The sequence below is a fragment of the Amblyomma maculatum genome, chromosome 5 (assembly GCF_055883805.1).
Source record: "Amblyomma maculatum isolate TAMU_Amacu chromosome 5, ASM5588380v1, whole genome shotgun sequence".
NCBI lineage: Eukaryota > Metazoa > Arthropoda > Arachnida > Ixodida > Ixodidae > Amblyomma > Amblyomma maculatum.
In genome coordinates, this window is record NC_139348.1 from 73,889,330 (window position 1) to 74,033,508 (window position 144,179).

Sequence of the window (144,179 nt, forward strand, 5' to 3'; positions counted from 1 at the left end):
TCTAACACGTATTAATAAGAACAAAAGCAACCTCAACCTGCATGGCCTTGTGGGAACCTCAGCTGCAATAATTATTCCTGTGGAGAACTAACCTTGTGACCCGAAATATAATGAATGACGTAATTGCATAGTGATTTTCCACATTTGGAAACTCATAGACTGTTGATACGATAAGACAGGAATCTGATCATGATGGCGTTGAAGCAGAACGTCCTTGTCGAGTGGAAAAGATCCGCGGTTAAAAACCTTGGTTTACGGACCACTTCAGTGGTAAAACAAATATATTCCTGACACAGAACAATCGGCTTCAAGTGACGTTAGACCACCATGCGTTGTTCCATCAACGCCTCAATTATCAGAACAGGATTTCGAAATCTTGGAATGGTACTTCCTCCTCCTGTATGAAAGCACAGCTTACGCTTGGCCTCGCTTTCCTTCGCCATTGAAGAAAATGACCACACTAGTGTGGAGGGCTGTCACACATTGGATGGTGCATAGCATCTATAGAGAAACTCCACCATTTGAAAATTTATGTTGTATATTTTACTCTACTTACTCACTATGACTACTCAAGAAGTGCTACTATTCAAGTATGCACTAGTTACTAACTGCCATGCCCGGGACCGCCTGAAATTAGCAAAAAAATGTCGCGCGCTTTGTTAAACGGCGCTCACGCACCATGGAATCCTGGCTCGGCAGACATGTAATTTATAGAAATAAAGTTATATTAATGTACGAATATTTGTTTCACTAGTGAGGCTCGGAAATGACGTGAAAAACGTGTTGCCGATTTTTCTAATTTCGCCAAATGGGAAATAGGTTTCTAAACAACGTAATATTTTATTTTGTTCTGGGCTCTGAACTAGGAATTCAGGTCATGGGTTCAGGCACATACGTATTTGAAAAATCGGTAACTTGGCACCTCAGAGGTGGCGCACTTAAATGTTTTCAGACCGCATAATGTACAGGGTCATCCACGTCTTTCTCTAACACGCTCACTGCTTTCAAAGCAACATTACATCCAAGCCAAGTGCATATCGATGCAAAGCGATGCAAGCATAGAGAGACCCGGAAGTGCGGCTTCACATAGACTGCAGTTAGCTTTACTGTGCGGACAGGTCTGACGTAATGGCGCTTTGAAAGCAGTGACCATGTTATAGCTAGAAGTGGACGAGGCTGTACCTCAGAGGCCAATGCGATAGCCATGCATTTAGATTCATTACGCGCGGATTGAAAGCTGATGACGACGATGACAGGCAATGCAAGGGGCTAAAGAGTGGCAGAAAATATCGCGGATCGATCTGCTGCGGACACACTCGGCAAATTCTATACGTCCGATCTCCGATGAAAATTACTGGATTCAAATGCGCGCCGGCAGGCCTTTTTTCTTGAGGTCAAAACTTATTGCTATGAATGATTCATGTTGAAGTGCGTTCGAACTACTAGTTATTGTTTGGGTTACGCTATATATGTAGTGCACTGGCCCTAAAAGATAACAGTATAGTTGGGCTAGTGGCCAGATCCGACAGCACAATATGCCACAAATATATTTTTGCCGTCGTAACGAACACAAAGACACGCTGATAACGCCAGGGTTATTTTCTATCATAAATGAGAAGTATTCGTTATAGATATAAAGAAACTATAAAGTTCACCAAAACATTCCACTTGAAACACCTCCACATTTTAAAAACTTCAGAATTGCAACAGTAGCCTATGGTAACGTGATTGAAAATGTAACAAGTTGGGGATTACGAACCCTAAATTGTTACTAATCTCAGTGGCGTGTATTCAGCAAACAAGAAATAGCTAAAGTGCCCACACCTGCGGCAAAACGTTGACAAACACGTAGATAGAAACCCAAGACAGGCGCACGCTACCAACTCGCCCTTCAAGCTGTTATTTTAAGCAATAATCATGCAAGTCAATCATATGAGAGAAATTCTGCGACAGGGAATCAATTCTCAGTTCAAATTTTGAGAATAATGTTAAGCCAATTACGCTGCGCCGCGTGGCGTGGTGCATGTGAAAAAAAAGAACGAGGTGGAATGCTGGAGGAATGGTTCTGGGACAAACCTTACTGTGACTGTATCTAGTTGTCATGCATTCCTCGCATATTTTGCAAGCATTACACTCATTCTCCGTAACAACTTGGTGGAGCGTTCGGAATAGTCCTGGAACGTGCCAAACATCCCCGAAGCAGACCTTTGGCTGGGCTCCCCGGAGCCAAACCTAACTGCATATGGTAAGCCACGGCGGAGAAGGCCACCCTTCGCGCTCAACTGGAGCTGCTTCCAAACTCAGGCACGGGCATCAAATACCGGTCAGTTCCTGGTCGCATCAGCGTGAGCCCAGAACATTTTCTGGTTTGGCCGATGAGGACGTATAGGACTGATTTACACACTACAAACGTGTAAGCGAATACAACCGCTCGGACTCGGCCATGGAACTCGCGAACGTGGTCTTCTTTCTGCTCGGCACAGGTCTTCTCTGGTTCGAGAACCACGAAGACAACCTGTCTACATGGGAGAAGCTTTCGGAAGAGATAACAAACTGTTAATGAGACTACACATCAAAAAGACGAAAGGCCGATCAGACCCTTTCCCAACGAGCACAGTTACCTGGAGAGATCTATATACATCACAGATGCCCTGAAGCTTTACGGCATCGTGAACAGATGCGTGTACTATGGAGTTGTAAGGTTGGTCGTAGTGAATTGCATTTACTGGTATTGAAAATATAACAACAAGTATAGATAGGATATAGGTGAGTCTAAATACAGCATAAACGATGACTTGCTGCAAGTATTTCAACCTGCAGTTCATAAATCAAATGTTTATCTGTTGTAGGCCGTCATTGCACCCGCTACTGCTTAGGTAGTAGACCACGGCTCTTTTAAAGGGGCTCGCCGAAAATGTTCATAATTTTCTTATCACAAAAACCCTAGCCAGTACCGCGGACGTTATCCAGAACTGTCGTACATTTGAATCTCTAAAATGTGGTGTATTTTACCTCAAATTTGACACTTCACCAACGTCTCAACAGTGGCCAGCGTTGACCACACTGTCCATGATGATCTCGCCTTTCTGATGAGTGAAGAGCTGGCCAAGCACATTCAAGGCTTCAACAGGCGACCTGTGCACACGGAATGCGCAGTTCAGCCACAGCAGGCTGACCACTCAGCCTCGTGGGGGTGGCAGCCAGTACTTCCGCACTACCCCTACGGCAATGAGTGCTCCTTTGCACCTTTTAGCACTCGGGTTTAGCACATTGGCAGGGGCGTCGTGCAGCTCCCACCATCTATCAATCACCGTCAAATTCATGCGGCTCCACCGCATACGCTTTTCGCGAGTCGCACGTTTGCTACAACTGCGGCCGCCACGGGCACATCGCGCGGTTTCATTAGCGCCGATGACAGCAGGCCTCACGTTCTTGGACCCGCCCTTGGGCAGTTTTCCGGAACAAAAAAAATCAATGAGTGGACTCAAGGTCTCCAACAACCATCTCGCTCCGGTGCCATTCGCAGTGACTCCCCAGCTTCTGACGGCAGCTTTACACCACCACCCGCCCCAAACGTTTCGAGTTGAATTTTCAGTTTTAGCACGAGACACACAAGATGTCATTCTCAGCATTGATTTTCTGCACGATTGTGGAGCAACTGTCGAGTGCGCAGCACGCGAAATTTCTCTACGCCACAACATTCTGTCTGCTTTTGTAGAGTTCACACGCAAGAGTATTGACGGCGCATTTTATGCATCCAACGATATAGTGTTGACTTCTATGACTGCACTGTTTGTGCCGGTTCACAGCTCTGCCAAGCGAGCAGGCAGAGCTCTGTGGTTCTAGAAGCTGACATGAACAATGCTTCGAAGAAACATTTATGGTGCCCCGTGCCGTCGTGGAGGTCGTAGATGGTTGTGCTCACTTGTGGACTGAGAATAATAATAATAATAATAATAATAATAATAATAATAATAATAATAATAATAATAATAATAATAATAATAATAATAATAATAATAATAATAATAATAATAATAATAATAATAATAATAATAATAATAATAATAATAATAATAATAAAAATAATAATAATAATAATAATAATAATAATAATAATAATAATAATAATAATAATAATAATAATAATAATAATATTGTTTACTTGCATGAAGTAGAATACACAAGATGCAGGAGGCCTGCAAAAAAAGCTGTCAAACACAGCTTGACGAGGCCGCAGGCCCCCTTGTACACTGGTCATTTCACAGCGTCGCCAAAAACAGAAGGCCACAGAAGAAATCTAAAGTCATATTGATAAGCACTGAAGCATGAATAACATCAAGCATGAAGCATAATAAACTAGAAGCATGAGAAAAAAAACTTATCAAAACAGTAGTAAACTGCATAGCACATCAATCAATATACAAAAATTTAAGGCACGCATCAGCAATAACAAAAACACTACGCAAAACTACACAAGACCTGATACAAAAATGAAATCAACAAGTAAGAAAAAAAAACGTTATGCACTGCCATCACTTGGGCACGAAGCAAGTAGGAAACAGAAAACACTAAGAAAATAAGTGCGAGATCCTAAAATGTGCTTTTAAGTCTTTGAAAGAGATTTTTTCGAGGGAGAATTGGTCATGTTGCAATTCATTCAGTATCCTAGGTAGCTTGTTATGAAGTGTCTGCATTCCATAGATTGATCTGTATGTATTTACTTTCCATTCTTTGTTATGGCGCAGGTTATGTGCTTTAACATTTTTTTCTAGGTTTGTTAGAGATCCCATAAAGGAAGTTTCCCTTTTTAATTCTTGTTTAAAGGTTCTACACAACCTGTAGTCATAAATCCTTTGTACTGGCATTACATTGTATTTTTTAAACAGCTATGAGTGTGGTAACGACTGTGCACATTCTCCGCGGCTCGAAGGAACTTTTTCTGTAAGACATGCAGGTTTTGTAAATTTTCTTTTGTCGTAGATTCCCATACCAAAAGGCAATAATTAGGTCGGGAGAGGAAAAAAAGCATTATAAACTAACATCATTATTTTGCGAGGTAGCACATTGCGATGCCGGTATATTAATCCTACAACAGAGGATAGCTTTGCTCTCAAGTAATTAATATGTGCATCCCAATAAAGATTCTCCTGAAAAATTACGCCAAGTGTCTTAAATGAGGGAACTATTTCAACCGGGGTAGAATGTAAGGTTAATTCACTATGTGCTTTGATGATTTTGCCCTTGTCTCGGGACAGGATGTACTTATCTTTGGGTACGTTGATGCTTAGAAAGTTATTTGTAGTCCATTCTTCGAGCGCAGCCATTATTACACTCGCTTTGTCAAATAGGTTTTCAGAATTTAGTCCATTCTTCGAGCGCAGCCATTATTACACTCGCTGTGTCAAATAGGTTTTCAGAATTATTCCCTGTTTTATCATCCTGTTTTAACATTTTATCATAACCTGTTTGTTTATCATCCGGCCTCAGATTGATTACATTTGACGGCTACGAGGTCCCTACTATTCGGTTTGTGTCGCCTCAACCGCACCAGCTTGTGAATGCTAACTACAACGGGATAATATCCCAGATGATAAACAAATTCCTTTTATGTGTTATGTCAAGTTCTGGAACCCTAAGCCTCTGTGTCTGACTTTGCTCAAGAAGCAGATTTTTCTGTTCCGCCACATTCACGCATGCCACATAAGATCAACACTGGTAATGCGGTCACGATCAGACAGAAACCCTACCGAGTATCGGCAGCCGAGTGCAGAACAATTAACGAACAGGCCCATGGCATGTTGAAGAAAGGAGTTATACGGGCGCCCTCTAGTCTTTGGGCAGCCCCGGTCATCTTGGTGAAGGACAACTCTTGAAAATTGCATGTTGACTATCGTCAGTTAAACGCAGTTACAAATAAGGACGTGCACCCTCTTCCACTTATCACGATAGCTTAGATTGCCTTCAATATGCGCTTCCTATTTATCGTCAGCACATCTGTCGTCTGCTATTGGCAGATCTAGATGTCACCATCGGGTCGAGAAGAGACAGCCTTTGTGACATCTGACGGACTTTATGAATTTAACGTAATGCACTTTGGACTGTGCAAAGTACCAGCGACGTTCGAACGATTTATGGACACATTTCTGCGTGGTTTAAAGTGGGAGGTCCGCCTTTGCTACCTAGATGATATTATCATTCATGTAAGGACACTTCGGGAGTAGAATCCGCTGCTTAGAATTTCACTGGGCTGTATTCGAAACGCCGGACTAATTTTGAAATCCAAAAAGTGTCACGTGGGTGAACGGCAGACCTGTGCTTTTATTTGAGTGCATCAGGAAGGTATTCGATCCGTATTCGGTCCGACCCCCAAATGACTGCTGCTGTGCGAGACTTTGCAAACCTGAAAATGTGAAATATTAAGAATCTTTCCAGGGCTATGTTGATATTGTCGCCGTTTCTTCAGGGATTTGCCCAAATTGCTCATCCCCTCACTTCCCTCCTGCAAAAAGACCCTCCGTTTGTTTGGTCAACGGAATGGGACTCATCATTCCGACAGCTGAAGTTTCTGCTCACATCTGAGCCTGTTTTACGCCATTATGGCCAGCTGTGGCCATCGAGGTTCACACCGATGCGAGTGGCGTGGGCGTCGGCGCGGTTCTTGTACAGCTCCATAGCCACGCCCAACATGTTATCGTATACGCAAGCCACTCTTTAACGAAAGCAGAACGTAAGTACACATTGACAGAAATGAATTATCTTGCCGTAGTCTTCGCTGTTGCCAAGTTCTACCCCTATTTGCACGGCCGCAATTTCAACGTAATTACTGACCATCACTCCCTGTCTTCCCTTTTTGGCCTGCGTGACCCCTCCGGCATACTAGCTCGCTGGTCATTGCGTCCACAGGAATAGGACTTTTCTGTGTCCTATGAGTGTACTCGCCGCCAAGCCGACGCTGACTGTTTGTCCCGATTTCCTGTTTCATGCGCGGTAGTCGGTTAAGATGATCTAGACGACTGTTTAGCGGCTGTGACTAAAACATTACCAGACCACGTAGAGTTCCGACACGAGCATGTCCAGACCACGCACTTACTCCTGTTGTTTGATAAAGGCTCGCAAGTGTACATTTACATCTAGTCATTTGAGATGGTCTACTTTTCAAAAAGAACTACTCAACTGATGGCGCCCTCCTGCTCCTTGTCGTTCCCGCTTCTCTTCGCAGTACCGTCCTACATGCGACGCATAACGACATGACTTCAGGTCATTTTGATTTTACCCGCACTCGGTCGAGAATGGTTTTATTGGTCAAGGTTGTACATGACAAAAAAAGCGTTATGTAGCAAGTTGTGTCCCTTGCCAACGCCTGAATCGAACCACCACGTCACCTGCTCGCCTTCTTCAACCTGTCAAGCCCCCTTGATCGCCATTCGAGACAACTGGGAATAATCTCAATTATCCTTTCCCCTAATTGTCTTTGCCCATACACACACACACACACACATGCCCCGCCGGGGTGGCGCAGTGGTTACGGCGCTCGACTACTGTTCCCAAGGACGCGGGATCGAATCCCGGCCTCGGCGGCCGCTTTTCGATGGAGGCGAAAAGCAAGGCGCCAGTGTGCTGTGCGATGTCAGTGCACTTAAAGAACCCCAGGTGATTGACATTTCCGGAGTCCTCCACTATAGCGTCTCGTAGCCTGAGTCGCTTTGGAACGTTAAATCCCCCCCTCCCCCAAACACACACACACATAAACAATGACGATGCTGCTCTGACAACTGATTAATTGAACACCAACATTTTCTTCCTTCTCCATTCCTAAGCACAGACACCACCTCATCTTTGACAGTCCTCCCAAATATGCTTCTAAAATCTCTCTCGCTAATCTGTCCTTGTTCTTCCTCAAAACTGCTACACTATAAAGACTGCAACTTATGTGAAAAATAAATGTCTACAGCAAAACCTAATAAAGTAACAGTTTTGAGAAAGAACAAGGACAAATTAACGAGAGAGATTTTGGAAGCCTGGGAGATATCTTTAGCTGGTTTTGATTGCGTCAGCATGCCTTGTGTTCTCCAGCGAAGAAAGAGAAACTTAAATCACTGGCAGGACCGTCAAAGATGAGGGGGTGCGTGCGCTTAGAAGTGGAGAAGTAAGAAGATGTTGGAGTGTTGTCTGTGCAGCATCGTCCTTGTTTATGTGTGTGTGTGTGTGTGTGTGTGTGTGTGTGCGTGTGTGTGTGTGGTTGTGGTTGTATGCCTTTCTTATCTGCCGAATGACATTCACGCTATGAGCGTTACCGAAAGACGGAGAAAACAAAAAGTCCTTTGCAGAGCCTTGATGCACAGGAATAAGAATGTGCGACAAGTAATACGTTTCGTAGTAATTCGAAGATTGCAGTTGAAAGGTTCAGAAAAGGCATAAAAATTCCATATGAATAGCCGCCATACTTCGTAACAGGAAGGGAAATCCTGGTTAAATATGGCGGCATAAAACGAGAATGAATTTTCTAAAACAGTAGGCCACGTGTTTAATGCAGGTGTTCAGAGGGTTTGATTGCAAAGTGTTGTGAAAAGATTTCGGGGAAAAGAAAATATGAATCACTCCCTTGCAAATGACATTCCCTTAACGTTAAAAAGGGGAAGAATATTCATAATCAACGGTATAGACATGCCTAGTATACGTATGAAATACGTAAACCATACGGAATACTGAACACGAAAAAGCAGTACGTAACACAATCTCAGGTGAGAACAGCACTCTAGTCTAGGCATTGTTAGTAGACAATTGGTAACGCAATGGCTATAATAAGGATAGGCGTTGCATCTAGATCAGATCGATAGAGTTCATTAACTACAAAATTACGGCAATGATTCTAAATTGGATCGAATTCAGATGCAATAATAAGGTTACAGCATTGTTTTAGCAGTATTCATTTGCACGGCACAAAAGTGAAAAATATACGAAATGGTTCATTTGACACTGCGGAAAATGCAAGACTGTTTAGAAAGGAAACATATTGAAGGAAACATTAGGCAACAGCCAATGAGCACACTTCGGCAAGAGCATAAGCAATTTTGGACCACTAAATACAGGTCAAGGGTGAAAAATAGTTTTGGCGGTTATGTTTAAAATGTTCGCTAAGTAACCTTACCAATTACACTACAACACACATGCAGCATAAGGCATAATGGGCTGACAGGGTGATGCGATAGGAAGTATGAGGGGCGGAGGTACAGGGCATATTTGATAGGAGGCCTTGGTGAAATGTTTTGGCGATGGCTGATGCATATGCCAGACTGATGATGATCATAAACTTTGTCTCTGGTTCTTGCGTTAGCACCTCTGCCACTCGGAAGACTTTATTATTTATCTGAATATTTTCGTAAAAACTACATAGAGTATAGTTTGTAATTTTATGAAAAGTAATTCATTTCTAGCTAAAGTGCATTCGTAAATTCTCCGCGTTGTGCACCGATGCCGTACATAGAATGTCAGGTTAAATTTTATTGCTTCAGACTTTTACGCACCCGACGGTTATTTATATTTCGCCTCAGACGAAATGGGGTGTTGTTGTTGGAACGGATTCACCCAACAGCACTGTACAGGCGAGCGCCCTGTACATGAAGCCACATTATTGTCTGCTTCGCGCAGGATTTAAATTTGCATACGTGTAAGACATCCGTCCTCTCATGTCCACTGACGCAGAAGTAAGAGCACACGGTCATTTCATTCAGCAGGTGAATCAGTTAAAATAATGCCTAAAATGACGGAAGTCTGCACATCATTAAAAGGCGTTATTTTCATTTCAGGCTTGTAAATCATTGAAATCACTAATGCTTTACGGAGTGAACTACAAATACAGTGAGAACGAGTTTGAAAGTGGAGCTATCTATGAAACCCAATATGTATCTCGGACTGTAGTAGCTTACGTCAAGTACCATGAGAAAAAAAGAAAGTGAGTAAAGCAGAAAGCCTTTTCTATTTTTGCGAACAGTTGGTGGCTTCTGTCTAAGCTCTAAAACAGGTATAGGTTCCGGAATGAAGCGCAATAGGCCGATTATTTATTTGCGCCTGGAGCGACAGTATATAACAGCTCGTAATGTCTTGAAAACGAGAATTGTAAATATAGCATTGCTTACTGAGAAATACACAAATATATCAAGATCAACACTATTGGTTAAAGATGGGAGTAGTAATTACTTCAGCCAATAAGAAAATGAGTTTCATACTTGAGATTTCTCTACAGTTGCTTTTGTCTTCGACTAATTTTGACCAGGAACAAGTCTTAAGCAGTATTTATTCGCATAGCTTTAAAAACGGCGTTCTGCAGGAAATTCAGTATTGATGTTCTCTGTGTCGCGCCTTTGTTTTGGTGAAAATCCACTGTTTCATCCAAAGGTCCAGCGATAGATAGTGAGTCTGCCGGATATCTTCGACCCTAAGCCCGACATGTGAGATAAGCTATTGGTCTTGCATGCCACCTTTAGAATAAATTAGCAGCTGGTCTCGTGGAACGCTGAAAACAGGAGCATACACTTACCTAACAACCTAAAACTCCAAGCGTTGAAAGCTATTGCTGTGCTTTGCTGGTTCATCACGATAAGCGAACGAAAACGATGTAACTGACACGAAGGTTGAATTTTGCATATTGGAGATCTAATGCTGTAAAAAACATGCAGGGCAGTGTCAAGTGGCAGTTGGCACTCGTCGTTGTGGTTACCAGTCAGCCACAGTCTCACGTGAAATCGTGAAATGGCCAGTAGGCAAGAGCAGTCAACTCGTGGTTCTCTTCAGATAAAAAAGTGCTGATTATCACCTTCCCTTCCCCCAAGCAACCTTAAGTAAACGGCGGAGTTTTATAGGGTGCGCGATTACAAGGCGCCAAAAGTATGCGAAGTCACAAAAACAAAAGACAAATATTTATAATTTATGCAACCAAAATTATATCGTAACTCGTTTCATAGGCTAAATACAATAAGCTGAACGCCAAGCATAAAAGTAAACTAGACGCCGCTCTTGTTTTCCGACCCATGTACTCCGAATATTGTTCTCATTTTGTAACCAAATTATCTACTTCAGCGGCTCTTCAATATTTTAGCTGCTTGGTTGTTCACCAGCGCCGCAGAAGCCTATACTAGCGGAGGTGGAATCTCCTGGGTTGCGGCCACTGACACGTAAAACGAAATCAAAACGGAAGGCGACTGCAATGCGTGAAAGCTTTCAACTCTAAAGATTCACGACTACCAACCCCGATACCCCCTCAAGCTATTATGCACAAAATAAATATATATGAAAAACTACAGGTACATTAGGGCAACAACTGAAAGAATTAGTGAAAAAACAGCGCAACAGCGAGACACACGAGAGACAAGCGCTGACTTACAACTGAGTTGATTGCGAAGAAACATGCCTTCTTATACATGTGCAACAGCCACGTGCGTCACAACCATATTGCTCAAGCATTGGAAAAAGTAACAGAATTTGTAATCATGCAGGCGCGTCAATTTACAACATGTCCAGTTCACTTTTTGTTAATGCAATAGACGATGTGCTGACACACTTATCATTCAGCTTCGCTATAGCAGCTGCTTCGATAATCTCGCGGACTAGCTATTCTTTGTGCTTGGCAAGCACTTTGCACCTGCTGAGTTCCGGAGCACAAGTTTTTGAGGGGCAGTCTCTGCAGCGAACCTCTAAATGTTGGCAAGCCTGCTCAAAATTCCATTTATGCTCTAATAGTCTTTCATTCAAACATCTTCCCGTCTGCCCAATGTACTCCTTTCCACAGGACACCGGCAAAGAATACACAAGGCCTTCAGTACATTCAACAAAAGGGTTTTTGTGCTTTGTCAGGCACACCTGTTTTTTACCACTTGAATTAGTGTTTACTTTTCTACAGAGACTTTTCAATTTGTTAGGGGCAGTGAAAACCACATTAACACCAGCTTTTCGTCCAATTCTTTTAAGGCGAAGAGAAACATTATGGATGTACGGCACAGCAACCGCCTTCCTCTTATCCTTAGTTTTCTCTTGCCCACATTGTTGTGCAAGCCTTGACAATCTCACGCGCTTATTCATCTTGTTGGCAACCGACACCAGCACATGCAAAGGATAACCAGCACTAACAAAACGTTCTGTCTGACGTAGGAAGCTAATTTCCATTTTGTGCACGCATGATTTCTTTAAAGCATTTGTCAAGCACAAGTTCACAATAGCTCTTTTTGTCAGCTTTGAGTGAGCCAATAGGAACGGCAGTGGCGCCTTCTCCCCCATAGGCTCATGTGCCCAACAAGTATGCCCTCCGGTAAACTCAAGATTGAGATCTAAAAATCTCAAAGACCCTTTAGATGGAAGCTCATGAGTAACAGCAAGTGGCTTTAACGCTTGAGAAAATTGTCCAACAGCCTCCAATACTGCTTCCTGGTTGTTCGAGCCTTGGCCTTCACACAGCACAAGGTAGTCGTCAACATACCTGAACACTTTTTTGACATTTGTGCTATCGAGAAAATTGTTTAAGACCCTGTCTTTTTGGGCCAGGTAAAAATCACTAAGAAATGGCGCGATACATGACCCAATACACACCCCGCGTTTTTGTAGATACATTTTATCCTCCCAGAGGACGTAAGGGGACCTTAGGTACACTGAAAGGAATTCCAGGAACCCTTGGATTGCCATTCCGCAGTCGTTTTGAAAAGCGACCGCACCAAACGTATCTATGCATTCTTCAACACATATCATCAATTCGTCCTGGTCAAAAAAGTGTTCAGGTATGTCGACGACTACCTTGTGCTGTGTGAAGGCCAAGGCTCGAACAACCAGGAAGCAGTATTGGAGGCTGTTGGTCAATTTTCTCAAGCGTTAAAGCCACTTGCTGCTACTCATGAGCTTCCATCTCAAGGGTCTTTGAGATATTTAGATCTCAATCTTCGATGCGGCATTGCTGGTCGACAGTTTAACAGCGGCATTTCTAAGCGTGCACCGAATGAATGTTGTGCATATAATTAAACGGTCCTATTATCGGCCAGACCTTTCGGTATACAGTGGAAGATACGAGCGGGAGCCGCCAGCTAATGGGCGTGAGTCGTTATGCTCGCGAGTGCATGTTAAGAGCACAATAGCCGGCTATTCTTGTAGTCAATTCTGTAGTGAAGTACTATATCTGTGGAAACTATTTCCATATTAATCTCAGCAATGATGTTCTGAAAACTATTCATTCGTGAGGAATCGCTGATGCGGATATCTATAAATATGTGTCATTATATTAAGTCTACTGCCGAAGTACACAAAATAAGCTTGCAACTTGTATCTTTTTAGGAGTATGCAGTATTTGCGATTCAGCGTGTTCACGTGCTTCTGTAGAAGTTTGATTATGTTGGGAAGAGCCAGTATTGTGTACATTACCTGCATCCTTGTAGTCCTTTAAGGGATAAGGTTTACAGCTTGCACAGTTGAAAATGTATCATCATCACTGTACGACAGAAGTGAAAAAAGTTGTTAGAAAGCATGCGCGTTGCAATAAATTATATTGGCGTCTACTCAGTTGCGAGCTGAGGATCTATGCATGAAAGGTGGGCATTGGACGAATGGTCGTAGTTAAAAGCGTGTAAGGATATCACCTAGTAGACGGGACGTTTTAGATTAACAATTTTAGAGCAACAATAATTGAACAAAAATAATGCTATGCATAAGAAGAATAAAAATATCGAGCATTAAAAGGGGGTGTTAAAGGTACTATTAAACGTCATATTATAGCGAAGCTTAGGCATACGTTCTTGTACTAGAAGTCCAAAAAATATCAGTGGACTATGTTTTATGCAGGCGAAGGTAAAGTGCATTTTTGGATGCTGATAATGTCTACAAAAAAGAATTTTAGGAACCTTTTCCAGGTGATGCGGTTCAGGGCTTTCGACTGCTCTCATCGCAGTGGCTGTTGGCATCAAATTGAATTCCTTGCCACTGCTACAGTGACTGAGGACTCAGCCAGAGAGCCATAAATCTAATTTGCATTTACACATAAACATTGTATAAAATATCATTTGTGTATTATAAATAGCATGAAAGTAAGCAGCGGATTCTTGTCTGTAGAAATCTTAACACCCACTAAATAGAGTTGCGCTTCTTATGGAAAATATGCAGTAAAATAAAAATTACAAGGTTCAACGCTGCTGAACCAAATATTGAGCAAAACCATTAGTTGTGGGTGACCAAGCGTTCTTGTCTGTTTCTTCTTCCTCACCCCACATATAAATGCTCGATCCCCCTCTGTGGGCATGTGCCATAAGTTATTTGGACAACAACAACAACAACAGCATAAATGCTCGCTTTAACCAGGCCGCATGAACGTGCCTTAGTGGCCTACAGGGGTGACGTGAATGCCAGTGTCCTAGCAGGTTGATTCTGGCATAACCATCCGATGTGAATTGAGAGACTCAAGTTGGCAGCTCCTGCCGGCGCAAATATAACGTCCCGCTTTAAACAAGCCGTATGAGCGTGCCCAGCTCTCACTCTAGTGTCATGGGGGGTGTGATGTCACAGCGTCATGTGAGTGCTGTGTCAGTCTGAGCGAGCGGCCGCTGACACTGAATGCGCTCACTTCTTGTGATGCGTGGGTCGGGGTGCTGTGTCCGGAGGTGGTCGTCGATTAATGCACGTACGTCTTCCAAAGCGAGTTGCTCGTCGGTAGGAGGGAGTTAGTGTGCTGCGGTCGCGAGTTCGTCGGCACGTTCGTTGCCTTCGATGCCGCAGTGCCCGGGGATCCACTGTACCCGTATAGCACAGCCGCGTTCCGCCAAGCGCTTGAGACGCGTGCGAATCTGACACAGCAGTGGAGTTCCCCGGCCGGTGGTTCGAAGGCTGCTGAGGGCGGCGCGATAGTCACATAGCACGGCACACCTCAGTGGCGGCGGACTCAGTGCAAGCAGCAGATCCAGACCTAGGCGCAGGCCCAGCTGCTCCGCCGTGGTGGAACAACCCAGGAATGACAGGTGCAGCTGTTTGTGCAGTTGCAGGACGGGGTTGGTAGCCACCGCTGCTAGCGAGCAACTACCTCTGTCCACAGAGCCGTCGGTGTAAACGAGGCGGTGAAGTTGGAGTTCCTCGTAGATGACGGCTTCGGTCAGCTGCTGCACTGCACAGGGAGGTGTGGTCCGTTTCCCCGCGATGCCGACAATCTCTAGCTGAACCTCCGTATCAGCGGGCCAGGACAATAAGAGGTCGTATGGGGGCGTTGCGTTGGTGAGCTGTTCGTACTCGAGCAGCGCCGCTCCCATGCGCGAGTGGCAATGTTTCCGCAAGCAATGTAATAGCGGGCCGCTGTCCGCTGCGCTTTGTAGACGATCGATGTGTTGGAGCGCCAGCCGCGTGGCCTGAAGTTGTAATGGCCCCGTGCCTGCCTTGGCTAAAGTAACTGCGCATTGAGAGTTCTGAGGAAGGCCGAGGCAAATGAGGAGCGCCTTGCAATGCTCACCCTCCAGCTTCTGTCAGCATGGTTTGCGCAATTTGACGAGAGGTAGCGCGTAGTGTATTGCCCCCCCCCCCCCCCCCCCCCCCTCCCCCCTCCGGCCGCAGAGTCGTAGCACAGCCGTAACGCAGGTTGCTGGGAGATGCCCTGAGCCTGTGTACGGCGGTGATGGTTCTCTTCATCTGCAGGCAGGCTTTGGTCGCCACGTGTTGGAAGTTATTGTTATTGTGGCTGTAGGAAGAAGGAAAAGAAAATGCACGGGACTGCTACTGGCTCTGTAGCTGAGCTACCTCGGCTGCCTCGTGCAGATAGAAGAGAATATAGAGAAGAAAGGAAAGGAAGAGGAAGAGAGGAAAGACGCGCGCCGCAACAACAGCCGTCGTCCACCACCAGCGGTGGTGTGTGCAATGATGGCTTAGAACCGATAAAAATTCGGTGCCAGGCTGGCCCCCTGCCGCAAGCGGCGGTGCTCCACCTGTACCAGCCCCATCATGGGAGAGCTGTCGTGGAAGGAAAGGCGGTGGCCTATGTCCACCCCAGGTACCGCACCGAGCGTCGCCCCGGCAGGAGGGTCCTGTCCAATGTGAGAGGCGGTGTTCGCTTGGGCGAGCTCGGAGCATCTGCTCATCCAGCGGGTGGCGTGCATGGTATTGTTTGGCGACACCAGACACTGGTGTAAAGAGTTGCATGACAGGGCGTGAACTCTGAAGCGCACGTGACCTCTGTGTGAGGATGCCCGATCACATATGCCCGTCACTAGGACGGGCGATGTTCGTCCATTCTGTGCAACGCATTAGACCCATCTCGTGTTGCGAGAGCGTTTTGTGGTACTTTTAACTGTGCGGTGTCATATATATCTTGTTTTGTCTCGATTGTTGCGGCTCTTGTTGTGTGAGTCTGGAATGAGCATACTCGAAACTCATCATCTTCTTAGGGGGGATGTGTAAGGCCGCGATAAACGGCAGCTGCCTTTTTTATTGGCACTTACACGTGTACCCCCGCGCCCTGTCGAGAGGGCCGCCGGACTCCGCTCCTCGAAGTCAGGATTGAAGCGTTCTTTTTTCGCGCCTTTTCTGAGGTGCCGGCCGCTCCCCGAGCCCGTTTGGAATTAGGAAAGTTTCATTTTTGTCACCTTCCAGGCGTTGGAACAATTTCGGGACGTGACAACAGCTGCCTTTCCCTCTGCCTGGGAGGCCTGGTTTCCTGAGACACGCTGCAGCACAGGTTTCTCGGCGGTTTCCCACGTGGCTCCGATAACGAAGGAACGCAGCTGTTAATGGAGTTGTTCGACACACGGCGTCTCGAAGGCACCCCAGCTGTCGGGTTGCACGGGACAAAGCTATTAATAGAACAGTTTCGAGCTTCCTTCTAAGCGGAACGGAATCCAACCTTCCCTCCAGAAATGAGTTTGTGCATCTCCGCCCCTCTCCACGATGCGCCACACAAATCTCTCTCTCGCTTGCGAGTAGTCCCATTCATAATCACAAAAGATTAGAGCACTCAGTCTCTTCATCCATCCCCAAAGACGCCCTGACACAACACTAGCCAAGCTCCGCCAGGTGGGGGACAAGTTGGGCAATACAGTCCACCGGGTGTATAACAAACGCGGGGGGTTGCGAATTTAAGGATGCCCTGCTGCTAGCAAACGCTTTCGTAACCAGTCGAATCCCGTATTCGACTCCTTACCTCCACTTGCGGAAGCACGAGGAGGATTGCCTCGAGGTGATCCTCCGAAAAATCATGAAACGTGTCCTCGACCTCCAAATCTCCACCTCTAACAGTCGGTTCATGGGCCTAGGGGTGGTGAACACTTTCAGGGAGCTTCGGGAAGCACATAGCAGAGACAGTGCCAGGTCGCCGCCTTCTTGCCCGGTAAATATTCAACATTAACAGCTCACAGAGGAGAGGCTCCGCATCCCAGAACTCTGGAGACGCGCCCTCAGAGTGCGGCCTCTCCCTGCCAACATGTCACGAGAAGACCATAATGGGCAGCGCCTGGCGCGGGCGGAAGCCTTGGCCAGCCATCATGGCAACAAATCAGGTGTGTTCTACGTGGATGCCTCGGGCCCGCATCCGGGGGGCTGGTATACGGCCGCCGTCCTTCACAACGGGAACAAAGGCGATGGCCTTACATTCAAGGCCAAATCTATAACACACTCTGAAGAGGTAGCCATTGCAACCGCCGCCTCAGACCACAGTTTTACATATACCATTACCGACTCACGAGGGGCATGTCGGAAGGCCGCGTAAGGATGGACCACTCCCTTAGCCTGTAGAATATATCAAAATTGCAGTCGGGACACGGACCCCGCCACCCCGCCACCTAGCCACCAGGGTCTTGCAGGGAACGAGGCAGCTGACGCAGCCGCCCGCGTGCTTTCTCTCCGGGCCCCTTCCTTGGGTACTCAAATCGGCCGAGTACATTGATTATAATCCGGCCTACACATTCAAAGATATTGTAATGTTTTATCAAAGCTCGCATCGCAAATATCCTAGCCCCTGCAAAGGGTTAGAAAAAGTGAACGGGAGGCTGCTCTTGCGTCTCGTCACCAACACTATTCTGTGCTCGGCAGTACTTCAACATTTTGACTCCCAATTCACTCCATCCCTAACCCTTCCCGGGAGGACTGGAAGGCCACCCTGCTCGGCTGCTGTGACCTACAGGCCCAAAGGGCCTTAGCGCGGCGTGCGCGGGCAGCGGCAACCGCCAATGGGGTGCCTGACTATGGTCTCCACCCAGTGTTGTAAGGCCGATGCCCTTAAAGGTGCACTGTCCACCCTCCTGTCCAAAATAGTTTGTTCTCCGGTGACTGTGAGACTTCGACCCCGGAACTCAAGGTCGCAAAATGTTTTCTTTGAAAAGAGTAACTAATAACGCAGTTACTGTCACCGCAATCACCCGATTCTGTGTAAAATTTTTCTCTCTCGTGCCCGCTCGTCTAGCCTCCGCTAGACAAAGTCCCATTCCTTCTCCGCGTTTGGCGGAAGGTGTGGCGTGGCACTCCACATGCGCGAAAAAAGTACGGGCGAGGGAGCGCGCGCCGCTGGATTCAGTCCGGCCGTGGCGAGGGAAAAGCGCGCAGCGAGCGGTAGATACCCATCCGTCACCCTCAGACAACGAGACGGACCAACGGACGTCGTTTTCGACTAAGACGTCATAGCTGCGGCTCGACGGACTAGCGCAGGGAATGGGAAGCTAACTTCCCGAACGAGAACATGAGAGAGCCTTGCTTTCCGTTGCTTTGCGGCGCGCGTGACACTGTAGCATTTTACACAGACTATCTCCGGTAGCTGATCGAAACACTGGGCTCCTTTGCTTAAAAGATCTTCCTTGGACAGCGGCCTTTAAATGCTCCGCGTCAAATTAACCTCCAAAATATACAATAAACGCTTTCACCCCCCCCTCCCCCAGTGGTGCCTCTCCCGGTTCGTGTAACAGCGATGATGACGAGCCCTTCCCGCTAAAGGCCACTGACTGAATTGTCACCCTGGCCCCCTGTGGTTAACTGAATAGCGTCCTCGTCTCAAACCCGCCGCGGTGTTTCTAGAAATACAGCAGCGGCATGGCTGGTTTCCCATGTGTACCGTGAGATAGGGAAAGGAGGACGAGAGCTGGTGGGAAGAGGTTGAAAGCCTCGAGTGTAGAGAGCAGGCAGCGTGTATTCTGCATTTTTATTTTAAAGAATTAAGGATCTGAGTGCGAGATTATTGCTAACCCACCAAGTTAGAATTTTCTTAAATCAACGGGTTTGATAGGCTGCGTAATTTTGAGGCGGATCAAGTAAACGGACCGTCGTTATGTCAATTGTTTGTCGCTGTCATTAAAAAGCGGCCATCAGACCTGGTTGATCAGTTCTGTCCAGCCGAACACAACTGGCGGCTCTTTGCTCTGCACGTAAGCTTTCCTCTGTGTGAGTTAAGCGGTTCTCTGTGTGAAATGTTTTGGGCTTGTGCAAGGGTGGTGGCAGCTCTGTGTGAGGCCTCCTCTGTAACCTCAATTATGCAGTGTATATACTCAGTGTAAATACAATCTCATTACCTCTTCCTACTCATCAAGTTGTGTGCCGGCAATACTTCCTCAACGTGTCGAAAACATTCCTGACCATCACTGGAAAGCTTTATATTTTAGATTTGAATGCAATTTTTGTGCATTTATTTCAATCTAAAGAACATTGTACACTTATTACATGCAGCGCAACGTGGTTTATTGGAACTTTCTTTGCAACGCCCGAAATGAGGAAGCATAAAAAGAGCGAAGGAGCTATCTACGATGGAGTTACCGTTCTAAAGAAAGGTGATATATCTAATCTGTTCTTTATGCAACTTTGCAATTTGTTTCCTAATAGTTTTGATTCAGAAAAGCAGAGTACCATGCTGCTTTTTTATTATTGTTATAATTGATTCAAAAATCTGTCAGTCTTGTTCGAGAAATTTTGGAAAAAGGTAAGCATTGATAAGCGGTTTCATAACAGACATGCTTTCATTCAAAAGCGACTGTTCACACGACCAAGATCAGCTGGAAAAGTCTACTTTGCGGGCCGCCTAAATGAATAGTGCGCAATGTCTGCAATCGTGCGGATACGTTCACGTTGCACATGGTGTTCTAAAAACCAGTCAACGTTTTCAGAGGGGAAGTATAAATTATTTTTTTATCATCAGAACAAGCCGGTTGACATTTTTGCGGAGAGGGGTTGGGTCTTTCAATTTTAATCAGGTTCAGAAAAACACGAAAGAAAAATAATTTTGAAAAATCAGGAAAAAAAAACGATTATATTGTTAATACTATTATACCCCATTCAAATGAAGCCTTCGATGAAGCGGGTGATGAAACAGGAAATTTGACACCAGTGTATTAAACATTGATTTCAAATCTGCGTGCGTTTAAAAGCTTCTAGGGTTATTGCAAATTATTGTGGGTACATTTATTGCATTACCTATGCCCTCGTTCATTTCGCATGATATTTTGCAATCAAGACATATTTAGTTATTCAAAATTCATTGCCTTATATTCAGTGTAGGAAATAAAATGTGAACTACACGTGAATTACAAGGAGGACCGTCGAGCAGCAGACTCATTACCTGCAACTTATGTGGATGTATTTTCTTTTTTTTTTAAAGGCCGAAGGTTGTCTATAGATGTATTAGTGTACCTCATTTAAGGTAGAAGGTGCACAATGAAGATGAAAATTAATTGGGAGATTCTTCTGCAAAGCATATTTGATGCTCAGCTCTAGCTGTGTCCCATAAATTCATCATATTGCTTAGTACGAAACGCATTGACCGCCGCAGGTTAAAGGTGCACATAACAAAACTATTTCGGAAGTGTGTGATTTGGGTATGAGTATATTTATTATAACCACCAATCCGTTTTTTTTTGTTCGAAATTAGGTATTGCAGTGAATGGGCGTGGGAAACACAATACGCGTGGAAAGAACTACACACTATTATTCAGTGACTACAGTACCTGTTCAATTCTTGGGGTGCCAAACAAGCATTCAGGTATGTATTATTGCTGGCTCTGAAATACCACGTTGTTAATAACTAGATATAACTTCTAAAAAAAATCACTTCGCTAAAGACACTTGTGTCTAAAGTCGTTTTCTAGCTTAAGAAATCCTAGTTTACAGCCAAAGCGTCAAAATATCCGCGATTGCTTTTTTTCACTGCAATCGATCGGCGGATCACAACATTAATAATTTTTTCCAGATGTTCAAAGCCACTCGTACGTCACTTAACTATTGCGTGACGAGGTGCACAAGTTTGATTGTGTAAACAATACTGCACCAGGTTTCGAGTCGTCGTGTATCCCCGGTGGACGCCATGCTTGACCCTTGAGAAGCAGCTGCGTCGACACCTGAACCGCGCCGTAAGGGAAGGCCTTGTTTCGCACATGCACGTTCACACACAGTTTTCAAGGCTCTCCGTGCTGACGAGCCGCTCACTCGCGTCCTCACGCACTCCTGGCGTTCCCCGCATCACACTTTCTCACCTCATGCGATTCGAGCAAGGTCCGTTGTTTCATACGCGCGTCGAAATCCAGGCATGTGCGCCATAGCTGTGGTCGGGACGTACAACTTAGGGTCCAAGGGACGGATGGCCGCCGCCCAGGGTAAGGAATTGCGCAGTAATAAAAAGACGATCCCTAACAGGAGTCAAAGTGGTAAGCCAGAAATAGGAGTTCGCATCGGGGTAAATCCGTTGCTATGCATTCTTACAAGGAGAAGCATCGGCGATGCGTCGAAGCAAGAAAACGGCAACGGGATCGAGACTACTGAAGAACCTGAACAACATACATTCCCCCTCAGGCAAGCGTAGAAACTGCTCTGGGTATCGTGGCCAGCGGTATTCGCAACCTGGCAGAACCGGAGTTGTTTTTGTGCATCGGCGACTATAATAAAGACCCGACGAGAGACAGCTCTTTCATCCAGGCTGTAAACACAAACTGTCTCCTACAGATGAGTTATTTATAACCTAAGAATACAAGGCACTGGGGAAGCAGTTTGGACCTTGTGATGTACATTGCTGCAGCCGAAGATGGATAGGTGGTCAGTCGCGCCGAGACCAAGTCTCACTACTTTACTGACCACCGACGTGCTTTCATCGGTGTAAATAAAGCCAAAGAACACTAGTCATTCATTGTGTATCGCGTCTTTAATCGTGGTTAAACACGTCAAGCTAACCCCGCAGCTACACTACATGCCGAACCTTAAGCGCAACCGTTGCAGTATGGCTTGCGAAACTTACCAGGTTTAACCAGAGCTAAACTACTGCCAATTTTTTCTTCGTTTCGTTTGTCACCTTGGATCAATGTTTAATTGTCGGCTTTACACCTAGAGTGAGGGAGAGCAGGGGAGTCGAGGTCAGATTCTTTGTGTTCTTGAATTCTTGAAATTCTTCTGCACCTTTTCGAAGTGCTCGTCGATTTGGCGGGCGCCGTATAGTTGACGCACACACACGAGACGAAGGACGACAAACTTGCAGTAACAAGATGAAAATTAACTTTATATCACAAAAACACGAAGTGCAGAAAACGTCTTTACAAAAGACACCATAGGCGACTACACTTCACAGAAGAGACTGCGGGAAACCTAAGCGCAGCTCCACGAGCTGGGATGCTAACCGTAACCCGAGCTCATAACTCTGATTACGACGTATTCCAAGCCAGGGCCTGCCGCTGCCGCTATCGTAGCTTCGCGGAGCCAGAACCGCCAATGGCCGCGCGGCGCGCTCTTAAATAACAGGCGCCGAATCTTCGAAACGCGGAGGAGGCGCGGAAACAGCATATATTGCTACCAAAGCTATTCTCCCTTCCCTCGGCTCGCTAGAAAGACCTGGAATCTACTAGAAGCCATCGTCGGCACACGCGGCCTTCGCAATGGCGCGAAGAGAGGAGCAGGGCCAGGTCCGTTCGGAGGGATGCAGGACTGAGTCAGCGTGCCTTTTCGCTCATTTCGACGAGGGCGAGCAGGCGCAGAGCGGTAGCCGAGATTGTGCAATCGGCCGCGCCTCGGTCGAGATTCCGCTAGCTCTTTCCATCGTCGCCACTTCCTCAGGCGTACGCGCTGAAACGTTAGAAAACGGGACTTGCGGCCTTACAAGGCGGATGCATTCATCTGCACGAAGTACGCCAAGCGCGCTTGTTGCTGTAGTCACGGGCTTGATTTTTAGCTCGTGTTTGTCTCAAGTGATCCTAAATATATTTCTCCCTAAAAGCCCTTGCTCGTATTGTGGGAGCCCCCTCCCAGGCCCGTAAAATCTTGTTGAAACGCTAGGTGTACTGGCAACAGGTATTTCAATAGCTTGAAAAGCCGCCTAGAGAGAGCACCAAGCTCACCATAGCAGTTTACTCCTGGCGCCTGACGTAGCATTGGGAGTACGAACTTTTATCAAACTGCCCTTTACAGTACTAAAACTGCAAATAAGAGTCTGCCTGTTGTTTTATTATTTATCCAACAGTCTCGATTTCATATATATATTTCAGCGGTTCCCTTGCTTCAGCCTGAAAAGTAGCTACACTAATTCGACAATGAAGCTAACATCGCTAAGTTTGAGGGCAGCACTAAACTGCAATGAGTCAATGTTGCTCTAGCTGGACGTGCAAAAAGCAGGAATACGCAAAACATTCGTCTTGCGCAGTGGTCTATGGCACATTGGCGCGACAGTTTCTACAGCCAGTTATGAATGTTATAATGTAATAGATTGCTGAGCTACTGTTGGAAACAGCTTTGTTAAAGAAAACATTAGTCCCCTTAAATGTACATTGATGAAAATAAACCAATTTTCTGCGCGCTAGAATGTAGAGAAAATACAAATTAAGGCCCCAAACTCAATGCTATGGTTGGTTGGTTGGTTCATAGGAAGGGAAAGGCGCAGTATCTGTCACACTTGCTCTGTGGACACCTGAACCGCGCCGTAAGGGAAGGGATGAAGGTGGGAGTGAAGGTGGATAGAGAGAAAGGGGGGCCGTAGTGGAGGGCTACGGAGTAATTTCGACCACCTGGGGATCTTTAACGTGCGCTGACATCGCACAGCACACGGACGCCACTTCGTTTCGCCTCCATCGAAACGCAGCCGCCGAGGCCGGGATTCGATCCCGGGAACTCCGGCACAGTAGTCGGGCGTCTTACCACTGCACCACACCGGCGGGGCGCGATGCTATTCAAGTGGCATCATTTGGTGCCTTTCATGACAGAAAAGACAACTAGTAGAGAGGTCCTTATATACTGTAGTAATGTTTTCTCGATGTCTTTATTTTTCTCTAAGCCAAATTATTCACCGATGTCCTATAAATAGCAAGGACGTAAATTTATCTTTTTAAGATAATAACATATCTGCTTGGCGATCTCAATGCCTCGTAAAGCGCGTTTCTTGGTCAATGTAGCATAGCTAGAGTTGCTTAGTGACATGGCGTGATTTCGTCTTATATTGTAGAACGCCGAAGTTAAAATATTATTCTTTGAGCTCATAAGTTCAACTGTTTATTTTCAGGGAGAAGATGTCACGTGCTTCTGCCTCCGGAGAAAATACATAATGGTATGCCAAAACATTGTTGGGAAATGTATGAAAGGTCTTGCGGGGATTTATCAGAATTCAGGCCAGTGCTCAAGTTCCCCTTCAATTAAGGCTGCGATTTGGGCGAACTGATATTGATTCACATCCGCTCCAAGCACACTGTTATTAAGAATAAAGAGGAGAAAAATATTTGCCTTCATTTCTTACACCTCCGTTGCGAAGCAATGCGGACGATGTTTCCACATAGGTCAGAACGCAATGAACTGAGGCGCCCGTGTGCTGTGCAATGTCAGTGCACGTTGAAGAACCCCAGGTGGTCGAAATTTCCGGAGTCCTCCACTACGGCGTCTCTCATATCCTGAGCCACTTTGGGACGTTAAAACCCACAAACCAAACCAAGACACTTTACTGACAGCAGTCAAGTTTTGAATGACTACATTGTATTACGATGTTGCTACGTCAATAACATACAATAATCAAACAGCTGCGGCATGCTTTTGCCGATTTCAATACGACATTCAAGACACCTTCAATGCAGAAATAGCGCGTGCCCGCAGTCAGTTGTTTGCCACGTTGGCGACCATATATTCAAACATAATGTGTAAGTCTAACAAATATGTCGATCAAACTAACAATCTTAAAAACATTAATGCAAAAATACCAGCGCACAAGAGGAATAATTGAGATTTTCCTTAAGTATGTCGGAAACACTACTTGTAATGCCGGCAGCAAAAATGTGTTGAAAAAGCAACTTAATCCCCAAAGCAAAGGCGAAACTATATTCTATCAGTTTCTGCTCGTTATGTCGGCATGTTTCTACGGGAAACAAGGCGAAATTTGTGGAACTAACATATCAAAATATTTTGGCCACAGAACCGTCTTGACCATATTGAACAAAACGACAAGCAGCTTGAAATGAACGGGAGTGCCATGAAAATGCATCTAGTTTCATAAAATTCATTCGGTACCTCTAAAGTAATTTTGAGTCACTGGGAAAAGTTTCCTTGATATATTCCGACGTCGCCTTCTTTTTCTAAAGCGCAATAAAAAACATCGCAAAAACGTACGGCATTGCTTTGACGCATTTCGGTCCTTAACGAGTGTTGCTAGAGATAAACTGTTTTTCACAAGAACCAAGGAACCACACTTTTAATAAAAAATAAAAAGGCAGCATGCGGTAGGGACGTAACAATACTGATCACGAAGAATCAAGAGTCCAAATTTGTTAAGCAAAGAGATGCCGTAGGAGCTACTAGCGTCACAGCAAACCTTGCTTCCGTCTCTTTTAGTGTAGCGGTTTATGGCCCGGCCTAATATTAATGGCCGCTTCATGACTGGTGTAAAATAGAAAGCTGTTCTATGCGCGCACAATTGAAGGTTGTAGCACATTGTTTACCGCACTGTTTTCGGTGCAAGATATTGATTTTGCATTGAACTATGTACACGGGATAAGGAAAATAATCTTATCCCACACTTCTATGGAGGTCATACAATGTCCATTCTCTCTTATTTACAATGCTGTACATTCGAATGCGACATCAGCATGAAAGTACTAGCACCACTGGAATAGCTCCGCTCCCATGAAGGTCCCTTTCCTTTTCCGTTCGACATATGCCACCATTGCAGCCACCCCGTCCACATTTTGTGCTGACTCTCCTCCTTCAAACTGCGATGATGCCAGTGAAGATAGTTTTTACATTATTTCGACAGGTATCGATGAGGAGCGCATTGCTTTGGGATGAGAGGATGGGCTTGTTGTCGTCCTCAACTTCTCCGCGGGCATCATGCTTGCCACCTAGGCTGAAGTCGTTAACGGCGGTTGAGTGCTATAGTCGGCGGTCATTACTGAATACGAGGCTCTCTTGGCCTGCTCGTTGCTGTTTTACACTGAGTTGCTGCTAGCCATTATAACGACTTGTTCCTGAATTTCATGTTCCTAGGGAAGCTGTGAACTAAAGGTAGAACATCCGTCTTGCATGCAAGAGCACCATGGCACGAATCCCGGGGCGCGAAATTTTCTCCCGAATAAACAAAATCTACTTGTCGATGTAATTGCATGAAACATGTTTGGGGGGGCGACCTAATGCCAGTGAACACCTCCGGAAACGCGCTCCCTCACCAGAACACTCTGGCCCTCACCAGAGCACCCTGGCCCCTCTGGTGCAGTAATTGGCCAATACCCCCCATAATTAGTCCTACAAAACCCTGGTCCTCAGTCCCCAGCGGCTGCGGAGCAATTGAACACGGCGGTGGTCATACCTGTGATGCAGCTGGGGGTACTAAGAATCTCTGCTCCGCTGGACAGGCCGCCATTTGAAACTGACCCTGGTAGTGTGTAACGCTGGAACCCTAGCTAGTAAAACTAGATTAGCAGTGCTTTTAGAGGAACTAGAGGGCATGAAATGGGATGTCATAGGGCTTAGGGAGGTTATGAGGCCGAATGAGGGATATGCTGTACTGAAGGACGGCATGTGCTGTGTTATCAAAGTTTACCGGAGAGGCGAGAACTGGGAGTAGGTTTCCTTAAATAAGTAATATAGAAGAATTCTACAGCATTAACGAGACTTGGCAGGCATCAGAATTAGGCCTAATATGCGGTATAAACTGAAGTCTGTACAGGCCTATGCCGCCATATGCAGTCATGACGACCAGACAATTGAAACCTTCTACGAAGATGTAGAATAGGCAATGCGGAAAGGAAAGACGCAGCATACTGTACTAATGGGCGACTTCAATGCCAAGGTAGGGAAAAAGGCAGTCAGGAGACCAGGCAGCGAGTGCCTACGGTATTAGTTCTAAGAATAGCAGGGGGGAGTTGCTAGTTCAGTTTGCAGAGCGCAATAACTTGCGAAGAATGTATACATTCTTCAGCAAACGGAAGAACCGAAAATGGACATGAAAATTTCTTAACGGGGAGTCTAAAATGATGTTAGCTTCGACACTGTGTTCCAACCCCGCCATTATGCAGGCTGTAGATGGAATAGGGAAAGTGCGAAGCAGTGAACACAGGATGGTAAGGTCTCCAATTAGTTTAAATCTGAACAGGGAAGAAAACAGATTAGTAAGGAAGAAGACCATCAACGAATGAGCGGTGAGGGGGATGTCAGAAGAATTTAGGATCTCGCTACAGAATAGACACTCAGCTCTAATCGAGGATGGCGACTTTAGCCTAGAAGCAATGAACGATAATTTGAGAGTCATCATCACTGAGTGCACTGTAGAAGTAGGCGGTAGGATGGTTAGAGAGGATACCTGTAAGCTGTCTAAGACCAAAAATGTGATTAAGAAACACCGAAGTATGAAAGCTTCCAATCCAACCGACCAGACAGAATTAGCGGCGATATGAAAAGGAATTAATAAACGCAAAGTGGCCGATATAAGAAAATGTAACATGGAGGAAATTGAGCTGGCGGTAAAAATGGGGGAAACCTTAAAGCGGTGTATAAGAAATCGAGCAAATGCAAAAGACAGAAGTTTGCGCTAATGGATATGGCGGGCAATATCATCACGAATATGGACAAGATATTCAAAGTAGCTGAGGAGTTCTATACTGATCTGTAAAGTAGCCAAAGTAGTCAGGACAATAATGAGATTGACAGTATGAAACAGCAGACAGACGTTCCACCAGTGAAAAAGGACGAGGTAAAGAAAGCATTAGAAACAATGAAAAAGGGGCAAATCAGCTGGAGAGGATCAGGTAACTGTGTATTTGTTAAAGGACGGGAGGGGTATTGCGCTAGGAAAACTTGCCCACTTCTATGCGTAGTGCCTGGTGTAATCGACGGGAACGGAACCATGGAAGAACGCAAACATTATCTTAATTCATACGCTAAGGCCCTGATATATTACTGACGAATCAGCTTAGTGTCCGTTGCGTATACGGTATTGACTAAGGTGATCGCTAATAGAATCAGGACAACCTTAGACTGCAATAAAGCAAAATATCAAGTAGGTTTTCGGAAAGGGTACTCTACTATCGATCATATTCAAACCATCAACCAGGTCTTATAAAATTTCTCGGAAGATAACCACCCCTTATACATAGAATTCATTGATTACGAAAAATCATTTCAGTGAGATGATACCTCGGTGGTAATGCAGGCATTGCGAAATCAAGGTTTAGACATGCCGTACACGCAAATACTGGAAGATATATTTAATGGCTGCACAGGAACCATAGTTGTGCATAAATAAAGTAACATATTTTTTTTATAAAGCAAGGTGTTAGGCAAGGAGGCGCGATCTCCCCAGTACTATTCACAGCTTGCTTAGAGGAAGTATTCAGAGAATTGGAATGGGAGCAGTTAGGGATAAGGGTAGACTGAAAATACCTCAGTAATCTGCAATTTGGTGGTGCCATTGCCGTGCTAAGTAACTCAGAAATGAACTGCAAAGAATGATATTGGAGATAGACAGGAAGAGTAGCAAGGTAGGCTTGAAAATTGATATGCAGAAGACTAAGGTAATATTCAACAGCATCTGGAAGGAACAGCAGTTTAACTTAGGTAGCGAAGCACTGCTAGTAGTAGGCGAATATGGCTTTTTAGGACAGGTAGTAACTGCAGATCCGGACCATGAAAGGGAAATAACATCGAGACTAAGATTAGGATGAAGCGGATTTGGTAAGCACTCGCAGATTATGACTAGCAGCTTACCGGTATCACTAAAGAGGAAAGTATACAACAGTTAGATATTTACCTGTGCTCACCTATGAGGCTGAAACGGGAAGGCTAACCGAGAGGGTTCTACTTAAGTTGAGGACAACGCAGAGGGCTATGGAACGAAAAATGGTAGGTATAACGTTAAGAGATAGGAAGCGTGGAGAGTGGGTCAGAGATATAACTCAAGTCACTGACATTCTAGTGGAAATCAAGAAGAAATGGGCCTGGGCAGGACGTGTAGTGCTATGAGAGAATAGCCGATAGTCGCTTAGGGTAACAAAGTGGATTCCAAGGGAAGGAAAGCGTAGCAGGAGGCGGCACAATGTTAGAAGGGTGGACCAGGTACTAAGTTCGCAGGGGTCACGTGGATACAGCTAGTACAAGACTGGGTTAATTGAAGGAATATGGGAGAGGCCTTTGCCCTTCAGTGGGTATAGTCCGGCTGATGGTGAGGATGTTATAATCCGAACGCAGGGCAGACTATTGGTTACAAGGGCGCGTCTTGCTCGCCTTCTGTCGTAGCGGAGGTCTGGAATGGTGATCATCCTGAAACTTCTATCGCGGCACTGTTATTGTGAAGAGCAGGGCTGTATGACTTGCTGGTGCAAGTTCCAGCAGGTGTCAACTAACTGCGCTCCTACAATATGAATTGGACGTCCCTGCATACATTCTGCATACATTATGTCAGAAGATTTGGACAACCCTGCAGTGGCCACAGGATTGGAGGAGGTCAGTTTACATCCCCATTCCAAAGAAAGGCAGTGCCAAAGATTGTTCCAACTACCGCACGATCGCGCTTATTTCGCATGCTAGCAAGGTGATGTTGAAAATCCTCCAAGGTAGGCTGCAGCAGTATGTGGATCGGGAGCTTCCGGACGTACAAGCTGGGTTTCGCAAGGGCAGAGGAACTAGAGACCAGGTTGCCAACCTTCGCTGGATCATGGAAAAAGCAAGAGAGTTCCAGAAACCCATCTACTTCTGCTTCATTGATTATGCGAAAGCGTTTGACTGCGTAGATTCTAAAGTTAAAGCTCAGCTACTTTGGTCATCTGATGAGAAGAGAGGAGTCGCTGGAGAAAGATTTGATGTTGGGAAAGGTTGAGGGTCGTCGAAGAAGGTGTAGGCAGCGAACGCGATGATTAGATGGCATCCTCGAGGCACTGCAGATGAAGTTATGTGATGTCAGGAAGATAGTGAGAGACCGGAAAGCGTGGCGTGACATGGTCAATAGGGTCACGAAGAGTCGGACACGACTGAACGACTGAACTGAACTGGGCAAGGACGACTTTCACAACAATGACATTGGCCACTCAGTAGGTTTTTTTTGCACCGATGACTTCGAACTGAAGCACCTACCCTCGTCGGATGCGACCAAGTTTCTTTGGTCTACAGTACTTTATCGCAGTTTTTTGGATCAAAATTTGGGCTGTGTCACAGCCTGGCTGAGCAAGCCGTAGATATCAGCGCCGTTAACTGACTGCATCTTGTGTCGCACTAATTCTGCTGCAATCGAAAAGGTCGCTCGATTTTGCATTTCCCTTTATCGATACTGCATGTGTTGCACACTGAGCAGACGACAAGGAACAAGAGAGCGGATTGTACAGATAACAGACCTCATGCACAAGGGTGGACAGGAGTGGGAAAGCATTGCCGGGGTGTGACTTACGTCTGGTCAGAATAGCGCGTATTCGGCAGGGTAAAGATACGTCAGCAGTACAGTGATTAGCGGCACCCTCGGAAGGCGACGTATGGCAGATTTTGAAAAGATTGCAGCCAGCCAAGAGACCACATTCTCTTGGAGCGTTTCTGTGTCTCGTTGCCATGTGGAGGGGAGGGAGGAGGAAGAAAGCAGCTATGTGGCAAGCTATCTGGGTCGACAAAGTTTTGTCTGCAGATTAGAAAACTCCATCTATAAGAAACTCACATATCAATGTATAAACGTAGAATGGAGAATGTAACTTAGCAATTAAATGCGTTAAGCAGCATAGGATGATCTAGAAACAATCTTTGTTCGCAATGGTGAAATGGAGCGACGACGTGGTAAGGGCGAACGACGAGGGAGGAAGACTGAATCGTCAAAGGGCGCTGTTGGCAGACCTGGTAAAAGTGGGAACTTGGAAGGGGGGGGGGGGAAATAAGGTGGCGCAACCCGTGCAGCATAGGCCATAGATAAACGGCGCCGGCAGTTGCGTGCAGTGTGCCATGGGATGCCGCAGGCAAAGTAAATAGGCCTGTTGTATTAAGTACGCCATACAGATGAGGTCTGAGGCAAAGAGGGAGCAAATGTAAATGCCTAACGACCAGAGGCGAAGCACTGGCATATGCAGCGCAGGAGGGGACTTCAAGCGACTTCGGCATATATGTGGCGCAGCGTAACTCAGCAGCGCAACGACAGAAGATGGAATTGTAGGCGCAATGAACGGCCGTGTGGTAGGAGACTGGAGCTGGTTGACCACTGGAATTAGGGACGACTTCTAAAAGTTATCGCTGGATTGCATGGCGAAGCTCCTGAGCAAAGCGAGTTAGTGACTACGTCAAAGAGGCTAGCAGACAGTTGTCGCGCGACCGCCTCATGCACGAAAGCCTCAATTTTTGCGTAGAAGCCAGATAGCTTCTACTTCGCGGCCAATCCAGCGAGCGAAGCGTCAGGCTTGAAAGCGAATCAAATCACGCTCCTGCGAAGAGCACATTGAAGGTGCGTCATGGACTTCAGTCAGGCCATGGCTAATTTTGTAGGTCTCTGTCATGGTCGGCCTTACGCGGCGACACAAGTCAAGCATGTCCCCAATGTAACCCGTGAACGTTTCACCAGCGTGCAGCGCTTGCGAACAAAAACGCTGTTCTGTGCGGAGTTTTGGAATGGTGGGGCGCCCGAAGACCGCAGAAAATGGGGCCTTGAAGTTGGGCCAGGTGGTAATGTCCGACTCGTACGGTTTCTAAACCATGGATTGGCTAGTTCACTCAAGTAATAGGTGATGTTGTTGTGATTTAGATTGTCGTCTCAGTTATTGTGATGGCTGACCCATTCGTAGGCGGACAGCCAATTGGTGACGCCTTCATCGCTGCTACCACTGAAGGTAGCGGGGTCCCGCTGACGTATACGGTACCCGTGCAGGTGACGGGCGGAACTGTGTGCCAGGTTGTGGACTCTGTCGTTGGGGCAGTTAGCTTTTGCCTGCAAAGTTCTAGAACTAGAAGGGTACTGGGAACCTCGGATGTACCTCCACTAAGTGAAAAAAAAGGATTTAATGATTCGGTCAGAAGGCTAACGCTGCCACTACTTCGGACACAGTGGGGTAGAATGACCAGTCGCAGGGCACGCCTTCAGGGCAGGAGACAAGCGATGGCGATAGCGATGCCGTGGTGCTCTGTGTTCTTTGTTTTCCTTACACTACATATATATATATAATTGCGAAATAGGTTTAATATTTACAGAATATTCGGGGAATGCATGAAAGTACGTACAGTCTCAAGCACAGTCTCAGCGAAGCTTGTTCTCGAACGAGTTTGCGAACCACCACTTCATTCTCCTTTTTCACAAGCACCACCGTCCACTTTGTCTTTCTGTTGCACATGCGCAACACCGCGCGGCGCAGCGTAATTGACGTAACAGTTTCCCCCGGGACAGATGAAGCTCGTCCACGACAGAGTCAAGCAGATTGGGAATAGCAGCGTTTCAGTCGTGCCACATGAGCCAGCTGAGTCGTCCGCGAGCATCGATTTATCGGTGTTACTTTAGCGATAGCGTACGGTACTTTACTTAAACGACTTACAACAACAAAGGGTCCGGCGTATTGCCGCAAGAACTTCTGGTACAGTCCGCGGCGTCGCAATGACGTCCAAAGTCAAACCAAATCTCCGGATTCATAAGTTACTGCAGCATCAGCCACATCATACCGAACCTTCGGGCGGTCTTGGGAGGCGATTGTTCGCAAACGAGCAAGACGACGCGCTTCTTCAGCAACACAAAGATGGTGGGAGACGGATGGGCCATCGTACACCGAGAATGGTAGAATGGTGTCCAGGAAGGTTGATGGTGAGCGCACGTAAAGAAAGAAAAAACAAGAATATCCGGTCACTTCATGCTTAGCTGTGTTATAAGTGGGAGTTACAAATGTCAAGATGGCGTTCCAGTTCTTGTGATTTTATGTTACGTACATTGACAGCATGTTAATGAGTGTCCGGTTTAGACGCTCGGTAAGGCCGTTTGTCTGAGGGTGGTAGGGAGTAGAATGAAGGTATTCGGAGCCACAGAGCCGTAAAAGTTCTTCCACGATATCTCCAGGGAACTGCCGACAGCGATCACTGATGATCACTCGGGGGGGCGCCGTGGCGAAGTACGATTTGGTGTAATAAAAAGTTCGACACATCGGTTGCTTTGGCAGAAACGAGTGCAGACGTCTCAACATGCCGGGCCTAAACTAGCTTCGGCTTTTGGCCCAACATTTTTTGCAATTTGTATATTTATTGAAATAAATGATTGATTGTTTGATTGATGAAAAAAAATAGCCAATAGCTACGATAATCTAGTGACGGCCGTCAGACGTTTTGGGGAGAGGACCAATCAGGTCAATCCCAATTTTCGCGAAACGCAACCTAGGGGGCTTGAGAAGTTGAAGAGGGCCATCAGGTGGTGGGGTGCTTCGTTTGAGTCGTTGGCAAAGGATACAACTTGCTACATAGCACTTCATTGTTGTGTAGAACCTTAGCCAATAACATCGCTGTCGGACCCTCGCGAGAGTGCGCGCAAAACCAAGATGACCTGAAGTGATGTCGTCCTGCATCGCATGTAGGACAGCATTGCGGAGAGAAGCCGGGACAACAAGCAGAAGACGGGCACCATCAGTTGAGTAGTTCTTTTCGAGGAGTAGACCATCTTGAATAATAAAAATGCAGAATTGCGCACTTTATCAAACAACGGAGTAAGTTCCTGGTCTTGACTTTGCTCTTGCCGAAACTTTACGAGGTCTGGTAATGTTTCGGTCACAGGCTCCAGGTAGTCATCCAGATCATCTTCACCGACTGCCGTGCATGGAAGAGGAAATATGGACAAACAGTCAGCATCGGCGTGGCGGCGATCACTCTTATAGGACACAGAAAAGTCAGACTCCTGTAGACGTAATGCCCAGCGGGCTAATCGACCGGAGGGGTCGCGCAGGCCGACAAGCCAACACAGGGAGTGATGGTCGGTAATTATGTTGAAGTGACGGCCGTACAAATATGGGTGGAACTTGGTAACGGCGAAGATGACGGTGAGACATTCCATTTCTGTCACTGTGTAGTTGCGTTCTGTTTTCGTTAAAGTGCGGCTTGCATATACGATGACATGCTGTGCACCGTTCTGGAGCTGGATGAGAACTGCACCAACGCCCACGCCACTCGCATTGGTGTGAACCTCGGTGGTAGCAGCCGGATCGAAATGGCTTAACACAGGACCAGATGTGAGCAGAAACTTCAGCTGTCGAAACGATGACTTGCATTCCAAGGACCAAACAAACGGAGCATGTGTTTGCAGGAGCGAAGAGAACGGATGGGCAATTTGGGCGAATCCTTCAATGAAACGGCGGAAATATGAACATAGCCCCAGAAAGCTTCTCTAATGCTTCATGTTTTGAGGTTTTGAAAAGTCTCGCACAGCAGCAATTTTTTGGGGGTCGGGCCGAATACCTTCCTGATCCACTAAATATCCTAGCACCAAGGTCTGCCGTTCACCGAAGTGACACCTTTTACAGTTCAAAATTAGGCTGGCGTTTCGGATACTGTCCAGCACAAGACTAAGTCGCTGATTATGCTCCCGAAATCTCCTTCCATGGATGTTGACGTCATCTAGGTAGCACATGCATACCTCCCATTTTAAACCACGCAGAATTGTGTCCATAAATCTTTCGAATGTCGCTGGTGCATTGCACAGTCCAAAGGCGATCACGTTAAATTCATAAAGTCAGTCAGATGTCAGAAAGGCCGTCTTTTCTCTGTCCGACGGATGCATCGGGATCTGCCAATAGCCAGACAGAAGATCTACTGACGAAAAATAGGATGCAGATTGAAGACATTCTAAGGCATCGTCAATACGTGGAAGATGATAAACAACCTTTTTTGTAACTGCATTTAACCGACGATAGCACACACAAAATCTCCACGAGTTGCCCTTCTGCTTCACCAAGATGACAGGGGCTGTCCAAGGACTGGAAGACTCCCGTATGACACTTTTCTTCAACATGTCCTTGTCTTGTTCGTTAATTGTTCTGCGCTCGACTGGTGATATTCGGTAGGGCTTCAGTCTGATAGGGATCGCATCGCCAGTGTTGATCTTGTGTGACATATGTGAATATGGCGGAACAAAAAAGTCGGCTTCTTGAGCAAAGTCAAACACAGGGGCGTAAAGTGCCAGAACCTCACATACCTCTTGCTGGTCGGATGACGAAAGCGATTTGTTTATTATCCGGCTTATATTCGCGCTGTAATCAGAATCCACACAATGGTGCGGATGAGGAGACACAGACTGAATAGAAAGAACCTCGTGGTCGTCAAATGTAGCTAATCTGAGGCTGGATGGTAAACAAATGTTCTCTGACAAAATGTTTACAGTCCACAAGAGGGCACATTCATCTACGACGTCAACGATGGCACGAGGCACTAGTAAATATTTCTTCACAGCATTGTTCATGTCAGCTTCAACAAACACAGTGTGGGTGCTTGCTCGCTCGGCACAGCTGTAAACCGGCACAAACATTCCAGCCATGGAAGGTCACACTACATCGCTGGAGAGATAAAATGCGCGTCACTAGAGCTGTGTGTCTCCTCTACAAAAGCAGAGAGAATATTGCGGCGCAGAGAAATTTCGCCGGCTGCGCAATCGACCGTTGCTCCACAATCGCACAGAAAATCATTTCCGAGAATAACAACATGTGTGGCTCTTGCTAAAACTACAAATTCAACTCGAAACGTTTCCCTAGCAATGACCACTGACACGCAGCAGATGCCCACTGGACGCAAATCTTCTTCCCCAACACCGCGAAAGCTACCAAGCGAACAGTATTGTCGGTCCAAGGCAATTTGTAAAACTGAGACTCACGGCAATTGTGGCACCAGTATCCACAAAAGCTCACGCATTTACACCATTTATAGTAACATGCACTGTCTTCTTCAACATCACAGTAGGCAGAGGAATTGGCGAAGATGACGGTTTCGCGACCTCACCTCCATCGACCGCTCCTGCTACTTTCTGATGGTGGCGTAGGCGAGCGTCGAATTGGGGACGGGGACCGTACTCGGCGCGGTGGTGGCGGTGTGAAGCTGCGGTCAGAAGTGGGAGAGGCACTGCGAAAGACGCCCGGGCGAGGCTGTAGTGGATGGGGTTGACGCCACTCAATGTTGTCGTGATCACGAAAACCTGCCCAAGGGCGGGTCTAAGAACGCGAGGACTGCTGTCGCCGGCGTTGAGAAACCCGCGCTATGTGCTCGCGGCGGCCGTAGTTGTAACAAACGGTGACTCACGAAAAGTGTAGGCGCTGGATCCGGAGGAATTCGATGGTGGTTGAGAGACGATGGGAGCTGCATGACGCACGTTTGAATGTGGAGGAAGAGGAAAGCGGCTGGTCAGAGGCGAATAGGTGCGCTCATTGTCGTAGGAGTAGCGCGGAAGTTCTGGTTGACACGCCCACGAGGCTGGATGGTCAGCCTGCTGTGGCTGAACTGCGCATCCGAGTACACAGGTCGCGTGTGGGCGCCTTGCAAATGCTTGGCCAGCTCTTCCCTCACACCTCTGCGCATCAGAGAGGCGAGATCGTCGTGGACAGTATAGGCAACGCGGGCAACTGTTGGGACGTTGAAGAAGCGTCCAAATTTGGGCACACTACGCGCATTTTTAAAGATTCAAATGTACGGCAGTACTGGATAACGTCCGAAGTACTGGCTAGGGTTTATTTTATGATAAGAAAATTATAAACATCTACGGCGAATCCCTTTAAAAGATGGCCAACCTTGTCTTCTTCGGGCATGCGTCTGTTAACATTGCGGCAGAGCTTCAGGACTTCCTCTATGTATGTCGTGCAAGTCTCTCCCCAAACGCCACTTGACTTGAGCAAGTGGTGCAACACTCAGCAGGAAGTAGTTGCTGTACTCACGCGTCCGAACAAAACGCCCCTTATATTAGTGTCCATGTACGCTCGGCCAAGAAACGCAGTGCTTAATCTTGGATGGGTTAAGCATATTCGCCATTCATACCCTGGAATTGCGATACTAATCGGTGGAGATTTTAACGCTCCGCACACCGTATGGGGATATGATTATGATTCTAAAAGGGGTGATCAAGTTCATACTGCTTTCACAGAAATGGAATTTACACTGCTAAATCATCCAGGAGTCGCAACACTACCTGCAACACAAACACGCTCACCAGACTTGACGTGGTGGAAGGGCCCTGGTGCACCACAATGGCAGGCGGAATTAGATGCGTGGGGTAGTGATCATGTCCCCATTGGTATTGGTCTTAATTTGGGACATATGAAGAAAATTCGAAAGAAAGCGTCTGTTACACATTGGGATGGTGTACGGCAGGATACTCGAACGCATTCAGTTAGCCCGAATACTCTCGTTACCACCCTTCAAACGGTACTCAAGGATCACACCATTACAACTACAGTGAACGAAGATCAGCCAACTCCCGACCTGCACCTACTAAAACTTTGGGCACGCCGAAAGCGGGCCGAGATACAGGCTGGTCGCCATCCTGAAGACGTGCAAAGAAGAATTGAGGTAAACAGAGTGACGGCACAGGCACGCCGATATGAAAAACAGCTGGCTCATAGGAGATGGGATGAGTGGTGCAGTCGTTTGGGCTCAGGAACGACTAACAAGGCCCTCTGGAGGACTTTCCATGGCATGGAAAAGAGGCGGCAGGTTAAAGATCATGCAGAAAGTATTAGACTCGCATTACAGCTTACACCAGAAGAGTTTGCAGATCAGGCTGCTGCGCTTTTCTTCCCGAACCGCGCACATTATCCGGCGCCTTCACCGACAGTGGATGCGGTTGATAAAACAGGAATAACATTACCATTTACCAAATTGGAGTTATTGGCTGCTATAGAAGAAGCGAATGGTAAAACTGCGCCTGGACATGACGATATTCCTTATGAAGTATTCAAGAATTTAGAAGGAGCCGCAGTTGACGGCTTGTTGGATGTGGTAAATGAGGTATGGCAAGGAGGAGACATTCCACTCGGCTGGAAACACTCGGTGGTGGTAACAATACCAAAGGCTGGGAAACCTCCCACAAGTCTAGAATCTTTGCGGCCTATCTCGCTAACACCCACAATTTGCAAAATCTATGAAAAGATGATAGCCACCCGCCTGTCATGGTGGTTGGAAAGTAATAAAAAATACCATGCTCGACAAATTGGGTTCCGAACAAACCTTGGGACAGAAAATGGACTGGCTGTGCTCGCTGAAGAGGTCATACACGTGTCGCCTTATAGCCACCTAGTGCACACTGTAGTGGCTACCGACATGGCGAAGGCATACGACAACGTTTTACATGCCAAGATTCTTAGCAACATGGAATGTATGGGCATTCCCTTGCAGGTCATAAAAGCAGTACATAATCTGCTTAAGGACAGGACGTTTTCTATCCGGATAAACGGAAAACAAATTGGCAATTACACCTCGAACAGAGGCGTGCCACAAGGGTCAGTGTTAGCACCTTTATTATTTAATATCGCACTGATCCCATTGGCGTGGAAATTAGCTAAAATACCAGAGGTGGGGTTCATGATATACGCAGATGATGTCCCGATTTGGTCTGTTCTTAAACAAATTGACAGACAGAATCGGCATCTGCAAGAGGCTTTAAATACCATAGATGAGTACGTGCAAAGTGCAGGCCTGGAATTATCACCTCAAAAGTCCAGTTACATTCATGTTGCCAACAAGAATGGAAGAAAACAATTGGCAACGCAAAGAGTCTCCCTAAAGATTGGAAATCAGGCACTGGAAGAGGTGGACGAGTTGAGAGTTCTTGGCCTAGAAATTCACAAATCCGGCAAAGGAACACAATGGCTTCATAAGATGAAAAAAGTAGCTGCGACTTCCTTAAACTTGATAAAACGCATTTCGTCTAGGGGAGGAGGAGCTCGAGCGGACATGGCAAGACGTCTTGTACAATCAGTGGTACAGCCGAGGATACTATACCAGGCCCAATTCCAAAGACTCACGAGGCGGCAATGGGCAAAATTGGAAACAATAAATAGAAACGCAATGCGCACCATCACGGCCTTACCAAAACTTACCCCTATCCCTATTCTCCAAGAGTTTGCACAGATAAATACGTTGACAGAATTAATTGAACAACGAGAGGCAACAAGGGATATGAAGCGAAAGTACGTTACGCCCATAGCATCCTTGTATAACGAAGTGGCAGTTCGAACACCACCAATGGCTGACCCCCCTCCTTGGGAATTCACTACTATCACGACAAACAAGACCACTCGGCTTCGTCGCAAAGAAAAGCTGGCATCTCGACCTGTGGTTGATGCACTTCCAGGTACCTTAATTGCATATACGGACGCATCAATTATAGAAAATGGCGGTAGAACAGCAGCTACTAGTCCAACACACAGCGAACTAAAGGTACATAAAGAATATCTTTTAGAATACCCGGACCCGCTTGTGATGGAACTCTATGCAATCCGCGATGCTATGGAGGCCATAAATAAAATAGATTCGATAACAGAAGCCCACATCTATACAGACTCCTTAGCCGCCATAAAACAACTAAAGAAAGTGACGAAGACGCTATTTGTTACCCAGGAAATCCACGCACTCAATAAAAAAACAAAGATAAGCATCCAGATACATTGGACACAAGACAATGCTGAGAACGCTGAGCAGAGAAAAGTTGACCACCTCACACACGAAGTTCCACATACTAATGCGCCCCCCACCAGGCTCCCTTTCGATGCCCGCTCCGCTGTTTCCATTTTAGCATCCTCTTTAAGGAAAAGTACACGTGCCCTCATTCCCCCGTGTACATTCCCACTCCCTCGTAACTTAACGAGATTGAAGGAGGTTTCCCTTAGAAGGATAAGAGCTGGGGCGGCCCTTACCCCGTCGGTAAAATGCCGATGGGAATCGCAAGCTGAAATCGGACCAACCACATGCCCAAAATGTTCCACACCAGCTGCAGAAGTGGATGTTCGCCACCTGCTATGGACTTGTGCAGGGACAAGGGAATCAAGGACAAAGATTCTGCGCGAAGTGGGTCTAACCACAACAAGGGAAGATGACTTTTCTAAATGGCTCACCGACAACGCTAAGAGCGGGAGCCTGCTCCGGTTCCTCACGGAAAACCATTTACATGAGTTTATATAATATGCTTTATGGCAAGTTTGCGTACAAAAAAAAAAAAAAGTCTCTCCAGGTAACTGTGCTTGGTGGGAAAGGGTTTGCTCAGCCTTGCGTCTTTTTGATGTGGAATCTCCAAAACAGTTGGTTATCACTTCCAAAAACTCGTCCCAGGTAGAAAGGTTGGCTTCGTGGTTCTCAAACCACAGCAGCGCCGTGCCGGCCAGAAAGATTACCACGATCGCGAGTTGCAGGGCTGAGTCCCAGCGATTGTATTTGCTGACACGTTTGTAGTGCGTCAGGCAGTCCTCGATATCCTCATCGGCCAGACCAGAAAATGTTCTGGGCTCCTGCTGATGCGGCCCCGAGCTGGACGGTACTTGGCGCTCCTGGTCTTAATTAGAAGCAGCTCCAGATGAGCGGGAAGAGTGAGCTTCTCTGTCGTGGTGGTGGCTTGCCATGGCTGTGAAGTCAGGAGGGAGCTCGGCCAAGCGTCTGCTTCGTCGATGATGTTCGAAAGGTTTCAGGATTATCCCGCACACTCTACCAAGTAGTTATGGGGAAATAGGTTTAATTTTTACAGAATATTCGGGGAATGCAGGAAAGTACGTACAGTCTCAAGCACAGTCTCAGCGAAAGCTTGTTCCCGAACGAGTCTACCCGCCACCACTTCGTTCTTCTCTTTCACAAGCGCCACCGTCCACTTTGTCCTTCTCTTGCACATGCGCAACACCGTCCGGTGCAGCGTCATTGACGTAACAATATATATATATATATATATATATATATATATATATATATATATATATATATATATATATACACAAAAAGGTTACAAATGTTAGGCTGTAACTATGTGGGCTTTATGTAACCAGTACCCAGATTCAAAGAAGCGTTGAAAGCGGCGAAGTATACCTCGAACTGCCGCAATTATAGACTGGCATTGCTTAATCGAAATGCGGGTAGCAGTGGGTTCAGCTGAGGCTCCAGCTATGACATCGCAACGCAGAGTCGGAAGATAACGTGCATATCCGCTGCAGCGTGATCACTAGCGACGTCGCAAAATGATGTGGTGCTTTTGCGTCACCGATGTAATGAAGGGGGCGAGTCGCCAGAATCCTATGTAGATGTCAGGAAAGTGGTTGAAAAACTGTTCGAAATCGGACGCTTAATTTCGGTCGGAGCTTAGGCGAGGATGGGACTGGCCCCGGCAGTGTTGAGTTTGGAACATATGTACCTGTTGTCTGCCTTGATGACAATTGCGGAGAATGCATTTCGAAAAAAGCATCATTCAGTCACCTACATCCGCATATAATACATGATGTGTGCTGTGAATCCAACGACTCATAGCGGCAAACGATGGGGAGGTGAGTGCCATGAAGATGAAGGCACCGCCTTCTAGAATACGGGTCCGCGAGCCATGGCCTCGTCCGACGAGTGAAGAAAAAAGTATTTTTTAAAAACACCGGTTTATTCCGGATCAAAAGAAAAGATTTAATAAAAAAGAAACATCATTGGACAAAACTGCGCCTAAAACATGCCGTCGAGGTGCGAGACAATGGACGATCAAGAATAAAACTAAACAAGGGCCATGGCTTTACCGCGGCTACACAAAACACACTGTGGCGCGAACAGGGCGAGTAATAGGGCCAAAGCTTTGATGATGGTTCAGAAACATTCCTTCTCGCATGGCCTCAACTCACGCTAACATTCCTAAGGCATCCTTGTAGGCACTGCTTCCGTCTTCGTCTGGCAGGACCCCGCGCCGCCGTCCGTGTACATCCAGCCGGTCTGTGACACTCGCCGGCCGCCCGGCGAAAAGGTCACGAGCCTTGCTTCCGACGCGCTTATCTACCTCCTGTTTTGCGCCGATAACATGCCGCCCCCGTTCCAGGCATCAGACGCATGCGTACTCGCGCTGCCCGGCCAAACACTAACACAAACATGATGAATTGCGCGCGGTTTGAAACACTAAAAGGGGCTGTGGGTCCACACACTCCTCCGTCTCAAGACGTGACACCTCCCGAGGCGTAAAACAAAAAAAAAAAGGCGGGATAAAGACGGAGCTGCTACTGCTGCTGGTGGGGCGTATGCTTGGAGGTATCCACCGAGGTTGGGTAGCCATAGTGCCTGGTAAGACAAGTGGTTCTATGTGGCTAATGGACGGCCGTGGTAAGTTCCGAGATCCGCCACTTTGACTGGTCCGGTTTCTCGACCACTCTGCACATGGCGAATAAAGTAGGAAAGCCGAGACACGCGCTGTGTTATCGTGTAAGGGCCAGTTAATCGTGGAGCAAGATAAGCAACAATCCCTTTTGTTGCATCACTTAGTGGGTGCGTACGGCGAAGAACTTTGTCGCCGACTGTGAACTCCAAAGGTCGCCTTTTGTACTGGTTGCAGTGTTCCAGGCAGGCAAGGTCAAAGTTTTCCCTTGCCTCCCTCAGAGTCTCGGCCAAGCGGCTGAAAAGATCATGCACGAATTTAGAATGACCAGGAGCAGGCAAATCAGAGCAATTCAGAACATGCTCAATAGGGAACTTGACCTAAAGATCAAGGAGAAGGGCTGCTGGCGTAAAACCTGTTGACCGGTTTACCGTGGGTGTTGTGGCGCAGGCCATCTCCTGGACACGAGCGTCCCAGTTCTTGTTCCGCTCCGTTAATGCCATCATTAGAGACTTCGGTTCACTCGCCCTGTAATGTCTGCCTGAGGGTGGTAGGACATGGTCTTTTTTTGCTGCACGCCAAGAGCTTTGCAGGTGTCACTGAATGTACTACTGGTTAAATACGTGGCATTATCAGTGATAAGTTGAGCTGGGAAGCCAAAGCGGGTGAATGTTTCTCGTAGCTTATTCAAAATTATCTTAGAGTCTAGCCTACTCAGGGGATACAATTCTATCCATTTCGGGAAATGATCAGTGATTACTAACAAGTACGATTCCCTTTCACAGATGTGGGATAGGGACCCATTATGTAGCAGGCTACGATTTCCCACGGGTATCGGCGCTCTATAGGTTGCATCAGGCCCAGTGGTTTTCCTTCCCTCGGCTTCGCGGTCTGGCAGGTATGACAAGTGCGGATGTGTGCCAGGACATCCCTTCTCATGCGGGGTCATGTTGCGACGCGCCACAATTTGTCATGCGTTTTCTTGCCATCGCTGTGGCCTGCGAGGCGTGTATCGTGAAAGTACTCTAGAAAATGCTTGCGGAGGCCCTTAGGAACGACCACACGAAATGTGGACTCACCACTCTCGGTGCTCGCAGCAGGTATAAACCGCAGGAGCAAGCCATCTTCTGCTTCCACGTAGCTGTCATAGCTTCCGTTAGGCACCCGGCTTTCTGTAGGGTTGGCGCTGCTCAGGGTTTGGCGTATCTGATTGCACTGGTCATCTGAGAGCTGAGCGTCGAGCAGCTTTGACGAGACCCCAGTGTGTCCCAGATGTCTGAAGGAGTTGCCACAGAGTGGACCACAGCGGTTCGCTCGCCCTCACCAGGAAGGGGAGTTCGAGACAAGGCATCGGCTACTTTGTTGAAAGTGCCTCTTCGATATTCCACCCTGTAATTCTACGTTTGGAGAGCCAGTGACCATCGGGTTAAACGACCAGCTGGCTGTTGCAACCCTGAAAGCCATAATAGGGCCTGGTGGTCGGACTGAATAGTGAATTCTGACCCATCCAAATACATGTCGAAGTTCTTTAGTGCAGATACAATCGCGAGACACTCTCTCTGTAACACTATAGTCCTTTTCTGGTCCAGTTAGTGTATGAATAGCAAAGGCCAATGGGCAAAGCTTTCATTGATGCTCTTGAAGCAATACCGCACCAACGTCGTACTCATTTGCATCCGTTTGTACTGTGAATAGTCGGTAAAAGTCGGGAATCCGCTGGCGTGCAGTATCCGCGATGGCTGCAGTTGTGAGCGGATTGATCCCTGCTCTGCTGCTGCCCATTTCCAATGGGCGCCCTTCCGGAGGAGCTATGAAGGGGTCGCTGTAGGTCAGCGCAGTTCGGGATGAAATGGCGGTATAATCTCAACATGCCCAAGAAACGCTGGAGGCTCTTTAGGTTGGTTGGTAGTGGAAGATGCAGAATGGCCGGAAGATTCTCTTCATCCGGGCGAACTGTGCCCTGTTCCAAAATGAAGCAAAGAAGGTTAATTGTGCTTGTCACCAACTGAATCTTGCTGGGGTTAATGGTGATGTCCGCATTCTGCATTCATTGAAGAACATTGGTTAGATGAAGGAGATGCTCTTGTAAGCTTTCTGAGAACACTACTACGTCATCGATGTAGGCCATAGCATGGTTAAATTTAGCATCTCCGAGCACAATATCCAATACACGTTGAAAAGTACAGGTGAATTGCACAAACCGAAACGCAATCGCACAAATTCGAGCAGTCCCCGATCGCAAGTAAAAGCCGTTTTCTAAATGCCCCAGTGGTCAATCGGGATTTGCAGAAAACCTCTATCGCAGTCAATAGTTGTAAAAAACTTAGCTGACACAAGTGAGTACATGACAGAGTCAACGGACAGGAAAGGGTAAGAGTCTCGCACTGTCACAGCGTTCAGACGTCGATAATCGACACACAACCGGGCTGTGCCATCTTTCTTAGGCGCAAAAACAGCAGGGAACGCCCAGGGGCTTTTTGAGGGTCTCACCGCAGCGGTAGCCACCATTCCGTCGAGGGCACCATCGAGCAGTACTCGCTTGTGGACACTCAAGGGTGTTGGATTGACTCGGATCGGCCAGGCACGGCCCGTGTCGATCTTGTGAGTTAGTACGTTGGCCTTTCCCAGAGCCCCCGTGAACATTGCTGCAAAGGGCCTGAGTACTGTCTCGATTCTGCATTTTTTTTCACTGGTGATCCCCTGAAAGATTTCAAAACAGTGAGAATGCCGCTTCCTGTGACATTGGCCGAATGGCCGTTTGTGGCAAGCAACTGCGACTGTGGCTCAGCGGCCTTGGTCGTGAACGCAAATGCTGCTGTTCCGGTACCGTACCGGTAGGTAACCTTACAGGGATCCGTCACGATTTCTGCCTTGATTATGAATTTACGGCCGATTATGACCGGACAGGATAGACCGGGGAGGTGTCGGAAACGCTGTCTAATCTTTCGGCCGTTTATAGAAGCTGTGAGGCGGGCTGCTGAGGTTGCAGGTAATGCATGAGTCGACGACATACGAAGGCTAGTATTTACACTCCGCAACTGTACATGTTTTGCCTCACAGGAATTCTTTACGTGGTATCCAATGACTGACACCATAGAAATTCAACAATTTGACGACTGGGCAAGTTGGTAAGGGTTCATACTTAACCAGCCAAAGGACGAGACACAGGGAAGAAGAGGACAGGACAAGGCTGGGCTAGCAACTGAATGTTTATTGAACGGAAGAAAACAACGAAGACTCCTTCCGAAAAGCACGCGCACAACCCAACCGGTGAAATGACAGGAAATTGAGAAGTAGATGAAGAAGGAAATCCATAGTCAATTCAAAGTCAAGGCCTAACTAACGATGTTACTAATAGAGGGAATTGCTTACAATGAAGGCTAACCGATGCCTTAGCCACACACTTGTCCTCAAGCTTAGCAATGTAATATGCTTCAACCAACTCTCGACAGAATTGTTTACCATTGCTGTAAACTATACACCCGTATTACTGAAATCAGGCGTACAAAGAGACCGGTGTCCTCCGAATTACACTCTCGGGATTGCACATGCAGCGCGAGTTTTGAATTCACCTTCCCTCCCAGAGAATTAGAGTGCTCCGTGTGGCGCACATTTAGACATCTACCTGTCTGCCCGTAGCACCGGCCACAATTGAGCGGAATGCGATAAACCACATAGACTCCTGCATTGGGTGAAGGGGAAAGACAGGAAAAAGTTTAAGTTGTGCAGCAATAAAAGAAAACCAGTGGTTCTGCCGTACGTGCACCGTTTTTCACATGTGTGGAAAACCGGCCGGTCTACACAAGTAGACCGGCATAACAAATTTTGTTGCCTCACGCTGGCTCTGAAATCTGGTGCTAGCGTAAAGTGGCCCCTCTGCATCCACAGTTTGCGCCTGGCAGTGGTTGGCCAAAGCAATCTGCGACATAAGCCAAACGCTTGAAATTGGAAATTGTATTTCGCACGCTCATACTTTCACAGTCTGGTTCTCTTAACACGTTTTTCTTCACTTGTCTATCACTGCTATGATATGATGTTTTTGAAAGAGCACTTTTTTACTTCTTGTCAACTGTTCCATGTGTTGTGAATTTGTCATCTAGTTGTTTGTACATTTCGTAGCAAGCACGTCTTTTTAACGCATATATAATCTTGCCATACTCAAGGCGAACATAATTACTATTGAAGCCTGTGGCAGTTATGAATTTCCAGTAAAGAGAACCTAAGCAGTTTTTTGTTGTTTCTTGTGTCTTGCAGTTTAGTCCCAACAAGGCAGGAATTATAATCGACCAATATTGGTCATAGGTTGCAAAGGCAGCTAGCAAAGATCTTGGATTTATTCTTAATACCAAGACGACAGCGACCTTCTGAGAATCTCCTGAGCCCGATATCTCCTCTGCGTTTCAGTGTGGTACTCTTGTAAACAGGTTGTTTGCATGTGGTATACGGCAGGAGCACCAGCATTTCGTATTGTTGGTCTACTTACGAGAACAAGATTTCATATAAAAACTGCAATGCGATCTGCGTACGATCTGCAATTTGTCCGCGTCTCGCGGGCACTTTCGCCGTGACAGCTTGCGCAAGGGGATCGCACTGTATAATAGTGGACATGTGTTCGATATCGCGGCCGTCTGGGACTACATCGCCTCCATATGCATCAAGTGTCTGCTGGAGACGAGCGTCAACAAGGTTGTGTACGAAATTAAGCTCATTTTGAGTTCCCGCATTCATTACAACGCCACGCTAATTTGTTTATTCCTTGACCTATGAACCAACATTATTCCGTTGCCTAATGATGCACGGTTGCTTCGTTTTCATGCAATATATAGCTACAGTAAAACTACGCAACATCGTCGAAACTGCGAGCGGCTTCGTAGCGGTGCGACCGCAGGAACAGCGAGCTTGCAAACCGGCCTTCTGAGCATCAGAAAAATAGCGCATATAGGGCTCCTGTAGCAAGAGTTCTGATTTTTTATGCTTGTGATTATCATTGAATGTACAGCATGGGTTTCACGTATTCCGTCGTCAAAAAGGCAGAGCGGGTAAATACTTTCATGGGGGAGGGAGACATCAGCAGAGAAATTATCTGAAAAGCTGCATAACAGGTTAGTCAAGGGCATATTCGATTTAAAATTTATATCCTATATTATTATTGTAGTATCATCTTCATTGCATTCGTATTATCCTCGCACCCAACTGCAGAATTACAGAGCGCTTTATAACCAGCTCTATAGCCCTTAGTCTGAAAAGCGATCGCAGCGACATGTTATGTTTTCGTAATCTTGCCAGAGAACAGGAACACTGGCTCTGGTCTCAAAAGTAATTGCATGGCAAGTTTCAAAACGCATATTGGACCTGTTCAATAACCCGCCCCAGTGGCTCAGGCTACTGAAGAGGATCGAGTTATCGGGACCGAAGTCGACTGCGCCGCCCGCTTTTAGGTGGAGGCGAAACGCAAAATGCAACCATGTGCTGTGCGATGTCAATGCATGCACGCTTAAGATCGTCTAGCGAAGCGTGTCACTAATCTAATGCATATTGTATCTTCCCAGCTATCGGAGGCGACCAAGTTTAAACAAGAAGTGTTCACGGAAGGTGCAATGACAAGCAGAAAACACTGAGAAAATAGTTATCACGCTAGCCCTGCCATACGGCAAATTTAATGCCAGTTCCATCGAATGACATTCGTTCAAAATGATATTTGTTTGCTGCTATACGAGAACATATAATGACATTCGATGAAAACGACATTAGGTACCGAATGCGTCTGTTCATCCGAATGCGATCAACGAGGAAAGATGTTATCTCTACGCCACAGACTCGGTGAGATGATACACCCAAAATAAACTACAAACGCGTCCCCTGCATTAAAGACTACTGTGCTCCTATAATGTTGGAGTTAGTCATCTATGTTAAATATGCTACATAGCACCGAAAAAGAGAACTGGCACCCATAGCTGCCAGTCAACCCGCAGCCACCGCACTCAGCGCGGGCGGAACAGGTCGCTCCTGCTGCCGCGGTCCGCCGGCGCCGAGTCACCGACACGGTGGATTTTTTTCGCCACCTTCAGAAAATCATGCTCTGTTGATCTTACATAGTACGCGCTTAATTTGAAGAAGGGATCTAGGAAAAAACTATTTTTACCTAGAATATATCGCCGTTATGTAACGAGATTTTAGAAGAATTGTTATAACAGCAATAAAAGCAAATTTCTGCTCACATTAGCAGCTGCCGCCTGTGTGATGCAGCTCATCCGATTTTGTTCTCTAGCTCCGCTGCTAAGACGTCGCCGAAGTTACACCTTCCATTTACTGTCAGACAATTTGTGAGACAATTGAGCTCATTCTTAGTTTTATGAATATGAAATTTACTATTTTCAAAGCGCTTCCAGCTACTGCTTTGATGCGAAACCGTTTAGGCGTTAAGGCCTAGCGACGACTAGGGTCTAGCACACGACCAGAGCGCCGTCGTCGGCCGCTTTCGCGGGCAGCGTCGTTGCGGTAAGCTCGCGGTATCCGATGTGGCAAGCGTTACGAATTTGCCATATGCTTTCTTGATGAGGTCAAGCTCGGGAATTTTTCGACGGGCCTTAATACGCCGAGCGAACGATCTGGCGAAAATGTACGGGAGTCAACGGGGCTCTGCTTCGGTGTAGGGCGATAACTCTAAGGTTCTATAAAACCACGTCGGACAGTACACCAGATACTGCTTATTGTACGTGTTGCTCTTGACACTTGCTTTAGGGCGCAAAGTGTATGTTGCTGAAACTCTTACACGTTTCGCAGTCGAGCGCAGACGTGCGCACCTTTCGTGCCCTTTCTTGAACAAACGCCGCCGACACTGCCGCTAAGTTCCTAATTGGTAGTCCTAATCAACATGTTGTTTACAAGGGATGCAAGACATGAATGTCAATTGAAAGCCTGTGTTCGTTTACAGCGCAGTCACCTTTGCCACATATTGAAGGCGCAACAACATTTGCATATCAATCGCAGTTACCATAATTTGGAAATGGCATTAACTTTTGTCGTGTAGGAGGGCGTCTAAAAATGACATTAACCTGAACAAATGTCATTCGCTGGGTTTGCTTGTTTTCTGCGTCGAAAGCCGCGATTCGCTGCCGCCGTCTTTCTCGTGAAGCATATAAAATTATACAAACGCGTTCCTGGCAAGGTTTTATGTGTGTTCGAAAACCAACTGCGCAGTAATTCTTCCCGAACATTGCTAAATGTTGACAGCGGCGTTATATCCATTAAACCGCATAACAAAAGCGAAAACACGACGCGCGCGCATAGACGCTGACATGAACAGCTCCCGACCGAGCCCGCCAACGCCTTGCGGTTTTAGGAAACGTAGCGCAAAAAAGACAAGGACAAAATGAGGGATACACACACAAGCGCTTATTCACAACTGATGTTTTATTTTAAATGCTAACAGAATATATAGGGTACAAAAATTATCAAAGACATAAAAATAAAGGAGGCGAATTTGACAAAAATGTGGAAAAAGCAAGTCCGGAAAGATACACAAAACACATGAAAAAAAAATGCTTGGCAACTGATTCAAGGTATGTAATCTCTACTTTTGTTTAGGTAATGCATGCTTCACTAACACACTTATCCCCTCCTTTCGTGATATGATATGCCTCTATAATTTCTCTTGTACGTTGATTGCGCGATGTGCCAAGCACGACAGTTTTTTTCGAAAATGGGGTGGCATTTACATTTCGAGCAATGTTTAGGCAAATTGTCTTGTGCTGTTGGGGTTAAAGAATTTCTATGTTCAAAGAGGCGGACATTCAAACAGCGGCCAGTCTAGTCTGCCCGATGTAGTATTTTTGACAAGAAAGAGAAATTTTGTAGATTACCTGCGTTCTGCACTATACATACCTAGATTTATGGCTAACGTAGCAGCGGTGCTTACGTTTTAACGCGTCTGCCTTTCTTCCAACCCAACCACACACACCTGACAATTTCGTGGGGGCTGACATTACTGTGCCTACATCATACCAATTGGCGACATTCCGCAACCCATGTGAAAAAAGGGGCACGTATGGCAGAACCACTGGTCTTTTTTATTGCTGCACAACTTAGACTTTTTCGTCTCTTTTCCCTTCACCCAAAGCAGGAGTTTATCACATCTGCTACTGATTAACGGGAGCGGATAACCAGAATTACTCAATCTGTTGACTTGATCTAGAAAATTTTTACTAATTTTATGCTCGCAAGATTTAATTAAAGCAGAGCTCAAAAAAGATGAGACAATTGCACTTTTCCCCCCTTTGGAACGTCCAGAGCGAAAATGAAGTAAAGGCTCATATGATCTAGGGCGATAACCCCAAAAAACATGTTTATTCCCAAAATGGAGAGATGTCAAGAAATTGCAGAATATCATCATAGGGCAATTCAAAAGTAAAGTTCAAATCATGACCACTTTCTTTGAAAACCTCTAAAATATTAACGACAGAATGATTGAACCGATTGGAAGGGAGAAGAACTAAATAATCATCAGCGTAACGGAAAATATTCAATGAAAGGCCATCTAGATTCTTTTGAATAGCTTTGTCTATTTGTCCAAGAAAAATGGCTGAAAGAACGCTTTGCGGCTTTGGCGACAGGCGGCGTTGTCGGCGTTTTGCGCATCACGTATAGTGTACTGGCCTTTTCTAATACACTATAATATTACCGCACGCTATCACGTAGTTTAATCACGTGAGGACCGACTCGCGCCATGTCATCTTTTATGACTAGTCTTCAAGAGTGTTGCTGCCTGCTGTTGTGATCGGGCGTCTAGCCGTAGTTCCCGCGGCCCCTGCAGCGAGCGGTTCCTGCTGTCGAGCGGATGCGGACGAACGGCTGACGCCCGCTTACAACCGCCATGTTGCACCGCACTTAGAAGAAGCCTCGGCGTTTGGTGTGTTTGGGTTTGTCAGAGCAGAGACCAGATATTCTCGATTTTGGCGCCTCAACGATCGCCGGCGCTTCGGCCTGCCACGGCGGTGCGCCCTCCTCTCCTGCCTCCTCGACCCGCTGCGGGAACCCAGTACGCTCGTTGTTGGGTCTCTTGGCCCGCGCCAAATGTAGCTTCCTGAGCGGACAGTTTGAAGATAACGGCTTTCTGACCCCCATAAAAGAAGGTACGAAGACAGTCGCGTGAAGCCAGTAAATTTCTGCCCGGAGCCGTTATTGTTGTACTTTGTACCACGATTGTAAATATTGTATAAACTCACCTTTCGTTCTCTTCATCTGGGGACTTGGAGCCTTAATACACGGATCAGAATCATGACAGCGCTTCCTTCTCAGTTTTTATTAATCATGGCCCCGGGTCGTAGCTGCACACTCAATATACTTTTTTACAGCGCTACCTGCGTAGGGGACGTTGGTCAGGTTCGTGTCGTTCAGAGTTCGCATATATGCGAAGGTACAGAGCAATATTAGATTTACCGTTGAACCTTCCCAAAGGCTGAAGTTATCCTGGTTTAGTACCATGGGGATCCGTGAGATCGCTTTGAGAGACTTTCGCCACTCTCATGAGGCACCTTTAATGCACGAACAGCCGGCAACGAAGGGCATCACGACACTCTAGGGATTACATGCGTGTGATGAAAAACAAGAACCCAGGAATTGCGGTCGCAGACGCTCTTTGCCTACTTTGTTTCGGTTTAAAGCCTGGGGTGAATGCAGCCTTTACGAGCCGACAGCTTTCTGTGCGATTTTAGGTGTGCGCGATACGCGATATCCGGCACGTAATCATGCTCGCAAAGCTCGGTTGAAGCGGGGCTTTACGTATAATGTAGAGAGCTCTTGCCCATTATTGCGGTTTACTTCTGAGACTGCTCGCTGATGAGCGTGTTCGAGAGAAAAATGATTCGTGGGCAAGCGGTCCCTGAAACAATATACTATATGGTAATAGTCTCATCGTTTTCTCCGCTCACGGTGCCGGCGGCGTATAGGCTACGGCACGCAGTCGAATAAAGCGTATGCAATTGATTTAAACTTTAATTACTAATCTTAAACTTGACTAGCAGCTGCATGCTAAGTGAGGAGAGAAACGTGACTGCTTGATCCGGAATGCTAAATCACAATATTTGCCTCTCAGTGTTGACAAGATTTACAACTTGTTCTGCATCAGATGGTGGTCCACTAGTGATTGTATACCCCGGCGCTTGATTTCGTACCTTGGCGCACAACCAGGCGAGAACAGAGAAGCGATTTACGAGAGCTGAAATTGGAGGCGTCCAGGACTTTCAGGCTGGACGATTCGAGATTTGTCTCAAGAACAAGAAGGTGGTCCAAGCCTTTCTTGCGGACCCAGTCATCACTGTGAAGGGAACCGCTGTACGCTTCGCGTACCGCGGTAAGCTGAGCACAACCGTGCGCGTGTTTGGCTTTCCCAACGACCTCGACGTGAGAGAGCTGCGAGAGGCCTTGGAGCGGTACGGACCGGTGGAGTCCATCACCACCGAGTTCGTGCCGGAGTTCGAGGGAATACCGAGCGGCAACCGCCGCGTGAGGATGGACTTGCGACGACCGCTGCCGAACTTCCTGCAGGTGGCCGAATTCACCCTGCAGTGCGAGTACGAGGGGGTCGCACGTGTTTGCCGGCGCTGCGGCGCTAGTGGCCACGTGCGCGCTGCGTGCGATGTCCCCTTGTGCGCGCGCTGCGGGGCCTTCGGCCATGCTTCGTGCACCCTCCCCTGCCCCCAGTGCGGCGCGGATCACGCGCTGATCAAGTGTGGTGCTAGGACGTTCGCGTCCGTGGCCAAACACGCCATGGTAGTGGCCGCTGCAGCCGCAGCTGTGCCACAACCTACCCAGCCTGCTGCCAAAGAGCCGACCGACGCGTTGTCTTCTGAACAACCGCCGGAAGGCACCGAGGACTACGAGGAGACAACTGACACCCCAGTCGCGGTGAGTGACGTTTCTCTTACCGCGTCCGAACTGTCCTCGCAGGCCGTGCAGAACCGCCTCGCTCCTCGGAGCGACCACGCTCACAGCGGCCCTGCTGATTCCATCGACCAGCAAGCGCCACCATTGGCCGAGAGTTTGGAGCACGTGGCCGTTACGCAGCAGGCAGCCGATCAACTGGAGAGCCAGACAAGCGGCAGCCTCGTCCAGTCCGATGACGACGAGTTTACTCCCGTCACCCGGAGGAAACGAGGCAGACCGCTGCCGCGCATTCGACACCGAACCCCTTCCGCAAGCAGCTCGGCTACATCGGGAGCTGCCACTCAGGCGAAGCGGCGCAATGAACGATCTCCGTCGCCGCTGTACGCGACCGAAGGCGTGATTGTTGCGCCATGTGTGTTATGTGGTGGGGCCTTTCCAGGCCAATGCGACTGCGTGGAACTGAGCTCCTCGTCAGAGGAGGGGGCAGATGCCCCGTGACCGTAACCGCCTTCCTGGCGCGTTGCGGCCCTTGTCCGGGTAGGACCTTCGCCCCAAAACAAAAAACTCTCCCCCCCATTCTTGGAGGGGGAGGGGGCCTTGCCGGGGGCGTCGGATGAATGATGATGGGCTGATGGATTATGTGCGATCCTGGGACGCGGCACCCTCGGGTGCCAAGTCCCCTTCCTATCTGACAACGGCACACGAGCACTCGTGTATCTGCCGTCCTCCTCCTCTTCTGCTCTCGGCTGGGTGTGCGATTAAATGATGATGACATGGGCCACCGGCCCAAGCGCGAAGGCGCGTAGATTGAATGCTGGCGTGCCCTGAACCATGCCGCTTGAAAACCACTTCCGACTCGTCTCCTGCCCTTTTCTTCTGTTCTCGACTGATTGTGCGGTTATATGTCGATGCCATGTCGGAACGACACCGTGCCACCGGCCCAATCAAAGGCGCGCAGTTCGAATGCTGCAGGCGCTGAATCCTGCTTCCTGGCGACAACTTCCGGTTCTAGATTCGCGCAGCTTGAATGTTAGCGATATAATAGGACAAACCGGTAGGGGCGGTATTCGTGAGTTTACGAAAGCTCCGCGTGGACCATATAATTTAAAAATAATTACAGAAGTTGCTCCTTGCAACCGATTAAGGCGAAATCTCACCGCATGTTCGTAGCCTCTGCCTTCCCGTTGACGTCTACTTGGTATTCTGGATTGCCCTCTCGTTCTGTGCTCCCAAGTGAAGCGGGCAGAACGGAGCGCAGTGAGGCAACGTCGCGACCTGCCTTCTTTTGTCTTGTTCCGGCGAGCGCTGAGGTGAACGGGGAGACGAAAGCGATATTTTTGATGGCCGATATCTTCGGTTTTAAGAAGAAGAAATGGACATGGGCAGGACATGTAGTGCGAAGAGAGGATAACCGATGGTCTCTGAGGGTAACAAACTGGATTCCAAGGGAAGGAAAGCGTAGCAGTGGGCGGCAAAAAGTTAGGTGGGCGGATGAGATTAAGAAGTTCGCAGGGGTCAAGTGGATGCAGCTAGCACAGAACCGGGTTAAGTGGAGAAATATGGGAGAGGCCTTCGCCCTGCAGTGGGTATAATCAGGCTGATGGTGATGATGACCTTCGGTTTTAGTGAAGCTATTTAAATATTTTTGTGTTGTCGAGAAGTGTGATGTCATACCGATTACTCGTGTACGTTTTCTGGTTTCAGGGAGCAATTCTTCATAGAGCACTGCACGGGCTTTTCCGAGAGCCCGGGCCCGGCTGGGTAAAGCAATTCATTGGCGGACCTGGGGTGGGCACGGCTTTACGCCGCGGGGGGGCCGGGCCTGTGAAAGGATGGGCCTGGGCCAGACGGGGGCCTGCGAATGACCAGCTTGTCTAACCTAATGCCCACTGCTTATGTTTTATGTGGCTAACAGGTGAAGGCTGTGCCAGGTGAATATAGGGCAGTTCAGGACTTTTTACTGACTGCAAAAACGTTTTAATCCACGTTAATGCTCATGACATGTTCGGCACCTAAAAGCAAGAAGAGAAAACGTGAAAAGCAAGCGAATATGTTCAAATAAAACAGCAAATATATATGCGAAGTATGCTCGAATTTTCAGGTGCCATTCGGTCCTATGCATAGAATGCACGACACGGGCTGTATTTTTTACTCTTTTTGTCCCTGTTCGCGGCCATCGCCGAGCTAGTGGAAGCACTTATCGTCAAGGGCTGCCTTACAGAGTGTCGGCGGCGGCTATCGTCGGCAGTGCCGCTGCCAAAGAACCTGTTTCCGTCCCTTTTGCCCTTCCTGATGCGATGACTTCTGCGCGCAGCTCTCTTCAGCAAGTGACAAGTCTGTAGATAGCCGCATTGTCTCAAAGCGCGCGTTTTCTGTCCATTTAAAATAATTAAAAAATGACAAGGGTTCAACGCCGCTGAACCAAATATTGAGCAAAAGCATTAGCTGCGGGTGACCGAGCGTTGTTGTTCTTTTTTTCTTCTTCCTCAACCCACATATAAAGCCCAGCTTTAACCAACCGGTATGAACGTGCCTTAGTGGCGTATAGGGGTAACGTGAATACCAGAGTCCTAGAACGCTGATTTTGACGTAACCGGCCCATGTGAAACGAGAGACCCAACTTGGCAGCTTCTGCCAGCTTGGGGTCGTCTACGGGGGTTGTCCAAAAGTCAAAGGCCAATGGTGGTCACAGCCGTTCCCCGCTCAAGGCTCAAACTGCGAGCAGTATTGCTTTTGCAATAAAAAAATCTGCGGTGGGCGACGTACAGGTGCGGGCATAAGTCAATGAAGCATGTTTTTCCTTTCAAATTAGAACCACGCCTTCTGCAATAGAGATATGAAAACAATTTTTGTCCAAGTACAAGTTTGTCCAAGTAAAAGGGCAGTGGGGTCTACTACTGGTTCGCACATACCACGACTGCCAGTTTCAGTTATTCAACGCGTCAAAATGTTTAGGAGGAAACTGCGTGCTCCTCTCACTTTTGTCCGCACCGGTACGTATTTTCCACGCAGATGGTTGTATGGGCTACAGGAAGCTGAACAGGGTGCGCTGGTAGGAGGCGACATACGTCAGAACAATTGGCCGACGCCTGTGAATGCGCGGTGCGCGCCAGAAGCAGGCGTTCGCTTCTCGTGTGAGGCAGCGGAATAAGCTGGGAAAGATCTGCTCTCCAACAACGTCAGCGCGTTGTAATAGACCGTTTTATGACCGCTTTCGTGCCTTTCGCCGCACACACGAAAGCCCCATGTGTGTTGCAAAAACAAAAGCTGAAAATAAACGAAATAAATCCACTACTCGTTCTGGGAGCGCGTTTCGTCCGCCGGAGCCCGCCCACCTTTCACGCACGAGCGCTTCGTTTCAAGTTTGACACGGCACGAATATATGCTTTGAATTGAAGACTACAAAGAAAACATGAAGCGCGAAAGAATGCGCTCGGCTTTGCTTCCAGTGGCAATGTACCGACGACAGCTAGCAAGACTCCCTCTGTTCTCAGTTGCAGTAAGTGGGAATGCGTTTGAAAAAAAAATTGCCGACGATTACGTTACTTCCTAATGCGCAATTTGAGCCCAGCTCATCAGCTGTTTCACCTTTTCTATAGATTGAGGCGAATATTTCGAGCAAGACGCGATTGTATATTTACAGACAACTAATTTTTTTTAATTTTTCGCACGTATTCCTTCAAAAAACACTCCACTAACAGTTCTTGGCTGTCATGAAAGAAGCTTTGTGGTCGGAGAAATGAAGAGAGCAATTAAGTAATCGGGAGGTTGCGGGAGGCAGCGCGTGGGTCAATAGGAACTTTGCGCGATGACCAGATAGCCGTTATTTTTTGATAAAAAGTAGTTCAGTCGACCATAAAGTAAGCGCTCGAGTACTTTACCGAATGAAGAATTAATACAAATCGGGCGGTATCAGCTCGGAAGGTCCGGTGGTCTGTTGGGTTTGGGAATAAAAATAACTGTGCCTATTTTCCATTGTTGAGGGAAGTTTCCCAAAAACACAGAAGAATTGAAAATTGAGGAAAAGAAGAAGGGATGCGCATTAAACAAGGAAACGACAAAACGAGGAGAGATAAGATTGGGGCCAGCAGAAGATGTTAAATCCATTGAAGTTATAACAGCCTCAATTTCTTCGAGAGTGAACGGTGGATCCTGGATTGAGTTATTATAAGGCTGCTTAATATCATCCCTAACGTGAGCATGTAAAGGCAGATCTAAAGAAGAATCGTCCGCAGCGATATGCGTATTCATCAGAAGCTTTATAGAATCTTGAAACGTCTCTGTATAGGTACCGTCGCGGTATCTAAGCATAGGAATTATTGAGGGAGTCCTGAGCTTTCCAAAAGCATACTTGTATGGCTTGCCAAAAAGGAATTTCCATGTAGCATTTGAGCAAAGTTCCTTTACATAATTGTCGTGTGTGCGCCTAATGTTAGCTCTATAGACAGCAAGAGCTTTATAATAAATTGACCGGTGGTAAATTCTCTGTGTAGGATCGGAAATACGTTGAAAACGACGGGATGAATCTGGCAAAACGTCCCAAAAATAAGCCTCGCTTAGTAAATTTGGGGAAGGCAATGTGATGTCAATCCAAACTGAAGCGTACGGAGTTTCATATGTTAGCAAGGAATTTGGATTATTAATAACAACGAAGTTATTGGATGCAGCAGATGCTTGAACGTGAGTTCCTCTCAGGTCGGTAACACGTCCGCCCCAAAGGTTGTTTTTTGCGTTAAAGTCGCCACAAATGATAATATTATCTGTAGGCGAAGTCTGTACACAAGTTGCCAGTAAAGCAAGAAAACTTTCGACATCTGCGCGAGGTGGTATATATACTGCTATGAAAAGAAATTGATAAGTCGATGTCGAACACAAAATGGCAACAAGCTCAGGTGAAATGAAAGTAGGAGAGACATCAAAATTAGGATTGTGGAGCAATACAACGCAGCGCGGATTTTCAATACAGTAAAGTTTATGAAATGAAGAGGGAATTCCTGCAAATTCTTTTTTAGAGGTAATGTATGGATCGCAGACAGCAGTTACTGTGATGCCATTATCTTGAATGCATTTAACCATGGGGGCAGTCGCGCAGCGTGTGTGATCCAAATTTACTTGTAAGAAATTAACATTAGGGTTGGGACAAGGGATTTCCGTGGTCCTAAAAGCCATAGTTGGTTCTTGCCCGTATTCGAGCCACTCGATCCTGCAAGATAGTGCAGGTGACGTCACCAGCAGAATGGGCACAAGGGCGGCCTGCCGTTGCGCATGGGGCGCATTTTACATTTGGGTCCTTAATCGATCTGGGACACTGTGTAAGGGGGTGCGAACCGGAGCAGTACAACACGCCTTATCCGGGGAAGTTTTTTGTGTACAAGCTCGAAGGGCATGACCGTACTGTGCACAAAAGGTACACAAAGGCACATGTAGATCCTCCTGGACTTCTTTAATTCAACCGATCGTGACCCTAAGTGCGGCGCGAAGTCGGGAGAAGGCGGGAGGGTCGACCTTAATGATGTGCACTCGCTGCCCAGATCGCTGAGTAAAAGAAAGTCTGACCTTGCATGTTTCTAGATCGAGGCATAATCCGGGGTTCCTGCGTTTGACGAGCGCCACAAAATCATCCGGGAGGACGTCCGGGTCAACACTTTATAGCCGAACGTGCGGGTTCCTCCTCGAGGGAACCCGGGCCTTAATTGAGGCGTTGGTGGCCTCAATGCGGGTGATGGCTGTCCTCAAACGCTCAAGATCTCCTGGGTCCTTGGAAGCTACTACCAAGGCACGACGCGAGGGCCGGAGGGTGAGAGCGCCAAACCCCTCGGATTCTGGGTCTATTAATGCCCTGCGCAGAGTTGCAACTTCCTGTCCCACATGATTTGTAGCGGCTGCAGACGTTAAGACCATCTGGTGAAGTTCGACAGTATGATGCTCGTGAGGCCTTATAAAGTCCTGAATACCATCCGTGGATCTGCGAATTGCTTCGCGAGGTGGCACGGAATCTGGAGCGGCCCGCAAAGTTGCTGCGAAGGTCCGAGAAGCATTACGTCCAGTCCTCAGCGGATTAACTTCGCAAGCAGATGTCCTACAAGAAAGCTCCGCGTTGTGGGCCTTAAGAGCTTGTATTTCCCGGTCGCGAGAAGAGATTTGGTCATGTAAGGAACGGATACGCTCCCTGTCCCGTACAGCACAACCAAAACAGTGCATTGCCTGTGCACTAAGAGACGAAGCCAGGGAGACGAGAACAGCGCGAACTCCAGGGCCAATCTTACTTTTGCTGGCGTTGATCGTAGAAATCAGCTGCACGTGTCTCTTCAAAATGGCAGCCTCGGTACCCAGCGGAAATTCATCAAGATCTGTGGACGGCGCAATGGCCGCAGGATGCTGGGAGAGGCCAGGTAAGGTAGTCAGATGAGTCAAACTCGTCTCCGAAGTCGAATGCAAATGGCAATCAGCATTCACTTCCGGGGCAGAATCTTGCAAGAAAGGAGTAACGTCCGGAAGGTCAGCCTTACTGTCGGAAACGTCCGCTGTGGCTGGAGGGTGCGCGGTAGAATCAGCAAAATGCGAGCGTTGTCAGCAACGGCAATCGTGTCAGCCATGGTTGTTCGAGCAACTGTCAGGCCTACCCAGGCTGCCAGCTGAGCCCTGAAGGTCGCAAAGTATCGCTGCAGCGTGGAAGGACGCCATTAGAAGTCCTCGGAGGGTCCCTGGAAGACGACAGGGGCCCTCCGAGCAAACACACTTGCGAACGAGACCCTGGGGACTCGATAAAACCAAATATTCCGGAGCACCAAGAGCTGCTTCCTTCTTCTTTCGTCTTCGTCTTCGTCTTGAAGCCCCGTAGCGGCGGCCGTCGGAACCCGAGGCGGGCCTCTTGTGGCAAGCGTGGCCGTGGTGCGCGCGTGCGATCTGTCGTTCGTACGCGCCTCGCAAGGCACTTCCGCGGTGGCAGTGTGCGCTAGGGGATGGCCCTTTTTAATAGTGTACATGTGTTCGACATCACTGTTGTCTGAAACTACATCACCTCCATATGCATCAAGTGTCTCCTGCAGACTGGCTTCAACAAGGTTGCGTACGAAGTGGAGCTCATTTTTAGTGCCCCGCTTTCATTACAACGCCACGCTGATTCGTTCATTCCTTGACCTATGAACCAATGTTCTTTCTTTGCTTGATGGTACACGCTTGCTTCGTTTACATGCAATATATTGCTACAACATACTAGGCAGCGTCGTCGAAACTGCGAGCGGTTTCACACCTGTGCGACCGCAGGAAAAGCCAGCGAGCTTGCAAGCCAGCTTTCCGAGAATCACAAAAATAGCGCACATTGGGCTCCTGCAGAAAGAGGTCAGAATTGTCATGCTTGCGCTTTACCACTGGCTGTACAGGATATATTTTACATATTCCGTGGTCAAAAAGGCAGATCAGGTAGATAATTTCACGGGGCAGTGAGATATCAGCAGAGGCAATATCTGAAAAGCTGCATCACAGGTTAGCCAACAACATATTAAATTAAAATGTTGTATTCTATTTTATTATTGTAGTAGCATCTTTATTTCATTCGTATCCCCCTCGCGCCCAACTGCAGAATTATAACGCGCTTTAGAACAAGCTCTAGAACCTTTAGACTGGATATCAAGTGCAGCGACATGTTATGTTTTCGTGACCTTACCAGCCAACAGGAACACTGGTTCTGGTCTTCAAAGTAATCACATGGCAAGTTTTAAAACATTATTAGAAAATGTCTGTTCAATTACCTGCCGCAGCGGCTCAGTCTACTGAGGAAGATCGAGTTATCGGGTCCGAAGTCGACCGCTCCACCCTAATTTAAGTGGAGGCTAAAAGCAAAGTGCAACCAGGTGCTTTGCAATGTTAATGCATGCTAAAGTTCGTCTGGCTAAGCGTTTCACAAATCTGATGCGCATTGTATCTTCCCAGCTAGCTGTGGCAACCAAGTTTAAACAAGAAGTGTTCACGGAAGGTGCAATGATAAGCAGAAAACACTGACAACATATTTATCACTCAGCCTTGCCACACGGCAAATTTAATACTTTTTCTATCGAATGACGTTCGTTAAAAATGATATTTGTTTGCTGCTAGACGAGAAAATATAATGACATTCGATGAAACCGACATGAAGTATCGAATGAATTTGAGGCACTCATCCGAATGCCCAATCAACGTGGAAATGTGTTATTTCGACACCAGATACTCGGTGAGAAGATACACCCAAAATAAACTACAAACGTGCCACCTGCATTAAATACTACTGTGCTCCTATAATTGTGCAGCTAGTCATGTTTGTGAAATATGTCAAATACCATCCTAATAAGAAAAAAACAATCTGTCACCCATCGCTGCCAGCCAACCCGTAGCCACCGCACCCAGTGCGGGCGGTTTTACTGAGCGTGGATCCGGGCTGGAATTTGCTGTTGAAGAACCAGTTGACGATCGGTTACAGTATTTAGGTTTATTGATTCAATTCAGAGAGGATCATATTTGTTGGGAATACAACCCGAGATCGGTGAAGCCCTTGCTAAGCTCCAATTCGGGATATTCCAAATTAGTGAAAAATGGTATGATCAATACATGCTTATTAAATGCGTTGAAGAACTCTTGCTACCACGGCATGTGCAAGAGTTTTGAAACACAAGTGACAAGAATTGCAAAAGCCGGTTCTCGGGAGTCGATTCTTAATAAGGCCAGTTGCCGGGTACTGAAGAGCCTAAAGGAACGCACAGACTGAAATCCCGGCTCAGCATGGGTGAGAAGAAGAGGAAGGCTGCGGTGGTACTATATGTGCACAGAATTTTACATGGCCTCAAAAATGTAGGCAAGAGGTGTGAAGTTGACGTCGCATTGACCGCCCCGCTCATGACCAAGAGGATTTGCCGGGCTATTCAAAGGGAAAGAGAATCGAAGATGTAAGAATGTGGGGTGAAACATAGAGACCAATTTGTTGGATGCAAGACAGGTGTTGTGTACAGGCTTCCACCCTCTGTTATATAGGACAAACAGGACGATGTATTAACAAGAGATTACAGGAACACCGGAAAAACTTGGAAAGTGGCAAGGACAAACGTCTCTGGGTCACATTGCCATTCATGTGAAACAATGAAGAAGAAGAAGTGCACTCCTAAGTATGACCAGGTTAGGATTTTGTATTGCCACAAAGAAAAGATGACGAGAGAGATAGTGGAATCATATTTTATTTTAAATGACAATTAGTGTATCGGCAAGACTTCTCTTGCTCTTTCAAGCAAAGAGGTGTCTCTTCTGAGTGACTTTTTGTTCAGCAGGTGAACACAGGGATTGTTTCACGTGATTGTTTCGTTTTCTTCATGTTTGTTTTTATCTGGGCCTTGGAGTAAAGGGCTTAGGCATAGCTGTGAGTCAACGCTCGTATTCTGTTTTTTTTTTTTTTATCTTGTCCTTTGTCTTCGTGCTCGCGCTGTTTAAATTAATAATGAATAAGTACCAACTTGCCCAACAAAGTATCTTGGTATTCCCTATTTTCCTCTTTTTAACCATTTCGTGAACTGCTATTTTTGTACCAGTGGTTTGATACCTTTACTATTTAATTGTGGTATTTATATGCAGTTCTACTTCATTTCAATTCCAGTTCGCCCTGTAGCGTTTCTCTCTACTGGTTGCTGTAGGTATCATCCCCATTTGTTCGTCATTTATTAGTGCTTTTTCTTTTTCCCCTTAGTCCGTTTCTCTCTTGAAGAGGTCTGCCAACTGTATGCTATTGTTCTATGACTACTTCCAGATTATGTTGCTCTACTTCGGTTTTTTCATTGTTTTTAACTTTTTTTGATGTCTCTGCGAAATTAGGCAGTAGTGATTATTGATCTGCCTGTTTCGAAATGTCCTCTTCATTTGTCCCTCACATTAAAGTTCTCTCTTTACAGTAACCAAGGTTTGTCACTCAATCAAAATTTGCATTAATTTCTATTGTAATTAGTGTATTCGTGAAGATTCTTTTTGTGGCCGTTGAAATATCCAATAATATAATATCGGCATCTCCTTCAAACTGGTGTATATGCACACTGAGACATTTACGAGATCCTTGTTTTCCTGCCTGCATTCGTAGCCTATAGCTGAATAAACTACCCATAGCCATTTATGTTTACCGGAAATTATTTCTCATGCCTAGATGTGTTTTTGTAGGCATAATTTATTTGTTGCCAATTTCGTCTTTGGTATACATATTTCTTCCTTGGTAGGTACCCATACCTACACTCCCTATTCTCCGTGCTTGTTCTGTCTCACCCTTTCTAGACGTAGCCATCAATACACGGTGAATCCTGTATGACCGAGATGTGGCTCGCTTACAACGTTTATGTTTATTTCTTCGTCTTTAAGGGCTGTTTTATTCCTATGATTGCACCATATATCTATCCACGTGCATAGTCTTGTAACAGACTGTAGTGCTAAATTTGTGTTTTGTAGTTTCCATTTGCATATTCTCTTTGCCATTTTATTGCAGGTTTCAAGCAGTGCCATCGATTAATAGTTTACACTTCTTTCGCTATATTCGATATATTTCTTCGTTATATCAGTTATATTATTTTAAAAAGTTTGATCACAACAGGACCAATTCTGTTCCGGACCGGCCACAATGGCCATCTGAAGTTCCTCTGATTGCTCAGTTTGTCGGCGGAGTGGTTACGAGTGCAAATCTCGCGCATATTGTGAGCTTAATCTCAGTAAATGTGCCCTCCGGAACATGTCAAGTCATTCGACACCACTTCTAACATCCTGCATCAAATGGGAAAAATACACAAGCCGCGCCCATCTATAATGTGTATTGGCTACTGATATTGCGAATTACCAATACATACTTTGTAGCAAGGACATTTATTCGTTAATTTTAGAAATTATATCTTATAAATGGCATTCATCTTAACGAGACGAATCGTTTGACATCCCGGCGGTCGCGATCGAACCCGGATGCTGACTGATGAAACGTTGACTGACTCCCCAGTGGCATGGCCATCCGTGTGAAGTAACGAATGAGTTCTATCATCTCAGCTTCCAGCTGGTACTCAGTGCGGACGCCGGCATTGTAGAGCTCCGCAGTAATGTGTACAAGTTCGGACGGCAACATCCAGTCTTCTCTTATCAAGTGATTTGTTACTTTCTTGCTATTTAAGGCCAAGGCACGTAATATCTTTTGTAGTTTGTTTCTCAGTTGCGTTCTAACGCTCTCCTGGTTGGCGACAGAATCAAAGAACCACATTCCGTAAGAGTAGAAGGGTAGATGTTCTCAGTCGAGTGAAGGCAGGCAAGTGACCTGGCCGGAACGTTGCCTTGGTGGTGGGTGTGACCCAAGGGAAGAAGGAACTGAAACTTCAGAGAGGAACAGCGCCACGAAAGTCAAAAAGTGGTAGCAGAGGTAGGCGAAAATAGTGCATGTGTCAGTCTCCCTATGACTGGAAAGCCGTTGAAGCATCTCGGAGGGCCTGACAATCAGCTTAAAGATGCGAAGGTCTCTTCGATCCCGTAGGTGAACGGCAAAGTACTGGTCCCGTTTCCAGAAAGAGTGGTATTTTTCGTAGATATTCAGAAGTAGTATGACCTCTGTCTGCTGTTTGTGAGCGCGCACCAGCCCCACGAAGGATTTCTCCTGTTTGCGCTCGAAGTAGTGCACGTTCTGAGCGTGCCTGTGCATGTCGACATCGGGCTTTGGGAGTCCCAGAGCTTGAGCCACAATTCTTGTGTAGCCTTTATAGGAGGGCCTCTCCCACGACAAGTAGCATCTTTTCAGCAGCGTAGCTGCTGTCATGACCTGCACTCGCGGCTTGTTGGGCGCCGGAGTGCTTCTGACAAAGGGAAAGACTCACAGTTCCATGTCTAAGTAACCCAGTAGGCTAGTCAGGTTCTCCCCATGGCTGGTCTCCAGCAGGCAGATGTCAGGCATGGCATCGCGCAAGTTCTCTAGATCGTTCTTTCCTTTGCACTCGATGATGCAGTCCATGCACAGGTTCGACACCTGGTGGAGAAATTGTTCCTTCTTCTTGTCGTCGAGCTGTGGCCTAGAGGTATGATTGCAGTAGCGTTGTAGCTTGACAACCGTTGTTGCCACAACGAGGTGGCTGTAAGATCGCGTGTTGAACGGACACTCACTTCTGCTTCATTTGTGTCCACATGCGCGGTCATAAAGGTGGGCGCAGGGATTCACAGGGTTCTTCTCACAGTTGTCTGGGCACAGTACCACCCAGCGGCAGTCTTGGTGGCTGAATAGAGGAGTCTCTGTGGCCGTCTGATCGACTCTACCAGAACGTGGTCCAAGAATGTCGTTGAAATAGAACAGGTACTGAAGCAAGCCTTCGGAAGTGCTCTGGCTGTTTGCCTGCTTGAGTCGATAGGGTACCTTCTGGCTAAGATCAGTGGTCTGTTTGCATACATTGTTCAGACTTCAAGTTCCCAAAAGAAGCGGAGCCATTCATCGCTCTCTGTTGTGTTCGTTCTTAGCACGCAAACCATCGTTCCTGATGTCGATTTCTTCGTTCTCAAGCAAGTTGTCACACCTTGAAAGGTCCATCCCAGCTTGGACTCCAAAGCGATGAGTGACGGCATCGTGTCGCATATACGGACCTGCCCCGTCAAAACTGTTAATTAGGATGCTGATCCCACTGCAGTTGCCAACGTTATGATATAACAATTCGTCTGCACTATGTCGGCCACGCTGATTAAGTGACGCCACAAAAGAAGAATCCATAGGCGTCGCCTCGATGTCCTTGCATATGTCAGGAATCAAAATAGCGTGCAAAGTGATCTCGTCATCCGAAAACTGGCTTTTTAAGTGCAGCTCTACAATGCTCCGCTTCTTGGCCGCTTAGTCAGAAACGTTTTCAAAGGTATTAAGGGTAATCTTTATCGATCCCACGGACGTCGCTTGCAGCTGTCTTGTCAACGATTCTGTAATAAACGTGCGCTGACTACCTCCATTGAAGATGCCTCGAACATAGCTGCAGGCGGCGGCACTCACTGCCCAGGCCCGGAATGTTTGCAGCAGGATACGAGAGGTCGATCCAAAGGAGGTACCGTCTGTTGCAGAAGTTTGCAGCCCAACGCGCCGGGCGGAGGAGGAGTATCGCTCCCGAGAGGCGGCGCTGCGCCCTCCGGCGCTGTCTGGTGACGTAGCTATAAAGAGTGAGGAGGCTTGTTCTCTTCCCCTCATCCCGCGGCTGATAGCTGCGTCACCAGGCAGCGCTGGCGAGCGCAGCGCCGCCTCTCGGGAGCGATATTGCTCCTCCGCCCAGCGCGTTGGGCTGCAAACTTCTGCAACAGACGGTACATACGGTTGCGTCGGTGGTCATTCTATCCTCTCCTCCTTGAATTCCCCTCATCGCGTCTGCATTGCATATGCTAGTGGTGTGTCGACCCTCGCAGTTGGAGCATGTATTCTTGCGATGGCAGTTGCGCGAACGGTGTCCTTTGGTCGTGCAACGAAAGCACCGCATGCTCTGTGACAGGAGATTCTTCTTGTCTGAAAGCAGCAGGTAGGCACGCCATGACGAAATCAAATGGTCGCTAGACAAGTAGAAAAGACAGGCATCGTCGATCTTTGAAGATTGTGCACGAAGAATTGGGGATGTCGGTCGTTGCGCAGTCGCTGTCTTACATTGGTTGTCATGGTATTGCGTTCAGGTCTCTGACGGTATTACCGGGTCCCCGCGGGCTTTGTAGTCGCTCTTCTTCAAACTCTTGACTTCAATCGTCAAGAACGCCAGCAAGCAATCTAGCTCCGATCTACTTGCGGTGTCGTGAACTTCGGCTGCGGCACCAGTTGCTTGAGAACGGTGGTACTGGGTGGCGAGAGCATGCGGGAGCTTCCTAAGGAGGATGTTGCAAAGAATCGCAGGAAACGATGCCCTGCTAACGCCAAAGAACTCCAAACCTCTGATGTTACTGAGTACTTGCTTGTAGACCTTTTGGAGAGAAGGGGTGTCGGTTGGAGAACCTATGGTCAGCAGCGTCCTTTCTGGAGAAAAATTCTTGCTCCAAGCCTGCTTCATCACCGAACCTTTTCTGAAGCATAGAAATGGCGTCCATGTAGCACGCCTCGGTTGTCGGACGACCCGCGACGGCTACAGCCACGTCTCCTCTTAAGAAAAGTCTCAAATAGTGAAATTTGGGTCACAGTGAGACCATCGTTACGATGAATAAGGTGGTCAAACTGCTCCCAAACCTCTGTTCAGCGGCTCAGGTCCCCTGAGAAAGGTGTTATAGTGATCTTCGGCAACTTGACTCCGGGTCTTTCGGAAGAGGGAGCTATGACTCGCTCAGCTGCGTCCGAAGGCGAGGTCATAATGGACATCAAATTACTACGACGACTCAGAAGGTATGTCAGCGTGCGCGCCGCGCTGTCTTCCTACTCTATGAACGTCGCGTACTCTGCTTCCGTCGATATGTGCGGGGTGATGCAGTGCAAAGGGATGCTGGGTTAAATTCCGTAATATTGCAATACAATACTCCTGAGTTCCAACGTTGCCCACCTATATTAAATATTGTTTCTGTGGCTATCTGTAGCAATAGTCCTGACGTCAAGCAGTGTGCCTGACAATTTTTTAGAATTTAAAAAAATGGCAATGTTAAAAGTACGTATTTCTCATATTCAGTGTGAAAAATTAATTTATGTGAATTATTTTAAAGATCTAGCAGAAGTATTACTACAGGGTTTACAGTGTTTGTGTTCTGTTAAGGACCGAAACCCTTCAATTGTTTTTTGGATAGTGGAAAACGTTTCAGGTCGATGGGACACAAAGTAAAAAAATGAATAGACGCATTGTTCTGCAAATAATATATTATGTTCAGCTCTAAATTAATCAAATAATAGGGCTTTAAAACCATTTGCCTAACGAGGAGGGTACTGGCGAAGAATGCTACTTTATCAGCTGGTGGTTAAGGGATTACATGAATGTATTCTATTATTATTTTATCGTTTTAAATGTTTAAACTAAACTTGCTTCTAGAAACACCGTCAACAAAATACTACAAATTGAAATAAATTTCACAGTATTATACAGTGGCTACGAAAATAGCCCAATCCTAAGTTGACCAAGAAAAAAACACAGGTATAATTTATTTCTCTGTATTGAAGTCCAATGCATCAACAGCTAGTATAAAACTAGTACGTACACCTTTCGTACGAGCCAAAATATTTTGCTCCACTTTACAAATCCCTATTCAATACATTGACTTTCTTATAGGAAACCAATAAATATCTGCCGCATACCTTTTAATTGGACTGTAGTTCAGAATCTCAGTTCTAATGTTTTTCTTAACCCCGAATCCACTGGTATGCCACTTTGCTTTCCCGTAACAAGAGATACCATAGGGCTGTCGCTGCCAAATTTGGTCTATCAGCTTGCAGGTTTATTGTCTGGTTGAAGTTGAGCTGGAGGGATATATTTCAGGAACGAATTCCAAGCATACAATTTGTAACGCATGGACCTAGTGTTAGTGCATTGTATTCTTAAGTGATCTAAATGAATAGTATTTAAGAGCATTTTTAATACTGCCTGACTAACCTCACCAGCCCATAAAATCCGGTGGAGATGCAAGTACCATAAGCATATAGTGAATATTGGCATATTCAGTGCACGACCAGAGTAAACAGTAAGCCAGGAGCAGCACTTCTCTTGAACTGCACTGAACGAAACGAAAGCCGCATGTTTATTCAGCAGTCCCAAGTACGTAATTATTGATTTAGGAAAGTAGTAGGGCTCTTATTCAATGAGGCAAGAGGGAAATATTAGGCAGGCAACGTTCTCCACCAGAAAGATCAGAAAGAATAACAATAAAAAGGCGATTGTGCTGTCACTTATTATTTTCATGTCCTTATTTTCTCTACGTCGAATTCATCAACGAAGGTCTGAAAAGAAGCAATTAGAAATATTGCATTACTAGCTTTTAAATAAAATCTGCTTTTTATCCCAAAGCCTTGTTCAATCCGTGTTTCGTAGACCTTGAGGCTTGGCTAAGACTTTTGTAGGCACTTTAGGCGTATGGGAATATGCATTTACGAACGCATATTCCCATTGCATCGGCGTGGGAGACTATCCATTGCGTGAGCAGTGCGGATGTGTTCAGACTTGCGCACATACTTTGGCGCTGCTCTCAGTTTAAACATGAGCGTACTTTTCTAGCTACTACACTCCGCCGCTTGGAGTCTCGCGCTCTTACTGAAGAAAAGATTCTGGGCCCTTGGATGATTCCTTCATCACAAAGGAAATCCGTGAAGGCGCTACTTAAGTTTTTAAAGGGCTCGGGGCTGAGTTCCAGACTTTAACTGTACGCTTATACCCCGTTTCACTATAGATATCTAGACGTGTCATAGACGCCTTCCCCTTGCGCTCTTTCGTTCCTTTTTCTCCCTTTGTTCCCGTCCCACGGTGTAGGGTAGCCTAATGGGCATCGACTGGTTACCCGCCCTGCCTTTCTATTCTATTTTTTTTTCTGTCTCTCTCTCTCTAGTGATATTGTAATGAAGTTTAGAAAACGAAGTAGCGAGTCTAAAACCCTGTATCTTTATGTCGTTTTCTCCAGAAAAAAGGTATCATGTACATCTGACTCCTCGCAACATGCATAAGGGTATGCCAGAAAACTGTTCGGGAACTCTATCAAAGGTCTTGCGGAAATATATCGGATTTGAAGCAAGTGTTCAAAATCAGTAATATATAGAATGTTTTAAGCAACGTGACTCTTTTACTGCCTCCGTTGTTACGAATTGCTGAAGAAGTCGACCAAAGCCCATCGAGCCGGCAACCAAAGCTGAAACTGTGATACCAACCTTTTACTCGTTGTTTTTGTGGATGTTGTTATGGTCGCAAAACAATCACTGGATCAAAGCAAAGCCTCATCGCGACAGGGTCCTACACTTTAGAGCTGCTTTTCTTTTCGGGGCATGCTCGAATCGACAAACTAGAAACTGCTGCCTTAAGCTAGAAAACATAGGCTGTGACCCGCTATAGGTATTCTATTACATGACATGTAACCTTGTGAATGGCTTGAACGCGTGCTGAACTAGTGTGCTTTAGTTCTTCCTTTGTTCCGAAAGTGTCCATCAACACTATCCAGCAGTATCCTATACCGAAATACTCATCAACACATATTCAATAACATATGTTATTGTTATATCTACGCCTGCACCAACCAATGAACAATCAGCGAACTCACACAAATTGCTGCTTTCTATAATTCGTTCCACAAAACTTGAGGGCGGAAATGGCGAGTTCTCGCACAGTTTTTTCATGCCCTCTTTTCAAGCAATTCCCCAGGGACATAACGCGTGATACCACATAATAAGGCGTAATTCATTTGTCTCCACAGGAATGTTGAGCACGCTAGTTAACCTAAGTAACATGGCACACAAATACAAAATTTCCAGCGGCGAACTGCAAATTTTGTCACCTAATAAATTTTGTCAGGAACAAGAAGCTTATAATGATAAGGTTTACTGAGAGAAACAAGTTAATGCAAAACAAATAAAAACGAACGTGTAACCTCATTTATTATCTGTGCCTCTGGACTGAATGTTTCGGTGGCAACAAAGAAATAATACTGGAAATGAAAATACTTTAACAGCAAGAAAATGGCGTCGTAAGGGTTACGAGGAAGTATAGTGAATATTGCACACACTGCTGTTGTCAAGTGAGCCATCAAAAGACAGCAGGCAGGTCCAGAACCAGAAGTTGGTACTTGCGGCTCGTATCATAGCGCAGGCTCCGATCCAACATCAGGAGAAACGACATCTTGCCTGAGCGACTTCATATCCTCCGTTTGAGGCCAGCTCCACACTTAGTGCGGAACCATTCATCCAAACAGTACCCCGAGTGATATCGTGTCTTCTTTGCGAAGCTGCTGCATAGCAATGCATCCCTATTCACAAAAACAACATGCCTGCTTCGTAGCATTGGGTTACCGCCTCAGCGGCAAGTCTTGTTGTAAGGGGCTGCAGTCGTGCAAAGGCCAATCAGTAAAAACATAAGGTTGACTAGTGACAAATGTGCGTCATATTCTAGCACACCCCACTAAGCTAAATGACAGAAGTAAAAAACAAAAACGGTGGAACACCGCTTTCACCTGTAATTCTAGCTAAAGTTTTCTGCATATTTACTTGTTCTTTTACGTACTTGTATTCCACGCCTACCATCAGTATCGCCACCTCCATCCAACACCACGGCTCATGCGACGCGCGAAATGGTTGAGCCGTCATTTATTTTTATGGACATTCTTTTTTCTAACTAGCACAAACCTCTTGAGCACTGTCTAAGAGCACATTACAGTGCTCTTTATCACTGCGCTCCATAATGTTTTCTGAGTTTGAAGAAATTATGTGAAGCAAGATTTATTCTGAATCGCATACGTAATCGTTTTTAAGGCGAACACCTGTCTACGTTCATGGAACGAATTCCCGTGCACGAGAGTATGCGCGAGCTCTATCATAATACGCGAGATTCCACGAGATTAGTTCTTGTCTAGCATTCCTGCCATCTACAATGCCACACTTGAACATGCGCCAAGGAAGGCGCCACGCGCAAAGTGCGATAATGTACCAACCAAACACACTTGCTGGATAAAGTGTGAGCCCCGCCGGGGTGGTGCAGTGGTAAGACGCCCGACTACTGTGCCGGAGTTCCCGGGTTCGAACCCGACTGCGGCGGCTGCGTTTCGATGGAGGTGAAACGAAGTGGCATCCGTGTGCTGTGCGATGTCAGCGCACGTTAAAGATCCCCAGGTGGTCGAAATTACTCCGTAGCCCTCCACTACGGCTCCTCTTTCTCTCTTTCCACTTTCATTCCCACCTCCCTCCCTTCCCTTACGGCGTGGTTCGGGTGTCCACAGAGCAAGTGTGACAGTTACTGCGCCTTTCCCTTCCTGTGAACCAATTTATTATTATTATTATAAAGTGTGACGTATACTGTGCCTTTACTTTCCTGTGAACCAATTATGGTTATATGTAGCACTGCAACTAACATTGATAAGATTCAAAGGATGAGAGTCAGATGATAAGAGAGGAACGGTAAGCTTACGCCATTTTCCTCTTAAGGGAGGTCTAAGAGACCATCTAATTTCTGTGTTAGAGTTGAATGCTTATAAATGGCACCGGCATACTTATAAATGCACTTTTGTATACCTTCAAGAAACTCTTTCGACGGCAGTAATCAGATTATCTCGTTCTGACTGACGCTCATCAAAATGTGCAAATATTCTACAATTGTGATGTGTAGTACGTGGGCGTAATTTTTTAAGATAAATCTATACGCAGTAAGTACAAGTCTTATGTGGGACGAACCTAGGACAGTAAGGTCAATAAACTTGATGTAAAATTGCCTATAACACAATCATACGAATGATTTCACAAATATTCACAGTGACTAAATTGTTCCTTTTCACCTGGAGAGCTTTTGAACGAAGCGTTAACAAAAAATGCGTGCCTGCATGATCGCGCTTTGTTGTCAAGTTCCTATTTCAGACAACATTCTTTTACCATAAATTTGTACAAGAAATGCAGAAAAATAGGGTGTAAAGTGTTCTTAAGCTTTGTTGCTTTGAGGCGACACAAAGATAAGCTGTATTATTATAAAATATATTGGAATATCAGAATTCAAAAAATGTGATGCTGAAACCCAGATTACTTAGAAACCAAATTTAAAACATCTTTTCATTCCTACGACATCACAAATAAAAGTATCTAATAACGTTTGGAACGACCGTGCATTTTTCATAGATTCCAGTAACCGAATAGAAATAGTTAAGCTGATGAGAAGATTAAACCAATGGAAAGATAAGGGGGCTTGCAATAGACCTCCGGAAAACTAGACGGGTACGCAGAGCATATGCCACGCAGTTGCCTCGAGCTTCAAGAAGCTTACGTATAAGGAAGCCTGGACCACGCAGAAATCGAAGGGTTCACCTTTTAAATACATATTTTTACAGGCTAAGTTCTTGGCCGGAGATCAAAAAGAAGCTCATATTGGCGAAGCCTGAACTGCAAAAAAGACAGGGATGTCAGAAAGAAACGGGACAAAGCAAAGGATATTGCTCCGGGTTCTATATTTATGTTTTATTTAACGTTATTTTTTGCATCATCTGCTAGGCCTCCTTTGTATGCATAAAGAAAAGGTTTTGATATGATATTATCGGTGGACTTCATGAATATAATATGCTGTCAGAAATTCTTATATACGGTGACATTAGAACGTTAGAAATCTTGTAAGCTATCTCTAATGTTCTGTGGTTAAAACGTTCCTCACAAGTTAGAAAGTTAAAATGCCAAACCTGACGACACTGCTGACCAACCCATAATAAAGCGTTCGGCATAGCACCCGGAACAGCGGCGCAACGAGATCAACACGAGGACATCACCGGCGCCACTGTTCTGGGTGGCATGCACCAACTCGCCCCGAAAGCTGTTATTTGGTCTAGCGCACCATCGTTTATATATGTGGAGCTCAAAATGTCTGTATTCGCAGATATTGGGACCGAGAGTTTTATCAAAAAACCTTACCTGCAGAAAACTGCCACCAAAGCAGATATTTACTTTTGCTGAGGGCAATTGTTCTCTGTGATGGCGCACACTAGTGGTATGCAGAATCTCTCACCTCAGACGACCTGTACGGCAAACATATCACAATGATTTATTTTAGAAATAAATTCCTTGTGTTTGTCTACTATCTCAGGCCTCAGTGTGCGTCAATAGGCTACAAATATATGAAATAACAACCGATATTGCTATGGCGCTGTCGTTATCCATTCCGTAATGATCCAAGCAATTGTCATTCGGAATCCGAAGATCCGGAATGCTGGATCCTCATCTCGCGCTGCCTTCTCAAAGGCGAAGCCAAATTTGGCGACGTCTCCATACGACTCTATGATATTTGGTTTCGTGCAGCCACGCAAAGTGAAAGCTATTCTGTACACAGACAGGTCAACGACAACTGAGACATTCGCAAGATTTAGCGCTGACAACGCCGAAGCGCGACTTTCTGGGAGGAGAAGCCTTCAACGCTACGCAGATAAAAGAACAATAGCAGTGATCAATTATCGGTAGCGACAATCGCGCTGGGCCAACATACCGTAAGCTGGGAGATAGCGGCATCGTTTCCACAGCAGGTCACTGCTCTCTCGCCGAACACATGTGTGCTCGGAGCACAGCTGTGTACCACCAATTGTGCACGGCATGTCGCGCAACAGTGCAATTCGTAGCCTAGGGTTCTTGTAGTCGTCACGCATTTTATAAACATTGCCGTGACAACAGAAACAAATCTCTAGAGCAGAAATTCATCTCATGCCGAGAAGTCCGCAAATGAGTGAATAATTTGTGGGTAAGGAGGGCGCCTTGCTTCAATTAGCGGAATTAAGAGCGCTTGAATAAATTCTAGTAACCAAAATTGCTTTACTGGCTTTGTAATTTCACTTTTGAAACGGGGTTTTTAGATTCACAGTGATCTACCTATTTTCTCACCGGCCTCAAAAGAAGGCTCAGAACCATAATGGTTGCCACATGATGGTTTGTTCCGGATATTGGCCGCTAACTGTACAAAAAAAGACCCATCAAAAATAGGGCTTTAAGGAAAAGTGCCCTTGATCACAAATCGCGGTATATGGCACCCTTTTAACATGGTTGCTTTTGTATTTCGGGAGATTTTTTTAGGTTCACTATAAAACCTTACGAAATACCTCTATTATTACACACTTTAAAGTGTAATAAAACTTGAGCGATGAATATTTCTTAATGTTACTTGTTGTTAAAACTTCTTGATATATATTTTCGTTCTTAATATTCTGGAGAACATTAAGACCCTAAGAAAATCCTGTTGTTCACTACTGGCCAGCTATATCTACAGCATGGCTATCGGTTACCTCTGGGCACTAGGTAGATAATTAAGAGGGTGACTACGTTTCTCTTTACCATCCATCAAAATGAAATGCTTTCCTGACGCACGTCCACCTCAATTTTGTTAAAAATGATACCAACTTTCAGACATCTCTGAAATGATTGATAAAAAGGTAAAAGAAGCTCCTCCGATCTGATCACCTGCTCCTGCACGCTTGATTGGAAAGCTTGAACGACGGCGCAGAAAAGAACGGGTCAAAAGGATTGACGTTGTCTCAGATTTGTATATAGCGCATAGATCAGCCATATTTTGTATATGAATTTTTTCTCACTTACCGTGGGACGAAACGTTCGTCGGATACCAAAATGGTTTCGATGGGTGTCGATGGGTGTCTACAATGGGCACCCTGCCTGTAGTAAAAAAGAATTGACTCGTTGTAAACAATGCTTAATGTTTATGTGCGCTTAAGCTATATAATAGCTACCGTCACAAAACTTTGTCCTGCAGTGAAGCCGACAATTGTCTGGTGCGAGCTCTCAAGTGTTATTACGTCACGTGTGCTCAGTGGCTTAGTAAGGGAGCGCACGGGTAGACATGCAGACCTGAGGGGTACCATTATTAGGGTAATTCTGCTAGCTTTGGAGAACCCAATGTTTTGACAGGGGCGTTTTAAGATAAGTCCGATAATAGAATGGCCTATACCATTCCACCCGTGCGCATCTTACAAGACTTCTGGGAACGCATGCTCGTACCACGTTGAAATGACAAGCGCTAACGAGCATCAGTTCTAGGACAAGGCATCATTGCGCTTGTCAGACACCTATTTTAAACGCCTATGCCATCCTGTGTATGGGAAAGATGTGCAAAACATAATTATGCAGAAATAATTTACGAGTTCGCAGTATTGCGTTTCGGTGAACAGCTCAGGTGAAACCTAAAATTGGAAGGGGTTGATGATACGGAAGAACATTCTAACTCTTAAAGTTCAGTGTACAATCTACTCGTGCAATCGTGAAGGGGTCGAGGGAAAATACGGGTAGAACAAATACAATACCTCTTTTCGTGAAGGGGTCGAGGGAAAATACGGGTAGAACAAATACAATACCTCTTTAGAGGGCAACGGAAGAATTTTGAGTACCTGAGGTCGAGCAACTGCGGCCGAACGTTTTATTCGAAGGAAGGGAGAGCTCTGTAGCTTCTTCACATATGTGAAGGAGCTACACTGTGAACGTTCGCACCAACTCTACTTTTTGCGGATATAACTGCGGAGAGAGGGAGTGAAGAGCTCTAAGGAGTTGTGGTTAGTGAAGGGACCAGATTATTGTGCTCATTGTATACCTGTTCAAATTGAATAGCTTAGAATGACTTGATGAAGCAGACAGGTTCACAGGTGGCACTTTGTTTCGTCTACCGAGAAATTCAATAAAAGAGAAATGCGATGATGGAGACAGAGATAGAACGCGGATCCCGTCTCAGATTAACTGAGATCCATGAGACGTAATGTTCTGCCGCAAGTAAACGAGCAGTGACACTCCAGAGCGAACTGAATGAATGAGAGAATGAATTAATAGTGAAGAATGCACGGTAGTTACCTTGCGGACTGAACTTCGGCAATTTACTGCAGTTATAGCGAGACAATGTAAAGTAATCTGTTTCTCAGCAAATAAGCCTTCTTCGTCGCTGTTGGGAGTACAATTGACGAGCATATGTCTGTAACGCGCTAGGAATCAGGCCATGGGACGAGACTTGACTGCTCAGCACGTTGTGTCGCATAAAAGCACCAAATGATGTAGCTGAGGAGGCAGCAGGTGGCTTGGTAGGCCTTTTATATGAGCTTGCGAACCGAAATCGCAACCTTCATGGATTTTTTAATTCTGATACAGACTAGCTGCTACTGGGCCACGACGACCCGTTCGAACCATTTCGTGTAGGCAGGTTCGGGAGGTCTGTCTGATTTTAGGGTACCGTACAACTGTACGCTAATTTATCAACATAAGGTAAAAGTGGCAAACTTAAGAGATAAGGTCCTGGAATGCCCTTAAATGCGGCGCCTAAATTTTCTCCAAATTTATCTTCCAAAAACGCAAGCGCTGCTAGCCGGACTATGCGCTTGTCGTTGATTTCAATGCGTGAGTCTAGACGATTTACCGAACGCCACGGGCTAAATGTGACATCCCCCAAGAATGCAGAGAAATTGAAACTGAGGTCCCCGCTCTTAAGAAAACTCTCCGGAAACTGCTAGTTGCGAGCACTCAAGTATGTTAACCCCATGTGGTTGGTCCGATGTCTGCATGCGTTAACATACTTGAGTGCATGCAACTAGCAGTTTCCGGAGAGTTTTCTTAAAAGCGGGGACCTCATGTTCATTTTCTCTGCATTCTTGGGGGATGTCACATTTAGCCCGTGGCATTCGGTAAATCGTATAGACTCACGCATTAAAATCAACGACAAGCGCACAGTCCGGCTAGCAGCGCATGCGTTTTTGGAAGGTAAATTTAGAGAAAAGTTCGGCCCCACCAGCTGCTGAAGTGGATGTTCGCAACCTGCTGTGGACTTGTGCAGGGACAACATCATCAAGGACACAGATTCTGCGCGAAGTGGGACTAACCACAACAAGGGAAGAGGACTTTTCTAAATGGCTCACCAACGACAAGAGTGGGAGCCTGCTCCGGTTCCTTGCCGAAAATAATTTACACCAGTTTCTATATTATGCCTTATGGCAAGGTTGCGTAAAAAAAAAGTATGTTAACGCAACATTGTTAAGGATCTCTTGTCGCCGAAAACACAGCGTTGGCTAAGATGAACCTCATGGAAAACATTTTTATTATGACGGCAGGTCCGCACTTTTGAGGTCCACACCACCACATGCGGGAACTTCAACCGAATCAAAGCGCACACATCTTAACGCGGCGTCACGCATGGAACAAAACTGATAATGAATAGCTATGCTTTGCAAATGAAGATCGATCCATTTCTAAAATGATTTTGATTTCCGTATACATACACATCACGTAAACTATATTCCCAGATAATTGTCATGTTTCTCCAAATTTTCCCTTTACTGCAAGATGTTTCATTTATGCAACTACAAGTAAACGACAAAGAAACGACAAAATGGTGTTTTGGCGCCACCTTACACGTTGTACGTGCACAACGAAGCTTTGAAACACACTTGGAAATTTATTTAGCTGCTGACGTTAACCACTACGTCAAATATTCTGCCAATGTCAGCGACGCAAGACATTCCCGGTAAAGCCTGATGGGCTGCTGTTGAACCCTGCACCATTACACTGAGCTCATTCAACAAACAGGAACTGGCCGACTGGACCCCTTCCCAACTCCATCAACTGGCAGAACTTGGATAATCGTAGCCACAGCTAACTGCTCCGATAATAAGCCCTGTAGACTTGTTTCACAGCATATGTTGCCAAGGTTTTCTTCGAATGAATTTGCCTGAGACACGGCGCTCAGGAAGTGCCCATCACGGAGAGAGGAAGACCATTTAGGGCTGAGCTCACGTATGCAATCTTGAACTACAGCAATAGGAGCCATTGGAGGACAACTGCCTAATATCCACAGACGAAGTGCCTTCAGAACCTCGGAACAAATGTATCGCATACATGACTGCGAGTTCCGTGTGCTCTCAACACAACACATAGGAAACCACCTTCCCCCACGTGATCTTCGCCTACATCACCGCTCTCCAGGAGACAGCCAGGCTGTATCTGTTTCAGCTTGTATATGGCAGAGAAGCATTTACCATTTTATTCGTCCTCTCGAACTGAGAAAAAATATCAAAAAAGGAGGGGGAGCCCGGACCAGCAAAAGCGTTGCCAGGCTTAAAACTAATTGAAAATAAATAAAAGGGAGCAGGAGCTCGAGATAAAAAAAAAAAACACTTTTTAAAAGCAATAGAAGGTATTAAAAAAAAAAAACAAAAAGAAACGAGGTCCATGTCGCAGGCTGGTCCACGCTGGCTTAAGAAGAATACAAGGAAAAGCCCAGAAGGTAGCATCCAGACCTGCAAATCAAACAAAAACAGGAACCAGAGCCTGAAAAGAAGGGAACAGCAGCAAAACCACCGTCATACAAAATGACAAATAACAATACGGAGAGAGAGGCAGACGTACAAAACCCAAAGAATAAAAAAAAGAGAGTCTGAGGTAGAATAGTAACGAGACAGTCCCCAACAAAGAAATAAAAATCGAGTGAACAATACAGAATTGCAGTAACCAACGGCATTGTAATCGTTGGTCCACAAATTGACAGAGAGAAAAAATACTGATTTTAGGAGCAGAACCAAACAAAAAAACATTGAGAAAGTGCCGACACCACAGACAAGACGGAGGGGATGAGAAAGAATTGCAAAACCTAGACAACCAGCTACAACGCTGGATATGATGCTGGAGCACGTTACACAGAAAGCAACCGACGTGGCCGCCTGCCTTCACCGTGTACATGAAGCCCGAAGACTCGCGTAAATACGCATTAATCACCAGCAACAAACCAACGCCCGAAGTGGCAGGTGACGACGACGGGACGCTTAATACAAACCGGGAGACTGATTATTGGTGTAGACGCCGAACCGCCCCGTTGGATTGAGTGAGAAGCTTTTACGGCCATACTTCGGCCAATTCGAAGTCCTTTTGCCGCATCGGACGAGTAGGCTACGCAGTGATCCCCGACAGCGTGGGAACATCGAAGCGGCGCCGCGCGCACCCAGTGATCATGCATGTTGATCACCGTAAACCATTCTACAAGCGCTAAAGGTCCCTTATCATCTAAAATTTAATGTTTTGGTTGGCATTCTAAGCTTATGTTGGGACACCGAAGCGAGGTCATTTTAGCACGAGAAAAGCCACGAAAACTGTTATCTTTGGTTGCTGCTCGCCGCGTTGCATGTACCGTTGCATGTACCACGGAGTACACAAAATGTGGCGATTATTTGTTTACGATTAGTGCCAATGAAGTATGGCTGTATCTAACTGCTTCTGCGCATACGTGAAATTGAGCCCTGGCGGGTCGAAAATGTTTGCTTAGTTCAACGACAAATGAAAGACAGAGAAAGAGAGCTGTAAAGAAAAGCCGAGAATTTAGCCGCCGTTTATGATTCGCTGATATGCTATTCAGCGTAGGAAAGTGAATTGGGGAGAGAAAAGCGGAATGAGAGAGGGGATGAAAATAAAATAAATAATAGCAGGGGGAGAAATAATGCGACTATTTATATATATGAACTAGCGTCCTTGTGTAGTAATAACCAATGAAGTGGTGAGATTTATAGCACTAAAAATGGGCTTACAAAGTTCACTATCGATGAACACGCTTGCTGTTATCACTGCCGCGAAATAAATTAGTTCGTTTGCGAAATCAAGTCAGCCTAATGAAGAGGTAATTGAATTCAACTCCAGTCTCCTCGTCTTAAGTTTTCGGCATCGTCGTCAACACGTACCAGTTTGCTGTATTTGTGTTAAAGTGTTACCTTTTACACAAATTGGTGCAGTGGTGGCGTAGAGGTAGAAAATCCACCTCGCATGCAAGAGGACCGGGGTTAGAATCTCGGTGACCTGCATTTCTCTATCGAATCAAAAATAAAGAAAAACTCCGCGTGTTGATAGAATTGTATAAAATGGTCTGTGGTGCGACCTGAGGCCGCTTAACACCTCGGCAAGCGCACTTCCTCACCAGAACAGGAGTTGGCCTGACTGGTGTAGTAATTGGACACAACCGCCCGTTGTTACTCCTATAAAACCCCGTCCTTCAGTCACAAGCGGCTGCGGAAAAACTGACCATGGCGGCGGTCAGACCTGTGACGCAGCAGGGGGTGTTAAGAACTTCTGCCTCCGCTGGACAGGCAGCCATTGGAATCTGACCCTGGCAACGTTTAATGCTAGAACCTTAGCTAGTGAAGCTAGTTTAGCTGTGCTGTTAGAGGAACTAGAGGATATGAAATGGGATTTCATAGGGCTTAGTGAGGTTAGGAGGCCGAATGAGGCATATACTCTACTGAAGGACGGGCATGTATTGTGTTATCGAGGTTTACCAGAGAGGCCAAAACTAGGAGTTGGTTTCCTTGTCAATAGGTATATAGCTGGTAATATAGACGAACTCTATAAATTAATGAGGGGGTGGCAGGCATCGTAATTAGGCTTAATAAGGGGTATAAACTGAAGGTAGTATAGGCCTACGCGTCTACATGCAGTCACGATGACCAGGTAGTTGAAAGCTTCTACGAAGATGTAGAATCGGCAATGCGAAAAGTAAAGACGCAGTATACTGTACTAATGGGCGACTTCAATGCCAAAGTAGGGAAAAAGCAGGCAGGAGACAAGGCAGTAGGTGACTATAGCATTGGTTCTAGGAACTTTGCAGAGCGCAATAACTTATGAATCAAGAGTACCTTCTTCAGAAAATGGAAGAACTGCAAGTGGGCATAGAAAAGTCCTAACGAGGAGTCTAAAAATGAAGTTAACTTGATACTGTGTTCTAACCCCGGCGTTATGCACGATGTAGAAGTAATAGGGAAAGTGCGAGACAGTGAACCCAGGATGATAAGGTTTCGAATTAGTCTAAATCTGAAGAGGGAACGAAACAGATTAGTAACAAACAAGTCCATAAACAAATGGGTGGTGAGGTGGAGAGCAAAGACTTCAGGATCTCGCTGTAGAATGGGTATTCACCTCTAACCGAGCATGAAGACATTAGTCTAGGATAAGATAGGATAGAAAATACGTTAGTTTCTCTAGGAAGCTCTTGTGCTAGTAGCAGAAAAGGTCCATCTTCCGTCTTCTCACAGGGTCGGTGCCCCTATTCCAGGGCTCCGCTGAGCTTCGCTGCTCGCTGGGCGTGCTGGATTAGACCTAGTTGGCAATCCAAATCGCCGCTGGAGAGCCGGCTCTCCCACTGTTCCGCACTCGGGTCTTTGCGAAAGCTATCGATATTTCTACTTTGCCACGTGATGTGGTATAACGAAGGTTTGCTACCACACCATGGGCAGGTGTCCCGATATTGTGACGGGTAAATTTTGCTTAGGATATGCAGGTTAGGGAATGTTCCTGTCTGCCGTCTTCGCCAGTACACTGCCTCTTGTTGTTTTAGATCCCGATGAGGCGGCGGATAGCGGATCCGTACCCCCTTATAGTAGTTCAGAATGGCTGAGTACGTAGGGCCGACTCGCTCGGGTAGATCGTCCGATTGGGAGGAAGCTCGGCTCGTGTACCCTTGAGCTACCTGATCGGCGCGTTCGTTCCCCGCTATGTCGGCGTGTCCTGGCACCCAGTAGATGTTGTGTTTGACTTTTGATGGGGTCGCGCTCTGGAGGAGCCTGAGCGCGGCGCGACCTATGCGGCCGTTCATGTAGTTACGGCACGCTTGTCTCGAATCTGTAAGAATGGTAAGGGACGTGTTGCTTCGATACCCGGCTACTACCGCAAGAAGTCTAGAAGCAATGAACGATAATTTCGGAGGTATCGTTACTGAGTGCGCTGTAGGCGTACAATGTAGGACAGAGTGAATACTGGTAAGCGGTCTAAGGAGCCGAAAGATTTGATTAGAAAGCTTTCAATCCAACAGATAGATAGAATCGGCAGATATATCGAAGCTAGTCAATATGTGCACAGAGCTGATATAAGGAAGTATAACATGGAGCAAAGGGAGCTTGCTGCACAGAATTTGGGAACTTTTAAAGCGGTGAAGAAGAAATTGGGCATAGGCAAAATCAAATGCGTGCGCTAAGGAACAAAGAGGGATACGTCGTCTCGAATATGGACAAGATGTGGAAAATGTGGACAAGATGTAGACAAGATAAGAGTTAGCAGTGGACAGTGGCAGAAGGAGCTGCTTCGCTTAACCTTTCTGTAACTACATTGTAGGTATCGATTCCAGATCTGCCGATCCAGGTCTATCATCGCGTCTCTATTATCATCGTCAGCGGTGACAAAACTATTGTTATTAACATCAGCGACGAGGCTACCAGGCCTCAGCGTGAAAAGAAGCAACACAGCCATCAGGAGACATCAGGAATAAAAGAGCCTATACTTGAAAACAACCATTCAGTTAGCAGTGAAAGCGACATAAGGAGCTGTTGCGGGTAAACGTTCTAAAACTGCATTGCAGATCTGAGTGCCCTTTGTAACTGATGACATTGCCTTGCTAAGGAAATCGAGGGATGAACTGCAAATAATGATTGATGACCTAGACAGAATAAGTAGAAAGGTAGGCTTGAAAATCAATATGCAGAAGACTAAGGTTATGTTCAACAGCCTCGGGAAGGAACAGCAGTTTACATTAGGTAGCGAAATACTGGAAGTAGTAGGCGAATATGTCTACTTAGGACAGGTAGTAACCGCAGATCCGGACCATGAAAAGGAAATAACAAGAAGAATACAATTGGGATGGAGCGCATTTGGCAAGCACTCGCAGATTATGACTAGAAGCTTACCGGTATCGCTCAAGAGGAAAGTATACAACAGTTGCATCTTGCCTGTACTCACCTATGGGGCTGAAATGTGGAGGCTAACCAAGAGAGTTCTACTTAAGTTGAGGACAACCCAGAAGGCTAAGGGTCGAAAAATGGTAGGGGTAACATCAAGAGATAGAAAGCGTGCATAGTGGGTCAGAGAAATAACTCAAGTTACCGACATTCTAGTAGACATTAAGAAAAAGAAATGGACATGGGCAGGACATGTAGTGCGAAGAGAGGATAACCGATCGTCGCTTAGGGTAACAAACTGGATTCCAAGGATAGGAAAGCGTAGCAGGGGGCGGCAGAAAGTTAGGTGGGCGGATGAGATTAAGAAGTTCGCAGGGGTCAAGTGGATGCAGCTAGCACAGAACCGGGTTAAGTGGAGATATATGGGAGAGGCCTTCACCCTGCAGTGGGTATAATCAGGCTGATGATGATGATGATGATGTAACTTATCCTCTCTACTACCTGTAACCTTTTCTCGCTGTTACTGTGAACTGTGGTTTGAGCGTTCGATCCTTGTGCGATTGAAAAATAGCGTGAGAAGCTGCGAAAAGAAATTGCTCCGAAATTGCAGCGATGCGTAGTGCAATAGAAAGGATTTACTTAAAGAAACCCGTGGGCTATCACGAAGCCTTCACTTTTGCAGCAGGAATTATGATGACAAGTCTGTTGAACTCTCGGCAGTAAAGGAAGAAAACAACACTAGGAGACAAAAACGCTGTGCTATTTTCTGAGCGCGACAGCTCAAGAAATATGCTCTTTACTTTGAGCTTCGTCTGACTAATTTGGAGCAATACTCCCGAACCAGAAATGTGAAAATTAAAGGGCTTCCCGAAACCGACAAGAAAACTTTCCTGACATACTCCGAAAGATAGGAGGAGTAATCCATGAGCTCATAACAGGCCAAGATATTGATGCCTGCCATCGGGTTCCGGCGAAGAAGTCGACATGCCCAAATGTGATAATGCAGTTTCGCAACCGGTTTAAGCGTAATGCTGTCTTGAGTAAAGCAAAAAATAAAGCCAAAGTTACAACTGCTGATCTTGGGCACCCTGATCTTGATCACATTGAGTGATCTGCCGTGTATACTATTGAATACTCGTGCCCCACTGTAAAAAAAAAAAGAAAAAAAAAAACTTATGAGCCTGACTGGGGCGAGGAAAAAGGATCAAAAACCGAAGTTTGCATGAACCAAGAATGACAAACGTTTCGTCAGGCAGCACAAGATTTCCACAGTTCTGCGCATCAGCTGCATGGGCGACTTCTAAAAGATTGCCTATGCCGCTGGTACTGGTCACGGAGGCCAGTACAGCCACGCTCGAACATCATGCTATACCCGCAAAACAGTTTGCCTTGCAACATTCCTTTAAAACCACATACGCGAAACACAATTTTCTCAGTCCATATGAGTTCGCAAACTCTTATATTTAAAGAGGAACATGGTTTAAAACTTCTTGATGAGTGCTGCGTCCAGTTTGATGTGATAATGTTCACAGAAACATGGTATCGTTCGGAGAGTGACATGCTATTTATTGACAGGTACAGTAGTTATTTTGTGAACAGAAGTGAAGCGCGTGGTATATACGTATAGCGAAGCATATGCTGCGAAAGTTTGAAACTATTTACACGCTGATCACTAGGGATTATCAGTCGTTGTACTTACAAGCGGAAGCTTAATTGTTTACTGTAGTATATCGGCCGCCAACTGGCCGCATAGCATTTTTCTTCGAGTTCATTGAAGAAATACTAGACTATGCTGTAGATAAAAATTATCGCTTGCTACTTAGCGTTCATTTCAATGAAAACATAGACACTGATCACGTTCATTCTTTACAGCTGAATATATATAGTCTCTTCATGCGGCTTCAAAATGTGATTTTGACGCCAACTCGCGTTTCGCCGCCTGGGCAATCGTTGCTTGATCAGTTCATTGTAAGCACAGACATCCATTGAATCTGCGGGCACTATTAATTATGACATCAGTGATCACAGTACCGTCTTTATATTCTATTCATCAGAGAGCCATCTGCTTTCTTAACTGTCAAGATATGTAGAAGTGAGGTAAATGCAGAGCTAAGAAAAACAAATTGTAGTATAATACTCTTTATACAGTTTGTTAAAAAGTCGCCCTCATAAAGCATGGCATGTTATCAACATCATGTTGAAGGGCCCAAATTGAAGGTTTTCAGTGCCAGAATTACTCGGTAATACAAACCTCTCAGGTGTTGGATTAGGGCAACACTTTAACACTCATTTTGTCAACATGGCAAATACACAAGATAGCCTGGAGGCAGATTTTACCTTTCCATTTCGCTGCACTGACACGTTTGTCTTCAACCAACCGGTGAGGCACAAATCTGTTCCACATTTTCGAGCTTCCATAACAACATTGCCAAAGACGCTGACGACTTGCAGATAAAGCCGTTTAAATACATAGTCAATATCGTCGCGCCGAGATTATCATATATATTTAACTTAGTACTTGAATTAAGCTGTTTTCCGAGTGCTGTGAAGTGGGCAAGAGTTTCAGTCGTACATAAAGGGCATGGATAGAATGATATTAACAACTATCGATCGAATTCTATACTCTCTGTGTTTTCAAAAGGACTAGAAAAAATAATATTTGAACGTGTTAGGAACCTTTCCTTGAAGCACAGCTTACTAACCGACAGCCAGTACGGCTGCCGGAATGGCAAGTCTTCTGAAAAGATTGTATTCACAATAAAAGAACTCATAATTAACAACATTGACAACAACCTTAAACTTGTTATATTTATGGACTATAGCAAGGCTTTTGACCGCTTAATTCATAAAATATTATTACACAAACTGTTTGCGCAACGCTTACGTGGTGTACGGCATTCGTTGCTTGAATCTTACCCAAGTGACCATCAGAAGTGTATTTATATCGACAATGTATGCTCGTCGTTCCAAACACTAACCTTTGGCGTACCCCAAGGTAGTGATCTTGGGCCGTTTTTGTTTAATGTTTATATTAATGACGCTGTCGAAAAATAGAAATACTGCATCATTCGTACTTTAGTCTGATGATAGGTGCATGTTGGTTTCTGGCAAACTTATGAGTGAAGGTGTGGTGGAAATTCAATACGAATTGCGGAAAATTTGGGGGTCATATTCCTCATGGACTAAAAGTATTGCAATTAAAACTAAAGGTTTCCTCTTCAAGGCAAGAAACAAACATGCGGACATAAACCACCCTCTTGTACTTGGTCCTGAAATGATAGAAAAAGTTTATTATCTTATAATATTCGATGTAATCTTCGAAGCTGATATGACATAGATTAGTCATATAGAATCATTATCAAAACACCAATGAGCAGCAGCAGGTGCACTATCACGATGCCGATAGCTCCTACCAGAAAAAGACAACCTCGAAAATTACCATGCTGTTTTGCAATTGTGTATTCAGGGTGTCGACGAGCCGTACGGAAAAGTGCTGGAATATATATATATATATATATATTCCAGCACAATATATATATATATATATATATATATATATATATATATATATATATATATATATATATATATATATATATATATATATATATATATATAATGTGAGCCTTCTGCGAACATTCTTTCATTTGTACATACATCATCATCGTCCCGCAGCGCCGCCTGGGTTCATGATCGTATTAACACGCTAGACAAGGCTTCGCTGTCCTTGTCGTCACGACCTCGCCGTCTCGACCTAGCCTTCTTTTACAAGTGGTGGAGGGGAAATTTGATCCCCTTGCTGCCTTTGGGCCTGCCTCTTGCTGGAGCTACGTTCCGGTCGCCGTTTGGCAACTGCCACCATCGCTATGTCTACCGACAGTACTCACGAACAGGCCGGACCCTCTACCTCGGCTGCACCACCCCCTCCTACTGTGCCCACACGACAGTGCGACCCGCCGCTGTTCGCTGGCCGTCGCGATGAAGACGTCGATGACTGGCTTGGCACCTATGAACGCTGCAGTGCCTATAACCAGTGGGACGATGCTCTGACATTTCTCAACGTCTCTTTCTACCTTATTGAGGTCGCCAGAAATTGGTTCATCAACCGCGAGCCCCACAAAACTAACTGGCCCACCTTCAAACATCAGTTCCGACAGTACTTCGCCGACCCGGCAGTTCGGACTGAGATCGCGAAGACCAAGCTCGCTTCACGCCTTCAGGTCCTGATGAGTCATATGCGTCTTACATAGAGGCCATACTTGCACTCTGCCGGTGTATTAGTCCCACCATGGCGGAACCTGAACGAGTACACCACATCTTGAAAAGAATCGATTCTATGGCGTATAACATCCTAGTTGCTCAGAATCCTTCAACTATTGATTCCATTATTTCGACATGCCAACGCATCGACCAGCTGCAGTCCTCCCGATTGCAGCCCGTCAACGCTACTGGCCCAACCTATGTTGATCTCGATCTGCAGGCACTTATTCTGTCGACACGGGTGCGATCATTCTTCCCTAACTTCTAATGACGCCGGTCTCCGAAGCATCATCAAAGAAGAGCTGGCAGCAATCACCCAACCTATGACATCTGACCCTCCCGCACCCCGCCCAGTACCGACTTACGCGCACGTCGCGGCATCCCCCCTCCTTTGGTTCCCCCGCCCCGATCGTCACCAACGTACAATCACGTCAATGCAATAGCGACGGCTCAACCTGCACCACCCTATTACGCACCTTGGCACCCCTCCCGACCAATTTGATATTACTGTGGCATTAGAGGACATATATCCCGCTTCTGTCGTCGCCGCCTCTAGAACGAGCGCCGTGGTTACGATACCTTCGAAAGTGACATGCCTTCAATGCCATATTGTTACGATACGGCAAGCCGATGAAAACAGGAGAGCAGAGGACAGAGAGATGGTCGATGACAGTGAGATGACGTTTAATGAAAATGTTGCCGGGACTAGCGCGAGCGCTCCTGTCCGCGCCACTGCCCGCTTTTTCTTCCTTGATGTCGTCCGTAGCATGACCCGGGACCACCGAGCGATCCCCGGGGCCACCGAGCGATCGTCCCGATCGTGGACGAGGAAATGCACGATGTTGATGATTCCATGGCATGATGATGGGCGTGTCTAGATGCTTGAAAAAGAAGAGGATGAATAGAATGGCTTGTCGGCACGATGATTCGCGATGAACCTTGGCAGGACACTCTCGGACCACAGGTTGCCATGTCTCGATGGCGGAAGCCAAGGCACGCACCGCAAGGCATAGGCAGGGGAGAATGTCTTGAAGTGTAGCGGTGTCTTCGGTCATAGGGTCCATGGTCGGCACATCAGGTCAGTGGGGTCAGATTAGGTCATTCGGGTCTCTCCTTGTGTCTTGTGGTCATGTGTGGCGTCTCGGGTCAGACTCTCCTTCGTCGTGTCTTGTGGTCGGGGCGGGGGGGGGGACGTGGCGGAGGAACGGCAAGGTCTTGCTGGGTCCGGCAAGCTGGGGAACAGCCATGCAGTGCCTCCTAACCTTTCGCCGACGGCGCAAGAAGTCGCAGGGCGCTGATGCTCCGGACTAGGTTGGGGGGGGTGATGATGAAGTACCAGTACCTCCAGCCAAATGTTACGATACGGCAAGCCGATGAAAACAGGAGAACAGAGGACAGAGAGGTGGACGATGACAGTGAGATGACGTTTAATGAAAATGTTGTCGGGCCTAGCGCGAGCGCTCCTGTCCGCGCCACTGCCCGCTTTTTCTTCCTTGATGTCGTCCGTAACAATATTATCAACTCCGGTTTATTCCAAGCCCACCTCGAAGATCATCCCCACCTCCAGAATCCTCGTCTGCGCCTCGTGGAACCCATGCATCCCGACGTCGGTCCTTATCCCCATACCGCCGCTCCGTTTCCCTTCTCCGACCCGGAACAACTCTCCCTGTCCGCCATCCGGAAAACTAAGCGTTGCAGTTTCCGGATGTCAAACTGCACTCTGCAAACTTACCAAAAGTCCTCCAGATCGCCCGTATAATGTGATTTCTGTTTTCGCTGAAGGATTACCGGTCGAAGCATTGATTGACACAGGGGCTGCAATTTCTGTCATTCACGCTGATTTTTGCTACCGTTTGCGAAAAGTGACGACACCATATGATGGGCCTCAACTCCGTGGAGCCAACGACGTCCCTTTGCGCCCTTTAGCAAAGTGCACCGTACGAGTTGTTATGGGCGGCGTCCGCCATCATGTGCAGTTTGCTGTGCTCTCACCATGCGCATCTGATGATTTTTGATGGGATTTTTTGTCAACCGCTTCGGCGTTAATTTTTTGTGGCGACCGTGTTATCCTTATGACAGACAGCGATTTTTCATCTGATGTTTCTGAACGACATCATCCCCTCGTTGCCGCCGCTGATACTGTTTTGTCTCCTCAGTGCGAAAAACTGCTTACCGTTGTTTCTGACCACATCACTGACGGGGACGTACGCATCGCACCATCTTATAGCAATCTTGCACGCGGTATCGCCTTCCCGTCTAGTCTTGTGAGGCTCTGCAACGGTTTAGCGACAGTAGCGGCCACTAACACTTCACGTGAATCCCTCGTGCTCCCAAAAGGAACTCCTCTCCCCTGCATGGTGGATGTTCAACCTTTGTCCTTGATGGTGCTTACCGCCCCTCTGCCTCAGCACCGTGTTTCGCCAGACGCCTCTCTTTCTGTTCTCACAAAGACTACTAATCTTAACCTCACGCCGAATCAACGCCAAGAACTGCTGACATTGCTTCGACACCACCAAGCCATTTTTGATGCCACTTCCTCACCACTGGGACGGACTAGTGTTGCACACCATCGCATCATTACTGAAGGTAACTCTATCATTCGCCGACGGCCTTATCGGGTTTCCCTCTCTACACGAAAAGTAATTGAAGAAAATGTAAATGACATGCTCCATCGCAACATTATTCGTCCCTCGACAAGCCCATGGTCCTCCCCAGTAGTGTTAGTTAAAAAAAGGACTGCTCGGTACGCTTTTGTGTTGATTACCGCGCACTCAACAAAATTACCTGCAAAGATGTAAACCCAATGCCAAGAATTGATGACGCCCTTAACTCTCTCAAAGGCGCCCAATATTTCTCAACTTTGGACCTCCGCTCAGGTTATTGGCAAATACCTATGCACGAGGACGATAAAGAAAAAAACCCCATTCGCAACTCCCGATGACCTTTACGAATTTAATGTTATGCCTTTCGGACTTCGTAACGCACCAGCGACATTTGAAAGAATGATCGATACTCTACTTCGTGGCCTAAAATGGAGAACCTGTTTATGTTACTTGGATGACATTGTCATCTTTTCGTCAACGTTTAACGACCTGAATGAGGTCCTCACGTGTCTCGCTTCAGCTGGCCTTCAACTTAACATAAAGTGCCACTTTGCACAGAAGGAAATTAAAATATTGGGACATCTAGTCAGCCATGACGGAATTCGTCCAGACCCTGAAAAAGTCATCGTGGTCTTGAACTTTGCTCGTCCACAACGGACTACAGAATTGCGAGGTTTTGTCGGCCTGGCGTCTTATTGCCGGCGTTTTATAAGGCATTTTGCAAGTATTGCTGCTCAACTTCATGAACTACCTAAAGCACGAAGCCATTTCGTGTGGACTGAACAGTGCGAAGCTGCTTTTAATAACCTGAAGCACGCCCTCACATCAGACCCTGTTCTTGGTCACTTCAGTGACAGCGCTCCAATCATTCTGCACATTGATGCAAGTGGTCTCGGTCTTGGCGCAGTACTTCTGCAGCGCGATGCAACTTCTTGTGAGAAAATGATTGCCTTCGCCAGTCGGACTATGACTCCAGCTGAGAAAAACTACACCATTACTGAGCAGGAGTGCCTTGCCGTCGTCTGGACTGTCCAAAAAGTTTGCCCTTACCTACCAGTCAGCACTTCACAGTTGTGACCGATCACCATGCTCTTTGCTGGTTGCCTTCGCTCAATAATTTGACAGGACGACTTGGCCGTTGGATTCTACGCCTGCAAGAATACAATTTCGACGTCACTTATAAATCGGGTCGACAACACCAAGACGCCGACGCTCTTTCTCGCTGTCCACTCTCGGAATCGGCTTGCTGTTTTTCTTCCCAATGCATTTCCACCTATGACCACAGGCGACAATCTCTTTCCCCGACGTATATCACTACAGTTTCATTTCAAGACTCTGAGAACAAACACGCTCTCCGCTCACAACAATTAGCCGATGCCTACTGCCGTCCCATCATCGACCGCCTTATAGGTGCTTCGGTCCCACTCAATGCTCGGCTTCGCCGACAACTTCGCAATTTAAAGCTCGAAGATGGCATCCTACTCCACGTCGTGTATTGCCCTGATGGAACTCGCTGGATCCCAGTCGAGCCGCGTGTGCTTCGCTCACGTATACTGGCGGCTCTCCACGATGACGCTACTGCAGGTCACCTTGGTGTTGACAAAACCTACGACCGCGTGAAAAAACGATTCTTTTGGCCTGGCCTATCTTCCAGCGTTGCGAAATACGTCGCATCCTGCCCTCTGTGCCAACGTCGTAAACGGCCGACTTCTTTCGCCCGGTGGCCTTATATCAACCTGTTCCCTGTCCCGCCACGCCATTCGACGTAGTCGGCATCGACTTATATGGTACCCTACCTCTCTCAGATGGGGGTAACCATTGGATTATAACAGCTGTCGACCACCTTAAACGCTACGCTGAGACAGCACCTGTACCGACCGGTTCCGCTCAAGAATTTCTTTTTGCGATCAATTGCATTGCGTCATGGCGCTCGTCGGGTGCTCCTAAGTGACCGCGGGACGGCTTTCTTATCGACAATCGTTGCCGAAGTTCTTTACGCGTCATCCACCCTTCATAAGACAACCTCAAGCTACCATCCCCAGACTAACGGGCTGCCTGAGCGATTTCACCGCACCTTGTCGGGTATGATCTCCATGTACATCACACCAGATCATCGTAATTGGGACACTATTCTACCATTCGTCACTTTCGCCTATAACACAGCAGTACAGCGGACTAGCGGTTGTGCTCCATTTTTCTTCGTTTATGGCCGTCCTCCCACTACAATTCTCGACGCTTCCTTCTTCTCTACGCCCGAATACTCCACTTCAGTACCTACCCAGTTCTTATCTAGTGTGGCCAGATGCCGTCATCTTTCCCGCCTCAACACTGCAGCGTGCCAGGAAGACCGCAAGAGTCACCCTGGTTCTACGCCTCGCGTGGTATTGTATCGCCCTGGCGACGAAGTACTGCTTTATACACCACTGCGCACCCCTGGCCTTAGTGACGAATTCCACCACCGCTATCCTTGGTCCCTACGAGATCATCAGCCAAACTTCTCCTGTTAACTACGAAGTCACGCCTGTTCGTCCCCAAGCCGATCGACGCCACCATGGAACTGAAATTGTTCATGTTTCTCGCTTGAAACCGTTTGTGCGCCGCGGTACATCGGTTAGTTAGGAGTGGCCAGGCTGGCCGCTTCCGACCCCCTGGGCAGATTGTGTGAGCCTTCTGTGGACCTTCTTTCATTTGTGCATGCCATGATCTTCTTTCATTTGTACATACCATTATCATCGTCCCGCGGCGCCGGCTCCGGCGCGCGCCTGGGTTCGTGATCGGATTAAAACGCTAGACAAGGCTTCGCTGTCCTTGCCGTCACGACCTCGCCGTCTCGACCTAGCCTTCTTTTACAATATATATATATATATATATATATATATATATATATATATATATATATATATATATATATATATATATATATATATATATATATATATACATATATATTGTATATATGTATATATACAATACATATATATTGTATATATATATATATTGTGTGCACCAGCAGCCGCTGGGCGGCTGCTCATTGCGAGTCCCGTGCGTTTGCTTGCAGCAGTGGCCCCGTGACATTCGATGCTAAAAGGCTGATGTTTGGTGCTGACCGACTCTCGGGGCTCTGGACCTGCTTTCCAGTGCCTTTTGGATCAACAACCAAATACAACTAACCTTCTGGTTTAGGCCTAACGGCTACGTGATAATATATACAATGGCTTCAGAGCAACCATAATTCTGCATAAAGAAAGTTATAAAATTTTTATAAAGAAAGGTTTTAGGCAAGGAGATGCAATTTCCCCAGTGCTATTCGCAGCTTGCTTAGAGGTAGTATTTAGAGTCTTAGAATAGACGCACTTAGGGCTAAGGGTAGATAGAGAATTCCTCAGTAGTCTGCGATTTGCTGATGACATCGCCTTGCTAAGTAATTCAGGGGATGAATTTCTAAGAATGATTGAGGACCTATACAGTAAATGTAGAAAAATAGGCTTCAAAATTTGTATGCAGGAGAATAAGGCAATGTTCAACAGCCTCGGGAAGCAGCAGCAGTGTTCCATCGAAGCACTCGAAGTATTAGGCGAATATGTATACTTATAAAAGGTAGTAACCGTAGATAGGGACCACGAAAGGGAAATAAGAAAAATAAGATTTGGGTGAAGCACAATTGGCAAGCACTCGCGTATTATGACTAGCAGCTTGCCGGTATCGCTCAAGAGGAAAGTATACAACAGTTGCATCTTGCCTGTACTCACCTATGGGGCTGAAACGTGGAGGCTAACCAAGAGAGTTCTCCTCAAGTCAAGGACAACGCGGAGTGCTATGGAAGGAAAAATGATAGCGGCAACGTTAAGAAATAGGAAGCATGCAGAGTGGGTCTGAGAAATAACTCATTTTACCGACATTCTAGCGGAAACTAAGAAAAAATGGGCATGGGCAGGACATGAAATTGCGAAGATAGCCGATGGTCGCTTAGGGTAACAAACATCATTCCAAATGAAGGAAAGCGTAGCATGGGGCGGCAGAAAGCTGGACTGATGAGGTTAAGAAGTACGCAGGGGTCAAGTGGATGCACCTAGTACAGGATCGGGTAAATGGAGGAATATGTGAGTGGCCCTCACCCTGCAGTCGGTATAGTCAGGCTGATGATGACGATGATGATGACATTATTGAAATAGAAATAATTTTTATAAACACTGTGTCTCCTCATGTACGCAATGAAATAAAAAGGTCTTGGCATCCTCAAGTGATTAATTATCGCTTTTACCCGCCTCTGGCTACATATGTGATGGTAATAAATTAAATTTTGATTTTCGCTGTACCAAAGGTGAAAGGAAAACATGCCAGATGGGCTGTGCAGAATTTGACAGTTTCCAAGCTCACCGAGGTTTAGCAGTTTGCGCGATGATAGCAAGCGGGAAAGCATTAAACAATAATGCCTAGATACAGCGAATGCCTTGAGCATGCCTTGTGACAATCCCTCGCTAAAATGGGAACTCCGCAGGTTTTCCGACTGCCCTGAGTAAATGGTTTCATTATGATCCTCAATACATGGTCTTCTCAGTACGCGATTTCATTTTTGTACAATACGCAAGCAATAATTTTAATTAAGTAAAATTCATGATTCATACTTGAAACCTCCGAGAAGGGCCCGGAGAGCCCTGCTGTGCGTGACATCCCATGATGACGACACAGGCATGCAGCCAAGCTGCACTCACTTGCTCATGCTTAGGTACAGAGTAGCATAGCAGATGCGACTTATTACGTACCGTTCCCTCGCAAACAAGAAGGCGATTGCGTCGAAATTGCAAGGGGAAATCATATAAGTCTCTCCTGGGTATACATGACAATCTCAAAAGAGAAAAAACACCAATATTGCATAACGAGCGGTGATAGGGGCACTCTTGACCACGCAATTTGAAATGTACTGGCAGCCCGGGCGCCGAGCAAGAAATAGAAGATAGAGAAGCCTGGGAGACCTTGCTGCGGAACGAGGACCCCGCTCAACAGCAAGAGTTATGACTTCGATAGTCATGCGAGACATTGCTAACAATTCACAAGTGCAATTGCTTTATTTATAAACAGAAAAAAACTAAACAGCAAAGTCTTGACATATTGTACCTAGAAATTACAGGAACATTAGTGCTACCAGCAATAAATCTTATGTCACATTCATTGTACGTATTTCATTTGGTAGTCATCCTTTCTTGCACCACAATCCAGCTACGGACGATGTTTCCCTTGGCGTGCATGCTCGTTTTCCGCCAATTTCAAACAACTTTGCACTTAGTAAATGTGCGCTGCGTGTTGAGAGGGTGCCTTCAGGACAAAACCTGAATAACAAGCTCAGTGCATAATAAATTTTTGTATGTTCGCTAGTATGAAATGGTGCCTTATGAAACGCAAACAAGTTTGTACAGCTCTCCCCTACCCCCTCCAAAGAGGGGGTGTAGATAATCAAAACCCCATCTGTAGCATGTATGCGCATAACACCACCACCCTTGAGGCGTAATTTTTGGCTTTGGCTTACTCTAAAATAGGGATAAAATTTGCATTTTAATGCACTCTTCCAAAACTCGGAACTGTCATTGCAGGGTCAGTGGCAGTATGTGGTAATGCTCAACCTGCGGCGAACGTTAATGCCCGCGACAGAAAGTATCATCGTAATTTTCACCCGTCGTTTATTCTATTGTGCTAGCTGTGCGATGAGCTGGATGACAATTCACGTCTTTGAAGACAATGTAGCGGTGTTCACTCGCCCAGACTCGTTGAGAAAGTGCTATCGGTGTTTATCTTTAGACTAGCAAATATTCTTTAAGAATTAACAGAAATAGGTGATATCGTGACGAGCACACTTTCAGCCCTAGTGAAAGTTTCGCCTCTGACGCCTTTATTGAAAGTTGCAACGAATCGACGCTTTGTTCAGATTGCAAGCTGCCAGCCGAGTGTACACATATTACACAATCTTTTGTCGCTGCACTATCATGGAGTTTGTACAATTCGTTTTAATGGCTGCCACTGTTTACTAAGCAAAGAGATTGCAATGTGCGGCTAGGAATACGATGGAGGGCACAACAGCCGCTTACGTGAACACATGTTGTTGTTTGAAAGTTGTGGACACGGAATTAAATTAGGAAAACATGAAGCTCTTTGAAATTAGAAACACAACATTTTTCTTCTACTAGCGCTTCAAAAAACTATCATAAGCAAAAATGCTCCTAAACATTGAAGGTAACAGTAGAACTATATCAAAGAGTTCTATTTTATGTCAGCTTTGCTTATTAAGTTTGCTCTGGACGGACAAAAACAGGGAAACATTCATGTCGTTTGTGGAAACGCCATGTACTACGTTGATGGCACATGACCGTGCAAAGCTATATCGTTCCGCACAATTGACCCATTCAGCTCACGTGACAAGGCGCTCGTTTTCTCAACAAATTGCTGCGTCAGTATTAAAGCCGTTTCCGCAAATAACGCGTGTGCAACATTCCTTCTCGGGACAGAGCAAAATATAAGAAATTGCAATTTATTTTAAAGCGAGATTAGTCAACATCTTTGAAATGCTTATCAGGCACCACAAGCGGTGCAAAATCCTGTAGCCATATTTCTTCTAATATTTTGTTTCCTCGGGTCTTGATTTTGGGTGATAAAACTGAGAAGGGAACGATGCAGCAATGGCGTCTAGTGCCCACGTAGCCCATCAAAATACCCTATATGCTGCGATAACATCAGAATATCTCTATAGAAATAACTGATATTCACAGGCTTGCAGCGGATAAAATTTCACTTCTTGATTTCGTTAGTTAATAGATCTGAAGGCACCATGATAACTCGAGTGGCTTGCAGCTTTATTATTGTAAGGAACCTGCAAACAGAAGTAAGCACACGTTTACTAGAGGGATGAAATGTGTCAGGAAACACGTCGACCGCTTTTCAAAACGAGCTGGTTTCTTCTGAGAAATTTGCTTTTAAATTCGAATCCAGTGTAGTTAGAATTATTGCAGCGTGAGGTCTACAAGGGATCTCAGCTGCACTTCTAAATAACCACTCGTGTTAGATAGACACCCACTTAAACTGAATCTCACACAGAAGCAAGCCAATCTTCGTTTCTCAGTCATAAAAAAAGACATAACCCGAAATACTTCCCATCGTCGGTGTTTAAAAAATCACATCTAGTTACGATGCCTGTTTTTGTGAGCATGGCCCACCAAAATGAAGCCTTCCTACTTTCTACCCTTTATTTGTAATACAAGTTTGGTTGCAAGTACAACTTAGGTAAGTTTTCGGATCACCTCCTCTGCACAATAAAAATCATCGTCCCTAATAATTTTGGCACAAGAGCAAAAAAAAAGAACAAGAAAATAGTTGGCCAATGAGCACTAGGAATTTTAGCGAATAGTTGTGAGAAATCCTTGTTCTTTGTGGCTGAGCAATAATCGCCATATATAGTGAGTTCTTCCTTTAGGCAACGATTCTTTTTACTAGATATGAAATAATATATATTCTTTACTTTTATACAAGAAATTGTCCGCTATTGAAACAAGTCTTTATAAAAACTGTAGGAATGGCATGCGGCAGCTGGTTCATTTCACCTAATTCCACTACTCCCCAGTCTGCTAGTAAAAGCTGCCAGTACAGGTATGTACAACATAAACAAAACTTAAGATTAATGACCATATTGTTGGGCATGACGGATGTTTTTAGTGTAAATTTTTAAATCGAGAACTTCAGTTTTAATTTAAAAAGTTGTTTATGAAGCGTGTACCTCATTGACTCGAAGGTAAAGTAGCACGCTACACCATTAGGAAACTATAGTTTGCATAAATGATGTTTCTCAATGGCAATCGAAGGAATTTTCAATCATGTTGGCCCTTATTTTTCTACAATCTCTTTTCTGAATTGCCTAAAGCAGCAAACTGCACTATGATTTCTCAAAAAATAATATTGGCGCCTATTGTGGATACCGCTACACAATCTTTAGGACCAGAGTGCACTACCCCCTGTCATCGGTTGCTTTGCGAGAGTGCGGTAACCGACGCTGGCCACAAATATAAAACATTGCCCATCTGGGCAACAAAAGCACAATAAGGATTTCCTATGATTGGAGATTTAAAGTGAATGGCCGCACAGCTAGGGGCGTTCAACCAAACGCGGGCAAGTTCACGGAGTGCTATAATAACGCCTTGAGATTCGAGAAACCCAACAAGGAACATGTTGGAGCAGCGCTTTATTCAGTGCCTCCAAACTTATGTAGTGTTGTTCGCACTTCAGTTTGACAGAGGCGAAGCCTTTTTCCGAAGAGGACGAAACAACGTGCTTGATATTAAAAAGGTAAACCACCATATAATATTTGGAAAGCGTAGAGAAGCCAATCTTTAAGTATTATTTACCCAAGCATTCTGAAGTAAAGTTTAAAGCAAGGCGTTGTCTCGTGCAGTACAAATTTGGTAATGTCAAAAACAGTAGGAACGGCAACCTCAATGCCTGATATTCTTGTATCCTGACGCGTCATAATTCATTTACATAAGGTAATGTTAGCTCAAGAGAGATTACAGAACGGTTTTACTTAGATACAGTTTGTCAAAATGATCCGACGTTGTTTCAATAAGCCGGTGAAGCCAGCCCATTTTTTTTTTACTGCGCCTTAATAAAGCCAAAGTGAAATTTTGCATAATTTTCAAAATGCTGCCTGAAGCAAGTGTCTGTATGTCACGGAGTAAGATAGACAGGAGCGCCGACTCTGCTTTTTCGAAGGGCGAAATTTTGCCACATCGGAGGAAGCTTAGTGGCGGATCCGATAGACGGCGCTAGGATTTGTCGCCGACGCTGTTGATGCGTGCCGCCGCCACATCTGTCGTCTGCTTCCTGTCACTGCACTTGCGCATCAACTGCATCACCCTGGGAATATATCCCTCGAACTCGCGTCTGCATCTTCGAGCTGCATAGAGGTGTCTTCTGGTGCCTGCCTCACACGCTAGCATATATCTGTTTCAGTCGCGTTACGCTCGCTTGCTTCAGACAGTTCACCTAAAGCATTCCGCTGACTCCTTCCTATATGGGAAAAGTATATACCGACAGCGCGTTATTTCTTTGTGATTTTTTTTTTGCGTCCTGTGGATTGAAGTATTGTGGGTATTACGATTAGAAAAACGATATAGGATGTCAAGCTAAGTGCCTGGCGTTTGCACATAGGCGAACACAGGCAGAATTTACTGTTCTGGATCAATTTGGGCCACTTAGTGTCTTGAATATACGCCGAAATCGTACCGCGCGCATATTTGGCGTGTTTATTTGATTTCCGCAAATACACTTTGTACATACAGTATCAGCGGCCGATAGATAGTTCACCACAGAGTGAACAACTTGGTATAGCTGTAAATGGCTCAGCTCAGCGTGTCTTGCAACATAAGAGTGAGCAGTTTTTCGGCCATGTAGCTATTTTCATGTAAACACGCAAAGTCATCCTGAATAAAATAGGAGATCTACTAGCCAGATAACTAAATACAGGGATTGACTATAGATTTCATAAGCCGTCAAGCAAATAAGCAGGTCGATTCTACATACTGCCCAATATACACAAGCTTTCCGCCGAAGCATTGTTTACCACAGACATATCAGGAAGACCACTTGCTTGTAACAATAATACGCCCACAAAAAGCCACTCAATATTCCTAAATCACCATGCAGACTTCCCGACCCAGCTTCCTTCGTTTGTGCAGGAACCCCCCCTACCCTACTTTCTAAGAATAACACAATAATAACACCAACAATCTTTCAGATGATTGTATACTTGTCACAGTTGACGTCGCGGAACTCTACACTAATATTCCTATCGATGGAGGTATCGACGCCCTCTACAAGTATTAATCAACAGCCGCCATCAGCATGCCTCTGAAGTTTATCTATCGCTCATTAAACTAGTCCTAAACTTAATTTATTTCGAGTTCGATTCATCCTATTATTTGCAGATATTTGGAACCAGCATGGGTACTCTATTTGCGCCGACTTACTCTAATATATTCATGGGAGTTCTAGAATCCAGTATACTAAATTAATTTCCGGAAAAACCACTTATATCATCATCATCATCATCATAAGCCTGATTATACCCACTGCAGGGCGAAGGCCTCTCCCATATTTCTCCACTTAACCCGGTTCTGTGCTAGCTGCATCCACTTGACCCTTGCGAACTTCTTAACCTCATCCGCCCACCTAACTTTCTGCCGCACCCTGCTACGCTTTCCTTCCCTTGGAAACCAGTTTGTTACCCTAGGCGACCATCGGTTATCCTTTCTTCGCACTACATGCCCTGCCCATGTCCATTTCTTCTTCTTAATTTCCTCTAGAATGTCGGTAACTTGAGTTATTTCTCTGACCCACTCTGCATGCCACTTATATACCTTCGCTATATTGACAATATTTTCATTATATGACAGCATGGATCAGAATGACTCAAGTTGTTTTTTTCTTATCTTATTAATTATCACACTAGCATTAAATTCACTTGTCAGTCATCGCAATTAACAGTCGACTTTCTCGACTCTACGGTGTCAGTGGAAAATGAAAACGTAAAATTTCCTTGTACAGAAAGACAACGGATAAGCAACAATACCTTGATTTTACAAGTCACTATCCGAGACACAGTAAGCAAGGAATATTTGTAGGACAGGCGACACGGCTTAGAAGAATATGTGGCGATGATGGTCACTACCTAAACGAACTACATTCATTGAAAGCAACACTAAACCATATGAACGATATCTGTAATCCCTGAATATGGCCCTCAATAAAGCAAGCACTTTAAACCGCAACGATGTGCTCACGAAGCGACCAAAGGCCAACACTGAACGCGAGCCTTTTTGGTAACAAAATACTCCAATGCCCTTTTAAACATAAACAATATTCTGTCGAAATACCATTCCATGCTAACGTGTAATGAACGCCTGAAGAAAATATTTCCGCAGGCACCAACGGTAACATACAAACGTAGCTCAAACCTCAGAGATATTCTAGTACATTCTAAACTCGACAACAAGCATCCAACACAACCACGCCCTTGCTCTAGACCTAAAAGTAAGATGTGCAGTCATATACAAAAAGACACCACAGTTAAAAGTAATGCAAGCGATTTAACTTTTCACATAAAATCAGGCTTTACCTTAACATCTTCAAACGTTGTCTACCTTCTAGAATGCTCCTACTGTCATAAACAGTACATCGGAGAGACAGGACAACTAATGAAAATAAGGCTTAATGGACATCGGGCAGACACAGGCAAAAACCTCCCAAAAGCAGTTTCCCAGCATTTAAATGAGATAGAGCATAAGTGCGAAGAAATTAAAATATATATTTTCCAGTGAGGCTTTAAATCTGTAAGGGACAGAAAATATAGACAGGCATATCTAATTTATAAATTTAGAAAATTGTAACCGGCAGGAATAAACACCTCTAAAGGAGCGTTAGAATCCCTTAAGTATATCTCCTATGCATCATAACTATTCGCGAAAACAATCCCACATAGCGTTAAAGATTGGGGATAACTTGATTTGCCTCAGCGGAAAAGGAAGCAACGCCCAGGAGCTTCTCAAAAAGACGGAGCAGAGAGGAGAACTAAAGAAATCCCAGCTGTCCGATCTGGGCGAAATAATAACAGAGTTTGAGGCCTGTTTCGTTGTACAGTTTTTTCAGAACACATGTACACTCTATTCCCCTTTGCAATAGCATATGTTGCGGATGTTTCTCCAAACACACCTCTTCCTTATCGCTCCTTACTTGAAAGTTTTAGGTATTGTCCCTCTTAGATATATTCCTTATCAGGATCCTTTGCAAAGCCTTCCCTTTGTAAGATGTATCTGCATCAAACCTGCCTACGCGGTTACTAATCATCTACCTGATATTGTAGTTTATCCTTGTACTGCAGCTTTTAGTTCTCTTGCAGGCCACAGGACCCCTGGTTCTAGGCTGAGAAATACATTGCGAAGAAAACTTTTTTCCCCACTTCATGACCTACTTTTTTCTCACCCACCATCCCCTACCAGATTTTCTTCTTCGGAAGCAAAAGCGTATTTAAATCCATACCCGTGATGATCGCTTTGCCCAGACGAAGACAAGTCCACTTGTCGAAACGTTGGCTCAACCTGCGAACTGAGGCGTACTCCATTTACCCTTGTTCAGTGCTCATTCATATCGTATAAACCATCTTCTCCTTCTCGTTCTACAGTGGAGAAAGTACTTTATTCCACAACCATCGCTGAAAAGTTCAGTGATTATTTAACAGTTTATTTACTCGAAAAAAAAAAAGAACTCGGTTAATGCAGTGTGCACTGACGTTCACTCATCATACAAGGACAGCGAGTAGCTGATCATGTACTTATGTCAGCAGATCAGTGAAATACATTTTCGGCATTTGGAAATACATTTCCGGCTAAGGCTAATTTTGCATTACTAGTTGAATGCCAGCTCAAAAGAGGACATCATGTGTAAAACAATCGTCATAAATTCGCAATTTGTTTCCGAATACACCATAACTAAAAGAGACGACTAACGTTTTGTTTTTGCATGTAATATTTATTTTTCATGTCACGAAAGCTTCGATAAAATGCCATCATTTTATAATAGTACATTTTTACTCCACCGTCCTTAAATGCAGAAGGAGTCGCCATTAGTGTACGGGCAAACACTAACGAGCGCGAAAAAAATACTTTATGCCAGGGAAGGAACCTCGTACAAGCGTCATTTCTTGCACCAGCTAAAACGTCCTCGTGTGAACCTACATCGCTGAACACACGCTCTTATGCTTCCACCAGTTGCGGTCATCACAACACACACCGTTGAAAACTTGCAAAGCCTCTCTCGATCGCTGCAAATATGTTCATAATATTCGTTTTGTTTCCTGCATCTGCCGTTTAGTACAAACGTAGCGGTGCAATATATCTCGTAACCCTTTTTCTCCACAGACGAGTGGCTTAGTTGCGGTAACGCCTTTCCAGCCATCTATGGTTTCAGGCACACGCTTGAGGTATTAAAATGGCACCTGATAAATAACTTCTCTGGCACATTCAGTGTACTTAGGGCTGTGATCTGAGGTGCCATAATCCTGTGGCAAGATTTACATAGGTCAAACCGGGGGATGTTTCAATGAGAGGGCGGCTGAACATGTTCGCAACCTTTCTACCACCTCAGGAGGGAATTTAGCGTTACATTGTAAGAAGTGCGAAAAAACTGATTGTCACCCGTCTCTTGAAAGCACAGAGCTCTAAGCGACGGCTAGAACTAAAACGGAAAGGGGGATATTTGAGGCATTCCTAATTGCAAAGAATTCGAAGAGTTGCGTGAGCACGCCGTCCATTATGCTTTCTGATAAAGAAATCTCGTAATTGGAAAGGAACACTTTAAAGTGTCCTTTAAACCGCACCCGTACTCTTGTTAATTGTTTTTTCCATCCTTCTTAGATTTTAGCCTGTTTTTTTCTTTTTCATTGCTCGTGTCGTCTTTACCTTTGTTTTGTGTTGTCTCCCATCTTTCACTCTCAGTTTCACAGTTTTATCCTCGGCGGTGTTTCGTAGTTTTTAGTTCTTTTCAGCTTACGTCTTTTAGTGGCTTTGCATCTTTATCGTTTTCTACTATTAGTGTCGGTTCCGCTTCTCATCCCTTTTGTGTCAGTACGTTTTGCTAGTATACAGCGTTTCGTTGATGCCCTCATTCGTGGTATTGGTAGTATCTTCACTTTCAGGAGTTTTATTCTTCCGGTTCCTTGTTATCCTTTTACCAAGTTTCAATGGTGTGTAAGCTGGCATGTACCGGTGTCAGCGCATCATGTACACGTATCTGTCAACAATTATCTGTTTTTGATCTCGGTTGTGGCATGTGGTGGTTGTTTTTGGCGTATAAAAGGCATGCTCGAAGCGTTTTACGAATAAAAGTTGGAAGTTCTGCTCATTTATGTGTACGTGTTTTCTGTCTCTGTCCGTTTCTTTTTTTCGCGCTGTTTAATCATGAACGACAAGCACCAACTAGCCCGCCAGAAAACCCTCCTACTTTTGTCAGTTCATACCAAACTTCACCTCCACTGCAGCCCCTTTGACACAGTTTCTGTTGGGCAGTTCGGAGGTTTCACTCTGAGCTCCGTCATGAGACGGCGCTTTCAATAGATTGTGCCACTTCCTCATAACAGCGTACGTCCTGTGTCATTTTGACCCGACGGCCCCTACTGAAATACATACCGACGCCAGTGGTGTCGGTCTCGGCGCTGTACTCGCTCAGCGGAAATGTGGATTCGCTGAATACGTCGTCGGCTATGCAAGCCGAACGCTCACGAAGGCGGGGTCAAATTACTCGGTAACTGAAAAAGAGTATTTGGCGATAGTTTGGGCTCTGACTAAATTCCACCCTTACCTCTATGGTCGCCCTTTTGATGTTGTAACGGACCACCATGCGCTGTGCCGGCTTTCCACCTTGAAAGACCCAATCGGCTGCCTAGCCAGGTGGGCTCTTCGTCTACAGGAATTTGATGTGAGCCTAGTTTACCGTACTGGCCGCAAGCATCAAGACGCTGATGCCTTTTCTCGCTGCCCCCTACCAGCTGACGTCGCTAGCCTTTCCACCTCAGACGCCTCGCCAACATCACTTTGCATCAGTGGCATACCTTCTGAGGAGCAGAGAGAGCCCTTGGTCGCTTCTCTTATAGATCTGCTCTCGGGTCCATCGGCTGCTTCGCAATCGCGTGCGCTTCGCCGACAACCATCGCACTTCGCCATGCGCGACAACCTTCTTTATCGCCGGAACTACCGTGCTGATGATGGTTGCTAGTCATTCCCCGCCACCTAAGCTCGCAAGTCTGCGACTCCTTTCACGCTGACCCCTTCTGCGGCCATGTGGGAGTATTCGAGACATATCATCGGCTACGCTTGCGATACTACTGGAGGGCCATGTAAAACTTCGCTGTCAAATATGTTCGCTCATTCCTCGCTTGTCAACATTGCAAGTCTCGTCCTCATCGTTCTGCTGGCGAGCTGCAGCCGCTACCCTGCCCACCACGCCCATTTGATAGCATCGGTATTCATTTATACGGCCCGCGTTTGAGCACTGCCGTTGGAAGCCGTTGCATCATCGTTGCTGCTGATCACCTGACAAGATATGCTGAAACCGCTGCCCTTCCATCTTCCACGGCGTCAGACGTAGCCTCATTCATTTGGCAGCGATTCGTCCTTCGCCACGGCGCACCACGTGAACTACTCAGTGACAAAGGACGCGTCTCTTTATCTGATGTTGTTAAAGCTTTCCTGAACAAGTGCCACATACTTCAGCGAACCTCTACTGCCTATCATCCGCAGACTAACGAAGTCACTGAACGCTTTAACCGTAACCTTGGTGACATGCTTTCTAAGTACGTCTCTTCCGACCACTCTGACTGGAATATCCTCCTTCTATATGTGACGTACGCTTACAATACTGCTGCACAGTCAACTACCGGCTTCTCTCCATTTTATCTTCTTTACGGCCGTCACTCTTATGCTCCACTAAATGCCATTCTTCCGTACCACCCAACGCATCTGAGTATATAGCTGCTTCTGAAGCTGCCCGACACGCGGAGGAGTGCCGCCAAATTGCCCGGTCTCTCACAACTGAAACCCAGTCCCACAAGATATCCCGCCGCGACAACCATCAGACGACACCGGAATTCTCTTCTGGCAGTCTTGTGTGGCTCTTGACTTCAACAAGTACTCCCGGACTACCTTCAAAATTTATTTCCAAATATCACGGCCTCTATCGTGTCCTGGAGCGCATATCGTCTGTCAATTACACTGTGGAAACCCTCACGCCTTCAACTGATCACTGTCGACGAGGCTGCGAAACTGTCCATGTCCAGCGCCTTAAACAATATTACGACCCTACCATTTTGCCTATGCCGTAAGTCCCAAAGGTGGCTCCTCTTCTCCCCGTGGGCCCTTGTAGAAGATGAAGATGTACGTGCGAAAATAAAGAAGCTTTCACGCACTGTCGCCGGTGACATCGCTATCGGTGTGTGCGCGCTGGACCTGCTTCTCCGCGGACTATGCCTGACGTGCATCCAGATCACTGCCTAGTACATCAATATACCCCCATCCTACAATACTAATATTATAAAGCAGGCTCTAGGAATCTTCACATATATTAGAAAAAAGCTGAAGTCCAAAATATTTGTAAAGTTCTTGAAGTGGTAAGCGGATACGGTTACTTGCTGCATGTAATGATATTCGGTAATAATAAGCACGTGGACGTAAAATAGCTTAATAAACAATAAATTCGAGATCACAAGAACAGTGAACAGTAAAATACATATTGCAAAAGTCCCCTGTCAGCAGATATATACTGTTGACATTATGGATGAAATAACAGGTGAAAGAAACAAATAAGAATGACACTCAAGCTTCGCCTTAACAGTAAATAGGAAGCGCAGTTAGTACAGCACCTTCATTCCACGAATGCATTTACACTGTTATTTTTAAGTCAGCTCTTGGGAAAGGAAGACGACAGTATCTATCTCACCAACTTTTCATTAAAAAGTATTTTTATATCTATTGTAAAATTGTTTTTTTTAGGATAGGATACACACTGTATGTGACACATTTTTCAGTGGACAACTGACCACGCTCTATAGGGAAGGGATGGAGATGGGAGAGAAAGTGAGACCCGGGTTGAGTTATTGTGTCTACCTGGGGATTTCAAACATGCATATTGTCACACAGTCCACGCAAGCGTTAGTTTTCGGGGAACAAAAGGCGCAGTATCCCGCTCGTTTCTCGGTGGACATCTCGTCTTATCAGAGCTGCATATGCTGTAGGATGAAAACACGATAGCAAAGGAAACTTCAAATAACCAATTCATATTATTATTAATATTAATATTCTAATATTAATATTGCAAGACCGAAACCGAAATTGTGTGACACAACTCTGAACGCTGTTCAAAAACATGTTCAGTCACAATTTGTATAGGAAATCACGTGCATTTTTGCACTTTTGCTTTCTTGAATTTTTTTCTCGGCGGCGGGGACAGACTTTAGATTGTAAGAGCTTCATACGCTTCGCGTAAAACGGACGTAATATGAAAGGTGAAATTCTTATTGGGACCTAATTACTACAAAGAGGCTTCGAATGGGTATCCCAGATACTGAATTGCCATGGAAAGATGGAGAGTGGAGGGGCTCTCAAGAATTCGGGGTATTTAGTCAAGCTGTTAGCATAGCTTCTAGTCCTGACTCCTTTTTTGTAAGAAAGCAACAAAACTTGAACTCGAACTTGACAAACCATCATGTGGTCAGGTGAAATTGTGACGCTTGGAAGATGCGGGGCTATAGCTGGCAAGGACAAATTAACTGCAGCAATACCATAGACAAAATTTTGCTAGGAATGAGTGTTAAAGCGCTCGTGTAGACAGGCATGACAGAAGAAGTCGAGAGAGGAAGGCATTTCGGTTCCCACACACGTACTGAAGCTGATCAAATCTGGCTATCTGAAGACTCTTGTGAGGAATGTAGCAAAATCACTTTTAAAGTAGACCAAGCGCTTTCATTTTGATTCATAGAAGCCGGGACACCGATTACAGAACAAAATGTGTGGTTTTATGGCCTACCAGCACACTCTCTCATAAACGCAAGAAATGTGCCTCGAAATATGACTTGGAATGTGTTTTTGTGCAGTTCAAGATGTGAAAACTTGTAGAATGGGCACATCGCCGGGATAATTGAAACAAAGGCAGCAATAAGTATATATTACTTCCACATAAGTTTCTGCCAGATACCACTCAGTTTTGACAGAGTGTACATCGGACAGACAGGCCGAATTAATACATAACGCTTCATGGAGCATGAATGTTCCTTGGGGACGTGGTGTGCATCGATCGTTACACTCCACTGTAGTAATGGCCCAGGATGCTCGCTTGCATTGCACTAAACTACTACAATGGGACGTGGCAAAGAACAGCTCGGAAGAAAACTATTGGAAAATTCGCTAATTCGCGGCTTGGGTGAAAGGTGCGTCAGAGAGGCATCAGTGCCATTACTGCGGAAAGAATTGCGGTTTATGTCAAAGGACAGCGCTTCGGAGATACTGCTCATGGTCAGAACACACGTCAACCCCTTGAATAAACGCTGGTCGTTTTATATTTTGGGATTGCGCGGCGCTAGACGTTGCCATATTGCACATGTCAGCACAGGAAGACTTGTCACGGGACAGGATATGGTACAGAAAAACCTCAGTTATAAGCAGGATTTGTCCTGTCCACTTTTCTCATCTTTGTTTGTCCGAGAAGTTTGAAAATCATTTTTGTATATGAATTAGTCCAGAAAATAACCTTGTCCAAATAGTTGGCTAATGATGCCTACAGTGGCGATTGCTGGGCGTGTAGTGTATGTGTTCCAATCACATAAGCTTCGAGGCGCTCCATGAGGTGCAACTGCTTACGATTTAGCCGCGGACAAAATAGCGAGCCAACTGAGCCATGATGCACCTTTCTGAGGCCCCCTAATCATGATTGATTGTGTAGAGGGTCAAAGCAGCACACAAAATTTATAATGTTGTGTGAACTTCGATGTGCTCATTTGCTGAAGACAATTCCAGGTAAAGGCTGCACAGTGTATATAAATATTTTACAAGAAAGCAAAGTTGCCAGAGGGTATACAGTTAAGTCTTCATATTACGTTATTTGAAAAATGAAGAATCGTTCTACATTGTCTTAAAGAATTTTAATGTTTTAGTGCCTCATTTCAACACTTCAGTGATAGAGAGAGCAATAAGCGCATACTTTCATCCTGTGTTTCAGCTCATCACTTTAAATGAACCTTCGTGGATGTATAACACCACTGAACCAGGGTATTTCAAATGCAAAGTGGACGTCTACTATGACATGAAAGAAAAATACACCTTCTTCAACCGCTACATCGATACGACATTGACGTAAGTACTTACGGACAAAAAGTTCTTTCAACATTGCCCTGTTAACGTTTTTCGTGTGCAGGCCTTGGAAACAAATAATGGAAGGGGAATTCTTCATCGATGGCCCTAGTGCTCAATCCAGAGGACAGATTTACAATGCAATGAATATCAGCTACCAGAGTAAGTTTCGCATTCTCTATTTGGCTATTAAATGTTTAAGTTGACAGAATCAATTGCCGTTTATGTCATTTGCTTTTTGAGATATAGATAGATGGCGCAAATAGCGTATGACGCGGACCTTAGGCGTCATACCTTTATAAAACGTTATGATGATATTGGTTTCCCTCTACACGCGAAGAGATGAAATATGGTTTGGTCTTAATGCGCTAGACAGGTATATCTAGATATACGTCAATCGTAGCTCAGCAGCGCCGGCTGAATATGCAGGATGAGGAGGGTACCGAGTTGCTGCACCATGCTACTTGTTTTAAACACTGACGTTCTCATACGGAGAAGTCCAGGCGCACATATGTTTCATCAGCGCCACTGAAAATGCGGGAGCACAACGCCTGTGATCGCCCGAACAAAAATAGGACACGAACTGGCGACAGCAGTAGGTCTGGTTGGCTGCTTGGAGCTGAACGAAAAGCGGAGGGAGCGCGTTCGCGTACGGTCCATCGGATAGGAAAGACGATGCTGCAGCCACGGCAATACAGTTTTCGGACTGTGGCCCGCTCCGTCCGGTCCTCTTTGTGCTCGTGACATTGCAAGTTCGCTTAACCGCACGCTGACCGAAGTAACTAGACTGACTACTGCCGCCATTCTTGTGCATTCCATTTTCTTTCTTAGCAACTTTGCATACACGTTGCCTACAAATGTGAAATTAATGCAATTTGAACTGACCTACACATGTTCTCTATTTTTAATTCCCCGGGAAACATTGTCAAGCTATGTTTAGGAAACATGAATTTGTGTACCCTAGCAAGCAAGAAGGGAAGAGGGGAAGAGAAAACTTTATTTAGCTCTTTGTTATTTTCAGTGGTTTTTGGGGCGTCTTCAGAAGTGTCTTCTTGTTGCATCTTCGGGAGTCTTTTCCGTCAAACTCGTCCATCTCCCATCAATGCGTGGTTGTCCTCAGTCCTGGGCTCCACTGGCCACTGCCGCCTGTTCAGCTCGCTGTAAAAGACCTTGCTTGTCTTCTCAGCAGTCGCTGAACAGCAGAGTCTCTCGGTGCTCCGCACTCGAATGTCGTATTTTAGGGACCACGGCTACGTTTTAACAGATCCCATGTGATGTGATATCCAAGAAATCTTCTAGTGGCTAATGGTGCTATCGCCAGTTACATCAGTAGGGCAGTATACCAGTATACGGTAGAGTCAGTTCAGTCAGTCCAGTCGTTCAGTCATGTCCGACTCTTCGTGACCCTATGGACCATGTCACGCCACGCTTTCCGGTCTCTCACTATCTTCCTAACATCACATAACTTCATCTGCAGTGCCTCGAGGATGCCATCTAACCATCGCGTTCGCTGCCTACCCCTTCTCCGGCCACCGTCAACTTTTCCCAACATCAAATCTTTCTCCAGCGACTCCTCTCTTCTCATAAGATGACCAAAGTAGCTGAGCTTTAACTTTAGAATCTGACCCTCCAATGAGCAGTCAGGGTTTATGGTTGACAATATCGACTGATTTGATCTTCTGGCAGTCCAAGGAACTCTCAAGAGCCTTCGCCAGCACCACAATTTAAACGCGTCAATTCTTCGGTGGTCAGCCTTTTTCACATTCCAACTCTCGCATCCATACATCACAACTGGAAAGACCATAGCACGAGTTATACGGATCTTGGTTGTCAGACTAATGTCTCCGCTCTTTACTAGGCGGTCAAGGATAACCATTGCTCTCTTTCCCAGAAGCAGGCGTCTCCTAATTTCGTGGCTGCAGCCTCCTTCCGAGGTAATCTTGGAGCCCAAGAACAGAAAGTCTATCACAGCTTCCACTTCTTCTCTATTGATGCTCCAGGACTTGATAGGGCAAGATGCCATGATCTTTGTCTTTTTAATGTTCAGTTTAAGCCCAAACTTCTCACTCTCTTCTCGTACGCGCATCAGAAGTCTCTTGAGTTCCACTTCACTTTCTGCCATTAAAGTGGTATCATCCGCATATCTAAGGTTGTTGATACGTTTTCCAGCAATCTTCACTCCAGCTGAAGACTCGTCTAGACCGGCCTTCCTCATGATGCACTCTGCATATAGGTTAAATAGACAGGGCGACAGTATGCAGCCTTGCCTCACTCCTTTCTCGATCGGAAAACAATCAGTAAGACCATGCCCAGTTCTGACTGTGGCCTCTTGCCCTTCATACAGGTTCCTGAGGAGACAGATGAAGGGAATTGGAACTGCCATCTCTTAGAGAGCTTGCCACAATCTGCTGTGATCTACGCAGTCAAACGCTTTCGCATAGTCAATAATGCAGAAGTAGATGGGTTTCCGGAACTCTCTTGCTTTTTGCGTGATCCAGCGAAGGTTGGCAATTTGGTCTCTAGTTCCCCTGCCTTTACGAAACCCAGCTTGCACGTCCGGAAGCTCCCGATCCACATACTGCCGCAGCCTACCTTGGAGGATTTTCAACATCACCTTGCTAGCATGCGAAATAAGCGCGATCGTGCGGTAGTTGGAACAATCTTTGGCACTGCCTTTCTTTGGAATGGGGATGTAAACTGACCTCCTCCAATCCTGTGGCCGCTGCAGTGTTGTCCAAATCTTCTGACATAATGTATGCAGAATGTTAACAGCATCATGGTTGAGGTTTGGAAGCAACTCAGCTGGAATGTCATCAATTCCGCTAGCTTTGTTCTTAGCAAGGCTGGCTAAGGCCCATTCAACTTCACTCTTCAGGATGCCCGGCTCGAGATCAGTAATCAAAACCGTCTTATGTTGGTTTTGCACATTCGGGTCCTTCTTGTACAGTTCTGTGTATTCCTGCCACCTCTTCTTTATCCCTGAGGCTTCAGTGAGGTCCTTGCCTCGTTTGTCCTTTATCACGCCCAGCTTAGCACAGAAGCTTCCTTTGATGACAAGCGATGGAACATGGCGACACAACAGAAACATAACGACGTGATGACATGACGATGATATATGCTTTAATGGCCAGCGGGCCTAGCGCGAGCGCTCCGCCCCGCGCCACTGCCCGCTTCGTCATCTTCGTAGCATTACCCGGGGCCACCGAGCGATCGTCCCGATCGATTGCTAGAAGTCCAATGCATGAAGCGACGATGAACACAGACACACGATTAGGACATAAAACGCTGGACACCACAATGAATGGGAAGATGCGATGAATGTTTGCCCCGGAGCATCAGGTATAACCTTCGTTTTCCGAAGGCCAAGGCTCATGGACACGCCGAACTGCTTGGGCGGGGGTGCTGTCTTCGTTCTAGTGGTGTGAAGTCGCTTCGTCGTGGGGTCGGTCGGGTCGGTTTTGGGCTCTTCCTGGTCGTCATGTGTTGTGGTCAGGGCTAGGAACGGGGCTGGGTAGAGCGGCTGGTCGGGTCTGTCACAAAGGGCTGGGGTAAAGCTGGGCGGCGATCTCCACGGGCTCTCGGCCGATGGACCCGGCGTACGGTTGGCTTCGACGGGGCAAAGCGAGGATGGGGATGAACTGCACCTCCACCAAATGTTATGTGGTGGCATGACAAGCGATGGAACACGGCGACACAAGAGAAACAGAACGATGTGATGACATGACGATGAAATATGCTTTATTGGCCAGCGGGCCTGGCGCGAGCGCTCCGCCCCGCGCCACTGCCCACTTTGTCATCTTCGTAGCAATATCTTTGATCGTCTTATACAAAGCTCTTGTGTTCCTTAATTGGCTATTGCCCTCAACTGCTTGACACTGTATGTTCAGGAAGGCATTCTTATCTCTCCTTGCTATTTTCTGAAAATCCGCATTGAGAACCTTGTATCTTTCTCTTTCCCCCATACCTTTTGCCATCCTCCTTTCCTTAGCTATTTGCAAAGCCTCTTCAGATAACCAGTTTGCTTTTTTGCATTTCTTTTGCTTTGGAACTACCTTAGTAGCAACTTCTTGTATTATATCACGAACATCAGTCCACATCTCTTCGGGCTCTTTGTCTTCTAGATCTAATTCTTGAAATCGATTCCTCACTTCCACAGCATATTCTAATGGAATCTGATCCAGATCATACCTGAAAGGCCTTCTAGTTTTCTGCGTTTTCCTCAATCGAAGCTTAATTTTGGCAGCAAGAAGCTGATGATCGGTGCCACAATCGGCCCCAGGCCTTGTTTTTACTGCTTGTATAGCGCTTCTCCATCTCTGCCGGCAAATAATATAATCGATCTGATTCCTGTACAGACCGTCCGGTGAAGTCCATGTGTACAGGCGCCTCTTGTGCTGTTGAAAATGAGTATTCGCTATAGTCAGGTTGTTTTCTTGACAAAACTCTACTAGCCTCTGCCCAGCTTCATTTGGCTCCGAAGACCGAACTTACCCATAATTCCGGATATTTCTTCACTCCCGACCTTAGCATTCCAGTCTCCTATGAGAACAACGACGTCTGATGATGGGGTGCAGTCTAAAAGGCATTGTAGGTCCACATAAAATCTCTCAACGTCAACCTCTTCAGCAGTAGTGGTCGGTGCATGAACTTGGATAACTGGTATGTTGAAAGGGTGACCTTAGATCCGAAGTGAAATCATTCGGTCGTTTTTGGGGTTGTACCCTAGCCCTCCCCCATATTCGTCCAGTTAACCCAGTTCTCAGCTAGTAGTAGAAGACTTTATTGAGGCGCAACACTTAGGCGCCTAATGCATCGATGGACTGCTGGAAGAGCAGGTGCCGTTCTTCCTCACCCTCAGCACCAAGCCAGTCCATTCATGTCCAGTTAGCATGGAAGGGAATGGGAAAAAAATTGTGATTGCAATGCAACCGGGAAGGAAAATAGGCAGTGTGAAAGGTTGGAATATTATCAACCTGGCTAAACCCAGCGAGTTGTCACCTCGTCTCGCTAACTTTGACATTTTTCGTCGGGACCGCATTGATAAGCGCAGTTGCGGGGTACTTGCAGTTGAGCATCAGCAGCTGCAGTGCTCTGTTATCAACATCCAATCATCACTAGAAATCTTGTTCGTACTATGCAATGTATCATACCCTCCAATCATTGTCGGAGTTTGCTATCGCCCGCCAGACGCTGAAGCCTATTTCGTCATGCACTTTCACAATGCTCTACACAACATTACTGCCTTCCATCCTCACTTTCTGATTGTGCTACTGGGTGATTTTAACCTTCCTGGTATGAGGTCTGATTTACCTCAAACAATCTCTAAACAAAACACCGAAAGTGACTTCGTAAATTCAAATCTAACACTATGGCTATCACAACTTATATCTGAACCAACTAGACAGACTACGCATTCGTCTAACTGCTCCTTACTTCACACCCTGATCGCCTTACATCTCCAGCACACCTGCCAGAGAATAATGACCACGCCGTTATCCATGCTTCATTTATTTTCACCTAACTACATCGAAGATAACCCTCTACGACAAAGGGAACTACAACATTAATAATGAAGAACTAGCCAATTTCTGTGACTCATTCCTACTTGAATTTTCCCATCGCAACGTTTAATCTAACTGGCTTAAAAACAAGCTGTATGATCTAACTCAAACTTACATTGCAACCATCACCGTTACTGAATGATCCCAATCACCATGGTTCAATGCAACACTAGAATGGCTAAGGAAAAAAAAAAGCGAAAGGGTCGGACTGCTACGCGAGCAAATACACCGAGTATATGGAAATATATTGCTTCCCCTTAAAGAATTTTCGATCACTTGGCAAGAAAACTAAACGCTCCTTTTTCACATCAACTTTACCAAATGTGGTGCAGTTCTGGAAGACCATTAGCCCGCAACCCTTCAAATACTTGTCATTATGTGATGACCAAGACATTCACATTTCTGATAAAGAAATAACGCTGCTTTCTGTTCAGTATTTACATCAGAACCTATCCTCGTTTACATCCTGCAATCATTCACCCATGCCTGAAATAACTATAAACGCTAGCAGCATTACTGCACTAACTGATTCTCTGAAGCTTACTTCATCAGGTGGCATCGATAGCATTATTTCCAAAATATTAAAGGGCCCTAAAAATACAAGTACTGTATCTTATCGCACATTATTCAGCAGTTGCTCTTTTTGTGGTGCTGTTCCACAAGACTGGAAAGTGGGAAAGGATACCCCAGTTCCAAAGAAATGTAATCCGTGTTCTCCCAACAACTATCATCCTATATCTCTCACAAGTGTTTGTTCTAAATTATTGAAACACATAATTTACTCTCATAGTGTAAAATGTTTTATATAGATACTAACTTTTTCATCCTAACCAGTGCGGCTTCTGAGGGGGAGTTTCCTGTGATATTCAGTTAGCAGTCTTCATAAACGATATAAGTTCTAACCTTGACCACCCCGGCCGATGTCTTGTTTGTGGATTTCGAAAAAGCATTCGATAAAGTACCCCAGAAACGTCAATTTTTAAAGCACTCATCTCTGTCTCTTGATCCAGTTTTTAATTGGATACGAGACTTTTTGACCAACCGTCAGCAGTTCGTGTTCACTAATAATGGCTTCTCATCTTTATCGCCCGTTGTATCCGGAGTACCGCAAGACACTTCTCTGGGCCCTCTTCTATTCTTAATCTATGTAAATGACTTTCCTAATCATATTTCCTCAAATATCCGCTTATTTGTAGATGACTGCGTGATCTATCGCCCTATTAACAACATAACAGATGGTAATGCACTTTAATCTGATCTCACGTAAATTCAAGCCTAGTGTTATAAATGACTTTTGTCCTTAATCATTTGGAAATCAACTCTTCTTACCTTTCATGGAATAAAGACTCTTACTACAAGGAAATACACTGTTCCTGGTTCCGACCTCAGCTCGCATTAGGAAATCAACTCTTACCTTTCATGGAATAAAGACTCCTACTACCAGGAAATACACTCTTCTTGGTTCCGACCTCAGCTCCGTAACTACCTACAGATACTTAGAAATTAACTTATCCACTGATATTTCATGGACCAATTATATAACTACGCTAACAAATGAAGCTAACCGTGTCCTCGGCTACTTAGCCGCAACCTTCGATTAGCCTCTCCCTCCTTAAAATGATTACATACTGCACCTTCGTTCGAACTAAGCTTTAATACGCATGCGCTATCTTGGAACCCTACCAAGCTAATCATATTAACTTGCTGGATACTGTTCAAAATCGTGCGGCGCGTTTTAATTTTTTTTGAATACTCATACATGTCCAGTGCTACCGATCTCAAGAGAAAAGCGAACCTCCCCAACCTTATTCACCATTGTAAAGTCTACCGCCTTTCCCTCTTTCGTAAATTATATTTTGAATCCCCTCAAAACTCTGCAATTCTACCAGCGCACCGCCACTCCTCTCGCCTTAGCCATGACAAGATGGTATACTAACCTTCAGCCCGTTGGTTGGTTGGTTGGTTGGTTCATAGGAAAGGAAAGGCGCAGTATCTGCCACACTTGCTCTGTGGACACCTGAACCGCGCCGTAAAGGAAGGGAGGAAGATGGGAGTGAAAGTGGATAGAGAGAAAGGGGGGCCGTAGTGGAGGGCTACGGAGTAATTTCGACCGCCTGGGGATCTTTAACGTGCGCTGACATCGCACAGCACACGGACGCCAATTCGTTTCGCCTCCATCGAAACGCAGCCGCCAAGGCCGGGATTCGATCCCGGGAACTCCGGCACAGTAGTCGGGCGTCTTACCACTGCACCACCCCGGCGGGTTCATCAGCCCATCTAGCCTCGTTTTTGTACGGACACAGAAGGACTGGAATGACCTTTCTGCTGCTGTTTTTAGTCATTGCAGTCACGTCCACTTCAAGCACTTCATTGAAAAACTTATCTGCATCACCTAAGGCCCACCGCTAATGTAGAACCCCTTCACTGGGGCATTTGAGGTATTGAAAATAAAAAAAATACTGCACCAGCTTAAACGGTAGCATTCTTACGAGGTTTCTCTATTCGCAATCAGTGCGAATTTTTTGAGGCTGTAGTAGAACCTAAAACACTCACCAAGAGTATCCGCGTGCCTCGTTGCTTCACACCCGTGATCACAGGCCGCATTGAGCCGCCGACAGTAAACCACTCTGCACAGCCAGCTGTGTTGACGCGGGGCCTAAAACGCCCCAATTTGTAGGAAGGCGCGTCAGGTTCTGTCGCGGCGTTAAACCACTCTGTCATTGAGCAGGGCATGCAGCTATGTATGGAGAACCCAGTAAAGCTTTGATTACCAAGTCTATTTCCACAACCAAGCATGGCATCCTAGGGGAACTACTTCTGAAGCACGTGAAGGTATTCGACTTTGCCAAGGACCACTGAACACCGCTGCCTACCAGTCGTATTCAACACATGATTAAAGCCGGGTCCGCACCTGATACGCCAGATGCCCTGTCGTGTCTCAGCTACTGAAATTAAGGTAATAGATGAGTAAGTTCAAGAGATGTTCAAGCGCGGCTTTATTCGATAATCTGCTAGTTCTTGGGAAGCTCTTGTTATCCTTGTTAAAATGAAAGATGGCACAAATAGTTTTGTGTTGATTACCTTCGCCAAATTAAATACAGCAATGAATAATGATGTCTCCCCGCTTGCACGTATAGATGACATAATTGTCTGTCTGCGCACAGCTTCATATTTTTCTTTTATTGAATGAAATGAGGCTACTGGCAAATCCAAATGCATAATGCAAATAAAGCAAAAGACGACAATAATAACACCAGAGTTGTGGATGTAAAGTTATGCCTTCTGGATTATGTAATGCGGCTGCCACATTGAAGCGGTTCACGATAACAATCCTGTGTGGACTAAAGAGGCAAATCTGCTTATGTTATTTGGACGACATTGTAATTCGGCAACATATTCAGTGAGTACAACAGCCGTTTGGATATCGTGCTTGATTACATGGAAAGACCTGGTTTTGTGCTGAATTCAAAGAAATGTCATTTTGGGGGTTTGCAACAATTCTTCTTGGTGACAAAGTTGATAAAGAACGTTTTCGACCAGGTCCCCAAAAAATTGAAGCTGTGAAGTTTTACAGTGCTCCAATCAGTAAAAAGAAACTGTATAGCATTTTATGGCTATGCTCGTATTGTCAACGCTTTATACCAAGATGTATAAAGACGCCCCTTTGAATTAGACCAGCGAATGTGATGCAGTACGTGAAGTTACTCGCATATAAATCGCTCTTCAGACCTAGGTTAGAATATGTATCTGCAATATGGCTCCCGCATCAGGTATATCTAGCTAACGTACTTGAAGATTTACAGAATCGCGCTGTAAGATTCATTCACTCTTACTACTCGTTTAATACCAGCGTAACAGCTATAAAATGTCAATCCGAACTTATGAGCCTTAGCGCCCGTCGTCACATAGCTAACCTCTGTCTTTTTCATAAGCTTTTTCATAGTTCCCTCAAGCATCCCCCTTAAATAACCCCGCCATCATGCATACTCCACCGCACTGCGCGTCCTTTTCGTATTGCACTACCGCGCTGTAGTACCCCCACATTTGCTGGCTCATTTTTTCCCAGAACAGCCATTGACTGGAACGGCCTTCCCCACGTCACTGCTGTCATCCCCTGCCCACCGACGTTTGCGATAGTTGCAACTTCACATATTCGAACATTAGAAATCTCACTTATTTGTTAACCCACCCCATGTAATACCCCGAAAGGGATATTTAAGGTAATAAAATGAAATGAAATGAAATTCTATCTTTTAATCTTTCCCGATCATACCCCACTCCTTTTCAGCAGCACCATGCAATTGAAATACACAATTACGCATGTGGTATTGGTATCAGTATTGTACGTATACGATGGCATGGCCACGATGAGCAAGTTAAAGGCTATGCCGGCCGCTCGCTGATTAGGTGCGAAAGACATTAGTTCTGCAGTGCAAGAATGTCTGGCCGCTGTTTTCTCTCTACAGTACTTCCGCTTCTAATCTGTACGGGAATACTTTCACCGCTGTGACGGACAACCATTCGTTTTGCTCGGTAGTGAGTCTTCATGACACCTGTGGATGGCTGCCTCGATGGTCGCCGCGAATATAAGAGCCTAATTTTACTGTGGTTCATAAAAACGGTCATAAACACTCAGTTGCTGATTGCTTTTTCGCATTTGTCGTTCGCCGCTTCAAACGACTGACTGATACTGTGCAGACAACTTCGGTGAATGCTTGGCTTCATTTTCACAAGCCTTCCTCCATCTTCGAGCTTTACGAAGCGAGAAACGTGAAGACCAAACAATAACCTCTTTGTTCGATGGCACAACATATTCTATAATGGAAATATTTTGTATTCATTAAGGACTGCTTTTTTAGAAGAATTTGCTTCCGTGTGACCACGCATCTCCCTTGCCGTGCCACAAAGCCTACGCATCACAGTTCTTGAAATGATGCTCGATGACGTACGTCTGGGCCTTTTACAGTCACCCGTAAACTCCACCACCCACAGCAGCTCTCCAGTGTAATGTAGTCATCGATGTGAAATGCCAGCGTTTTAATCTACCGATTTCAAGTCGACCGATAGAACTGCGACTAGTCCCACCTCGAGCAGCCCCATTTGGCAAGGTGGAACTGACCTTTTTGGACCTTTCACACTGCCCTCTAAAGGATACCGAATTATTCTTGTGTGCGTAGGTTATTTAATCCGCTATTGTGAGATTGCCACGATACCATCCGCTACTGCGTCTGACTTCGATTCGTAATTTTTCGATAGGGTCCTCCTGTAGTTCTCATTACTGACCGTGGACGCCAATTTACAGCGGATGTTGTCGCTGAATTTCCCTTCCTCAGAGCCTGCAGTTGTCGTCACTCGACACCATATCATCACCCAACGAACGGTGTGGTAGAACGCGCCAATCGGACACTCACTACCATGCTGGCTATGTATATCGCTGCAGGGCTTAACGGCTGGAATAGCGTCCTCCCGTTCATTGCTCATGCATACAACACAGCGCAACAGGTGACAACTGGTTACAGCCCCTTCTACTGCTCTATGCTCGCTCGCCTCGATATGGCCTCGACACCATACTGCCATTTTTCATTCATGATGAGCCTCCTCTTGCTAACACACTCTGCATAGCTGAAGAAGCTCGCCAGTATGCCCGCGTTCAAATTTCACCTTCGCAAGACTGTTCTAAAGACCCAAACAAAAAAGTTTTCCATGTTCCTGGTGCCATTGTGTGATTGTGGTCTGGTCTGCGTAAGCCTGGTCTCTGTCAGAAAATGCTGTCACACTGCACTGGATCGTTTGTTGTAATAGAGTGCATTAGGGACATGAATTACGTTATAGCACGCAAAATTGTAAGTAGTCGACGGTCACGCCGGTCTCAGGTCGTGCATATAGCCCGGCACAAGCGATTGCATTGTAGATGTTGTATTTAACTCGCCAGACGAGCTTCGTGTCTCACGCGCCATCGAACAACGATCGTATGGATCGCTAGAGAGCTAGAGAAAAAGAAAACAGCAAGGTCACAAAAACGTTCGATTCCTCTGCAATACTCTGTAAGGTCGATTCCTCTGTAATACTAAGCACGCACTGTGCGTATTAATCACGCGACAATGTTATTTGCCTTGGTTGCAGGAAAAAGAGGCAGCTGGAGAATTGGACACCAATGTCAACTTTCTGGTCATGACTATGGTAGCAAATAGTATGCGGGTGCAGTCAAGGATTTTAAAACGTATATATTTAAGTTAAAATGTGCCATTAAACTGGCGAGTTGTGCAGAGGCTACGGTACTATATCAGGTGCTGCGTTGGCTAAGTTTATATCATGTAGCTTTGATATGAGGAACTTGACTTCAACATGAGTTGTTCTCGGGCTAGTTGGCTTGAATCTTTTAATGCCATTAAAAGCTATGCGTAAAAAAGGACAGCACAAAACAGAGGAAAAATTGCGCTCGTCTTATCGTTTCGTCTCTTTTATGTTGTCCTTTTTTGCGCATAGCCTTTCATGGAAGTACAAGAACTTAACTTCATTTGAACTGAAATGTGGCCTCAATTTAGGCACTAGCCACGGCAGTTTTACAAAATGTATTCCCGTCATTTTACCAAGAGGGTGGCTAAATCATGTTAGCTCAATGGCAGATCTTTTCTTTATTAAAATATCTGCGTACTGATATCCCGGTAGCCACAAGTAAATTGGCTGGCCTGATAAGGCTTTTTACAGAGTATTCTAATTGCGCAGAAAGAGGAAGTATTCTTATAATACCCATAAACCCCAATAAAACATATGAGTAATTTGGCATTGACAATGAGTTATTTTCTAATTGCAAACATTGTAGTGCGAAATATGCCCCGAAGGAAAGCAATGCGCTTGAACGAGAAAATTATCGATATATAAAGTTATGTCTCATCTTCTGCCTTGGACCTGTCTAGTTTGCTATTGATTCTGCAGCAGTGAAACCACATTAATGTCCAAACCCAATTGCAGCAAAGTAGCCAACTGCACTTTCGGTCATAACTAGGTATTCACATAGCCTTTCTCATAAGGCAGAGAGGGGGGTACACATTTCAAATGTTCCAAATGTCATTATGACCGGAAGAGCTTCTTTGGTCATATCCATGAAGTTATATCAAGTGCTCATAGCCTGAGTTGCTTTGGGACGTTAAACCCCCAAACCAACCAACCAACCAACCAACATCAAGTGCTGGCGAAACTTCCTCGCAGCTTCGCAGTGGTACTAAAAGAGCCTTAGATTAGTAACAAATTATTGAGAGACATGTCTTCATTGTGCAGTACAGTTTAACTTATATTTTCTTGCAGTTGGACACCCATGGGGTCAGCAAGTGGTTAAATACATCGACGCAAATAATAGCTGTGGAGTATTTTGGGCTAATGCTCAGGGAAACCGTGAGTCAACTTCTCTTTGTGTCATTTACTGTGACCACAGTTGGCAATGTAACATCCATGAACATGAACGAAACAATACACTTCGTCGAGAAAAGCGTTTTGTGCAGAATCGTGCAGTTGGCTGGAAGACTTAATAAAATGGTTCATCAGCTTAGATACTTTTTGTCCTTTATAATACCTCTTGGTAGTAAGGTTTGGTTTGGTTTCTGGGGTTTAACGTCCCAAAGCGACTCAGGTTATGACAGACGCCGTAGTGGAGGACTCCGGAAATTTCGACCACCTGGGGTTCTTTAACGTGCACTGACATCGCACAGCACACGGGCGCCTTGCAGGCTCTGACATAGTGGCAGCTGCTTCAGAGTGTAAAATTATTCCGAATCCATCAAATGCAGCGCCCTGCCGGTACGTTCCGAAGTTTCACTATGTTTTACTCGGCACATAATGCTTAATTGTAAATAGGCTGCAGCCTTCGCAGCGGTAGTTAACAATATCAGTAGTTAGCAAGGCGAATATAATTTTTATCTTTGACACGATTCCTCTTTTATGTGAAGATTCATTTCATACTGGTAACCACACCTACATAACGTAGTACCTTCCCTCCTAGAGCTTGAAAACCTAAATTTTGGTTCAAAAGCATTCGATGTCCGCGAAGATATTGTACTAGAATAAACAGAGTGCATAGTTCAAAAAAGTATCGCTTGGCGTTACAGGTATTATTACGGAGAATATTCTGCGTCGGTGTTGTGACCGGGAAATCATAGCCATTGCACTACAGCTGGGATGGTCGGGCGCAGATTATTTGAGATTTTGCACAAATTCAGAAGACTACATGATATCCAAAATTCGGGATCAACTGTTAGCTCGTGTGGGTCATTTTAGGTGGAAAAGTTGAAAAGATGCAATCTTCTGTTTGCATGTTTTCAGACAACGAAAATATAACTGTCGGCTGAGGGAGTGCGTTTCCGAAGGTGGTAACCGGGATCAGGTTGCACTCGAGACCTGCTTATGTAATTTACCCCACGCGAATGTTTAACCCCTATAATGAATGTTCCCATAAACCTCGGTCGTCTGTTCGTAGCGGCTGTAGGTTTGTGACCAGGGCAGTGGTCAGACATGCGACTTTGTTGAATCTGCTAAGAATATCTGGCCCCGCAGAGGCTTCAATAAAAACTAGTTACAATGCTTCAAACTAATATTATTTCAAGTGTAACTACTGTAGCAGTGATGTTTGAGGAACTGGCGGGTATGCAATGGAATATCATTAATTTAGGGAGATCAAGATGGCAAAGGAGCCACACACTGTACAAAAAGAGTAGACATATAGTGGTCTATTGATGATCAGTTGAAAGACGGTACGTAGTTTGTAATGTCCGTGTGAATAAGCATATAGCGGGGTTACTCAGATTCGATCTGCATGGTTTGTGTCATAGGCTTCGTAGGTAAGCTTGATTACAGGTATAAAAAGAGTTGGTCACACCTACGCTTCTACACGTAGTCATCATGCCCAAGCAGTCAAGTTTCTATGGCGATGAAATAATAGCAATGAGTCGAAGGAAAACCTAGTATACTGCACCAATGATCATTTTCATTGCCAAGGTAGGCAAAAGCAGACTGGAAATCGGGCAGTGCGTGAATATGGCATTCACTTTAGGAATAGAAGAGAGGAATAGCAGAGAGGGGGATTAAATATTGGGGCACGCCCAATATTCAATCATCATATTTATGATGAATAAATATTTCAGCAAATGGATGAAATGAATGTGGACATGGAGAAACCCTAATGGCGACTATAAGAATGAAATTGAGTATATATTGCCACACCGCTGTCCATTTTCTGGCGCCACCAAGAGGCCGAATGTCTTGGCACGTGGCTGAGCGTCATTCTCGTCTCTCTAGAGTTTCGCTTTATTAAAAGGGCCAGCTCGGTTTTTCGGCTGCTTGCTACGTCTGTTGGTGACATTTTGGTAGATTGTGCAGAATAACATCCCATGCACGTTGCCCTAGAAGACATCAGTGACGCTGCTCAATGACGCGCGGACGCGACTCCCGTCCATAAAGCGAGCCGCCGCCTCTGAGGCCTACAACCTGAGTTCGAACCGCTCACCACCCCGCTACGAGCCATGACATTCACGACGAGCAGCCAGACAAGTCAGTTTTTCTGCAACGCCCCACCGTTCGTCCTTCTCGCACCTCGATCACCGCCATCATCCATCATTTCATGGTGACCGGTTCGAGGATGTCGAAGACTGGTTGGCCAGTTTTGACCGTGTGGCCGCATTCCACTAAAGGGACGACTAGCGGAAGCTAATGAATGTGTACTTCGCGTTTCTAGACTCGGCCAAGACGTGGTTTGAGAACCCCGAGGTGTTCTTTGTCAACTGGGCAGCCTGTTGCCGTGAGTTGCTTACAACATTTAGCTAGAGTGTGCGCAAAGAAAACACAAAGATTGCAACTCGTTCGAGGTCTCAACAGTCAAATGAGAGCGTGGTCATGTTTGTCGAGGACATGACGCGACTTCTCAATCGGGCCGACCCTACCATGCCCGAGGCAATGAAGGTACGGCACCTCATGCGCGGGGTGAAGGAGCAGTTGTTCGCTGGCCTCATTCACGACCCTCCAAGAACTGTCGCAGATTTCGCGAGAAAAGCTACCAGCATGGAACGTTCACTGTAGGAACGGAGTACCCAATACGGCCGTCAGGCAAGCGTAGCGGCCACACCCTACTGCGCGTCTACGCCAACACCAAGGAACGAGGCATTGCGGGAGCTTGTGGGAGCATTGTCCGCAAACACCTGCAGAACCTCCACTTGGATGCTCCCCCTGCAATGCATTATTTTACCGGGGACGTCATCCGTGATGAAATCCGGCGTGCGCTGCTGCCGTCACCAGCACCAAAACCGGAGCCATGCATCAGGACTTATAGTGATGCCCTATGTCGAGCGGCCCCCGAGCCACATCCTTTCCGCCCCGTTGTCGGACCACCGCCTCGCTGCATGCGCCCCGTCGAGTAGGAGCAAGATCTGCGCCCCGTCGAGCCACAGCAATACCAACGTGCCGCTATCAGCAAGGCGCACTTGTGGTGCACGCCCAACAGACGGCCGGTCTGTTATCCCTGCGGTGAGCCTGAGCCCATTCGTCGCAATTTTCCATACCGGAGATTAGGTTTAAGAGGATTTCCACCGAATGCGTCTCGACCTCGCTATGGCGAAAGACCACAGGAGATTGAGAAATACCTGGCTGCTAACGAGATGCACCCGACGTCACCGTAACGGCAGTCGCGATCGTCATCCCCGAGGCGTTTTGCTTCGCCCAGTGATGCCCCTTCTCTGGGCAATTCAGAGGCACGTACCCTCACCGGGAAAACTAAACACGGCGACCTCCGGGGGTGAGGCCGCCGTTACCCAGGTTGCACAATGTGGGATATGAAGGTGGGGCCCCGGTGGGCCCGATGTAGGCAATGCAGAACATCCCCGGTGGGCTCAATGTGGGTGCTGAATGAGGGGCCGACAAAGCCCCGATGGGCCGCAGTAGGGACCGATGCAGGCAGCTCTTACGGGGCTGCCCATATTTTTCCTGATTACTAACGGGCACATCCGACCAACTCCCCACGATGGTCCTACTTTGGACAGATTCGGGCAGCCTCTCTGGATAAACATTTATTTTTTATTTCGGTTAGCCCCTCAGATAATGACATAGGACCGATGCGGGTTCTATAGCCCAAGCCGCGCTTGGGCTTGCCCATATTATTCTAATAGGGGTCCGAAGCAGGTAATTTAGGGGAAGGCTCTGTCCAAGTTCTCCAAATCAATGTTTATGCACATAATTAATTTATAGATGTCTGCCCTTTCTAAGCAACCACAATAATAAATTTTACAATAATTCACAACATAATATAGCCTAAATCACCTCATGTGTATCTTGTTCAGACTATAGAGATGTGTGTTCTGAACAGTATGTTGAATGCATGAGTCTGCTACTGGCTCTGTAGCTGAGCCACCTCCGCTGCCTCGTGCAGACAGAAGTGAAAATAGAGAAGAAATAAAAGGAAAAGAGAGAGAGAGACGCGCGCCGCAACAACAGCCGTCGTCCACCACCGAAACGGTGGTGGGTGCAAGGACGGCCTACAACAGATAAAAATTCTGTGGCAGGCTAGCCCCCGCAGCAAGCGGCGTTGACCTACCTGTCCCAGCCTCATCAGGGCACTGTGCTGAGCGGCAGGCTGTGCACAGCAACCCCATAAGGAGCAACAGTTAGCAATCAGTATGCTTTAGTATTTTGAGCACAATTTGCATGAGCGCGAGAACTAAAGCCAGGTAATATTTCTAACCGACTAAACATGGCAACACCTGTTATACAAATCATCTATATTAGTAATTTAGGCCGACACCTAATACAAATAAAGGTTGGAAATAAGGATTGCACAATTTCACGCACGCCATCTAGCCCCATTACGGCCGATGTGACACCTAGAGCGGTTTTGTCTGGGGAGCCCCAATTGGGCTGGGTGTTGTTTTTGAACCCAAACCCCACTTGCTTTTGCACGTATCTTCAAATTCCCTACAAGGACCGATTTTGGTATCATGCGGGCCCGCCCGCTTTCCAGCCCCATTGCGGCCCATGTGCGATATAAAGCAGTTTTGTGTGGGCAGTCCCAATTGGACTGGGTGTTTTTGAACCTAGAGCCCACCTGCTGTTGCACGTGCCTTCAAATTCCCCACAAGGGACCGATTTTGGTACCATGCGGGCACGCCCGTCTTCCAGCCCCATTGCAGCCGATGTGGGACCTAAAGCGGTTTAACTAAGGCTGCCTCATTTGGGCTTCACGAGGGCTTGCCCAAATTGTGCTTATTCATATTTCACCGGCCCTCAAGTAACCTACAAGGGGCTGAATGGGGCAGCATGTGGGCATGTCCCCTTCTTTGCCCAACTACGGCCGATGTACGTCCCACAAAGTTTTAATGGGGGCGGCCTCATTTCTGATCTATGAGGGCTTTCCCATAAACAGCCCAAATTTAGGTTGGATGACCCTCGTATATCGAACAAGGGACCCTTGTGATCTGGATGCAGGAATGTGCTCTGCATTAGCCTGAGCAATGTCGCTATGGGACCCATGCAGTAGGAACAGGGGCACGCCCAAATGGGGCTTGCCCACGTTTGCCCCATCGGCGACCGATGCAGGTTTTATGATGGTTGCCCCAGCCACATTTGCCTACATCGGACCTACTGGGGCCCCACATTATGTGCTACCGTCTCAGACTAAACACGCTAAACCTGATATTGGTAGGTATGTGGACGTAGCAGGAAAGGTAAGTCTCGATTTCGCCAAGATTGGAAGAGCGTAAAATATATTCATGAAATAACACTGATTGAAGAATTCAGCATCTTGCTGCGTAAAGGACATTCAGGTTCAACGGAGAAAAATGGCGAGGCAGCCGGAAAGGTGCCGCGCAGTGACTGCAGAATAATATTGTCTCGAATTACCCAAGACTCGAACTAGGAAAACGTCTATTTGTGAGATAGAAGTGGTAGAAGTACTTAGGATCTTGCTGCAGAATATATATTCAACCAGCAATCGAGGGAGACAACTAGTTTAGAAGGAGTGAACAATATCTTCAGATATGTCATTACTGCGTGCTCTGCACAAGACAAGTTGATAGACGTGATGCTATTTAACTATTTATTCAGATGAAAGCTTTTAACGGCGTAACAAAAGCAGGTAATTAATTGATGCAAAGTCTCTGACATAGGAAAGTATAATAGTGAGAATTGGGCATACTCTAAAAACAGCCTTAGCCTAAAATCTGTGAAGAGGAATCTAAACATAGGTAAAGACTATATGTATGCATTGACAAGGCAGCCAGCGTTATTACTAATTTGAACAAGATAGTAAATGCGGTTGTGGCATACTCTAGTTATCTGTGCAGTTGCTGCAGAAATCAGTAGTAATTCTGATTTGAACTAGTGAAGAGCAATAACGCGTTCCATAGGTTACAAATAACGAGGCTAAGAATGCTTCAGTAGGTCGAGCACAGGGAAAGAAGCTAAAGATTATAAATAATTTGCAGAGGTTTCGCAATGCTGGGAAAACGATCGGGATATTCTGCTTAAAATACTGACTGTCTTCAGTACGCATGTCTCGTAGTATTGTATTCACTGTGGGGAATCTTGCAGTAATGTACCGCGACCTCTATAAGAGACGGAACGTAAAAGACTTGAAAAAATTAGACAGCGATTGGCTTAGCATTCGTTGCGTACAAGGTACTCACTTACGCAATAGCTAATAAAGTCAAGGCAAACTCAGACTAAAAGCAGCCATAAAATCAGATGGGTGTTGAGAAACGGTAATTTCCACCCGTCTAGTTCATGATATTGGAAGAGATATTCACTCCCCTAGAAATAGAGCGTATAGTGATAATTGTTAATTAAAACAAAACCCTCCGCAACATGCGCTTTATTGAAGAGAATGTTTTGTAAGTAAAACAGGGTAAGAATTTTAGATAATATTTGTGCTAAGCAAGCAAAACATCATGTAGGCCGTAAGTTTATAAGCAGAAAACGAAGGTTATATTTTATGTTACTGGAGAGAGGGAAAAATTCACAATAAGTTTCAGGCACTTGAAATAGAATGGGAATATGCCTACTTGTGACTTGCAGTAGCCGCAGATCCGGATCATGGAACGTAAAACACTGGGAGAATAAGACTGCGATGAAGCGACTTTGGAAACTGTCAGATCATGACTAACAGCTTACAGGAAGCGGTAAAGGGCCCAAGAAACACGCACGGTAAACAAACGCGTTTAGTGTCAAACAGCCCAAAGTTATATTGTCGACCACAAGGATTTTTCATGTGCTTAATATGATAGTTTAAAATTAATATGATAGTTTAAATATGATATAATATACTCTATTCGCACTGTTTGATTTATACGTGTACTGCAGCACTGATTACATTCCCTCCTGAGGAGTCTTCTTTTCGCTGCATGCGGTCCTATCCTCCCCGTCTTCAAGAAGCAACTGCTTCGTGTGTTCGATGAAAAACTACACTTTCGTTTTAATAATTGTTCACACGACCTCCCTTCTGTCTCCATGCCTTTCCGTCACCAAATGAAACCAGAGGAGATATACCGCTTTGTCACTAAAATACCGATCCAAAGCGCGAATCTTGCGAACACAAGATCACGCTGGCGCTCCGGTTCAAGTAGGGTAGCTTTGTGAGGTATCAGACTTCAACTGAGAATAGAAATGCTGTGATGATGTTTGCCCTGTCCACATAGGACTAAAAAGTTCCACGCGGGGATTCGAGCATTGTCCATGTTATCGCAGTGAGGTTGGAAAATCTCCCCACTTGCTGGTAAGAAAAGTGGAAGAGGCTAATAGGAAATGGGAGAAGGAACGTGGATTTGTGGCTGGAGAAAAATGGGAAGGGGTCATAGCATTTAACACTTAATGCCTAATGATTCTGAAATATTGTGTTTAGCACAACTTGTCGGACTTAGAAGGGCGGATGATGCCACCCCTTCCTCCGTTAGATATCGAACGATCAGCGGCGAGTCTGCTCCGCCCAGTGGAATACAGAAAGATAACGCATACAATGCTGCTTCGAGCGTCTAGACTAGCTACAATGTTTTTGTAAGTACAGCTACAGTAGCTTTATTTCGCGTAGTGTCGAACATCTCATTACCATCATGGGTGGTATTCAGGGGTGGTATTCAGGAACAGCACACAGCAAGTTCAGTGTCAGCCCGGGGTTTAACAACTTAACCTTCCATTTCTCGTAAAATCTTTAGCGTTTCTGTTTTTGTAGCGGAACCATGAATTCCCGCACTCCTATAGGACATTGCTACATTGGAGAATTCACATTTATATGTGAATTATATGTGCTAGATCGCATACAGTAGGCATACGGCTTACGAAGTATTGTTTTCAATGTTTTTTGCAAATCTCCTGCAATGTTGCCAGTTCGGCTCGGATATGAAATTTGTTCTTTCTTAAAGTTGGTAATGAAGGAAATATGTTTTGTGGCGGCATCCTAAACTCTCCGAAAGCCCTTTAACAGTGGTGTCTGTTCAACGTTCCTAGTCTCGGGACTTAGTGGGCCCATTTTCGTGCACGGCATAATAACTTAGCATATTCAGTCTGCGACGGCTTCTGCGAAACACGCTACCGGCGGTAGAGTGCCATGTGGTATCCTTGCAGGCCTGGCAGGAAATTAAAAAGGGGTACACTTGTGAAAGAACATGGCTGTTTAGAAAACTTGCAACCGTACCTGGCATCTGCAAATGGACGCCGAAGTCGAAATTATTTAAATGAAAAAATATTTAAATCAGCTTCCAATTGAGGCGAGACATTTTTGTGCTGTCCATATCAATGTGCGCCTGCATTTCCAGGGAACTTAGAATCTTCCCACACAATCCCTCATAGCCTAATTGCTCCGGCTTGTTGATATGAACATAAAACAAATGATAACTTAATTTCATCAGCTGTCTTTAAACACAATGGTCGTTTCTTTGAGCTTCAGCGAACAAGCCTAACCAACATCAGTTATCAGAGAAATGCTGCTGCTTACTGCGCAGGATGTTTACTGCTTTTCATTTCATAGAATAAAATTTTCTTCCTTTTTTCTGAGATCTTTCATTGATGGCTCGATCTATTTCTTCAAACATTTAAATTTTGGTAGCAATCTCATACAGAGCAAGTTGTTTTCACCGCGAAATCACCGCAAAATTATGTTTTTTTTTTCTACATAACATCCAAAATTAACTTTATGCTCTCTTTTACAAGACGAAAATGCTTTACAGAAGAACACAAGTTCCAGGTCATTCTCGTATGGCAAGATTCATGCGTTCTTCTATTACAGATTGGTAGCAAGCTCGTGATGAGCACGCAAAAACAGAGTATCGCTATCTGATGCAATTTCAGTAAATACTTAAAAAAACGCACTTTTACAGTAATTAGAAGGTACAACACGCAATCATTGAAGGAGTTGAATGTTTCAGTAAGCTAAGCAAAGACTATGTAGTCAACCGCCTTTTGGGAAGCGGCGCGTATGGCATTGGCAATCAAATGGCAAGTCTGCATTTGTAAGGAGCGTCAAATGTTCGGCGAGGTGTGAAAAGCTTTTGAGGAGTTGTCGATAATAAGTGCATAGTCAGAGGAATCGGCGCACAGCTTTCTTGTCCCCAGGCTGGGAACCTAAGCGATAGCTACTGCTTTGTTTGGGCCCGGACGAGCACCGCCCTTGCTTACAATGTGGCCCACGAACAACAGCTGCTCGTGAGCGAAGTGCACTTCTCTGCTTTAACGATAGCCTTGACTACCTGTTTCGTAGAGCACTGTGCAAAGCTTTTGATTGGTTGGTGGGATTTAACATCCCAAAGCGACTTAGGGTGTGAGAGACGTCGTAGTGGAGGACTCCGGAAATTTCGACCACCTGGGGTTCTTTAACGCGCACTGACATCGTACAGCACACAGGCGCCTTGCTTTTCGCCTCCATGGAAAAGCTGCCGCAGAGGCCGGGATTCGATGTGTGCTAAGCCTTTGCAGGTGGTCTTAAAATTTAGAAGCTAATACAACGATTGTGTCTATGTACACCAGAAACATATGCCACTTCAAGCCGGCCAGTACAGTATCCTTTACTCTCTGGAAAGTCGCGAGTGTGAGCTGAACTGTGAACTCAAACAGGCTGTCTGGTGTGATAAACGCTATCTTCTCGCTATCTCTTTCATCGACGTTGATTTGCCAGTATCTCCTCTTTAATCCCATCGATGAGAAGTACTTTGCATTGCAACCGGTCCAGTGTATCATCAATGTCAGGAAGAGGGTAAACATCCATCTTCGTTATGCCATTCAATTATCGACTCAGAAACAAGTATTCCCGTACATTTTCTCCATCAGAATGACTGGTGCCGCACAGAAGCTCTTTTATGGCAGGATGACGTCGTCCCGATACATTTGAACGACTTGCTCGCGAGTAGACTGGCGCTCTCGCGACGATACAATATAGGGGCTTTGGCATAGAGGTCAGGTGAGTTCGCCCATGATAATTCGGTGCTTTGCGAACGGAAATTCGACGCTGACAAAATGCACTCGCATGTAGCTTCCCCGAAGAGTGTATATGTTATCTTGTCTTCTACAGGGCAGTTTTGGGAATATGTCGAAAGTGAGCTGACCTCCTCCATTGGATGTATCGTCTACGGGCTGGTCGGGAACAGGCTTTGTCGGGAAGGGCGTAAGCTTCTCGGATGTCCGCTAATTCGTAGAGAAAGGCGATCGTTGTTCCCTTGCTGAGATGCCGGTAATAAGGTTATTTACCAGTACCTGAGCTTGTACTCTCCGGAAATTTGCGATGCCTCTTGTGATGCCGAGGCCTGCTCCAAGAGAAACTGGGAATTTCTTTTTATGACGCCTCCGGCGGTTTAATTATCTGTAATACCCATGCACACTACGATGCGTGATGAGAACAGCATGGTTAATTTTCAGTGGAGGACGTTTAGAGATACAGGGTGCATCGAACTCGTCGTAGTAGGCATGGAGTTGTCCGTCAAAAGCTTGATCCGCTGTGATCGAAGGTCGATGATCGCGTTATGTTCGTCGAGAAAATCCGTAACCAAAATCACGTCTCGCCAGCAGCTCTGTAAGACCATGAAGCAGGTAGGATAAGTGCTGCCATTTACTGTTAGTGTTGCAGTACATTGCTCGGACGGTCTAATAAAATTACCTCCAGCGGTGCGCATTAGTGGGCTATCTCAAGTGGTTATCATTTACTTGAGCTGGGTAGCGAAAGTTACACTGATGACAGAATGGTCTACTCCGATGTTAAATAAGATGTTAACCGTGCGACCATCAACACCAACTTCGAGGTCACTTATTCTTATCCTTGTATTACACGTTGGCTGCGGTGTTCGAAGTCTAATTCGTCGCGTACTGAGGTCGCGACCGGGGCACACCGTTGTAACTTTGCTGGGAGGTGGCGTAAAATTGGTGTCTGTTTTTTTTCACGTGTGTACTGGCACGTGATCGTCGAGGTCGTCTTGACAAGGAGTGTTAGCGTAATGGCGGCGTCTTACTCATTCGTTGTTGGTGGCGGAGGATCTTAGTTTATTTGCCGTATAGCAACTTCACCTCCAAAAGTTGATTTCCTTACTACACAATGCACGGGATAGGGGACCTTCCGCACATGTAGCTCTGGCGCGGCGATGCAAAGCGGTACCTGAACGGTGATGAGGAGCGCTACAGATGACATGGCGGCACATGCTCTCCCCTCTTCTGGAAGTCATAGACATCTTGTGGCCTCTGGCCAGGACGGGGTCGTGGGACGTCATTGGCGAAACCACGCAGACCGATACTCCTGTACGGACAGTGACGGAGGATATGTCCAGCCTCATCACATCGAAAGCAAAGTGGTCGGTTGATCTTGGTCCTCCACTCGTCGAACTTCCTGTGGCTTGAAGGCCGTTTGTAGGCTTGGCTGTAGGGGGCCGCCCAAGTGGCGGCATTCAGGCGCAGTTTGCTAGCACCAAGGAGGGCTTGGAGGGTAGCGTCGCGGTGCATAACGGAGTACTGCAGCAGCATAGTTCATGGCTGTTGCTTCTGACATTGGAACAGTCGGTGCCGTTGCATGAAGAAAGCCCAATGTTGGATGGACTTCCTCGCCGATGACGTCTGTATGAGACGCAACCTGTGGCTGCGTTGAGGATGGGAGTAGTTGGCAAAGCTCTTCTGGAACAACCTCGCGGATAATCTCACGGAGGTTATCCCCACTTTGTAGCTACGAATCGTAGTTGTTTGCAGCGAACTCTAATTCAGACACGGTTTGAGTGGGATTCCTGGCGAAGCGAGTGAAAAATGATTCGTTGACGCCTTGCATCAAAAGTTTAACTTTCTCACCTTCAGTTATCTTTTGTTGGCCCGGCGGAAGAGCAATTATTTCCTCAACGTAGAACCTGTGCTTTGGACTGAAGAAAGAATTCTGCTTTCTTTTTTACCACGCTCGCAAACTGTTTCTACAGTTCCTTCGAGAAGTCCTTCCAAGTCGCTAAGGACTACTGGTAGTTTTATTAACAGGTCTGCACTGTTCCATAAAGAGCGAATAGCTTGTTTCGGAGCTACAAGCTGTTGTCCCAATCGTTGAAAGAGGCAACTCGCTCGTACTCGTCTTGCCAGAGTTCTGGATGTTGCCCTGTCGGCTGTCGGCTGTCGATGCTACAGGGTGACACCTGGTAATGTAGCCTAGGCTATTATCAATGTTGGAAACTTTTTCCTGAGTCGAACGGGGTCCGGCAGTAGACCGTGTTCGCATTGGAACCCTTATAGTCGGCGGCTGGCTCGGTGACCAATAGGCTGGTGCCCTAGGGCTACAAGAACGATGCTGAGGTCTTAAGACGTAGGCCAGATCTCAAATGAAAGCACCTCCACCAGATCGTGGTGGTGACAATGCCGTTGAAAACAAATGAGGAGGCTTGACCTTCACACGAATAACCTCTTTAATGGGCTTTAGCCCGCTAAAGGCCTAAGCCACCGGCGGAGGCGATAACAAAGTCGGGCTTGGCGTTTGTGAACAAAGAATGCCCGTCTCACATGTCAATGCTCAATTTAAACGTGATGAAACATCTAGGCAAAGCCGCTAACGGCGATTAGCATAGCATGGAACATTGCAGAAAGACACATGAGGGCTGCAACCGGTCAGATACAACTTGGCACATCTTGCTCGACAAAGTAAATGACAAAGCTGCCTCTCGCGGCGAGCATGGACCAGTAAAGAGTACAGAATCGATATGTGTGCTACAATCACATGATAAAGCCACATTCCAGCGGCTATAACAAGTACAGGTTTGCATGGTATATGGCAAATTATAAGGTAACGCGAAGGTCGAGCTTGGCGGATCAAGTTTTATCGGAGACCTGAAGCCCTGGTCGCACACTGTAGTGAACCACACTCCGGGATGACGATGGGTATATACAAGAGAGAGCAGGATGAAGATAAAGCAGCCCGTTCACCCTTGTGAACGATGAAGCGCCACACAGTGCTCACACTATTTCGCCCGCGGAGTTGAAGCGGCCAGCCTGGCCGCAATTAGACCCCAGCATTACGCCGAATAAAAGGCTTCCTGCGTGAAACGTGGACAACTTCGCTGCCACGGTAACGACTGTCCGGAGGAGGGTGAACAGTGGAGACGCGATAGTTTACCGGGGAGGTTTTTGCAAGAACTGAGTTAGTACCAATGTAACGACGCTGGAACTTGTAACAAAGGCCTGGAGTCCATAATCATGTCCAAAGTAACACCTCGTCGCCGCGACGGAACGAAACATGGCGGTGAGATGCATCATAACGGCATTTGCGGTCTACCTGGCTAGCTTAAGTGTTGATGTGAGCAAGCCGGCGAGATCTGGCCACTCGGGAAATGAAATGGTAAGGAAGAGAGAATGAGGAACTGGCATGTGTAAAAGGAAATGGGCATCAAGAAGGCTAGCGGGAGCTGGGCCATAAACGAGGAAAAATGGGGTGTAACCTGTGGTCCGCTGTACAGCCGTATTGTAGGCTAACATAACAAAAGGAAGTAATACATCTCAATTTATATGGTCCTGGTCGACGTACATAGACAGCATGTCAGAAAGCATGCGGTGGAACCGCTCAGTCAACCCATTGGCCTGCGGGTGATAGCTGGCGGTAAATTTGTGGTGTGTGGTTGAGGCCTCAAGAATTTCGGCTAGAATCCTCGACAGAAATGTCCGACCACAGTCACTGAGCAGCACTTGAGGGGTCTCATGGCGCAGTACGAGGGATTCCAAAAAGAAGGTCACGACCTAAGGTGCTGAGCCATTAGGCAGGGCAGCCGTCTCAGCGTAGCGTGTTAGGTGGTCGATGGCGGTGACGATCCAGCGATTACCTCGTGCGGACAATGAAAGTGGCCCGTAAAAGTGTGCACCAACAACGGCGAAGGGAGTAGCAGGGCAAGGTAGCGGCTGTAGTAGGCCAGCAGGAGGAGAAGTCGGTCGTTTGCGACGCTGGCATGGCAGACAAGAGGCGACGTATTTGGCCACGCTTGAGGCGACGCCTGACCAGATGAAATGGGTTTTCACGCCGTGGCAAATTTTGTGAAAGCCTAAGTGACTGGCTTTAGCATCATCGTGGAAATCCGCCAGGATATGAGTGCGAAGCGCTCTCGGGATAACGGGGACCCAACGGGCGCCTTCAGAGCAATAAATATAACGGAAGAGCACGCCGTTATCATGTTTGAACTTTTGAAGTTGCCTGCGCATCCTAGCGGTAGAAGGGTGAAGAAGCACCGATAAAAAGGTCGATTAGGGAATGGCAGTAAGGATCTGCTCGCTGGTGTGAAATAATGGCGTAGCGATCCTGAGCAGCGGTAGGAGGAGCACTGGTAATGTTTTCAGTTCTGGACGACATTGGGACGTTGAGGGTGCACGCAGGAAGGCGCTAAGAAGCACTAGGTGGGGATTGTGTAAGCGGGCAACTGAAAAGAGCATCGGTATCTTGATGTTTGCGACCCGATTTATATGCGACATCGAAGGTGTATTCCTACAAACACAGTATCCAACAGCCCAGGCGTCCAGTCAAATGTTTGAGGGTTGATAACCAAAACAGAGCGTAGTGATCGGTAACGATCATGAAATGGCGGCCGTAGAGGTAGGGGCGGAATTTCTGAACTTCCCAAACGACGGCGAGGCACTCTTGCTCAGTGATGGTGTAGTTGCGTTCCGCAGGTGTTAGAGTTCGACTGGCAAACGCAATTACCTTTTCCCGAGTAGCGGTACCACGTTGCAGAAGTACGGCCCCGATACCGGTGTTGCTGGCATCGGTGTGGAAAATGGAGGCAGCAATGTCGTCGAAGTGAGCGAGAACTGGGTCCGAAGTGAGGGCATTCTTCAGGGTTTGAAAATCTTCTTTCGCATTCTTCGGACCAATTGAATGTAGTACGGTTGGTAAGAAGGTGGTGTAGTGGTGCAGCAATGGTAGCTAAATTGCGAATGAAACGCTGAAAGTATGAAAATAGGCCAAGGAAACTGCGTAGATCCTTAGTACGCTGAGGGCGTGCAAAGTTCAAAACTGCAGCAAGCTTGTCAAGATCGGGTCGAATGCCATCGCGGCTGACGAGGTGGCCCAGGACTTTGATTTATTTCTTGGCAAAATTACACTTTTTGTGTTCAGCTGGAGACCGGCGGATGCCAGGCACGTTAATGCTTGAACAAGGTGGCATAAATGATCAGAAAAAGTCGCAGAGAAGATGACTATGTCGTCCAGGTAGCACAACCATGTTTTTCCCTTAAGTCCTCTAAGAACAGTGCCAATCAAGCACTCAAACGTAGCAAGGGCATTACAAAGTCCAAAAGACATGACATGGAATTCTTGAAGGCCGTCGGGAGTAGCGACTGCGGTTTTTGCTTTGTCGGCTTCGTGTATAATCTGCTAGTAACCGGAACACCACTCCGAAGTGAAAAAATATTCGGCGCCCTAAAGACAGTCGAGGGAGTCATCAATTCGTGGCATAGGGTAAACATATTTGCGAGTGAGTTTGTTAAGTGCGCGGTAATCAACACGAAAACGCACGTACCCGTCCTTTTGTTTTATCAAGACGACCGGAGATGACCAGGGGCTAGCTGCGGGCCGAATAATGTCTCGCCGGAGCATATTATTCACATTATCGTCTATGAATTTACGTTCTGATAAGGAAACACGATAAGGGCGGTGGCTAACAATAGGATTAATTTCTGTAATGATGCGGTGCTGTGCAGCAGAAGGCGGCCCAAGGTCAGAGAAGTGACGTCAAAGGAGGCTTGGTGTTTTCGAAGTAATTTCTGCAAAGCATGGTTGTGAGCAGCAGGAAGGTCAGTATTGATGGTGCCAAAAAGAACACAGAGAAAGGCATCGGAAAAAGCTGCTGGCGAGAAAGAAGGGGCGGTAAGGGCGGTGAGGAACACCGAGTGAATGTCCAGGGCATAAGAAAAACATGTCCCTTTAGTCAGCTCAATGAGCTCCGGGGAAGTGTTCAAAGCAGCGACAAGCGCTGTGCCGTGCTCAAACCGAAGAAGACTTGGTGCTAACGCGACTTCCCCGGTTAGATGGCGATCAGAAGGAACGATTAGCACATACCCGTTATTAATGTCAATAGAAGTAAGCTCGCCAAGTTGTTCGCATCCAGGGGGCAACACTGAGTCAGTAGCGGCCAGCAGGCGATGACGGGGCTCGGGATGTTCCGAAGACGGATCGCTCTCGTTCATGTAAATGACCCTGTTATGACACGAAATGCTGGCTCATGCAGCCGACCGAATATCCTAGCCTAAAATATTTTGGTGAACGCACGGTGACATCACGGAAAATTTTTGCATGGCAGCGGACACCGTCAACAAAAGCAAGCACAGTACACTTAGCAGAAGGCCGATTGATTGTACCATTAGCTCAACGGAGTTCAGGTCCACCGTAAGGCGTTTTCAATTTTCGGAAGCGGGAGCACAAGTCAGTGTTTATCACAGAAGCAGCAGCGCCCGCGTCAACCGAAGCCTCAACAGGTAAATCTTCAATCCAAACTAAAATCATATTGGAGGGACGTTCCAGAGGATTTTTGGGATGGCCGAAGAGTGCACCTTTCCTTTCTAAAACTTGGCGTACCTTGGCACATGACAGGTGGTAGGAGCGACCGGTGTTGGGGGGAATATCTATTCATCAATTTGAAAAGCAGTAGCGCAAAGTCGAAGAGCACACAGAATCTGTTTGTGGAATAGAATTCCACCGACTATGATGCCGATGATAGATATCGAGGTATGATTCCGCCTTGCATTTTGCAATCCTCGAATAGAGCAATGTTTTCGTGTGCCCTAATGCGCAAAACAGTAGAGTTGACAAGCTTAATTTAGGAAGTTAGCCGCTTCATTCTTGCTCACTGCCACGTCACTAATCTCCATACAGTAATACAAGTAAAATGCCGAGACAACACTCACATCTATTAAGGATGTCTTTCAAAATAAACATATGCGTCTACAAATATATCAAACGTCTTCTAATTTACGGAACAGGAAGCGGGCAGCACTTCAGCTGCGAAATTTGTGGAGATTTAGTTGGCCACTGCTTAAAAGATTTATTTTTCGCACTTGCATACGTATTATGCACAGCTGAAATTATATGTGCTTCCTCTAGGGTATTTTTTCTTTCTTTCTTTATTCAATACTGCGAACCTTGTACAGGCCCAAGCTGTGTGGTAACTTTGCAACAATGGCGACCTGATGAGTCGCTTATTTTATGTTGTCACTCTATTACTGGTAACAGTTTGTATAAATATTTTTCAATTTTGGCGAGAAGCTAACCGCCAGCATATTCAGCCGCAGTTCTAAGAATTTAATTATTGTTCAGTCTGAATGTATTACTGTGAATTGAAATACGTTCTTCATTGGAAGCTAGTAACTATGTCACAAAGGATTACTTTGCATAATGTGAATACCTTTATAGTCTTTCCTTCTAGCTGTGTAATAACTACGTACTAAAACATTTTTATAGAGTAACATGTCTCATGCTTAGCGCTTTCTTTACACACTTAAGAGATGTCTTCCTATTTTAATGGCCCTGTTATTCAACACAGGGAAGCAATAGCGAGTTTCACATTCACTACTGGTCAAAGCGGAGTTGCAAACAGAAGAACGTCCATGTACGTTTCGGTATTATTACATGAACTACTTGGTTGGGCCAATATTCTTCAAGTACCAGCAAACAGAAACTTTGGCTGACCAACTTGTATCGCTTCGTGCCTAAACATATATTGTTCCTATCAATCAGTGCAGACCAAAAAATAATTATGTGCAGGCCATATATATTTGTGCGTTTATTTTTATTCTATTTACCGCAACAAAACCTTACACTAACTCAGTTGACATTTGCGAACTCAAATATAAATATAATTTTCAAATATATATAATTTTCAAATATAAATAAATTTTCAAATATAAGTATTTCAACGGATTAAGAAATTACACTAGTAGTGTATACAGCTTCCTCCTATAATTTCTTGTCGACTATTGTTGTTTGCCTTACAAGTGTTTGGTTCAAATTAATATTTCTAATTTTACTGCCTTTTTAACCTATTTACAGGAAATATGTACCGCTGGCCTGAACTTAGAGTCGCAAATTCATCAATAACCCGGAAACCCGACAAAAATACATGAATGAATATATGAAGGTTACAAATTCAACAAAACGGCCGACAACCACCTATTTTAGCTTTTATCAAAATCTGCTTATTGTGACTCCATATACCTTCTAATAAAAGCTTCTTATATATAAAGGTTGACGAGCAAAGTTTGGTTCAAATGAATATTTCAAATTTTAGTGCCTATTCAACCTATTTTCAGAAAACATGTACTCCTGGCATGAACTTCGGGTGAGAAATTCATCAATTACCCTGGGACCCGCCAAACAATGCATGAATGAATATATGAAGGTTACCAAGTCAACAAAGCAGCAAAGAAGAGCCACCTATTCTAGCTCATGTCAAAATCTGCTTATTGGAACTCGATATACCTTCTAATAAAAGCTTCTTATATATAAATGTTGATGAGCAGTTCATACGGCTTTGAGAATACAAATGGCAGTTATCTCGTTTAGTACACACGAGTCTTCTGATAATTATTCGTTTTTAATCCGGACACTTTATGTGAAAGTTACGTGAATATCATCTCAGTTTTGAATGACTATAATTATATCATTTATGGTAGACTCTGTGGGTTTCGAATAAAAACGCCGCGCGTTGGCGGTGACTCACGTTCCTATGAAGGCCTGGTGACGTGTGACCATACATGTATACTGAGGTGCACTGTCGTCATTCAGTGCACAAGAATTTGAATGCAACATCATTAGATGATACATCCCCGTAAGGGTATTTCGATAGTAATGTCTGTGCAGTGCCTGGAGGTGAGTGGTGTTACAATACCAAACGTTTTCGATATATCAGTATTTCGTTCTTCTCCCATCTCGACATCTCCTGTAACAATCAAAAGCCAGCGCGATGGCATGTATCGAAATTTCTTGGTATGTATTGACAGAGACAGGGCTTCCAAAACGTAAACAGGAAAGAATGACGCAATATTCCTCGTAAATAAAATTAGCGGTGTTGAATATATGAAATAATGTTGCTTCCAGTTATATAACGTCGGAACTGTACAAAAATAGGTGAGTAAAAATATTACCTACAAAAATGGATTAAGACGGCAGCACGTGTTTTAATGTGGTAGAAACAATCACGTAGGCGACCAATAAAGATGGTTTGTAGAGTTTAACGTCCCAAAGCGACTCGGGTTATAAGAGACGCCGTATTGAAAGACTTCGGAATTTTCGACCACCTGAGGTAACATACAAAAATCGGTGAGTCAAAATAATACCTACAAAACCGCATGGAGATAGCAGCACGTGTTTTAATGAAGAGGCGACAATCGCGTAGGCGACCAATGAAGATGGTTTTTAGTGTTTAATGTCCCAAAGCGACTCGGGTTATGATAGACGATGTGTTGAAGGACATCGGAAATTTATACCACCTGGGGTAACATGCAAAATAGCTGAGTAAAACTAATACCTAAAACCTGGATTAAGACGACAGCACGTGTTTTCATTGTGGTGGCGAAAATCACGTTAGCGACCCATGAAGATGGTTTGTAGGGTTTACCGTCCTAATGCGACTTAGCTTATGAGAGACGCTGTATTGAAGGACTCCGGCAGTTTCGACCACCTGGGGTTAATAAACGTGTACGGGCATCGCACAGCACACAGACGCCACTCTTTTTGGCCTCCACCGAAACGCAGCCGCAGGTGTTCGGGATTGTTACAGGTCGTCAGGGGTAAAAACGGCACTTTTTTACTACTACTTTAACCTACCGCCATTTTTCAGCACCCTGAACGCAAATCAATTGATGAGAAGTAGCTGGCTCCTTGAAGGCTGTCCAGCGCGTCATCCAATCGATGCAGAGGGTAACGCCTTGGTGGTCGCATTCAGGTGGCAATGATCAACACAGAATCTCCAACTGCCGTCTTTCTTTTTCGCTAGGACAACAGGCAATGCCATAGGTGAGGTGGAAGATACATATAGGGGGTACAAAGGAACCACAGTTCTGCATAAAAAAGTAACACGATTCCTACAAAGTTGTTCGGTAAGGAGAGACGATCTCCCTAATACTGTTCGCAGCTTTGTTATAAGTATTCAGCGACTTGGAATCGGAGCAGTTAGTGATAAGGGTAGATGGAGGAAAACCTCGGTAATCTGCAATTTGCTGATGACATTGCCTTGCTAAGCAACTCATGGGATGAATTGCAAATAATTACTGATGGCCTAGACAGGAAAAGTTGAAAGGAATTCTTGAAAATCAATATGGAGAAGACTAAGGTAATGTTCAACAGTCTCGGGAAGGTAAAGTAGTTTACGTTAGATAGCGAAGCACTGTAAGTAGTAGGTGAATATGTCAACTTAGGGCAGGTAGTTATCGCATATCCGGAGCATGTAAGGGAAATAACAAGGAGAATAAGATTGGGATAGAGCACATTTGGCATGTGCTCACAGGATATGACAGCTTACCGGTATTGCTCAAGAGGAAAGTATACAACATTTGCCTCTTACCTGTACTGACCAGTGTGCTGAAACGGGGAGGCTAACGAAGAGGGTTCTACTTAAGTTGAGGACTACGCAGCGGGCTATGGAAAGAAAAATTGTAAGGTAACGTTAAGAGACAAGAAGCGTGCAGAGTAGGTCCGAGAAATAACTCGCATGCAAGGGCTATAATATTTGCTAGGACCTCGAAGGCGAAGATGATGTATCGCCGGAACCCTGACATTTTTTTTTTGCTTTTTTCTCAACTGAAATCGGGCTCCTTCTGGCAACAAAAAACTTTGAAGCTTACAACGAGCCTAAATTATGGCCCTCATGTGCAGCATTTTTGAGGAGGACGTTCAATGGGGGCAATGCCGTTTAGGTGAGTTTATCTAGAACATCTCTGTTTGCTTGAGGCGAAATGGACTAGAAATTCTACAGTTAAAAAGGCACCACCATTAGTACACCTTCATTTTAACAACTGGAGAATTACTTCTACGTTGGGCACTGCGCGGATGTACGTAAAAATGTGTCCATAAGAAATGGTCCCTAATGAAGTGGGTCCTAGGATAAACAACTGCAAGCTGAAAAAAGGCGACAAGAATGAATCATTTTGTGAGCTCTGTTCGGGGAAAAATTGTCTACTCCCAGTTGCCCAATGCAGAGAAGACTGATGCTTGATGTCTCGGTGGCAGCTGATTACTTTTTTTATGAGCCGGCTCCTTCTCTAGTAGGTGATCGACATCGGTCGGCTACAGTTAGCTATGTTCCGCTAACAGCGTCGTGGCCTAGCTATGGCATAATATGGGGTAACTGCAGCACTTCCCACTAGTGAGGGCATAAATTCAACGAACAAACCAGTTCACAAGCCTAGAGGTTTAGGCGCAGCTTCCCCTGTGCGTGTGGTAGCTGCTCGTCTCTGTCGTGCTAGAATCCGCTGTCATGGGAAGCAAGCGCTTCGGCATGGGTGCTAGGCGGTGGGGTGGAAACGGTTGTTGTGGACTAAGTTCCCATGATCGCAACTTTCACTCTGTTCAGTTAAGCAACTTCTGGCCGCTCCC